This window comes from Stegodyphus dumicola, chromosome 12, assembly GCF_044657685.1.
Source record: "Stegodyphus dumicola isolate Sdum_Otavi_A_Nest chromosome 12, ASM4465768v1".
Classification (NCBI taxonomy): Eukaryota; Metazoa; Arthropoda; class Arachnida; order Araneae; family Eresidae; genus Stegodyphus; species Stegodyphus dumicola.
This window is the reverse complement of record NC_140779.1, coordinates 34,001,979-34,146,157: the sequence shown is the minus strand read 5'-3', so window position 1 is coordinate 34,146,157 and position 144,179 is coordinate 34,001,979. Positions and strand designations below refer to the sequence as shown.

The 144,179-nt window shown below is 32.9% G+C and overlaps 1 protein-coding gene and 1 non-coding gene across 5 annotated transcripts; one reads left to right on the top strand and one right to left on the bottom strand.

Moving 5' to 3' along the window:
• Positions 1-43,489: 43,489 nt before the first annotated feature.
• On the bottom strand, positions 43,490-91,747 carry LOC118193530 (uncharacterized). 4 transcript variants are annotated; one of them, XM_035364630.2, is made up of 14 exons: positions 91,615-91,747; positions 84,117-84,203; positions 82,660-82,776; positions 78,785-79,282; positions 76,569-76,682; positions 76,023-76,178; positions 71,275-71,388; positions 70,750-70,905; positions 67,258-67,431; positions 63,845-64,006; positions 53,038-53,175; positions 51,770-51,946; positions 51,213-51,410; positions 43,490-47,527 (listed from the first exon to the last, which is right to left on the bottom strand). In XM_035364630.2, exons 1-14 carry the CDS (start codon positions 91,633-91,635, stop codon positions 47,279-47,281), a joined length of 2,361 nt encoding a protein of 786 aa, XP_035220521.2. In that variant the 5' UTR covers positions 91,636-91,747; the 3' UTR covers positions 43,490-47,278. The 4 variants fall into 4 exon arrangements, with proteins under 4 accessions (XP_035220521.2, XP_035220518.2, XP_035220520.2 ...); XM_035364627.2 differs by lacking the exon at positions 91,615-91,747 and adding an exon at positions 85,608-86,026; XM_035364629.2 differs by lacking the exons at positions 51,213-51,410; positions 91,615-91,747 and adding an exon at positions 85,608-86,026.
• On the top strand, positions 71,814-71,886 carry TRNAA-CGC (transfer RNA alanine (anticodon CGC)). The gene has a single exon. It is a non-coding gene; the product is annotated as a tRNA-Ala (tRNA).
• Positions 91,748-144,179: the final 52,432 nt, after the last annotated feature.

Sequence of the window (144,179 nt, the reverse complement as noted above, 5' to 3'; positions counted from 1 at the left end):
TAAATGAGCACATACATTAAATTAATAAAAATTACCTTACAATCCTAATTACTTTAAACTAAATCATTGCTAATAACAAATTTCCCAATAATACCAAATTCCTTTCCACCTTACATTTAGAACAATGCATAAAAATAATATCCTCAAATAATTAAAAATACTAACTTACCTAATCTTCTTCAGAATCTTTATTACGTGGCGGATACACTTTTCTAATTCATTCAATAAAATTATTGAAATATTTTTTCTGCGAATTTTTCCTCCATACTTCCTCCGCTAAATAAAAAGCAAACTTCACTTTATCACAATGCCTAAATACCCATTTCGAATTAACTTTAGTTAGGGCCATGGGATCCAAAAATTAAACAACACTGTTTCACACAACACAGTATAAAGCTAAATACAAAATTTCCACATTTTTTCCTGATTTCCCCCCTTTTCCGATTAAAGAACCGTAATTCGTCCATTAATATCACATGACATATCCCATGATCTCTCATTTCCCTCACGCAAAATAATGCGTAATCGGAACTGAGTACTGCTCACATTATTACCAAAGTCCCAGGTAGTAACCTTTATCGCCTCCAAAATGTCGCCAAACTACCAGTTACCATATTATAAAGATCAACCATATCCTCAAATAATTAAAAATACTAACTTACCTAATCTTCTTCAGAATCTTGATTACGTGGCGGATACACTTTTCTAATTCATTCAATAAAATTATTGAAAGATTTTTTCTGCGAATTTTTCCTCCATACTTCCTCCGCTAAATAAAAAGCAAACTTCACTTTATCACAATGCCTAAATACCCATTTCGAATTAACTTTAGTTAGGGCCATGGGATCCAAAAATTAAACAATACTGTTTCACACAACACAGTATAAAGCTAAATACAAAATTTCCACATTTTTTCCTGATTTCCCCCCTTTTCCGATTAAAGAACCGTAATTCGTCCATTAATATCACATGACATATCCCATGATCTCTCATTTCCCTCACGCAAAATAATGCGTAATCGGAACTGAGTACTGCTCACATTATTACCAAAGTCCCAGGTAGTAACCTTTATCGCCTCCAAAATGTCGCCAAACTACCAGTTACCATATTGTAAAGATCAACCGTACCAAATTTTAAAGTTGAGTTTCTTAACAAAATTTAAACACATAAATGTGAATTTTCACATACTCTACTGTGATGGACATTCTTGCCATCCGCAGCTTAAAATACATATTACATAATCAGCATAATTGTTCTGGTTGTACCTTTTTAATAGCACAACCATAGCACACAAAATAATGGCAGCTAGCTTACCTCCATTTTTCCTCCACTGTAAGTTGCCAGATCCCTCAAGTTAGGCAACAGTGAAACATTAGATCTTGGCTTCACTTCATTTCGTCGTTAACAATATGGTTCTTTGGGCTTATTTACCATTGGTTTTGAAAGTTATAAATTTTCTATTTTTTGCACTTACAAAGAATTTTCTTCGAGCAGAGCGACGAAAATGCTTTATAAGTCCAGCTTTCCCATGTAATCAATCTGATTTGAACTCGTCGAACAATTTCAAGTGAAAGAAAAGTTTTCCGTTAATTCTGTAGAAAGCTTTGCAGCACTCATACCTAGACTTTTCACAAAGTTTTTAACTGATCTCTGATCACGTTAACTTTGCCAGACGACCTCTTCTTAGCGTTTTGTCACATATTGCATCGTAGAATGGGATAAATTTACTTTAGCGATATCCCGGATTGAATTTACACACTTATGATGAAAAATTATCACTTTTTGAATGATTTGATGTTTCCTTACAACTACGATACATTTTTGAATATAAAATTAAATTTAGAAAATTAAACAGGCAAAGCATAAAACCAAGCTAGATTTCAAACATGATCAAAATGCAAAAATAAAAAAAAGGTGCCAGACGATAATTTTATTTATGAAATTTTATGAATACTTTTTGGTGCACGATCACTTTTGTTGGGTGTTTTATCTACATCTTCTCATGTTTCATGATTTTAGGAAAAGAAAATAAGTCCGTATTAAAACAAAAACTTTAGTTTTATTCAAATTCGCATGGAGATGATATGTAATCTTATTGCGGTTTATTTTCGAATTCAATTCCCGGCTACAGGGCTTTTTCTACAAATTCTTAAAGTGTACGAAAACTTCTGGGAGCCACTGTATATTAATGAGAAAATAGTTAATTGCATTTGCATAATATACTGTCATCAGTGTTCAACGCCTTATTTCACATATTAATATAGTTAATTTTGGAACTCTTTTATAATTCCTTATAACTCCAATGAGTGTAAAAAATATCCAATTCATTGCACTAGACATTTTGGTGTTTGGTATACTAGTAAAGTGATGTCTGAACGTGGGGTTCGCATTGTGAGTTATGTAGGAATAAAGTTTCTTCAAATTCATTTTCAACAGGATCGAAGGAAAACTAGAAAGATAAAAAATACCTGCCTGAATACATTATTCCTTTTGCTTTCAGAATAACACTAGGAGGTTTCACAAGAGATATTGTTTAAAAAAAAATACACGTTTCTATTATAAGAATTCTTTTGAGTATGCATTGCAAGTTTTGTTTGGTACTTTTCCTTTCGAATGGAGTGAATTTAAACCCGGTAAAGAACATACAAGAATATAAAATGAAAGCTTTATACATTGTATATAAAATGGTTTCTTGATGCAGATACAATATATAAGATTTATGGTATAAGGCATATGTTATAAGCAAGAAATGGAAATATATAAGGAGTGTTAGTTTGCACATATATTATAAGCAAGAAATGGAAATATATAAGGTGTGTTACTTTACACATATATTATAAGCAAGAAGTGGAAATATATAAGGAGTGTTATTTTAAACTTAATTAAACTATGCTTCTTTATATTTTGAAAATTAAAAATATTAGCAAACGGAAAAGTAGTACGAGTTAAAAACATTCTTGAAGTTAGTTGGAGATACCATAACAGATTATAACAGCCATAAAACAGGTTTTTCAAATAATATACATACAGAGAATTATTTTTAAGAGTACCAACCGTATTTTCTGACAATTTCGTTCTTCTATGAAGATGGTGCCCTTAGGAAAGATGATTATCAGTAAATAACACTTCTCGATTCGCATAATGAATTTCCTTCTTCATACTTCAGAAGTATGTTAAACACACAAGCACTGAAGTTGAAGTACAATATGTAGATTTATTAATAACGTTTGTAGAGACCTTAGGTTATTTCGTAGGAGGAGAGATGAAAAATGAGCAATGCCCTTCAACGGTTTCAAATCACGGACCTCTCGAACACGTGCCGAGCGCGCTGACATCTACACCACGAAAGCATGCTAAGAATGCACGAGAAATAACTTAAATACTCCCTCTTTTAAAGGGCGACTGTGGATTAGTGGACGCAATCGCCAAATCCTGGTGGATGATTTCGGGTGCCACTGTAGAGACATCAGATGTATTTTTAAACAGGAGACATGAAAAATGATCAATGCCGTTGCAATCCTCGAATCGCGAACCTCTCAAATACGAGCCGAGCGTGCTGACCACTACACCATGAAGGCATGCTAAGATGGCAGGAGAAATACTTTATACGTTGCAAAAGTAAAAGAGCAAATTAATCACAAATAATAATGTAGCAAACAAACCATTTAAGGGGACTCGTACACCTTAAAACCCTCATGATTTTCAAATATGTGACTGTTGCAAGAATTGGGATATTTTATTTATTTTAAAAGTAATTACTTCCAACTTTTTACAGCTGACTACATAATATAGCTGCTTTGGAAACTAGTAACCAGAAAGTTTGTGTTGCCACAAATATTTTTGTAATTTAATCCTCTTTGTGACAAAATATTTCGCCATGTTTCCACCTTGCGCGCATGATATTTTAAAAATGGCTAATGGTACATAGTTGAAATTAGATGGAATTCTTTATATGGGAACAATTTTCTAACTGAACCAACAATCTGATGAATAGTTTAATAATGAAAAATTTTATGGACGAAAACATTACAAATTTTTTTAATAAAATACATTTTATAAACTCAACTCAAAATAAAATAAAAATTTAACATAAAATTTTTAGAATTTTAGGTTCACAGTAGTTTCCAAATGTTATAAAAGCTACATATTAAATATGGAATTAAATTATGAAACAGAATGTTTTAAACTGTGCGCGCAAGTTGGAAACATGACGAAAAATCTTGTCAAAAAGCGGATTAAATTATAAAAATATTTGTGGCAATACAAACTTTCTGATTATTATTTCAGAAAACATTATGTAGTCAGCTGTAAAAAGTTGGTAGTAATTGCTTTTAAAATAAATAAGGTATCCTAATTCTTGCAACAAATCATCTATTCGAACATCTTATGGGTTTTAAGGTGTATGAGTCCGCTTAAGGGGTGTTGGAACCCCAAAATCTTCAAAATATTGTGATTTCGGATTTTTGCATTTTCAAATTCTCTGTATTTTTTCTTTCTAAAAATACCATTATTTAATCTGTATGAAAATTAGAACTGTAAAAAAATCTAGTTTTAATTTGTCATCTACTGCTTTTATCAATGAGGATTTTTACATAAAAACGCGTTTTTCTCCAAACGTGATTTTTTTATACTCGATGTAGCTTTTCTCAGGAACTACTGCTCACAGGTATCTAAACTTTTTATGGCTTATTTACTAGGTTTCCTAATATTTAATGAAATGAGCGTTTTGTAATAAACTTAGGAATTTTTTTTTTTTTTTTTTTTTTTGTGAGAAAAGTGCTAAATTTTACTATGCCTAACAAAATATTCTGTAATTTACTCTAGAATTCAAAATGCTTCAAAAGCTCATATCAATACAATCAGACACGTATACTTTAGATACAGGAAAAATTTCAAGCTTGTATCTACAACAGATTTTGAGAAAAAGTACATTGAAAATGGCGAATTTAACGTTGTCGGAATAGGGGCTTCTGATACCCCTTAAAGTTTGGTTTGTTTTAGTTTATTATGGCAAAGCACACTAGGGTATCTGCCCCTAAGGGAAGGGAAGCTTTCTTGGAGGATGTTTTAAGGGAGCTGGCTCGTAAACACCTTACACATGGGAAAAAACACGAAAACACCTATACAGCCAGCACGTTCATCTGGAATCCAAACCATTTTAGGAAAGTGATATATTTTATACTTATTTTTCTCAAATACTGCCGATGAATAATAATACGGATTAGAGATTTTATGTATGATGAGATTTACTTTCTTGACATTCTCCTTCAATTAATTACTTCTTTTCCAATGCATAATAATTACATGTTTACATACATAATAACTGTATATTTCTTAATGCATAATATCTACTTAATACGTAACAATAGTAATTGGTAATTTCAATATCATAAATAAATCGACTATTTTATTATTTCTTAAATTAAGACTTTCAAGTTTAAGATGTTTAATAGATTTTAGAGCTGATAAATTTATTCCCGTCATATGCGTTTTTTGATTAGCATGGACCCCACTTTCAGTTTATTCGACAAAAATTTTTGATCACCTCAGTCGTAATGAATTATCTGTCATTTCGGATTTTTAACTGAAGTGTTGACACACAGCCTCACTATTTCTTGTTTTCCTTTTGTTTAGTACAACAGGTATTTGAAGCTTTGAAAACTAATGAATTAGTGAGTGTGAAAGGATAACAAAAACTAGTCTCATTAACACTGTAAATGTTAATCTTTTAATGTTTGTCTCCTTGAGAAAATTCTTATGTATTTTTAAGTATTTGTTAATCTGTAGTTTTAGCGAAATATGCTAGCAATTGTAGGGCCGTAATTTATTAAAATAATTTTCATGGGAACAGCAAATTGTATTAATAAGAAATATTTTGTAACAAAGATGTAATGCTAACTTCAGGAATGATTCCAGCTATTTTCCGAAACGCCACAAGAAACCCCCTTTTACGAACTGAGGTTCATTAGTGAACATTTCGGGCTTTCAGAATCATACATTCTTTCGACATATAGCATGAATTGGAGAGTCATTAGGTATTTTTTCAAGCAGCAGAAGTAAAAAATGTTCAGTGCCCTCGCCAGAATTCGAATCTGGACCTCTCGAATACGCGCCGAATGTGCTAACCGTTACACCACGAAGGCATGCTGGAAGAAGTACCTTATATACTACTCCTTTTAAAAGTTGACTGGGGATTAGAGGACCCAGTCGCCAAATCCTGGTGGTAACGTATTTTCGTAAACTACTTTGTAGTTCGGACGCCACTGTAGAGTCATTAGATTATTTTGAAGCAGGATACATGAAAAATGTGAAATGCAGTCGCCGGACTGGAACCTGGACAGACACACCAGACAATAGACGTCCGACCCAGGTCCATATTCTACAGGACCCGTACAGAGTTGAGATATCTATAGTCCTCATCCTCGCGGGCGCAACCACCGCAGTCCCCACACGGCTTTTACGAAGCATTGGGCAGAACTAAAACGTTGCTATGTTAAAACTCTGTCACCTTGCCTCTGGTCACTACTCAATCGGCAAGCATTTCATTGTTTGTGGGTGCCCTGTCCACTCTGTCAGTCCCCGCCACCACGAGAACCGAATGGGGTCAAACCACCGGGGACTTGGTCAAGGATCTCCGATCTAGCCCCACCACAGCCGAAGGAACAAACACGACAGTACCAGTACGGTCCCTGCCAAGCCTGAACCAACCTGAATGCAATACTCGGGTTCTAGTGCTGTAAAGCCAAATTAGATACCCCGTGTTTGAGGCTGCCTAGGTACAGATCCTAACCAATACTTCCTAGCCATTCGCCTGAGTCAAACCCCGGGGGGGGGTCGAACCTGGACTTCTCGGATACGCCCCGGATGTGCAATCGTTACACCACGAAGGCATGCTCGAAGGAGAGAGGAAATATAGAATAAGGCGTGGCCTATTATTACCATAAGACCAACTTGTTTGGTTAGGTGGATCGGGCTGCGCCTACTTCTGGCACCTTCTAGAGTAACTAATAAAAGGCTGTGTGGTTATTGTTTGAAACTAACCATAATTTCTAATTTCCTTTTCCTCACCAGGATGCAAATCAGTTAGATAGTATTAAACTCCTGTTTTGGGATCGTAAGTCACAGCATGTTTCTCCCTCTCGGAGCCACATTACTTTAGTTCTACCATCTCTGATAAGTTTGTAATTATTCCCTTTGTATTATTTGCAGCCGATGTTTAAATAGATACCCCGTTAGAGTCTGCTGTGCCAGCTTAAATTTAAATGTAATTGTGTAGTCTTTGACTACTAGAACATATTTTAAACTAAATTTGACCTTTAGTTTCATCAATTGTTGTTTGTTTTTTTCAAGCGCGGAAAGTGTGTTCATGTTCAAGTTTTGTTTTAATAAAAAATGTTTACTTAAACCTTTTCAAGTCTCTGTTGTTACTTCAGACACAACGATAATTTGCTCTACGTCTCTTAAGAATTTGGATCTAATGTAGGGTCAAAATGTATGGACTATGCACAAAAGGTATTGTTTAGTTTAAGCCTCGGCAACCTATGGCCCGCGGGTCACTGGTTCTTTCCGGCTTTGCCAATTTCTGTGCATTCGGTGCATCTTATAAATACGAGCAAATATTGTCACTCATGAAATTTATTGTAAGTAAGAACATGAGTATCATAACTACCGAAAATTCAGATACTTGTATTCGTCTTAAGACAACTAACTACTATAAGCCACATTAGACTAAATTGACGTCACAAGTTAAGCATTTTGATCCGCAGCTAAAACAGGTTGCAGACGTCTGGTTTAGTTTATACTTAATGCTTATTTAATCATAGTGTTTCGTGGAATTATAGTGTATCACCAAATCATAAATACCTCTTTAAGTAGTTCCTTTTTTCAACCCATAACGGTGTTCTTCCTTTACTTTTAGCAAATGCTTACTCTTATTCAATTCATTTTCTGAACGATAATGTGGAAGTAACTGTAATTAATTTACAAACGTACTCCTTTATCAAAACGCTCTGTTCCTTGGTCTTAAATTATAATAAATACGTTACTATAGTAATGGAAATAGGAATCCTACAAACTTTACCCAGCTTTCAAATTCTGGATTTCGCCGCCTGATGCCTCTCCTGTAATCTAATATATGGACCACGCTCTATGGTAGGCGTGAGTAAAAGCTGTCGTAATGTGCTGTTTCAATTCCATTATAGCATCTGGCACACACAGATGCACTTTCATCCATATTCAGAGGGTAACAGTATATTTCCATCTTAGAGAGAATTACCTAATAGATTAGCTATACAGCTGTCGAAGACTGGCCACATCCCACATCGTACTTGATCACTTCAGTCACTGTTCTTCAAGCTTTGAAAATTCTTCCCGTAGGCTAAATTAAGCTCTCTATATATTTGTGACCTTATTTCAAGATTTATTACAAGACTTAGATGCAAAACTGAAACAAACGCAATATCGATGGGTATTATTTAGGTGGATACACTAAAGCGAATGTGAGCTGAACTACACTGCAGAATAATCTGTATTCTGTATTTGGGACCATGTCAAAAATTTGAAAGGTCTGTAAGAAACTTCGGATATGTGTCGTTAGGGTTATAGTTAACTATGTTTACCTTACCCATTTCTGTTTAAGTTGCAGTAGCCCTCTAAATCCGAAATACCATTATTAATCGCCATGCCATATATATAGAATTTCAAATAAAGACTTGAAAACACCATGACTGTTCCTTGTTGATCTACTAAAATGCACATTCCAATTCTAATAAACCCATTTCAAAGTCCCTGTAGGAATGGTAAGAGTGTCATCAAATTTTGTCAACCATGTGATATGGGAGAAACTAAAGTTGTATATTATTGCCGAACTTCTATAAATCGATACCCAAAAGCACAATAATGTTAAGTAATTGCCAGTTACATATTAGCTGCTGGCGGCTATAAATTTATTAGATATCGTACAAAATCATGGTTATAAAGCAATTTCTGTCATAAAGGATGAAAGTGTTATATCTTTAGAAACTGTTACGCACGTGGTGTTAAAGTGCTTTGTTTATCATTGTTGTGCTCTAGATTGAAATGTGAAAAGCATGTATCCCATGACAGAGTATAGCGAAGTCACTCAGATACCTTAGCCCGCGCGTCTCATAATGAGAGTGTATTGAGTAACACTACTCGTTACTTAGAGGTGATGATCAATATTACGAATTGCTGTGCCAGTTTTAGATTGAAGCGGCTGGAAAATACTGTGATACCATTTAGGTGCCTCTCTGCCATTTCTTTGCAATCCCCACAGAGTATCACAAATGATCAGGTTAATGGCAAGCCATCATAAAACTTCAGATACCGTACGGTTGATCAAAAGGTTGACAGAGAAGTAAAAATTTAAAAAATAATAACAAAACCTGATAATAATAAAAAAAATCTGAAAGGTTTCAGATTTTAAATTAAGTCCAAATGGGCGTTTTTTAAACATTTTGTGCGCTACCTTTATTTATTAAATATCATATTCTTCGCACTTTAACCATAAATCTCAGTTCAGCAGCAATATCTCAAAATAAACAAAAAATGAGTTTAGAATTTTCGATACAAAATCGCGCGCGCTGGAGATAATTTTTTTCTGTACAGTGTTGCCATTGCTCGCTTTGAAATCGTTTAGTTTGTTAATCAAAAATTCGTTGAAGAGTTACAAAATATGAAATGGATAATAAAACAAATTTCAAATTTAAATTAGGGCTTCCACATGCCCATATTCTTGGAAGTTTACGTTAATCAAATTTTGATAAATCTAGGTACCGTTGTTTTTATCACAGTGCGAGAAACATATATACTTTCATGCAGATTCTTCATTATTAAATTTCTTTAAATATAATACTGGGCGATAATATTTGGTGGCAATAATTTGAAAAGTGGAACAACGCTTACCGTGAATTGACGGAAAATGCCAAAATGAAATTAATAGTCCTTCTGGGCAAATTGTCCCTTTTGGACTAAAAAAATTGTGAAAGCTGTCAAAATTTATATTACACCCAAAGGGGCGCATTTTTAACGTTTTGTGGGTTACCTTTATTTATTCAATATCATGTTCTTCGCACTTAAAGCACAAAAAATTCAATTCAAAACCAATATCATAAAATATTTATTAACAGCATATCTTTAAAATTCCCGATACACAGTCACGCGCGCTGGAGATAAAAAAAAAAAAAAATGTTTTCGTACAGTGTTGCCATTGCTCGCTCTGAAATCGTTGAGTTTTTTAATCAAAAATTCGTTAACGTTTTACGAAATATATGGAATAGATGATAAAACAAATTCCAAATTATTACTTCTAGATGTCCATATTGGGTGGAAATGTACGTTATTCAAAATTTGATAGCTCTAACTACCATCTTTTTATCACAATGCGAAAAATATACATGCATTTATGCAGATTCTTCATTATTTAATTTTTTTAAAAATTAATACAGGGTTGTAATATTTGGTGGCAACACTTTGAAATGTGAACGGCATTTAAAGTTTTCAACGCAAATTGCCAAAACGAAATTAATAGCCCTTCTGGCTAACGCCCTTTGGGCTAATTAAAAAAATCTGAAAGGTTTCAGATTTTCACGGTCGCCCAAAAGGGATTGCTAAGGTTTTGTATGCTCCCGCTGAGGTCCCTGAGTAAAAATGTTATAGATTATGAAAATGTTATAGGTTAAATTTCTAAAATTACTAAAAGATAAAAATTAAAAAAATATATATATGAGAAAATATCTGTCAATTTTATTTGAATATAACCTAAATTTCGAACTGTAAAAATAGGAATCAAGTAAGTTTAATAAAAAAGAGATATTAAAACACTACTCCAAATTCAATTAACAATTAGGAAATAAAATTTTGAGAGCTAATTGTTTAAAAACTACTCCTGAGGATTTTACAAACCTCGACACTTTGGCATAATTTTAGTCGTCAATATGGAAAAATGTCGGTATGTAATTCCAGAAAAAGTCTGATTTTGTGTAAAAAAAAGTCATTTTTAAACCAGGCTATATAATCTTTTTCAGTCGCAACTCTTTTTTATCACTGAGATTTTTTCGCGCCCCCCTGAATACCAACATTTTGTGGAACCCCATAAGTATTGCGCAAATCCGACACACGCATGAGTGAAACTGTCATCACTTGTACTGTAATATACTATTGCAGTTTTAGGTCATTAACTTTAATTTCTAATTTTAAGACATAGAACAATGTGAAAGTTTTAACTAAGTAACAGGCGAAATGACAGCGTCACGTGCAAAGCAAGAAAAATGAACGTTTATATTATAAAAAGAATGCCTCGAAACGTTTTCCTTTTCTCCTTAGTCTGTATTGTCTTTTCTTAATCTATTTTCAGATACATTGGGTAAACATATTTGGTAATTGTAAAATTATTATAATAAGTTAAAGAAATATCAAAACTGCTAAAATTTTTTTCGAATCCCTTGGAGGTCGCGACTTACAGTTTAAGAAACTCTGGTCTAATGGAACGAGAGATATAGAACCGTCCCCCACTATATTTTCCTTTTTTCTGCAGGGTGTGTCTAATTGTTTTTTGTATATAATAACTATGGTATACTGTTTACATATTAACTATGGACTTGATAAGAGAAATTTCTTCAACCCAGAATTAGAAGTAGCTTAAATTTAAAAAAAGAAAAAAAAAAAAAAAAATCTGAAATGTTTCAGATTTTAAATTACGTCCAAAGGGGCGTTTTTTAACATTTTGTGTGTTACCTTTCTTTATTAAATATCATGTTCCTCGCACTTAAACCATAAGATCCAGTGCAACAGCAATATCGCAAAATAGTTTTAAAACGAGCATATCTTTAGAATTTCCGATACAGAGAGTCACGCGCTGGAGATAAAAATGTTTTTTCTGCACAACGTTGCCATTGCTCGCTTTGAAATCCTTGAGTTTGTTAATCAAAAATTCGTCAAAGTTTTAAAAAATAGGAAATCGATCATAAAACAAATTTCAAATTTCAAATTTGGTCTTCCACATGCTCATATTCGTTGGAGGATTACGTTATTCAAAATTCGATGACTCTATGTACCGTTATTTTATGACAATGTGAGAAATATACATACATTTACGCAGATTTTCATTATTTAATTTCTTCAAATATAATGCAGGATTCTACCATTTTATGGCAACAGTTTGAAAAGTGAACCGACATTTATCCGTCCGACGCAAGATGCCAAAACGAAACTAATAGTCCTTCGGGATTCAAATCCCTTTGGACTAAAAAGCTTCATAAATAGAAGTAAATTATAATCGTATCTTTAATATGAATAACTATGGACATTTTCAAGAGATAAAATTCTTATCGTTTAAATAAAAAGGCTACGCCGTCAAATTTGCTGCATATATTATCACTACTTGGCTAAAAATGCTTCAACTATTTATGTATTATGTGTTGATTGGGTTTCAATTTGCGCATTATTATAATTTTCAATTTTGGACATCGGTATAAAATGCCATTGTTCATTTATCAGTTCTCAGAAGTTTATTCAGAATAATTCTGAAACTTAGCGCTAGAGATCCTATCTATTACTATTGAGAAACATAAAATAATAACTGAAAAATAAAACTCTTTCGTAAATACGTTCTGACTGAGTCCACATATTTAAATAATTTTCTAAATTTAGATACCGTGTGCTTTATATGCGTTTCATCACAAGGAGTGCATGTTATTTTCTCCCAAGTTTTCCTGCTTAAGCAAAATAGAAGTATCATACTGTTAAATTGCAAAAACGCTTTGGCATAATTTTCCTTGCGCAATTTCATCGCATTTTTCGAGCCTAGTGGCTATGAAACGGGAAATAAAATTGTTTATTTATGGTAATTTCAATGAAACTAGCAATCACTGCTTTAGTCGAACGTAAATGGAAATCAAAAGTTGCGGTTTCGTGGTAAGATTATGCAATATTTCACCCATTTCAAAAATTAACTACAGCTTAGTTTCTTTTCTCTAATAAAGGAATTTGAATAAAATCATTTTCTATGCTGACTTTTGTTTGTCTTCTCTGTCTTCGAGATTACATTACATCAAAATGCAAAGGAATACCTAGTTTAAGGGTCAACACATATCCACCCTTTCTAATGCGTCAGATATTTGTCTTACAGATTATTCAGGTGTTGAAGGAACACACAGTTTATTTGTTTATGATTAAATGCAGCTTAACGGCGCTAAGCAAATAAGAAAGTAGAATGAAACTCTCGTATCTTATTAATGGATAATCGACACGGCGATGCGTAAGAAACGCAATTAGCAATTAGAAACGTATTTCTTAGATATGAGAAAGAACAAAAAAAAAAAAAAATATCTACCTACTGTACAATTGTATGCTTTAAAATTATTTAATTTATGATATTATTATAATAAATGAAAGATGTTTGCAATGCTAATATGTATGTTTACCAATACCTTTTATTTTCTTTGTTAGCTCTCGCATTATTACTGTTATTCAAGTAATTAGCCTGCTTGTTAGATATTTTTACTTGTTCTTGTGATATGTAATTCTATTTATTAATTTTTTATTTTCTTCTTGGCTACAATTGGCTTCGATTCGAAGTTAGATTGTAACCCTGTAGGCAGCAGGGGGAAGAAATTTTGATTGGCGCAGTTGGACTATAGTTCGACCCGGGGGGGATTTTCATTTGCGCGGTTGTTGGAGTACACAAGTACATACATTATTGGCTGTGCATAGCGGAATTGGTAATAAATAATGAGTCATATGCGAAGAAAGTTTCTTTTAGATCACGTCTACTTTCAGTTAAGGGGATGAAGGAAAGTAATTTCGGATGAGGAGCATAATCGCTTCCGCTGTAAATAGCATTTCTACAATCTCCCATTCGGAGTAAGACCAATTTTCACTTCCTTGTACGAAGTAAAAAGGAAGTAGTGTAATCGCGAAAAATTTCGTGTATCATATTTCAACGAAAATATCCACTTCGACCGCTATCAAATGCATTTTGGCGATGTTTTTTAGTGACATCTATACGTAAGGAGAGAATAAAGGACTCTTTCTCCCTCAAAAAATTATAAAACTGCTTTAAAAGGAATTCTGAAGAAAATTTTTCGTGGTGTCTGTAGGTACGTACGTACGTATGTATCTCGCATTACTCAAAACTGAGTAGCCTCAGAAAGTTGCAATTTTTTATATAGAACTGCTATAACATGTAGATGAGCACCTTCCATTTTGGTTGCAGTCGGTTGCACCAAAAGTATATAAATACATGTATATATATGTAAGAAAAATAAAGAATATGTAAAAGATTAAATTAGCAGCGTAAATTAATTTCCCTTCTCTATTCTACAAATAGCAATATCTATTTGTACTGCGTCATTTCGAGAAAACTCTATGTCATATGAATCTTACGAAATTCTGGTGATGTAAATTGAACTAAAACTCAAGCAGCCAATAATAATTTAACAGCAATATTAACTATCCAATCAAAATGCTTTGAGAACCAAAACTAACTCAGCTTGACTAGAGATTTCATCCTGAACATTACGCACTTCCTTTCCACGCTTTGGCCTAGCTAGGCTGCCGTCTGTCTGCTGCTGTTTTCTTGCTACAAAATTATCAAAAATGTAAGCCTTTTGGAATAGGCACATTTAATGTGCCGACTTGTGTGTAGCCGCAGCATGTTGCTGAAAATAAAACTAGAAAGATTTAATTTGCCTTCGCATCCAGTTTCCTAGTCATTATGGATCAGCACCTCTACGGCATCCACATTCCTGCTCTTGAATATATTACATATATATATCCATTCTGTTACTCGGCTCAGTGATCTCAGTTTCTTTATTCTTATATGTTTGTAAATTGTGCATTTTTTGCTTTAAAAATTATTGAATTGTGTTGTTCTTATCTTCCTGTTAATTTTTTTTATGCCTTTAGTTAACCTGCATGCAATAATTGTGAAATTATCAACAATTTAAAAGTTTTTAAGTGCGGCTAAACCTAATTTTTGGTTACCATTGCAGCCATATTTGTTTACTTTTGAAACTCAGGAGCATAGTGGATTTGTTGCCAATCTAGAGAAACTAAGCTTTGCAACAACAAAGTAACGTCTACTTTTATTATTGCGAATTAAATTATTATTTATTCATTCTGGAATTATCATTTACGTTATTAGCAAGTTTTGCGTAGAAACTTTAATTTTAATTGTTGTTCTTTCCGAATATAGCTCGAACTTATTTAATGATACTTAACTTCAGTAAGTGGACTGTAATATTAACAATAACAATTTTATTTTAACAAAAACAACATTATTGAATACTAGCACACGCATGTGCTTATAGTTACCTATGTAACTTAGCTAAGAGCGAGCAACCATATGCTCTTACATCAAGTCAGAAATCATTCATACTAATAAAGCAAAAACGAAATAACTGTAGGGTTACACTAAAGCCAAACTCTGCTTGGCGTAAAACAATGCTGCCAAGCAATACTCTTTCAGACACCGAACATCCCGCCCGGCGTTGAAATATTAATTTCAATACAATAAGTAAAATTCAAAAAAGTAATAAATGTTCATACAATACAAAATGATACAATGTAAATTAATGCACAAATTATAATACAAGTAATTACAATGTGAAAGAACAAATATGATGGATTAGAATTCAAACCTTCAAATAAACATAAAAATTCGTACATTATTTCTCAATTGGCAGTACAGCAATTTTAGTAACTGCTCGTTTATAAATACCATTTTTGGTTTTGACAGAGACAACTCGCACAAGGTTGTCCTTCCCATAAAACACATCTACAATTCTCCCTAACAACCATTTACAGGTAGGAAGATTTTCTTCCTTGATCACTACCATATCCCCTATTTTAATATTTTGTTTAGCAATCATCCATTTATTTCTTTGAATCAAAGTGCTCAAGTAATTATTAGTCCAGTTCTTCCATGTATTTTGTACCATTTTTGTAGTTTTTTGCCATAAACTAAGTCTGTTATTATCTACTTCTGTTAAATTGGCTTCAATTATTGAATTGATCGGTCGACCTATAAGGAAATGACCAGGGGTCAAAACATTTAAATCATCAATATTAGAAGTTAACGGTGTAAGAGGGCGAGAATTTAAGATTCCCTCTACTTGAACTGTTACTGTCAAAAATTCTTCGTAGGTTAATACTGAATTTCCTACTGTTCGTTTAAAATGAAATTTAAAGGATTTTACTCCTGCTTCAGATAGACCATTAAAATTTGGTGCTCTTGGGGGTATAAACTTCCATTGTATACCTTCCTCGGCTAGAAAATTAGCTAAAGTTCCATTCTGCTTTAGAAAAATACTCATTAATTTTTTTATTTCTGTATTTGCACTAACAAAGTTTTTTGCATTGTCACTAAATATTTTTTTTGGTTTACCTCGTCGGGCAAAGAACCTCTTCAGACAAGCAATGAATGCTTCTGTGGTTAAGTCATTGACAATCTCTAGATGAATTGCTTTTGTCACCATACAAACAAAAATACAAACATATATCTTATGATAGTTACCCTTGCGTTGCCCTTTGTACTTTATCAAAAATGGGCCGCAGTAATCAATAGCACAACAATTAAATGTAAAGTTAATATTAATTCTCTCTTTAGGTAATTCTCCCATTAGTTGTTGAGAAATTATTGGTTTTGCCTTAAAGCAAATTATGCAGCTTTGGACTATCTTTCTAGCTATATTCCTGCCATTAATGGGCCAATAAATTTGTCTAATAGAATTTAATAGTGATTGTGGACCATTATGAAAATCCTTTTCATGAAAATAAATAAATATAAGTTCAGTTAACTTATTCTTGTCAAGCAAAATAATGGGATGTCTTTGACTTAAATTAGAATTCTTTATCCTACCACCTACCCCTAACAGACCTTTTTCATCTAAGAAGGGATCAAAATATTTTAACTTACTCTTTGATGTTATCTGTAGACCTTTCTGCAACAAAGAAATTTCTTCTGCAAAATACCTACCTTGGACATATTTAAGGAGTGTATTCCTTGACAGCTCCATTTCATCTATACTAATACTACCTGTTCGTTTCTCACTTGTGTTCCTACAGTTGTAGATAAATCTGAAAAGTAAACTAAGAATTCGTATTAGTTTCAAGAAATCATTAGTTATTTTTAGGAAGTCATCAAAGAACGAACCAGTTTTTAAAGTCAACAAGGAAGTCGTAACTGGTTTCAGTTCTGAAGAATAAAGCTCATCACTAAGTCCATTTTTATCTTGAAAATTGTCCTTGTTTAAAAAATCAGGACCTTTCCACCACAGCTTGTTAGATCCAAGAGTTGTAGCATCTGATCCTCTGGAAATGATGTTAGCTGGGTTCATTTCTGAAGAAACATGTTCCCACTGATAGATGGAAAAAAGTTCCTCTTGAATCATTCCACCTTTACATAATATGTCGTTCAATGAACAACCGTTAGTAGTTTTGGCACTCGCGTCGAACACAACGCGTAACTTTGTTTTACTATCAGGTTTCAGCACGCCATGATGAGGAAGAAAATATCCTCCTTCAGTTTCAGAATAGTCTTCCATCCTCTCCATATGATTTAATGATTCATATTCCCTTAAAAATGAAACATAAAGTTCTTTCATTACAGAATCACTTGACAAACGTTTCCACAATTGATTCAGTCTTTTTTCAGCGATTTCCTTTGAATCCCCTAATTGTATGTATTCACCAATATCTGGCTTGAACGGCATTTTAACCACATATCTGCCATCCGCATGCCGGTAAAATGAGTTTTTAAAAAGTTCGTTGCAATAATTTAATTCAGAATTAACTGTAGATTTAGTTTCATTTACTTCTTCAACTTCCCAGAATGACTTTACTAAGTTATTTAACGAATTAATCTCTGTTGACAAAAAACAATAATTTAAGTCATAATTTTTTACATTTGGAATTCTAATGCATCCAGAAACTAAAAAGCCGAAGCAGCTGTTTTGAAGAAGTAACTCATTATCTTCTAAACGTATTTTATCTGTTTTTAAAAATTCAAAAAATAATTCCGCACCTAATAATAAATCTACCTTTTTTGCCTTGAAACTTTATTCCTTTCGGAATATTTAATTTCGAAATATCAATAGATTTCGATGGTGTCATGTCAGCTATTTTGGGAACAACTAATAACTCTATTTCCCATTAATTTTCCTTTTCTAAGTTCGATAAACGCGTCTTTATTTGCGATTTAACATTCAAAGTAGTGTTGCCTATTCCACTAACTGGAATAAATGCTCGTTCTTTTTTTATTCCTAATAAGTTCATAACACCTACAGTACAAAAATTACAAGTCGAAGCTGAATCAAGCACGGCTCTAAAAGGAATTCGTTCATCGTAAACATCGCGAAGATAAACAATTGCTGTATTTATTAATACAAATTTAGATTTATTTGCAGCTGCCATCAAAGTTGTGTGGGGGGGGAGAGGAGCAGTCCTCTTTCCTATTCACTGACGAAAAGTTCAAGGTCAATTCATTTTCTTTCGATGATTCATTTTGTTTTTCGTCAATTTTATGTAACAGCGAATGAAGTGCGTCTTTCTTACAGACATAACAATTGAGTTTAGCCTTACACTGCGATAATACGTGTGATGGAGAAAGGCATTTAATGCATAATTTATATTCTTTAACAAAATCATACCGCTCAGAAACAGAAATACTCTTAAATTTCGAACAATGATAAATTGGGTGTGGTTCTTTACACATAATACACTTTCGAAAAGGGTTTGTTTTAGTTACCAAGGATTTTGAATTTCTAGAGCGACTTAATTGATTTGATACTTTAGTAGCATAGCTCTGCTTAGGAAAACTAACTTTGTTTATTTCTTCAAGAATGCGAATTCTTTCTTCGAGAAATTCTAAAAATTCATCAAGTTTGGGAATTTCATTTGATTTTACGTTTAGTTCAAATGCTTTTCTAGATTCTCTATCTAATTTATGCAATAAAATATTTAATATCAAAACATCAGATAAATTATTTCTATCAAATTCTAATACACTTAAAGATCTCAAACATCTTTTAACATTATCTACCAGTGATCTTAACTGAGAAGGTGAGTCATTTATTTTTTCAAAGTTCAACAAATTATTAATAAAGGCATCAACTACTGCTCTTTTGTTTTCATATCTGCTTTCAAGTGCAGAAAATAGCGACTCAAATGTATCCTGACATGATTCTAACATTTTTGCTTCACCTTTAAGTGATGCTTTCAAATAAAACAGTTTCTCAGTATCATTTAAATTATTATTATTACCAATCATAGACATAAATTGCACTTTAAAATTTTTAAAATCTTCATATTTACCATAAAATTGAGGAAGAGGTAAATTAGGCAGTTTAAAATTTGATTTAGAAACAGTTTTGGTTTCAAATTTATCTTTATTATTTGTTTCACAATTAGAAAGAAAAATTCTAAATCTTACTTCGAACTCTTCGATGCTTTCTTCCAATTCTTGTGTAATGCTTAGATTATCTTTCAAGTCAATTTCCTCTGGCAAACTGGTATATTCCACTATGAGTTGTTTATCCCGAGATTTTAATTCCAACAAAGAATCCAATTTAGTCTTCATAATAACATCATGGTTGAGTTTATTCTCCTCCATTTTATACTCATCAAGGAATTTTATCAAAGCTCCGAGTTTCGTTTTCACTACGCCGCGTTGGCGATTCAATGAAACAATATTAGTAGCCATTTTCTTCTCCGGCTAACGTGAGACCAAACTGTTCTTGCCGAAGATAGCTCGAACTTATTTAATGATACTTAACTTCAGTAAGTGGACTGTAATATTAACGATAACAATTTTATTTTAACAAAAACAACATTATTGAATACTAGCACACGCATGTGCTTATAGTTACCTATGTAACTTAGCTAAGAGCGAGCAACCATATGCTCTTACATCAAGTCAGAAATCATTCATACTAATAAAGCAAAAACGAAATAACTTTAGGGTTACACTAAAGCCAAACTCTGCTTGGCGTTAAACAATGCTGCCAAGCAATACTCTTTCAGACACCGAACAATTGTAAAAATTGTTTTTTAATTGGTTTAACTGCACTTGATGTTTTATGTTTTCCCATGGCTTTCAATTTTTAATGAAAATATTTTGAACTCTTATGTATTTTTGCCTTGCCGCGAAGTGAGATCTGATTTAGTTAGCACAGCATGAGCATTAGGTAAGCGGCGCTGAATCAACGGTTTCTTTTTTATTTGTATCATTTCTTTTATATATCGTTTAGATTTATTATAGTACTAGTCGCTACGCAGCCAGCCTTCGTCTGGTTTTTAAATTTACCGGAAAAATGCCTAAAGGGTACACCAAACATTAAATTTAAAAACTGCACAGAATATTACTCTGCAGAACAACTTTATCAAAACAAATTCAATTAAAATGTATTATAAAAAAATTACAATAAGCAATATCCCTTAATACAAATACCAACTTCCCGTAGCCATCTCACGACAAACGTACACTATCCAAGAGAAACATTGTATTTAAAAACAGAAGGCGCTCAAACCCGGAAGCGTAATGGCAGACCGCACATTGAGTTGAACAGTGTTAAACGAATGTCGCATACTGCGCATGCCCAGAAAACAATTTGGCGTAATTACTATGTTGGCGCGATTTGAAAAGAAGATAAATACGGTATATGGTAGATGTATCGCCATCTAATTGTAAACAAATCTGGCGTTTAAATCTTCGTAGAGTATAATGTAAATGTAAATTAATTACTGTGTTAAAATACTATTTTTTGCTATACTGCTCAAACAACTAGAGAGCTGAAATTATTGCCAAGTAATGTGAAGCAGTGTTTACATTCAAAATGTAAAATATAATACCTATGAAATTCTACACATTCCTTTGGAACTGTACAAATTTTCGTTCAGAAAAAGACTGAAATTTAGGATATATTAATTGAAAATTTAATCATTATACTTTTAAGCAATAAAAACAATTCAGGATTTACCATACGTTCCATTCGTACATACATAAAAAAACACTGAGGAATATAACAAGAGCTTGCAAATAACACTGAAGAAATTGTACAATTCTTTAATGCTAGTTATTAAATTCTTTGAAATGAGAAAATAAAAGCGCGAATATACGCTAACAAACTAAGCGAGATACTCCAGTTTACAATTACTGAATTATAACATGTAAACAAATTACATTTAAATATATTACGAACATATGTTAACAAATATTAAATGCACTGTTATTGACAAATTAAAATGAAACATATATTAGAAAAATAAGCAAGTGCAATCGGCATGGACGTTAAAATAACTAATAAGCAAAGTTCCACAACAGTGCAGTTTTAAACATCACTCGAACACACTCGGCAGCCATGGAGATCACGAATAAGCTAACGTAGGGTTGCTTAGTCGCCAATATTTCTCCCAGCGCCGAAGGTACACCATCAAGCATGCGCAGTAAGCGAAATTCGCTTAACACTGTTCAACTCAATGTGCGGTCTGCCATTACGCAACCCGGAACAGCTGCTTTTGTTTGCTGGAAGAGTCCAAGATTTGTAGGTATGGTACTTGAAAGTAGCGATGAGGTAGGAAGAGAGGAGAAGACGCTACTAATCACTTCTGGCTCTTGCTTTGTGTGTGCAGCTAGCATTTCGTTAGTACGAATTAATATTTATTATTCTTATTTTTATTAATCGTCTGCTCTTTTTACTTCCTTGTACGAAGTAAAAAGGAAGTATTGTAATCGCGAAAAGTTTCAGGCAGCATATTTCAACGAAAATATCCATTTTGACCGCTATCGAATGGAATTTAACGATGTTTTTGCGTGATATCTGTACATAAGGACAGAATAAAATACTCTTTTCCTTCAAAAAAATTATAAAACTGCTTTAAAATTAATTCTGAAGAGAATTTTTCGTGGCGTCTGTACGAACGTATGTACGTACGTACGTACGTATCTCGCATAACTCACAAACGATTAGCCTCAGAACGTTGAAATTTTGTATATAAGACTACTATAACATGTAGATGTGCACCTCGTATTTTGGTTGCAATCGGCCGCACCAAACGTATATAAATGTATTTATATATATATGCACTCTGTTACCCGGCTCAGTGATCTCAGTTGCATTACTCTTATATGTTTGTAAATTGTACATTTTTTGCTTTAAAAATGATTGAATTATGTTGTTTTTATCTTCCGGTTAAGGTTTTTATGCCTTTAGTAAATCTGTATGCAATATTTTTAGAATTATCAAGAATTTTAAAGTTGTTTAAGTGTCGTTAAGCCTAATAAGTTTTTTGATCGCTGCCATTGATTGTTTACATTTGAAACAGTAGACTAGTGGATTTGTTGTCAGTCTAGCGAAACTTAGCTTCGCAACAACAAAGATAGCGCCTTCATTTATTATTGCCAATTAAATCATGCTTAATCCTTTCTGGAATTTTTTCGAGGAAATAAGTGTTTAAGAATTTTTTCGAGGAAATAAGTGTTTAAGATTTACTTTGTAATTTTTAATATAGATATTTTGAGTTTTTATGTATTTTTGCCTTCTCGCGAAGTGAGAACTGAATTAATTGAATGAGAAATGCTCAATCGTCTGTGAAAAACTGTTTCTTTTCTGTTTTATTTGCTTAATTTCTTTTATACATCATTCTATCTTTATTATTTTTTATATTATTTGGATAGAACATGTGGCAACGATTAGATAATTCTATTCCTTAAATGATATAATTTTTGTGCATTATGAGTTATAATATGAACGAAATATAATACTGTTAAGTGAATCTAGCGCCAGAGTGTCGCTATGGTAAACAAATACTATAGTGAATTTTAAAGAATGCATTTATTCTATTGTGGTTTATGCGCTGTCGGCGAAGTAGATTTAATTCAGTCCAATAAGTTTAAATGAAATGCAAGAAAAAATGCGTATAATTTAATATTCCGTACAAGGAAGTCATGTGGTGTACACATCAGATTTTTTTAATTTTGATTACCTAATTTTAAAAATTTTGCGTTAAATTTAAATAAGATCTGGAAAGAACTAATACTCATTCTTTATACAAAATGGAATTAAAACTAAATTGTTCTTTCACAAGTGAATACAATACTCTTTTCGTAAAAAGATAGGCCTTTTAAAGCTCCATCAAAATATATCATACTAAAACACATTATTTATTTTGTGTACCAGATTAAAAAAAAAGTTAAATAATTATGTTTTGTTGTTATCATATTAGCGACAAATATTACAAATATCAAAAATTTACAGTTACAGTTTTCTAGAATACCGCAAGTACTTAAAAACTTTACAGTTACTTGTTGTAACTCCATGTAACGCTCAGTTACTTTACCAAAATAAGAGTTCTAGTAAATATTAGATTTCGTTGGAATAAACAAGATTGTGTAATTTTGCCAAAATTTTATGCTTCTAGAAAATTAAATAAGCATAAAATTGGCACAGTTTTACATTTCAAACAGGTATTTTTCTTTGAAATATTATTTTTGTTTCATGAATTGATAAAAATTAATCCGTTCTTAAACAAAATACTCAATAAAACACACAGCATAAAAATCGCTGTAAAACACCTTCCACGGTTTAGGAATAAGCCAACGAGCATATCTCTAGAGCTCACTAAAAGCCATTCCGCGATCTAAACTCTTCTTGTTGCAAGCCATTCTGAAACCTTTCCTTTCTCTTCCTCTTACCTGTACAATTTGAACTCGCCCAGCTAACAAAGGCAGCTGTTCCGGGATTAAAAACTGCGTAGAATTATCGTTGTCATTTTTCCGAGTGGCAACAGTGTTGATATCAGTAACAATGGCAACAGTGATATATAGTACAAAATCTTTAATCCGGACGTCCACTTTCCGGAATGATCTATAATCCGGACCTCAAAGCTACAAACTTTCTGCGCATACGCATAATGCGTTTACGCATGCGCATTTAATGTAAAACGGACGGTATAAGCTAGGCTAAAATTATCTAATTATCTATTTCAGTTAATATTGAAGATTGCGTTGTTCCTTAATCTTCTAATTGGATCCGGCTTATTATTTTTTGAAGACTATTAGAGCAATTTTATAAAAAGTAAGCTTGAACTTACTTAAGATTATGTCAAAAAGCGTTTCCGATTCTGGAGCTGCCAAAGGATCTACAAAGCAAAAGCATGTTTCGATATCCATCAAACAAAAAGTGGAATTACTGCAGGAAATGGATAAAGGCATGAAGAAAGTAACAGAAAGATTAGTGAAAACGAAAAAATTTCGATTGACACGTTAGTCGGTATTCTCTACACAGCAATTACAGGACTTAAACAGCGAAACTTTGTAACTGAACAAGAAATTATGTCTGTTTATAGAATTAAAGAGAAAGTATTAGCGCATAAAGATGAAGCAACTTAAACAACTTACATTGAAAGAAATGTTTAATAAAGTAACCAAATAAATATTAAGCTTTTTTTTGTAAATTTTGATACACTTTAAATCATAATTGCTCTTTATTTCATAAATTACGGTTTCATATTTTTAATTTTATAATTTCTGCATGCCATCTTACCAGATTTAAATTGATGATCTATAATCCGGAAAACCTCTAATCCGTAATCGCCGAAGTCCCGACGAGTTCGGATTAAAGACTTTGTACTGTATCAGCAGCAATAGCTGCGTGCCATCGATTTGATGCGATTTCATCAAAAACCATAAAATAAAAAAAATAATTCGAATTTTGAAAACATCGCTTCCAGGTGCACTGGCTCTTGTTTAGATGCACCTATGCACAAAATTTCGTAGCCCTGGGTCTATTAGCTTAAGCGCAGCGCGAATGAAAGGCACACATACATACAGACTCTTCTTTTTGTTATATGTAGAGATTTTCAACAGTCAGCAGTCCAGTATACAAAGCATTGAATGAAAAATTGTTGCCAAAAAACATTTCTAAAAGAATGGAACTATTCAAAATGATGCGATTACCACGAAAAAAGATAACATAAAAAAAATTTGATTCGAATTCTGAAAAAAAAAAAAAAAAAAAAAAAAATCGCTTCGATGTGCAATGACCTTTGTACTAAATTGCGTAGCGCTGGGTCTATTAGCTTATGCGCAGAACAAACGGTATATTAGCTTATGCGCATATTAGCTTATGCGCTTTCTGTGTGAGTGTGTGATGACACACACTCACACAGAAAGACTCTTTCTTTTAATATATGTAGAGACTAGATTTCTTAAATGGACGAAATGTCTAATTTCGAATTGATAATTAAGGTACATTTTTAAATTTATAGTCGGGGAATGTAGTGCCAGCCAATGGATCTGTCATATACAGATTTCCACATCACGCATGAGGTAGTGTGTATTGGGATGCGTCTCCATTATCGTGGTGGGATCTCCAGTAGGCCTCCACAAAATTTGCCAACATAAAACTAAGGTTTATATAAATTTAACTCTTATACGTTTCATGAAAATAATTGTTATTATCTTTGTTATAAAAATTTTTAATCAATTAAAATTATTTGTCCTTTATTTTCTATTTATGGCAATTTTTATAAATAACAACAACATTCTATTTTTCATCACAACAATTTATTTCTCTTAAGAATAACATTTATTTTCATGAAACTTATGATAACAGTTAAATATAAATGTTATTAATAACTTTATCATTTAAATGTTGTTTGTATTCATTGGATAGATGCAAGTTATTTACCAATTTAATTATTTTAAAGGAAATGCATGCATTGGCAATATTGTATTTCATATCTAGTTTTGGCAACAATAAAAGAAAATTCTGAACTTAGATTTGAAAACCAAATGTATAAGAAACTTCTATTGTATAACAAAAATCCACTTTGGACAAGATTTACGTAAAATCCGTCCTTAGTGCGCGTCTACATTGTGGAATGAATAACTATGCAAAATTTCAAGTCAGTCGGGTGTATAGTTTGAGCTGTCGTGATGGGTCAGTGGTATTTCGCTTATATATAAAGAGAGAGCGATTTGAATAGAATATGTGGTAATTCTTCAGATGATATAATTTTTGTTCACTCTGAGTTATAAAATGGATGAGATGTAATGCTGTTAAGTGAACCTAACGCTGAAGTGTCGCTATGGTAAATAAATATAGTGAACTTTAAGGAGTGTATTTATTCTATTGTGGTTTATGCACTATCGACGACGTAGATTAATTCAAAATTTGTTAACTGTTACCTCAATATGTTTAAATGAAATGGAGGAAACTTACGTATAATTTAATATTACGTACAAGGATGTCATGCAATGTACATATCAGATTTTTTTTAACAAAAATCCCAGTTGTCTAGGCAAATGTCTCGTGAACATGTCTGCATACATCATTTTGCTGTCGTAATGTTTGAATCGAATGATCCCTTCGTTTTTTTTTTTTTTTTTTTTTTTTGTGAAGCACAGACGTAGTAATATTTTACATGAATTGTTTAATGTAACTACTCATTTTCTTTTCTGGAAAGATTTATGCAAGATATGCTGTCCTCAAATATAACGTTACCTTCCTATTGAATGAAACCCAAGTCTTTTATCATTTGTCTCATCCACTATAGTTCCTGCAGAGTTAATGCTAGAGTGATATATTCAGCTTCTGGAAGACAAGACAGCACAATTTTGTTTCTTGCTTTTCCGTCATATTCTACTGTTTCATATTAAAAATATATCTCAATGTGGTTTCTTGTCAGAGGTATCTTCTAAATCAGCGTCTCAGTAAGCTTTGACGACTGGTTCACCATTAGATTTTAGATGTAATTTGTAATTGATTGCGGATCTCAGGTATCATATGACTTTAGTTATACCGCCCTATCCAACGCTGATGGCTTTTCTGATTTTCTGCTAAGCATCCCAACAGAATTTGCTATGCCGAGTCTTGATAGTGTTGCTAAATATAAAAATGTTTCCGCTGCTTCTCTCTATTTCTGATTATGGGACGAAAAGAAGGAACCATCTGGTTGCTTGATATATATTTCTTATTTTAGGTTCCTCATATAAAAGCTGTTTTTAAGTCGAAACGCTTAACATGCATGTTCAGTTGAGCTGCTATATCCAAAATAGTTCTTATTGTAGTGTATTTTACAATTGGGGCAAATGTTCCTTCGTAGTCATGCCCAAATGTTTTCAATATCGTTTAGCTAAATAGACAAGCTTTATATCTGATAACATTCCTTGAAGAGTCGGATTTTGGTTTGAATATCCATTTATTTCCAGTTGCTCCCTTTCCTTTTGGAAGATCAACTAGTTCCGATGATTTATTTCTCTGGTGTGTCCATTTCTTCTTTTACGGATTTCAACTGCAGTTATTTTTCTTTGGTTGCAATTCTTTCATATCTGTTTGATTTCCTCATTCTTTTCCATGTATGAGAAAGTGTTTGGGGAAACTTCCCTTCGTCATTCTTGAAGATCTTCTCGGTAGTAGGAGAGTTTCTTCTGTTTTTATTCTTTCTTTTGTTGTAGTGTCTGGAAATGTTTCTCTCGATTCATATTCTTTAAAGGTTTAATTATTTTCTCATTCTGATCAAGTTATTGGTTCTTTTTTGTTTTCACCAAATGTTGCGTTTCTTTTGATGAAAATGTTGTTTGTTTGCGGTATATAAATTCTGTATCCTTTAGTACGAACCAATAGGAACTGTAACCAATAGGAATTTCTTTTTCTGCTCTTTCATCCAGTTTACTCCTTTTCTGCTTTGGAACTATGCAAGTAAGCTGTGCTGCCAAAACTCTGATATATCTTAGGTTCGATTTTTTATTATTCCAGAACTCGTACAGTGTTTTTTTTCGACTGATCTCGATGGCAATCTGTCTTGTAGATAAGTGTGTGGCTATCCCAAAAACACTCTTACTCCGGTTGCAGGTCATTATTTTCAGCTTCTTAATTGCTTCATAATTTCTGTGTGGTAGTTTTCTTTACCAAAGATCCATGCTATTTTCACTCCTTTTTGCAACAGCACTTTCCACATTTTTCTTTTTGCAATTCGATTATTGCATATAAATTTCTCTCTGCTTTAGCAATTCCTATGGTTTTATTTTTCTTTATTTTGCAAGCATTTTCTTACGGGTATTAATAATCCTTCGAAGTCAAGAACCTTTCACCGATGCCTTCAGACTTCATTTGGGTACCATTAGCAATTTTTATTTCCTGCGTTTTATTTTTATCCAATTTCGTGAAAAATATCATATTATCAGTTATTGATATGTGGCTTCTGAACCAAGAGATCAATTTGAGTTTTGTAATTTTCTTTCTTTGATCACTTTGAATATCTAATTCTCGGTTATCCCAAATTACTTATTTTATTTTCATCTATGTGTTTATTTTCATTTACAGCAATTTTCGATTTTTTATTTATTTCCAAAAGTTTCTTTATTCACTTGCTATTCATTCTTGATAAACGCATTACTTTCATTCTTGTCTTTTTCTTGCAATTATTTAAGAATCTGTATTCCGTTTTAAATGTCCTTATTTTCTGCCATACTTGCATCTTTGTTGATAGAAATGTTTGAATTTTGTGTTGAAATTCGTTTTGAAATCCATTGTTTGTTCTGTTTGTATGTTCTGTTTGTATGCTGGTTTCCAGAAGTCCATCGTTCGATTCCCGGCGAAGGCGTTGTTAATTTTTCATCTTTCCTGCTTCCAAAATTTAACTAATATCTCTACAAAGTGATACAGCCTTTTAAAGTTTCCAACGCAAAATGCCAAAATGAAATTAATAACCCTTCAACTTCTAACCTTTTAGCCTTTGGGCGAAAAAAAAACGAAAAGCCTGCAATGCTTAATGTGATTTACCAGAGGAGATTATCAACACAGATAGCCCAGGGGATTTTATAGTATTTCATAGGATACGGATAACGGAAAGTTCTATTTTATATATGTAGATACATGTAATATTTTGGCAGTCGGGGACATGAATGAAGCTTGGCATGAAATGACACAGAAGAATTTAAATTTATAGCTCCATATCTTTATTCAAAAGGCATATTATCATTCTTTACTAAATAAGATTAAATTCACTACGTCATAGTATTTGAACCAAGGGTGGCAGATGAAGGCGGGTAGTATAGATCCTAACAGTAGTAGAGGCAGAAGCGGTCTCCCACGCAAAATGGCGCGAGTTCTCTATTTATAGAAGCACCTACATAATAGGATCGAATGTTCTCGAAAACACTGGTCTAGAGGCAAGATCCTGAAATTGCGGAAAGTTAATTAGAGGTTTCTTATTCGCATAGAGCAAAGTTGTCCTATTTTTTATATTTTACATATATATTTAATATTTTAATGCAGTTGTGTGGCTGAGATGAAGTTTGATGAAGCAGCTAATAAAACTAAATTGAAGAATCACTATCTTTATTTTTACACTTCTCAAATCCTTGACAAACAAGTTACTTGACAATCATCGTTGAATACAATAAATTTTTATGTACACTGGTTTAAAAGGTACGTCGTAAGCATCTTAGACAGCATAAGTGGCGTAGAGTTGCTAGCACGATAGAAGCTCGGAAAAAGAAGGCGTCATTGCTCGCGGCGCAATATTTATACTACGTAGGTGCATACATGAAGCTAAGATGTGATTGGTTAATTTTAGTTTTAGTTACCTTTTTCAAGCAGTGTTATGTAATTTGGAAGACAGGATAAACTTAGGAGGAGAACATCAAATTTAGAATAGTCAATTTTAAGGTCGACAATTATTAACATAGCCATCGTATTTTATCATACCTTATATATAGGTATAGACAGATAGACCACGTGTAAAGTTTCTACTTATTTTATCGATTAAAAATAAAATACTTTTCACAATCTTCAAATACGAAATTCAGAACTTTTCAGGTATTTGCAAGCTGCACTGTTCTTCTTATAACTTTAATCTTCCGCAAATTGAAGACTTGAATTGTTTCTAAAATATGAATAAAAAAAATCTGTAGTTAAGTATTTCATTATTCTGAAAATTAAAACTGAGAAATATTCTTACTTTCTAAAAAAGGGATAAGATGCATTTTTATTCCAAAGACGGTTTTTGAGGAGTAAATATTAATTAACGTTTTGTTACAAAGTTATGGAATCTTCAAGATATATGTAACAGTACTGTTGAAATATTCAAAACTTTAAGTCTTCTTGACTTTTTAAAAACTATAGACACATCAATTTTATCTTTAAAATGTGTTCTTACAACCTCTCTATTATTTTATAAATTTTGTGTAAGTGCTTTTAAATTGACTTTAAAAAATTAACTTCTAACAAGCTTCACAGGGTTTTACTAGCCTAAATAAAACCTAAAATTATAACCTTATTAATTATTGGCAAAGCATCATTGTTAATTTATGCTTCAGCTAGCATCTACCAAATACCAAATTTGCTTTGTTTTCTGTTAACCGTAATTTTCTTTCTCTTGCCAATAATCCACTGCAATAAGCAAACACTCAGCTTGTTAGAAGAGAAGACTAAAAAAGACCATATAGAGACCGGTAAAGGAATGAAAGCGGAAGTGAACAAATGAAAACAGCGGATGCTTTTAGAAGAAGAAAAAATAGTTTATCCTTAGAAGTACAATTGAGTCGAGCAAAAGCAAAAGCAAAAGCTTCCGAATTCGAGACAAGAATTGATTACAGTTGTCCATAGCTCTTTGATTGGAAGGACAAAATTAGATTTGTTAATTAAACATCTTTTCATCCGTACTGAAGTATAACTCCGAAGGTAGTAATGAACGGAAAAGGAAAAGTGATTGAAATTATTTCTTCATGACAAATGAAACGTGTGTCTTTTGTTTTAATGTATTTAAGTAGACTTGTAAGTGAATCCCATTGTATTATAATTTTATTCTATTATCCGCTGATTCATATCTTTCAAGTATTATATTAAAAAATTCTGACACCATATGACATCCTTGTGCGACCTACTAAATTATATACAATTTTTCCTGCATTTCATTCAAACATATTTTTTCGAATTTTAGAGATTAGAGATATATTTCTCATTCAATTAATTCAGTTCTCACTTCGCGTAAGACAACTCAAAACATCTTTATTAAAATTGTAAAATAGAGAAAATCATGAAACAGCAAATACAGTTAAAAACCAATTTTTACAATAAAAATTAGAATTTTTCTACGCAAAAACAAGCAATTCTGTCAGCAGACAGGAAGAAGACAGATTCTTCGGTGCACAAAATTGAAAGCTTACTTTTGGTTCCATTAGGCAAAAAGACACTGCACTTGGTGCACACACTGACTTAATTCACTGTCGAACAAAGTTTCAAATGTAAACAAATGGTCGCCTCTTTAGGCTTAGCCGCATTTAAACTTTTAAATTGTTGATAATTATACAACTACCGCATGCATAATATCTAAATGCATAAAACCCTTAACCGGCATATAAGAATCGCATAATTCAATTGCAAAAAATGGATAATTCACGAACATATAAGAATAAAAACCTGAGCTCACTGAGGCGGGTAGCAGATTGCATATATATATATATATATATACGTTTGGTGCAGCCGGTTACAATAAAAAAAAAGAAGTGCATAACTACATGTTATAGTAGTCCTATATGCAAATTTTCAACGTTCTGAGGCTACTCGTTTGTGAGTTCGTAAGGTATTTCCCCTGCCTTCGTGGTGTAATGGTCAGCATACTCGGCGTCTATTCGAGAGGTCCGTGGTTCGAGTACCGGCGAGAGCACTGCTCATTTTTCAAGTCTCTTACTTCGAAATAACTTAATGCCTCTACACGTTTTGTGAGATAAAGACGTACGTACGTACATGCAGCCGTCACGAAAAATTATCTTCAGAATACATTTTGGGAAAAGAACTCCTACATTCTGTCCATACGTACAGATGTCACGCAAAAGCATCGCCCAAATGAATTCGTGAGCGGTCAAAAAATATATTTTCGTTGAAATATGATACCCACATTTTCGCAATTACAATACTTCCTTTACTTCATACAACTAAGTAAAAAATGTTAAATTTGAAGGTATTCATTTGTCGTGCTATATATTATTTTCATAATTATGCCAAATTTATATATACTAGATATACTTAACTAGTGTCTTATACTTTACTTTCTCTTTTTTCTTTTCATTCATGCCCTGCTAAAAAATAATAGTAGAAAATATATTCTTAAAAATTGTCTGTATATTTTATAAAATATTTCTTCCTCTTTCCTAGCGTGCCTTCGTGGTGTAGTAGTTCTGCATGCTGGGCCAGTATTTCAGAGGTCCGTGGTTCGATTCCCGGCGAAGGCGGTTGCATATTTTTCATCTTTCCTACTTCCAATTAGCCTAATGACTCTACAGATTTATTACAAATAATCGATATAGCTGAACTTAAACACAAAAGTAAGGTCATAAGAATTAGTAATTCGTAGCGGATTTTCTCAAACCTTTCGACTACAATTCATGAGGTCACAAATGCAAATATATATTTAATAAGAAAATTATTCTAATGCCGTGTTTTATCCTCTTAATATATATATATATATATATATATATGTAATTGAAAAAGAAAATGTAAAGCTAACTGGTAATTAGACGTAAGACCTGTCTGGTCATATATATATATATATATGTAATATATATATATATGTAAGATAAATTATTGATTCTATCTCCTATTTAATTTGGTTATATCCCTTTTCATTCTTAAAAACAGTTTCATTATTTTTTTAATAATTTTAAATATTAGTTTATTTTACTTTATTTATGCATTTCTGAACAAGCTTTTTCTTTGAAACTAGCTTATGAAATATTTTAATTTGATAGAGAAATTAAAAATTTTGTTGGCAGTCTAATGTTATGTTTGATAGTCTCAATCAGATTATGGAACATCTTAAACAGTGAAAATAAAATTAGTAGTTACCTTTTAATCAACGATAACTGTAAAGATTTAATAGAATCCATTTTTTTTAATAGCTAAGCGGCGTCAGAAGCCGTTTTTCAGTTGCACAGAACAGACTGAACTAAGTGGCTTTGTAGAAATTGGTAATGAAACTTCTATTGTTGATAAGCAAGTTATTGCAGACTTCCATTATTTATAAACAGTTTTATGTAACATGTTTGTAATGCGTGCATTTGCGATACATCGAAGATGTTATGGCAGTGACGTAATGATATTAAAATCATGAAACTTATAAGAAATAGACTAACCAAATGGGTTTTCTCCCTCATCTGAGGGGTTCCCGGCTGTCACTTTGATCACATCTGAAGGAGTAGGGACGACTTGCAGAAATTTAACAGTGGTTGCCTATTGCAGCGTGTACAATTGTCAAGAAAGAGATGGTTGTAGCGTCTCATTTCACAAATTAGAATTTCTCCATATTTTTAATTTTGAAATTGAGATTGATTTTTTAAAAATTTAGCGTATTTATCAAGCATAATTAACGTTTCAAATAATTATAAAGCTGTTGCATGCTTTCAGGTCTGGATACTTTTTTAGCTTTTCCTATGCTGCAAGGAAATTTGTAATTACTACTTTTAGAAAATTATATTTTAAATCTGAACTAATAGAAAATTTCAAACAAGCAATTTTCTCTTGCAATTTTTATGCTTTTTATTGGTGTAAATAATTAAAAAATACTAAAATATTTAAAAACGAAGTTTTGAAAGTTTTGTTGAAAATTCTAAATTGTGCTGCTTTTTTAAAATTATAGATGAATATTATAGCACAATTACTATAAAGGAATTTTATTTCAATTATATTTCATAATACATCATAGTGATAAAAACTTTCGACTCCTTAATAATTTTTATACATTTAATTCTAATATTAAAATTGTATTTAAGCATAATAATTAATTTTGCTTGTACTTTATAGTGATTATTTTTTAAATTTATTTTTAGTTCTGCATAAGATTTTTTTTTATTTACTCTTAATTTAATTTATTAGCCCAAAGGGGCGGTAGCCTAGAAAGGTTGTTAGTTTCGAAGCGGCATTTTGCGGTGTTTTACTATAAATGTCCGTGTCTGCTTGCAAATTGTTGTTACCAAATATTATCGCCCAGTATTATATTTAAAGAAATTAAATAATGAAGAATCTGCATGAATGCATGTATGTTTCTAGCACTGTGACAAAAACGACAGTATCTAGAGGCATCAAATTTTGAATAATGTAATCCTCCACCCGAACATGGGCATCTGGACGGCTGAATTTCGAATTTGTTTTAATCTATTTCATATTTTGTAAACCTTTAACGAATTTTTGATTAGCAAACTCAACGAGTTCAGAGAGAGCACTGTACGGAAAATAACAGTTTTATCTTCAGTGCGGAAATTCTAAAGATATGCTGTTTTCAAATGTATATGGTTTACGGGCGAAGAACATGATATTCAGTAAATATAGATAACATACACAAAATGTTAAAAAAAGGTTCCTTTTGGGCGTAATATAAAATCTGAGTGCTTCTAGATTTTATTTTACCTCTTTTTCCCCTTCATTACACTCAGAAAATTTTATGCTCTGAATTTTATAAATTACTAAAATAAATATTCCTCGTTAATGTTAATAAGTTAATGATGATATAATCAAATAAATGATTGTTTTGTAATGTTATTATAGTTTTGAAAATCACTGCCTGAAAATGGTCATTAAATTTTTAAAAAAAAGTTATCAGATCTTGTTTAATTTTACCTTATTTATTTCAAAGCATCGCGTACCATCAATCTTATTTAATTTTATGTTATTTGTACGCAAATTACCTTTTAATCAAATAATTAAATAATTAAATTATAAAATAATTAATAATTAAAAATTAAGTTCATAAATTTTTTGCCTAGAGATTTTACCGTTTTACCAATGTAAAGATGTTTGTACAAGAATTACGCGTGAAAACAATGCGCGAAATGCAGTAAAAAGTGCTTTAATGAGATATATTAAATCCTATTTGGAAAAAACTGTGGCTTTCATAATCTCATCACTATACAACGTATCACATTTAATAATTAAAAAGAGTTATGTAATACGAACGCCGTAGGTTTCAGTGTTAATGTAAACCAGATCGTCCTTACTCTTTCTTGCCAACATGTCGGTGACGCGCGCCCCGCTCACTGGGTTCGTCTATCTCTTATAATCTCCATGATTAAGATATGTTTTTAAACCTTGTTGTTGTTGGGATTAATTTCACTTGTCTGATCTAATCAGAAAATTCAAAGAATCTTCATTTTGGTAAGGAGTACAAGATTACGTCTGTCGTTGACAAGAGCCTTGGGCATTATACAGTGGGCAGGAAACTTTTGTCCCAGTTCCACCACAATTTTGTGGGAGAGCACCCCTTGTCTGGGGTCTGAGAGTCTCTCATCCCTCTTTCGCTACCGCCAAACCATACGAGAGGACTTCCGTTTTGCCATATATTTAGAGTGCTCCCATGCCACAAAGACACTACGTATTTACGTCATCCATGCCCTCTTCGGGATTATAACCCTTGATTTCCGTTAGCGTAGTCAGAGTCAATAACCACTACCCGTTGGGCGGCTACGTTTTCCAATGTTTTGTAGATCATTTGAAACAGGTCCTTTTTTCGTATGGGATCGGAACTCAGCTGGTAGTGCATAACCTAGCAAAATAAAAAAAAATTTAAAAAGTGCAAAATTCACCATTTAATAATACCTTTGGAGCAAACACCCAACCGTTTGTTAGGAAGGGGACAATTTGTGTTTTGTATAATACATATTATCTGCTTCCAGTACTTAAGATTCTGTGGTGCTACTCAGTTTACTTATTGGTACTTTTAAGAGTTTGTATTTTTCTTTAATGAGCTTTATGTTTATTTGTTCTCCCAGACGAACACACGCTAAATTAATTCTGTCTCCCAAAAATGCACCTGAAGGGACAATTACGAGAGGTTTTTAATACACGCATATATATTAATTATTAATTATCCATTTTCTGTAAAAATATACGTGTTACAGCTTTTGCAAAATGCATGCTTACTGTGACAACGCTTTAGGTTTTAATAAAGACTGATAAAGATAATATTTTAAAATGTAGTAATTAGATGCATGCATAAATTATAAAAGTATGTCTTTTGTACCACACTACCTTTGAACAGTAAATAAATAATCACATGAATCCTTGCAGAATTCTTTAATCTACTAAGAACGGATTGAATCTATTTTATATTTTCATAGCAGTCATTCTACTAAGAAACTTATTTATTTAATTATTGAAGTAAACTCTTCGGAGTTTTATTGTGCAGAGCGAATGAAACTTATGGTTATTCATTTACACGCTTTACTGGTGATAATTGCATTAATTATTGATCATTTTAAAATCAAAATTTGCTTAAAAGGATATAGCTTTTACTCAATCTTCGGAGTTTTATTGTGCAGAGCGAATGAAACTTATGGTTATTCATTTACACGCTTTACTGGTGATAATTGCATTAATTATTGATCATTTTAAAATCAAAATTTGCTTAAAAGGATATAGCTTTTACTCAATCTTCGGAGTTTTATTGTGCAGAGCGAATGAAACTTATGGTTATTCATTTACACGCTTTACTGGTGATAATTGCATTAATTATTGATCATTTTAAAATCAAAATTTGCTTAAAAGGATATAGCTTTTACTCAATCTTCGGAGTTTTATTGTGCAGAGCGAATGAAACTTATGGTTATTCATTTACACGCTTTACTGGTGATAATTGCATTAATTATTGATCATTTTAAAATCAAAATTTGCTTAAAAGGATATAGCTTTTACTCAATCTTCGGAGTTTTATTGTGCAGAGCGAATGAAACTTATGGTTATTCATTTACACGCTTTACTGGTGATAATTGCATTAATTATTGATAATTTTAAAATCAAAATTTGCTTAAAAGGATATAGCTTTTACTCAATCGTTTACACTCTAAGTGGTTAACACATCCAAAATGTTTCTAGAGAATGTAATAAATAAATTTATAAAATTTAAACATTGAATATTTTATTTATTACATATTCTACATCTATTAGGGAACCTTTTTTACCATTTACATTCTATAGTGAAATATTTACATTCATAGGAAACTTCTTTTACCATTCTTCAAATTAGCATTATCAGTATTTAGGCATATTTTAAAATTACATAATCACGTGATTTAAAATTAATTAAAAAAATTTAATTGCTATATAATTTTAAAAATACATAATTACATAATTTAAAAAAATAACATGATTTTTTATTCTGCAACGAAAAGCATAAGGAATTTTGAAATACTTTAACAAACCTTGATGTTTTCCAAAGAAAAACGCAAGTTCATCTCTCGTCTAGAGCTAATCCTCTTAATACAGCTTTTTCTCCCTAGGAAAAATTGGATATTTATAATAAGGCACTCATTAAGTATTCATGACGTAATTTTACTCTTCCTTTCGTGGCGAACTAAATTAAAACTTCTCTTCGCTTTTAAATGAGCCCAGAAGACGAGGCATGTTATGTTTTTATCCTGTTTTGGCTTTAATTTTTTTTTTTTTTTTTTTCATATCATTTCTAATCTTTATTTTGTCTTCGTCTAAAGGGTCACAGAAGTAACATGATAACAAGTATGCACCTTTTGAATTTTTTAGTGTCTTACTCTTTAATAGAAATTATTAATTTAGTTCCGTATCTTCTAAATAATAGTCAGATCTCTTTATGACGGCAAACCATAGATGCCGATGATTTTCGTCTTCTGTGCGTGTGGTTGCTTTAGAGAATGTGTATCATTAGTAATGCTCAGCCATTATTATCTTATTACATTATTGGAAAAACCACCCAGACGGTAGACGGTTAGGGGAGCTGATTTTGATACCAAAGGCCCGCGTTCGATCCCAGAGAAGGTATGGTTGTAACTGTCCATTTGTAACTATCCATAACTTGTTGTAACTATCCGTAACTTGATTTGTTGTAACTATCCATAACTTGATAGGAGGTAAAGGTGGACCACCTATTAGATGCCTACATAATAAAGTGATCACCATTTCTGGCCTTAGAGTGGCAAAGCCGAAGTCGGCTGAGGAACCACCATTGAATATATATATATTATCGGAAAACTAGTCACCATTTGAAGCGGTCATACTGAGAGGTTTTTTAATGAGCAAATAGTACTTTAACAATTTGTTTCGTAATTTGTAATAAAACAACGCAATACAGCTCTATGCCAATTCTGAAAATCTGGATTCGGAAGAATTTATTATTTTCTTCACATCTATTATTTTTACTCACATCTATTATCTGTTATTTATTTCACATAATTTAATTACTTCACAAGAAACATAATTTAATTTAATTTCTTCACAAGAAACATAATTTAATTTAATTTCTTCACAAGAAACATAATTCACATAATTTAATTTCTTCACTTATTATTTTTACTTAATAGTTGCTTTCAAATTTGATGCAATACATAGTGACATTATGATTACATATTAGATGTTTTTAATACAGCAAAGGAATAAATTATGAAGATGATGGATGCTTCATTAGATTATCTTAAACTCTTAAGAAGAAAGAAAGATGCAAAAATATTATTAAATGTTCATTACATTGAAATGAAATAATTCCCTTCCCCCTTTACAAGTGTTCATGCAAATTTACACTAGTAAATATTTTATATAAATTGATGAAGGAAATTACTTTTAAGCGAAACAATTTCTAGACATCCTCATGATTTAAGAAAAAAGATGCTAGTTATATTTTGAGATTTAAAGATGTGCACATCCAAGTATTGTCTGAAAAACTGTGCTCATGATTCTAGTTTAAGAAATCAGTCAAATGAGGTAAGTTTCATACTACGCATGTATAGCTCTAAACGACAGCTCTAAGTACTACGGATGACAATTCTAAATAGAAATCCAAAAGATTCTATATTGTTTGAAGAATGAATAAAATATGAATAATATTAAGCAATGCCCAGCTATAGTGAGATAAGTAGCTTCTCGGCCAGAGAGTGGCAGGGAAAGACAAGGTTGCCAGATTTAGAGTGAAATCGCCCATTTGGCGACAGAATTGGCAGAGCGAGAACATTTTAGAACACATTCTTGGCGGTTTTCCTCGGGAATGTTATCGAAGGTAGGATCAAGCTATATACACTCTGCCTGTACGCTGAGAAAGTATATATTTTGAGTTAAGTAGTAGTGTTGAATTCAGAGATTCGATTGAGAGCGAATGAACCGAGTCGGAAGTGCTTCGCCGTGAAGCTTTCTTCACTGATTTAGCCTGTAGGCTGTGTTGCTGATTGTTTCAGCGTGTTTATCATGGTTTTTCAACAACTGTAAACGTATCTTTGGAATTCTCCTGTGTAATACTAGCGAATAAACTGGGCAGTGCCTTTCTTTTTTCCTTAAATATACATTGGTATTTTTACAGTTGGTGCCTTTCGCACGTACACGCTATGGAGGGCAGCTCCAGGTCTGCTTGCATATTATGTTTTAAGTTATAGCTTCGTTATATTACTCTAGGTTGTGCTGCATAGCTCAGTGCCTCTTGTGGACAGGAAGCTCATTATAATTATAATTTTTTTTCGGAGATGGATGTTCTTGGCAGCGTATCTAATAAAGGGAGTCACTTCACTCTCTGGATTCAGGACTTTTAGATGATGTTCAGTTGTAAGGGAAATTAGAATATATAATGTTCGGGACTGCCTCTTTCTCCACATGCACATTGATCTGAAGTTGCTAGTTTCCTTGCATAGAAGTACGTGGGAAAAGATCCATGACCTGATAAGAACCACGTTATTTCTCTAGTTACTAAACTGGGAGCTGTGCCTACTTTTGGGAACAACTGATAAGTCCTTCTTCCTTCTTCGGCGTTGTCCCACCAGTTCTGCCATTCAGCTTTAGATTTGTTGGTTATGATTTTTTAAGATGCGAGCCAGGCCATGGTACTGATAAATTTTGTGCATTTTGACCCCTAGCTGCTTCTTTGGCTAGGATGTCAGCCTCCTCGTTGCCTTTTGTCCCTGCATGTGCCTTCAGCCAAGTGACAAAGAAGTGTTGATTTTGTGATGCTGAAGTTCTTTCTGTAATCTCCTGGATTAATTTTGATCGGTGGCGCGGGTTTGCAATGGCGTGCATCGCTGAAAGACTGTCTGTAAATATATGTGCTGCTTTTAGGGAGTTTGTGATGCTGTATTTCACTGCTTTAAGGAGCGCTACTGATTCCGCTTGGAATACACTATTTTGTTGATCTAGGTGGAACTTCTGTTCTGTTGTCGAATTGGGATCTAGGTAGATTTTGATTGCGCTTTACCTTCTTCTACACCGGAACCATCTGTAAAGAGTTGGGGGAATTTCTTTTCGCTTACTTCTTTTTTATGCTTAATGTGATATTATATTTTTTCCTGGGTGGTGTTCATATGGGTATGCCGATGTCTCGTAATTCTCTGCTAAAAGTTCTAATGATTTTTAATGGCTCTTCTTTCGTAGTTGTCTTATGGAATTCTTGTTCAGCGCGTATAAAAAGTTGAGTGCTGTTAGCGATTTGGAAGAGTGCCGCATTTGATGTTGTTCTGTAGCTTCCTGTATAGTTAAGAAGGAAGGGTCGCTGGACTGTATGAAGCTTTTTTTGCTTTCTTTTTGTCATTGGTTCTTCCCACATGTTTGCTCCGTATAGGGCAATCTTCTCGATTACTGTATGGTAGATGAGGTGTTGGATTGGTCTGCTCATTCCCCATCCTATTCCGTTCATTTGCTTTAGACTGGTTGCTATTTTGGAGGTCTTGCTTTTAATGTAGTCTAAATGGTCTATAAAGTTAAGTTTTTTTTATATCAATGATGACACCCAGGTATTTTAGAGAGTTAATAATTTTTACTTTAATTCCTTCTATTTCGAATCTTGGAAGTTTTGTTATCTTTTGTGAGGGTTTGTGGATAATTAAGGCACGTGATTTTTCTTGAGAAATTAGCTTTTGTTGTTTGCAAAGAGAGTTAAAATTTTCTAATGTGCTGTTTACATTTCCTTGTAAATCATCTCTGGAGCTACCTCTCACAACAAAAGCTACATCATCCGCAAAAGCGGTGCATTTTGAGTTGTTAGGGCCATTTGTGCTTTATGACTTTGTCAAACATAAGGTTCCAAAAATCTGCACTTAAGCAGGACCCCTGCTGGTAGCCTCTGACTTGTACTTTTTCAATTGTAGGGTTGTTACTTATAATGACGCTGCGTCTGTCGGTGAAGTAATCTTGAAAAATTTTGTAAATGTTTTTTGGACAGTTCATGTCTTTCAGTGTGCTTAAAACCTCGGGCCACCAGAGGGAATCAAAGGCCTTTTGGAGGTCTAGACACAGTACCGTCCAGTGCAGATTCTTTTACCTGCTCTAGAACATCATTGATTGCATGTATAGTGCTCATATTCGGGGAGAACCCGAACTGGTACGGGCTTGCTGTGTTGGACTTCCTTATGTGATGTCTGAGGCGATTCACTAGGGCTCTCTAAGTACTTTCCCTATTGCGGGAATAAGGTTTATTCGGCGGTAAGAACCTGGGTTTGATACATTCTGGCTATTTTTATTAAAAAGAACTATCTGGCCTATTTTTAAATTTGTTGGAAAGAGGCCTGTTTCTAGACATTTATTCATTAGGTTGAAAAATAGATAGGGAAAGTTCTTGTGCAGGGTCTTGATGAGTTGGTTATCAATCCCGTCCGGCCCAAGTGCTCTTTTGTTTGGCAGGATCTTAATTATTTTTTTAATTTCAAAGGAAGAGAATTTTCAAATAGAGTCTTCTTGCTTGAAAATTACGTATTTTATGAATTTCAATAGACACTGTATTCATGTTAAAAGATGTCACGAGAAATTCGTCAAAAAATTTACACTCTTTTACTTAATCTTAAAGTGCAGCCGACCAATCATTCAACAAATATACTGCCGTTCGAACTTTCTGAAATACCCTGGTATAAAAGCTATTAGGAAAAAAAATAGCTTTTCATAAAATTTTAAATTAAGTAAAATGAAGAAATTTAGAAATTTTTAACAAAATATCCTTGTTAAAAAAACCATGAAAATAAGCAATTTGAATAACACAAATTCTTAGTAAATTGCATTCAAGAATTTAAGAAAATTATGTTTTTGGATATTCCTCATTGTGTTTCAGTACAAAACAAAATCTAAAATGCAATTTTTTTTTATTATACATGATTCTATTTTCACCTGAATAATAGTTTTGTGAAATGAATTTCTTTTTCTAAGAAGATGATCTTAATTTTTTAGTTCAATGTATTACCATTTGGAGCAAAATATGTTAAAGAGTAGATAAATATATATTCCCCCCCCCAAATCATATTTTATATTTTCAGTTTTGTACATGAAAAATATTTAGCATGTTTTTTGAAAATTGCGTATTCTATAAATTTCATGAGACTGTATTCCTGTTAAAAGATGCTACGAAAAATTCGATACCCTAAAAAAATTTACGTTCTCAAAGAGTAGCAGACCAATCATTAAGCAAACATACTGCCATTCGAACTTTTTGGAATATTCTGGCATATGATTCATTACAAAACTTAGTTTTGCATAAAATTTTAAGTAAAATGTAGTTTTAACTTGGCGTTGATTTTAATCAAACATTCCTATATTTACAAGAGTATGGCATAGATCTTTGCTTCCTTTTTGTTTAAAGATCCATAGTGCAGTCCTTTAACATGTTTAGATATTTTAACAACACTGACAGATTACATCTGTGACTACTATAAGAATTAGTGTTCTTTTTCATCTGTTCTGTTTTCAGTTCACAAAATTTTCATATTGTTAAATTATCAAGCAAAAACTACTTTTTCTTGCCTTATTAATTATTACAATTTTCTTCATCAGATACTGATATTTATCATTTTCTGCAGTCCATTTTTGTATTTCCAATATCACTAATTAAACGTATATACATGGAAAAGATAAAATCAATAATAGCATTTGTTTTCCTGAATCTTTGTGGGTTTTCTCATACAGAATTATGTTGGTGTCAGATATACATCAAAAACTCAGCTTTCTGTCTTTTGTGCTGTACTTTAACATCGATTTTAAATTATTTAATTTAATTAATGACAGCTAAATCTTTGCTTAGCAGCTTCAAGATAATTCTATGGTATTTAAGTATCATAGCAGGCTATTAAATGTGATAAAATTTTAAGAATTTATTTCCAAATCATTCAGTATATATATATTAATTTTTAATTAACCGTTTTTCCCTTTACCTCTACTCTCATAAATCATTTTTACTCACTTCCAAGAAGTTTCAGTTTCTAGTAAATATACAAAGAGAAAGAATCTAAACGAATTTTGTCAATTTAATAAAGAGTATTTTATTTTATTATAAATTACATTATTCATAAATAAGAAGATCTTAATGTATTTATTTCCACAGACAATAATGAGAAATAATCAACTGATAATAATAATATGTAATATGAAATACTCAAATGATAATACTAATATAATATTGAAGTTATAATAATGATAATAATAACATGTAATATGATAACAAATTTAGAAATAAAATAATAGTAATAATAATGTTGAATAATTGATAAGACCAATATTGAAATAATCAATGAGACAGAATAAAATATCTTAGATAACACACATGAAATTATATAAATTGTGTAATATATAAATGTGATCAATGTTATACTTTTCAAGTTTCTTAATATTTAGAGAGATAATTTATCATTTAAGTAAATTACAGAGAAATCACTTATAAAAATTGGTATAAAATAAGCAAAATATATTTTAAAAGGTTACTAATTAATTGCATTAACAGGTTTTCGATTTTTAAATTTCATAAATGTAAATAAAAATACATAAGTATGGATCTACACAGCAAAACATTTATAATTGAAATAATTAGGTGTGTGTATAAAATCTTAGTACACTCTACTTAAAAAAGTTTTTAAAATTAAAATTATACAAATATTACTTAAGATATGAAGTATTTATAATATTACAAAATGTTCCTAACAGATAAGGATAAAGGGAAAAAATCAATGTATAAAATAATTAACCGTCCCAGATAAAATTACAGATTGAATGGAACTTTCCCCTCAGACGACCACGCATGGTACTGCTGATTACGGTGTTCCATAGAGGTGATCGCCTTACAAAACATTCTTCTCCGTCACGTTATTTCTTTATAGTCTCAGAAATTCTGAGGTCAAATAATGACGTTCCGTTTAGAAAGCGGACAGTATTAAGAAATTTCAATACATTTCACAAGGCAAAGTAGTATAATTCGCAAAGACAAGAAGTAAAAGAAACTGTAAATAGAAAATTCCATTTCAAAATACCTTAAATTTTTCCTCGAACGATTGCCATATTTCCAAATAGTTTTGGTCTTTTGTGGAAATGCTTGTTTTACATAACATTATAGTTTTCAATACAGTTATGTTCTTAAGTACACTTTGGAATATTTTATCTTAAACAGCTGGTTCGCACGAGAGGTTTCATAGTATTTACCAGCCTAGGGTTTCATTTTTGTACCTAGGTTGGTAAGTACCACCACCTTTCGCTATAACGAATGATTTTAGCACTCGACACATCGATACAGTCTCTACTCAATACCGTTTGTTACCTGCCAATATAGGGGTATGTGGCATTATCCCATTCTAACAATAATGGAATTACTTTATATATATATATACTACGTATAAGATAAGCTGAAAAGCAAAATTTTCAGTATATTATTTAAAACCAGTTAGTCACAAAGAAAGCGCATCACTTTTGAATCAGCGATTTCGCCGGAACGATATCTGTAGAGGAACTTAAATCTAAGTTGGATTATTAGAACTTCTCAACAATAAGTGAGGAAAAAAAATGCCCCCACTTGCTTCTCTCTATATGTCAGATTCCGATTTGTCTTTCGCACTTCTGCATTTGTTAGAAATTTAAATGAATATTTTCCTTTATTACCGAATCTTTTTTCCCAATAATACAAAATAATGTCGTTACTTCTCTGATGTTAAAGGGCGTTTTGTAAAACAAAAAGATAAAATGTAGGAAAATAGGTGTCAATCTAACGTTCTAGACAAGCGTTTCTTAAACTATAGGTCGGGCCCCCAAATGGGGTTGCAAAGTGAAATGATGGGGTCGCGAAAATTTAATTCAGATTCATGAATTTAAAAATTTCATTAATGAGATTTTTTAAAAAAATCGCATTATTTGACATGAATGAGATTCATAATATGCCATATAAAACCCAAAATAAATTCACTGAACTCAAATTTAGATCTTGAGTTTCTACAAAAATCCTTCGAATTTCACACAATTTTTAAACTGAATTAAATATTTGTCTGTCATTCAGAACCACATATTCATGTAAAACTTATTCAGCTTTGAATGCTTCTTAAATCAAAATACCGTTTACGGGTGAAAATTGTCTAAGATGCTTTACGTCTAATAATGTCAAATATTGCATCAAGATTATATTTTTGTTACGCGCATCCGTCTCATTAAAACTTGATTTATTTCCTTAATTTTGTATATTTCAAACAAAAAATACTAGAACTACTTTCTTTTATTCATATTGTTTACTCAGGAAATAAATTATTTATGAAAACATTTCTATATTTAATTTCTGGGGCGATGCTGCCAGATAATGCGATTTTTCGCAAATTTCGTACTTTTGATAAACCTGTGCTACTGAAACTGATATCTGCGAATTTTCTGTTACTCCATCATTTTCTTGAGCTACATTTGTTACTTTAAGTTTTTTGGTATAGCGTAAAATGTATTAATTTATAATAGAAAGGAATAATCTATTTAGGCTTAAATAAAAGTTGACAACTCGCAGTTCTGCTACGGCATGTGTACTCAGTCGTTTGTGTTTACATGTATTTTACTAATTGTTTGATTAATATTTTGTTGATATGACAGTAAGATTCCAAAGTCAGGTTTTAGCTGCTGTGTGTTTTAGCCAAAGTGTGAATAATGAATAGCGTGAAAACATTTAGCACAATCTTTCAAAATGCTTGCTTAAAATAACCTATGTTTGAGAACTGGATAGAAAGAATGTAAACAGACAAAAGCTTATTGCAAGCTACATAAATGTCAACTGAGGATATATAAAACTGATTTAATGAATCATTCTTTTAATAGTAAGCAAAATTAAAGTGAAGAACATAAATCAGTTTACAACCTAACAATGTTAGATATAACCTAACAATGTGATCAAATTAACTAAAGAAAACAGCCTAAATTAACTGGGGAACTAGAACTGAAGATTTAAACAATGGAAAACTAGTAGTATGGTTTTAAGATTTTTGTCAAAACTAATATGTATTATAAAACCATTAATCAAATTACAGACTGTAAGTTATAAGACTTGAGTTTGTGGTCAGGTCATGTGGGCTGATATACTACTGGTATTATTAAAATCACGTTATCTCCGGCGTCAGGTGCAATGTTTTCAAAAAATCTCAACGACAAAAAGTTGGTGTCATGAATGACAAACGTATAAGAAGCAATGATCTAGACCAGTGTTTCTCAACCGCCGATCCGCAAAATATATTTGCCGGACCGCGAAATATCCTCGGAAATGGAATTTTCTCGGAGTTTTGTTAGTTTTATTTTCGATGCAATATTTTAAGTAAGTTTATTGTGCATATGTAAATTATAACAAATAAAATGCTTTAAAAATTATATTTGTCTTCATGAGTTATTTATGCGAAAAAATTGTGCGAATGAGTCGAATTATTAAACGTACAAAAATATTTTACCGGTTCTTGGAGTAAATCCAGTTGAGAAATACCGATCTAGACGATATATTTCGTAGGAGAGGGTTTTTATGAGTGTTAGTAAAATCGACCTTTTCCTTAAAATTTTAAGCATTTTTGAATAAATATAAATTGCGTTAAGCTATTATTACGTACTTCAAGTTTTTTTTTTTTTTTTTTTTTTTTTTTTTTTTTTTTTTTGTGTGTGTGTATATATTCACTAACGTTTTACATATATATTCACTGTAAGATTCGCTATTATTATGCTGAGTTTGGGAGAAACCGGCAAGTTCAAAAGTCATGCGCTCCCTTTTTTAAATGGTTCCATCCTGAATATTCGAGAAGCGCTGTAATATCCTGAAATCTATTAATGGAAATACATGGAAGACAAAATCATTTTTTAAGGTTTAATTTAGTGTAAAAAGCAATGAAGTGAAAAATTCTGAAATAGTAATTAATGTCAATGCTTTACACACAGAATAACAAATGCTACAGTAATTAACAAAATAACTAAAATTATCGAGCATTGATTATGAAATTCATAAAAAAGTAAAATAATACAAAATTCCTAATAAATCAGAAAAAGCATTCTAGAACCATTTAACTAAAAGATAAGCATTCTTAGACATAACCCTGCAAGTGTTCATAAAATGCTTGCGCCAACATCCTATTTGGTTTATACCAGTCCGTAAATACGTCGTGAAAACTCTCAGAGTATTCACAGTCATGACGATGAATAACGTCCTCCATACTGCAGCTTATGATGGTCTGTGAAACTGAATACGCTTTCTCTGGTAGACTGGTATGACGAACATTCGTCGTTTTGTGCATCATTCGTCTTTTTGCTACCTTGGGATCATCATTTTGCATCTGAAAAAGACACATCTCTCAAAAATTTAATAAAACAAAAATTAGGATTTGAAGCAAAACCGAAGAACGAAATATAACTTACACGTAGAGACGTTATAATTTGAGCTAATAAATATGCACATACTAGCTTTTGAATTATTTTAAGATAAAATTATTCTTAAAAATCTATATCTTAAAATTATTTGCGAGTATAATTTCCGACCGCAAGAGCAGTCTTGTTCTTTTTCCTGAAACTCTTTAAAAAGGTTTCTGGTCATAGATTTGCGGATTATTCTCTCCATTTTTGTAAAAATAATTGAGCAGGTGTGTGTGTTTATTAATAATCTTTTAAATAAACCTCTTTTATTACCTCATAGGTTGCCAATTTTTGCATATATGACATATATTCAATCGTTTGGTGCTAAGGCCGAAAAATACGCTTGTAGCGAATAGTTAATACATCAAGAAATAATGCAATTTATCTTATTTTTATATTACAAACGGATTATTTCCAGATATCAGATACATTTTTTCCACATCATTTTTGCTAAACGTTTTACAGATAGAAGTTTGTAGATAGTTTCGCAGACTCTAACCAAATGCAAGATCATAACCATAAAAAATTTTAAATCTGATTTTTAAAACATTTTTATACAGTACTTTATGACGTTAAAATGCACTATAAGTTAACAAGAATGCTGTGAGCTCTAATGCGAAATTCACTAAAATAAATGTTCAATGATTTTCTAGACTTCTTAAAAATAGTTATCAGAACGTGGAATTCTTTGCAACGAATTCTGCGCCTTCATAATGAAAAAACATTATTAAGGCTAGCATTCATATTGTGAATCAATTTGCAGACATGCACAAGCTTTCCAGCATGGATGTAACTGAAGTACAGCAACAGCAACCTGAGTTAAAGAAGTTCATACTAATTTACAGGCTTAAAATGACATGAGATTATTCCTTAATCCATTGGAAAAGTAATTGGAACTGTTTAATGCTAATCAAAATAGCAATGGATTAGTATTTTAATAGCATGATATTGACTGACGTACCCAAATTTTGTGCACGAGATAAAGAGGGAAAATATAAGATTCTAAGCATATAATTAGGTATGTATTTAAAATCTTTCAACCTAAGAACTGTGAAGCAAACAGGTCTTTAATACACATATTAGCGAGCTCCTTGATGAGATTGTTACTTCCCACTAAATGAATTGAAGAATACCTTTCCGAAATTCTAACCTTTGTCGGCCACGAAGTTTTCTGTTAACAGAGTTGTTCAAGAACATAACCCCAATAGAGTATAAATAATAGTTGGCGTCAAATGATAATGATAGATGGCAAGTAAGGGGATAAATTGGACTTGCATGGAAACGCACAAAATGTTTATAACAATAATTCAGCTCTTTCTTATACAAAAAAGACTTATTTTTAAGATTTGAAACTTCCAGGGCTATTTTTACCAAGAAGACATATAACCAACTCAGAAAGAAAGAATTAATACAAGAAATGAAACCTAAATCCCCAACATTACCCGTTTTATAGGTGTGATACACCAGAATTTATTATGTCAAGAAATCCTAAATGTACCTTATTCGAAAACACTGATTCATCTCATTCTGAAGATATCCAACTGAATACTTTTCAGTGCTTTTCTCTTAACGAATAGTCAAAAAATTCCTCTGACGATGTCGTTGGATAGAATTTAGGGTATCCACCGAAAATATCGCGGCAAAAACATAGCGAAAAATAAATGCCACAGTAAAACATCATTGTACAAAATGTTTTGTTAGAGAAAAGAAGAGTATTGTCAGAGAAAATTATGCAGCATCTAAATTTCACAGTTTGAAAACAACATGAGTGAACAAAATATCACGGTAGAAAATAAAGCACCTAAAAAACATCGAGAGATAAAAACATTGCAGAGATAGTCAAAATACATGTCTAAATACTTATTGGTAGTCAAAATACACTGACTACCAATAAGTATTTGGACACCTATGCAAATCACGATATCTGCGGTCCTAACTAAGGTACGTTACGGACTCCGCCGGTACATATCGTGTAGGAAACAGCATCGGCTTTAGGCGCATGCAAGATGCCTCGCAGTTCGGAGCTCTTTGATTTCTAGAAAGATATAATTATCGGGTATCACAAATGTGGCCGATCCTTACGGGACATATCTAGCGATCTGAAGTACCCAAAATCGACCGTGGCCTATGTTATTAAGAGGTGGAAGGGGAGAGGTGATTGTCGGAATGTGCCCCAAGTCGGCAGACCAACGAAACTGGGAGATTGAGACCGACGAGTGCTGTCCACAGAAATTCGGAAGAACCGCACACAACCGATGGCTCTCATCCGCGAGGAGTTTCAACAGGCATCCGCCAGTATTCTTTCAAAGAATACCATCTGTAAGAAAGCACATCTGCTTGGTTTTCATGGTCGTGCTGCTGCCCATAAGCCTTTGACCACAAAGTCCAACCGCGCTGCTCGGTTAATGTGGTGCAAAGCACTCGAAAATGGATACTAGATCAGTGGAAACGGGTTCTTTGAAGTGACGAATCAAGGTTCACCCTTTACCGTTCGGATGGCAGTGTCTGGGTTTGGCGTCTACCTGGAGAACGTCTCCTGCCAGAATGCATTGTGCCAACAGTCAAGTTCGGCGGAGGTGGAATTATAGTCTGGGGGTGGTTCTCCTGGTATGGGCTGGGACCCTTGGTCCCCATTCATGGTAAGCTCAACTCCTGTGCCTACTGCACTATCTTGGATGACAATGTGCTTCCTACGTTGTGGCAGTTTTACGGGTTGGACCTCTGTTACTTTCAGGACGACAATGCCAGTTGTCATGTTTCGACGTTAACCAAGGCTTGTATGGTGCCAATGGAGTTCATCGAATGGACTGGCCTGTCTAGAGTCCTGACCTGAACCCTATCGAGAACCTCTGGGACGAGTTGCATCGCCGAATTCAGGGGTGCACTACCCGTGCAAAATCGGTGAAGGAACTTCTATGTCTTCTCCAAGCCGAGTGGAAGAAAATACCACTAGCTGTTATACAAAGACTTGTGGAAAGTATGCCCCGGAGGGTCCACGCTGTAATTACCTCTCGTGGAGGCTCTACCAACTATTCATTTTGAATAGTTAGTTTTTCGTTCCTATCACAGGTATCCAAATACTTATTGGTAGTCAGTGCACTAAGTCCAGCAAGTAACAAATTTCTTTTGCGAAGCTATTCGCTTAGCTTCCGCACACGGCTGCATTTATGCATGTCTAAACAGAAAGCATACTTAACCCCCATGCATTTTATTTACCTGCTTAACCATCATCATTACATTTACATATACATTTCTTTTCTTCTGTTACCATCTGGAAGCCGCATGGTTCAGTTAAAACATTGCATGAATGAAATAAGACTTTTTCAGTCAGATAATTCAGAAAAGAGAAATATAGTCGATATATTTAACTGATCAAGAATACTTTATTTCGTATTTTGTGATAATGTGATAAAAATGTGTGTTCATACTTATATGTTTTATTAAATTTAAGTTTTATAATTATTCGGTCTACATGTCTATAGATTTTTGTCTTATGTTGTTACAATTTTTTTAAAAGTATTAATTTCTATACTTGAAGCCCTTTATAAAATTCTTCAAACTAATATCTCAATGTTTTGACATATTAAATTGTATAAAAAAGTAATTTACCAAAGGATTCTCTTCATACATGTAGAAATCTTCATCACTTGGTTTTCGTTTTCGAGACTGTTTATCCGGCAAAGTACTTTCTCTTGTTTCGTCAGCGTAAATTTTATTAATACGTGCATCTTTAACTAATGTCACAGTGTCCTTCAGTAAATTGGGTGTAGAAGAGGTATCATGTTTCTTCGTCAAAATCAAATCATCCTTAAACAAATATGAGATATTTTATGAAGTTATGTAGATTTAATATTGCTTAACATGTATTCTTAAAAATACGTATTTACGTAATAGGTTTTTCTCTTGATTTTTCATAGCATATTGTTTAGACAGATAGTTATAGTTACAGTTTAGCACAAGAGAGCTACATAAAGATCTATTCCATAGAATGTGAAGAACTTAACAAAGGAAACTAGTTCCATATTTTTTGCTACTTTTACAAAAAATTATAACACACCTGAAGTCAACCCATTTAACCAGGCGGAAATAAAAGCAGGCAAATGGCGTTATATAATTGTATAAAAATATTCAATAGGTTTCCAAGATTCTATAGATACCTGACTTACCGCATTTTTAGATGAATCATTTTCTTTTAAACTTGGCTCATTTGAGACGATATGCGTGGTTGAAAACTCTTTAGCTATATTTTTTACAATCGACCGCTTACTTGCTTTGCTTATTATATTAGGTTTCACGGGTGTTCCCTCTGGTATGGTCAACTTCTTTTTCCTGCAATCCGCAATCTATTTTTACATAAATTAAGAAAAAACCAATCAGATTTTATAAAAAAAAGCTAGATAAAACATGGAAAAATATACAGTTATGAAAAATGTCATTAAAATTTTCATTTTTTTTTTGTTTTGTACTTACGATAAAGTATCTTTAAAACAGACCTGAAATATTCCGAATCAAATAAATATGAATAAAATCATTTCTAGAGAAATAATCTGATAAATTTCTTACAAGCCATTCTGAGGCATTTATATTCATTTTCCTTTACTTCAGCGGAGAATTTCATTATGGCATCTGGTATGAATTTATTTTTTTTTTATGTTATAATTTAGATAATTATAATATCAATAGAAGACATTTCTTTTGCACTGAGATTTTCTCCGGGTTTCGTCCATTTTTTATGATTATGAAATGCAAGTTTAATAATGGTGAAATGCAAGTAAAAATAAGTTTAAGAAAGACCTCAGTAGTGACGTTTGAAATATTCCATTTGACTAGATTTAACACCGTCTAAAATGTAATGCAAGGAGCTAGTGATTAAAACTGAACAGATCTATTATCTTGAGTTATGGAACACGAGGACTTCAGCAACATTTTGAGTTTGATATCATTTCCATTTTATTAACAGAAGATTAGTAGGTGTTTTCTAATCTGTAAGCTTAGATGATTTCCAAACTACACTTTACTCAGAGTTGAATTTCAAGTATCTAGACATAAAATTAATTAACAAACTAATTCTATTTTCCATCATCTATTAATATAAATAAGAGGATATGCCAAAAAGAGAGTCATTTTGACAGAACTTTCATTACTGTCAACAATACATTTTAAAGAAGAGAGCATTAAAGAAATCCTTATAAGAGAATAGCTGTTACAAAGTCTTCTGTTCTATAAAGGGATGAATTTTAGGCTAAAAATTAATTTATTTACATAAATCTTGCTTTAATTAATATTAGTATAACAAGAAAGGAAATTCCTGACTGTCAGTGCAAATTGCACATACCACAGCCTAAAAATAAAATAAAGAAAATTTTGTAGCGTTACTATCACTTTAAGGAAACGAAAATATCAGGGAATAAAAAAAAAAAATAAAATTACTTACCTCTGTGCATGGACGATTTGGTGGTACAGAATCTTTTTCCTCTTTGATGGAAAGCCATTTGAGACCTGTTGGTGACTTTTCTCCTACCAGTGGAGATCTAGTATTTTCTTCGCCAAGTACAGAATTAGGAGTTAATTTCTGCAAATTAAAATTCAGTGCGGAATATAGTATGAAATTTTATAAGCTGAATCAATACAAGTATACATAAATTGCATGTTATGTGTCCATAAAACTATTAATTTCTTGCAAATTAAAACTCATTGTGGAAGATAGTATGATATTTTGTAAGATGAATGAATATAAGTATACTTAAATTGCATGTTATGTGTCCATAAATCTAGCACCCTTCAGGGAAGATAATTTTAAAGTAATAATTATTATAGTTGTTCAAGTTAATAATGTTTTGAAATTTTTTTTCACACAATTCAGTATCTTCAATACGATTCATTGTTTCAATTCTATATTTCTTTTCATTTTCCAATTTAAACAAGTCTTTAGAAATACACTGAAGACTGGGAAGTTAAAAAATGGTAACTAAATAGTACAGTTGCGTTATCACGGCATCTTTCATGTTAAAATTATAAAACACTTATACTACTTTACCGCTTATTACACTGTGATACCATTTTTTTATTAAATTAACTAAAAATAATATGATATATTTTAGCTAATACAAGTTATTATTGCATTTATTTAAATAAATTATCAAGAATAGTCTGATTATTTATTTAAATAGATGCAGTTGTAGTGACATTAGGTTATTTCAGAAGCAGGAGAGATGAAAAATGAGCAATGCCCTCGCCAGAACTCGAACCACGGACCTCTCGAATACGCGTCAAGCGGGTTGACCACTACACCACGAAAGCATACTAAGAAGGCGGGAGAAATACCTTATATACTCCGTCTTTTAAAGGGCGACTGGCAGGGTTGCCACTCAAACAGGAGAATGAAATTCCCTGACTTTTCCCTGGTTTTCCAGGTGCGTTTCAAGAAAATTCCAGTCTATCCGCGTAATGTACGTTGGCTACGCTAAGAGGTAAATTATGGTATTACTTGTATTGTGTAGCAAATTCACTTAATTATTCAATAAATCCCAGAGGACATTTATTCTTAATTATTCTTGGTATACTTTGTTTGATAATTTTGTTTACTTTTCCACTTAAGAAACTTAATAAAATTTAAGATATATACATTGGATAACAAATGTATGTTTTATTTAATTATTACTCATGATCATCACCAGTTCAACACGAGGCTAATCCGGTCCTTATAAATCACAACGCAATGCTAAATAGGTTAGATTTTAGGTAAATTTAATTTGTGTGAGGTATGTTCTTAAAAAGCACCTTAACACTTGAAAACACAAATATAATTATAATAGTTCTTGTTTTCTCCATTGAAGATTGAGATTAGAATCTTCCCAATCTGGAATAAAATAAGGCTTTTTTTGCAGACATTGTGCAGGTAAACGAAACAAAGAAATCTATTTTAATAAATTGAGGTATTTTATATTTAGTTCGCAGCATACATAAGAAAAAAATATGTGCATTAAATTTCGTGATGGTATGTCATCATACTGCTAGAATTAATTTCAAGATTATGCCAGAGAAAATTTCCTGAAATTTAGAAATATTATTTACTAATAATTAATAAATTTAGAGGGAAGAAGCATCATTAAATTATACGAATAACATAAAAATAAAGATAATTACTTAAAAATTGAATTAGAATAATCAACGATATTTTAGCGAATATAGTTATATTACATGGTTGGCCTAGATGATAGATTACTATTTTTTATTTTACTGCAAAATGGCAAGGTATTTATTAAAAAGAAAAGTTTAAAAAGATTTTGCGGTAAAATTCTAGTATACGGTAAGGCTTTGGCACGATTTTGAAAATTGTCGCCAAGACCAAAATGACCCGTTTACTGCGCATCATCATGTCGCCAAATCCATACATGGAGATTATTTTAACCAAAAAACGTCTATGCAAAGAATCTCTAATTCTTTGGTCTATGTAAAGAAGAAAATTTTCCATACAAGTAAAAGGCTATTACGCCGCTAGAATGCGGAGGGAAAATTTGCCAAGGGATTTGGCGACGGAACCTGGCGGCCAGAATTTCCCTCTCCGCGATGTGTACCGGAAATTGAGAAACGTGTTAAGAAGAAACGTTCTTTGACAAAAAGAAAGCTACGAAAATCCGTTTTTAAATTATTGCGAAAAATCCAAGAAGAAACGTTTTATCAAAGGACGTTTCTTCTTGGATTTTTCGCAATAATTTTAAAAACGGATTTTCGTAGTTTTTCCATCCCCCTGAAAATTACTAACCTATGAATTAATTTACTTGCGCCAAAAAATATTTTCTTTTAATTTAGAGTTTAACTACTTGCACTAAGACTAAACTTCACGGTTGCGGTGCAGTGCGCTACAATATAGCAAGTGGTAAAGTGTCTCATTTACGCCGCTCCGCATCTGCGAGTGCAATCCAGAGCTGTAACTCGAGAAATAAACAATCTCGTTGTTAGGCGACGTGTGCACCATGTTATTTTCATTTTTGCGATAAATGCTTATCGACGTGGTGTTCACGTCGCTCGCAGTTTGAGACAAAAACATCTCGACGTGCTTTTTAAAGACGTGCCACGTCTTTTTAGCGCAAGTGGTTAAAGAAATTTTAAAGGATATTCATTTAATGAACTCTTGATAACGTGACCTTCGAACTTCGACACCGGTTTCCAGCTTTGGCGGCAGATATATCACGCATGCACAGCTGTTTCCCTCTATGATGGAACGGAGCTACGTATGTTGCAGAGAGGTTTTCCTTCTTTACAATACATATTCTTTGATTCTAACCTCCATGGTACCGTATACTAAGATTAAACCCATTTTGTTTTATACGAGAACAGGTACTTTCTTTAGTTCATGCACTGCACATGCGATTCTCGAGAATACTGGAAACCAAAAGTTGCGGGAAACTTGCTTTGCCTTTCTAAAAGGCAATCAAATTGGAGCTGCGAAAATTGGCTCTATGCCAGCAGACACTCACGTGATAGGCAATTCGCCAAAAAAGTTATCTCTTCCGACGTCGGCGCAAAAATCGCTTTTTTTGGCGGGATCATTGTATGAACTTCCCTGACATTTTCAGATTTTGACAAAAATACTTAAATTCCCTGACTTTTCCCTGAATTTTTTGGTCAATTTTCGAATTCCCTGACTTTTCCCGGTTCTCCCGGTTTTCCAGGTAGCGTGGCAACCCTGGACTGGGGATTAGGGGACCCAATCGCCAAATCCCGGTGGTGGAGAATCATCATCAACCACCCTTTTAGTTCGAGCGCCAATGTAGAGTCATTAGGATATTTTGATGCTGGAAGACATGAAAAATGAGCAATGCTTTGTCTGGGACTCGAAACACGGACCTCTCGAATATGCGTCGAGCGTGCTGACCACTACACCATGCAGGCAGCTAAGAAGGCGGGAGAAATAACTTATACAGTAATAACTTGCATTAGCTAAAATATAATCAAGAATAATCTGCAAATATTAACTTGTGTTAGCTAAAATAGAATTAAGAATAACAGCAATACAGAATAAAAAATGAATATTCATATTTCTTTTTTCAAGAATCAAATATTTATCAAATACATATAAAACTGATTAAAAAAGCTTTCACAAATTTATTTGCTTTTTTCCTGCTTAAGTTTTAAATCAAAAATAAAAGCATAGACATCTATAAAATTAAACAAATAAAAATAGGTAAAATGTTAACAAATAAAAAACAGAAGATTTGCAAAATAAGAAGCACACTAAGAAAGTAATATTTGTTTCTTTATAAAAAAAAGAACGGAAGAAGTTATTGAATACTTTTATACATTTACTATGAAACACGATATAATTAAGAACATAATAAACTTTTAATTTATATTATTCATTACTGAGAAGGAAGGGGAAGAGATAAGCATTTGAAAAATGTATTTAAGCTGTTTAGAAAAGTAGGTACTGTTTTGAAAAAGGAACATCAAATTTTAATGGGGCTTTCATTTTGCGAAAGAATTTTATAACATATAATTATCTTTCTCCATTTAAATATGAATGCTATGATACCTCCCTGCGCTAACAATGTACCCGATACTCCGACTGTGACCAAAAGGCTAAGAAGCGACATAGAAAGCACTGTGTCAGATGTATTTTGTCCACGTTTCTTAATTATAACCAGCTCTGAAGAATTGAAAAGAATGTAACCCTTTCTAATAAACAAACATCTTTTGTCTTCTGTAGGAGAACTGAAAAATATTAAGAGAGTTCGGCCTGGAGACCTTTTGATAGAAACTGTGTCCAAAAAGCAGTCTAATAGTCTTTTGAAACTAACTAAATTAGGACAAGCAAACATTGCAGTTAAGCCACATAACACTCTAAATTCGTCCCGAGGAGTAATCTCTGAAATAGACTTACTGTCAGTATCTGAATAGTAATTTGTTAAAGAGTTGGCAGATCAAAACGTGTGTGGCGCTCGTAGGATCAAAATACGGAAAGAAGATCAACTGATTCCCACTAAACATGTCATACTTACTTTCAAGTCTAACTGATTCCCACTAAACATGTCACACTTACTTTCAAAGTCTCCTAACCTGCCTAAAAACATCAAAGATGGATACCTAAACTGTTCAGTCAGGCCATATATACCGAATCCAATGCGTTGCTTTTAATGTCAGCGCTTTTGACATGGAAAGATCTCTTGTCGCGGTAGCCTCACGTGCGCTCGATGTTCCATCGTAGGCCATGCTAGCAAAGGCTGCTCTGCTGCCCCCTTGTGTATAAACTGTAAAGGCGAACATCCAGCTTTTTCAAGATCATGTCCGAAATGGCAGACAGAAAAGCAAATTCAAAACATTAAAGTTACACAAAAGATATCATTTACAGAAGCCAAAAGACCTGTTCTCTCTAATCAGCCAAGACCTAATAAATCTTATGCATCCGCAACAAAATCATTCAGATCAATATCAACGCAAACCACAATAACCGCACAAAAAAAGAACTAGCAATGACAGAAGATCCTAGAAACCAAAATCAGGGAAAAAAACCTGATGTTGAAAGTAGTACGCCAGTAACTACGCCCAAAGGAAAACAGGATGTCCAACAGAACAAATATAGAGGTGGTATATCAAAGAGAAAAATAAGCAAAAACCCAGGACCCCCAATCAAAGTTCCATTACAAGCATGAGTTCAAGACGCCTAGACGACTCAGACGAAATGGACGTTGAAGAAAGATTATCCCTTCCGAAACACCTTTTGCCTAGAAAGTCAGAACAGCAACACGGCCAAAACAAGCATCCGTAATGGGTACATTTATTTCGTGGAATTGCCGGGGTTTTCGTCAAAACCTGGATAATATCAGGGATTTAATAAACATGCATCAACCTGCCTGCCTTGCGCTTCAAAAGATCTTGTTAAAACCAAGCAGACATGCTAAGATACGGAGATATACCACAGTAAGAAAGGACAACCCATCTGGGGATCGTGCCTGTGGTGGTGTGGGCCTTATCGCCTCCCAATATCACCCATACACTGCGCTCCCTTTGATGACCTCCCTTCAAGCTGTGGCGGTACAGATTAATTTACGCTTTTCAGTCTGTGTATGCACCATTTATTTACCCCCACATGAGCATGTTGATCAACGAGAGTTGGGTAGAATAATAGAGCAGCTTCCAGAACCTTTTTTGCTTTTAGGTGACTTCAATGTCCTGTGTAACTTATGGAGAAGTAAGGACACTAATCCACGGGGCAGGCAGATCGAACAATTAATGGGAAATCATCCTATTTGTCTCCTTAATAATGGAGAATACACTCACTTTTATCAGGCAACTAGAACACTTCATGTAATTGATCTGGTTTTTTGTTCTCCATCTCTACTACCTTTCTGCTCTTACAGTGTAGGGTAGAATCTCTACGATAGTGACCACTTCCCAGTCATTGTAAATATTACAGGAAAATCAAAATTCTCAAGACAAAAACGCTTACTTTACGATAAAGCTGATTGGGATCTTTTTGCATCTTGTGCTGTGCTGACTGAAGAAATGGTTGACGATGTGGACATTAATACAGCAGTACAGTGTCTCTGATACTATTGTACAAGCAGCTGAACTCTTTATTCCGAAGTCCTCGACAAATTTCCCTAAACCCTGGTGGAAGAATGATTCTCATGAAACTTCGAGAGAGCAAAAGAAAACTTCGCGTATCTTTCGCCGATATCCAACACTGGAAAATCTTCTTGTCTTTAAAAAAGCTAAGGCGAATGCAAGAAAAGTGAGACCGCAAAGTCAGAGAAAATCATGGGCAGTCTACGTGTCCACTATTACCTCCTCAATGTCTAGCAAATAGGTTTGGGAAAGAGTCCGCAAAGCCTCTGGACTATATAATGATTATGCCTTTTCTGTTCTAGAAAAAGATGGAAAGTTGATAAGCACTAGAGAAGAAATAGCTGATGCTTTAGGTGATACATTTGCTGCTGTATCTGGCAGTAGCAATTACTAAAAAGAGTTTCTGCCCACAAAGCTGCGCTTGGATTGGATTCAAATCGACTTTTCCCAGCCTAATACAGAATCTTATAATAACGATCTCACCATGTTTGAATTAAGGAGTGTAATATCTCGCACTGATAGGACTTGCCCTGCTCCTGATGGCATAAGTTATTTGATGATAAAGCACTTGCCCTATAGATCTCTAGTTGTTCTTGCTCTTTATAATAAGATATCGAAGGAACAATTTTTTTCCAATTGCTTGGTGCAGGGCCTTTGTTATCCTTATAGTAAAACCCGGCAAGGACCCGAAAAATCCTTTAAATTATTGCCCCCATCACGCTCGCTAACAGCCTTTGCAAGATCACGGAAAAAATGGTAAATACCGCCTCACCTACTGTCTGGAGACTAACCATTGCCTATCGCTTTACCAAAGTGGTTTCCTTAAGGGAAGATCTTCACTTGATAATGCCCTGTTTTTAGAAACCGCAGTACGCAATGAATTTGTGAAAAGAAATCATATGGTTTCAATCTTCTTTGACATGGAAAAGGCGTACGATAGAACTTGGCGACATGGACTCAGCACTGGATTGCGAGGTAATTTACCAATCTTCATTTAAAACTTTCTGAAGGACCTCACTTTCCAAGTCAAGATTGGTTCATTGCTTTCTCAAGTATCTGTACAACACCTCAAAGTTCAGTGCTCAATGTCACTCTCTTCAGTCTGAAGATTAATTACATTTTAAGACAACTTCCTCCTACAGTGCATGGTTCCCTGTATGTTGATGATCTGATGACCTGTTACCAAGGTCAAGATATGAGATACATTGAGAGACAACTACAAATTGCTCTAAATAGAATCATTAAGTGGTCCAACAACAATGGTTTTAAATTTTCTGGCCATAAGATAGTCTGCATGCACTTTTGTCGCAAACGAAATCTACATCCTGATCCAGAGCTGCATCTTGACGGCTCTTTGATCCACGTTGTCTTTACTGCGGAAACTTCTGCCATTTTGAATTCCTTAATCTTTATCTCTAGACAGAATAGCAGAAAGTTCATCATCTACTCTGACTTTCTGAATGCTCTTGATTCAATAAATACAAATACTAGCCACCCTTTGGTATTAGAAATTTTAAAGGCACACCTCCGTTTGAGAAACGTAGGTTATTATATTGCGCACTGCTGGGTGCCTGGACATGCTGGCATCAAAGGCAATGAACCTCGCCGATATCGCAGCAAAATCTGCTGATATTACCTCTGAAAATGATGTCCCTTTTACATACGGAATTACATCAGAAAAAAAGATCTTGTTCAAGTGGCAAGAACTCTGGAAATGCCAAACTCTGAACAAATTAAGGCAGGTAGATCCCATTTTGGAGTATTGGGAGTCGAGAAGGAATCGAAAGGAGGATGTACTACTGACTCGCCTACGAATTGGTCATTGCAGACTGACATATCAGTATCTCTTGAAAGGAGATAATGAGCCTATTTGTGGCACTTGCAACGTTCCCGTTTCAGTCAATCACATTTTAACCTGCTGTCCTGGTTTTACACAGAAACGTTAATTTTATTTTAATTCTACGAATGTTAACTTAACAGATCTCATTGGAAGAAAGCCTCACATCAACCTCATAAGATTGTTAAAAGATATACAGGGGTTGGACAAAAATATGGAAACACCTTTAAAAAAGCATGTTTCTTTACTTAATATGGTGTAGGAAACTCGTTGGCATCCAAAACAGCTTGCAATCTTCTCGGAATGGATAAATACAGTTCCTGTATGTTTGCCAAGGGAATATTATACCATTCTTCCTGAAAAACGGTGGCAAGTTCAGATAACGATGTTGGCGGTGGATAACGAGAACGCACTTTCCGTTCCAATGTAGACCACAAAGGTTCGATAATATTCAGGTCTGGTGACTGTGGTGGCCAGGGGAGATGGGACAACTTATCCTCGTGCTCAGAAAACCAGTCCTGGACAATGCGAGCTATGTGAACAGGGCCTTTGTCGTCTTGGAAGACACCATCACCATCGGGGAAAAAAGTTTGTACCATGGGATGAACTTGATCGGCCAAAATGTTCACATAAGTCTTGGCAGTCATGTGCCCTGACACAGTTATCATGGGGCTAGCAGAGAACCACGATATGGCTGCCCAAACCATAACAGAACCCCCGCCATGTTTCACTCTTGGCAACAAGCAGTCTGTATTATAGGCTTGAGATGGCGATTTCCAAACGTAAACTCGGCCAGAAGTGGGAAACAATGTGAAAGAAGACTCGTCAGACCATATTACTCGCTTCCACTGCTCTATAGTCCAGGCTTTATGACTTAAACACCACCTTTTCCTGTTACGGGCATTAGCATCACTGATGAGTGGCTTCTCAATTGCAGCACGGCCAGCAATTCCCTGTTTATGAAGCTCCCTTCTAATTGTTTTGGTACTCACAGGGTTCGGTAACACAACATTCATTTCAGCAGTAACTTTTGCAGCTGTGGTCTTCTCATTTTTCTTCACAATTGCCCTTAATGATCGTCTGTCACGATCAGTCAGGACACACTTTCGTCCGCGCTGTGATTTAGCAGATGATGTTTTTCCGCTTTTCAAATATGCGGAATAAATCTTCAATACAGTACCTCTTGAAACACTAAATACCTCGGCTACCTTGCTTACAGAAGCATCTATCATACGTGCTCCAACAACTTGCCCACGTTCGAAGTCAGTTAACTCTGACATAATACAATGCCAACCTCACATAACAGTACTCCGACAACAACTGTACTGTTTAGCACATTTACGAAGTATAGGTGGCGTCAGTAGTCAAAAACGCCAGCGCCACCTACATATTTCATTAAAATCAATCTTTCTTTTCAAACATGCATTTCACAAGGTGTTTCCATATTTTTGTCCATCCACTGTATCTTTTTACCATATGATTTGAACTACATTTTGTCTTGCTCTACCTGTTTCTAGAGCATTTCTCAGTCATTTCTCCATGCCTTCATCTCATTGGTATAACCTCCCCACATCAACCTCATAACATTTTAAAAGACATCTCTTTTTACCATATGATTTGAAGTTATTTTCCTTTTATCCTGCTCTACCTGTTGCTAGAGAATTTCTCAAAGTCATTTCTCCATGCCTTCATCAGCATTTAAGGTTCATTTCATCAATTCATTTGATACCGTTGCGTGCATCTTGAATTTTATTCACCATTTATCTGGCGCATAATAATCCTCGAGGTCTTGTGCCATTAAAAAGCAACCAATCAAACAACCAATGCTTATGCAAAACATTACAAAGAATTAAAATCTTATAAACAGAGGTTGCAAACAATAGAATTAAGCTCAAAATGACCAAAGTCATTGCCTAAAGAGCGTTCTTGCCTCCCAGTACCTTGACTCTTCTGTCAATACCACGAAGAGTCCCACATAGATGACGTAATACATGGTAGTTTTTTTTTCTCTTGTGGCAATAATGGATATTTTCAAATTTTTGCTTTTACTTTGTGGTAAAGATGATTTTCTTGAACCATATGATGGGCGATGGCACGTTTTAATTATTTTGAATCAAGTAATCTAATTGTTTAATTTGTAATTATTTTTGTTGGTATAGTTATTTTTAACATCTTATTATTAAATATTATTTTTAATTCATATATTTTACCGCAAGACCAATAGCAGTTTTCAGTCCAAAATAGCTTAGCCCCATCCGTAATAAACAACCGTGATGCCAATACCAGGGTAAATGTGATCAAAAGGTAGAAATAAATCATGTTTAGACAGGTAAATTTTTAGCTGCCATTTCACACTAACTTTGGAGATATTTTTACTTAACTTTTTAGATACACCTTAAAAGCATCCTTCTTGACTGAGCCAATAAACATGTTGGTTTCTTGAATGGTTATGTTTCTTTATGTTAATTTGGAATTTTTCCACAATTTTACTTTGTCTTTTTATTCATTTTTACTTTACAAGCCTAAATTCCCCCCCCCCCATATTTTCTTTGAAAATCTTTTGTTTTTAACAAATATAAATTATATTTTTAATTTGCGAATATATTTTCCACATATTTGATTTTTGAAAAAGTAAATTTATTTTACTCCAGAAATTTATTTTATGAAATTTCTTTCACATTTTTTTTCACTTTTTATTTTGCAAAAATAAATTTTATTTAAGTTTAATTTTTAACTTTACATCATGAATTCTTCAATCAAATTTGAGAACAAGACCCAACTTAGATCTGACATTTTTGCTAAGACATATATACAGAGAATCATTGGAAATCATTACCATGTTAAGGAAGATTATATTCTGTGTCTGTCCATTTGATGGTGTTCCATTTTTATCTCCATGTTGCAATGCCGATGCTTGCGTAGTTGGTGTAATGTTTGCACTGGTTTTTATAATGGGAGTTTTAGGAAGATAATGCGGCATGTTAGGCGAGTTTCCGTCCTAGAGCATAAATAATTTATTTCAAACAGTTATTGCAATTAAATTCAAAACTTATGAATTTTAAATATAGGCATTCGAGTTATTAAAAATACATGCTAACTGGGCATTATTTAATAAGAGATTTTAATACTTATTTAAGAAAAACCTTCTAGATATATTTAAAACAAAATATTTATTTAAGAAAAAACTTGAAAACTTGAAATTTCCAAAAGGTTGCATTATCATATTTTGTTTTGCTTACTTGTTAAGAGCATGTCATTTAACAGTTTTTCTACCAACCTGGGCAGTGTCTATTCCTTTTTATGATTAATCAAATTACCTGAAATAATTATATTTGAGCTTTCATTTCTAATCTTTTTATCAGTCTATAGAGTTTGGTCTTCTTAAGTTAGCATAAACTAGACTAAAACTATAAAGGATATAAGTGAATTTCACTATGGCTTGTATTTACCATATAAGGTATTTCTCCCGCCTTCTTAGCATGCCTTCGTAGTGTAGTTGGTCTGCACCCTGGGCGCGTATTCCAGACGTCCGTGGTTCGATTCCTGGAGAAGGCGTTGCTCATTTTTCATCACTCCTGCTTTACAAATAACCTAATGAATCTATAGTGGCGCCCGAAATAAGAGGGTGGTGGATAATGATTATCCTAACCCAAGATTTGGCGCCTGGGTACCCTAAAAACACCAATCCCCCATTAAAAGGGCGAGTATATAAGGTATTTCTCCCGCCTTCTTAGCATGATTTTGTAGTGTAGTAGTCTTCAGGCTGGGCGCGTATTACAGAGGTACGTGGTTCGATTCCCGGCGAAGGCGTTTGCTCATTTTTCAGGACTCTACAAGGGTGTAAAGGACCCTTTCATTTGATTCAAATAAAATTTTAATAGACAGCACCTGCTCGTGCTGACAGAAGCCAACAATTATGGCTTAACTCAATGAATAGAATTAACGAAAACTAAGAAGGTAAGTTAGCCTAACAGCTGCATACTTTGAATGATGCTCAACCTGAGTCTGACCTAAGGTGGGCATAACAAACCAGTGAGAATAACTCAACGCCGCAGAACACAATTCACAAGAGACTCAAATTATCAGTGTGGCCTTTAAGCAGACAGAACACGCTCTATCCTGTGAAACCATCCTTTAAATATCCTCGTTTTTCTACTAATCAGGCAGACTAGAAATTTACATTCTGGCAGAAAAATGGAAATGAAAGTGATATAACAGTCAATTAACACAAAATAACTGGTTAAAATCTTAAAAACGAATGCTACAACTTTTTTATGTCAGAATTTAAGTATATGTCAAAGAGGTTCTTAACAACCTCATTAAGAACTTAAATTCTAAATAGGTAAAACTTGAGAGACAACTTCTTGCAAAAAACATAGAATTTTAAGCTTAAATTTGTATAACAAAGAACAGGGTTCTCTTCCACTGACAATGTTTTAGCTGCTGAGCTCCTTTCAAATGTTTGGGAGGAAAAGGACTTTATCAGAAAAATTCTAAACATAGTGCATTATTTCAATTTACTTTATCTCTTTTCAGTCTTTCTTATTTAAACATTTTATTTATCTGAACTTTCTTTTTAACTTGTGTATTCTTTCAAAAAATATCTGTTCGCCACTGCTGTTCAGTAAAAAAGGAAAAATATCAAACCTTTAGAGCAATAAAACATCTAACTTTCAATTACGCAATTTGAATTATTATATTACTTTGAATTTAAGCAGCAGTTGGATTTTAAAACTAAGAAACTCTGTTTTGCTTCTTTTATCTACATGTGAAGACAAAATATGCCTTGTTGCATAAGACAGTTTGAGGTGGGAAACACACATGCTTTATCTACTTGTTCTAAATTTCGTAATAAATGTCTTAATGAATCCTGCATCCGATGACAGCAGTGAGAGTATATCTGCATTTGTTACCACCCAGTTTGGTTCTGAGATACATATATCTAAATTTTTCAGAAATTAAGAATTATCAGACCTCAACTGTATTGTAAAAGATAGTACACAAAACATTCGAAAATTGAATTTTAACTGAATTTTATCTGTTAAGAAGTTTCAGAAGCACTGATTTCAAATGCAATTATTTTAAAACTAACTTTTGTTCAATTACTAAAATATTAATATGTGAAAATATAATTGATTTAAATGAAGAAATTTTCAATATTAGTTCATTATAAAGAACTGAAAAATGCAATCAAATCTAGAAAGGAGTAAAATATGAAATATTTAGTATAATAAAACATCTAACACTTAATTATGCAATTTTAAGTTACCGTATTACTTTGAATTTACGCAACAGCTGAATTTTAAAATCATAAAAAAAAATAATAAAAGGCATCTGCATTCGAATTTAAAACTGGCAGAAATTTAAACTCCAAAAAATTAATTGTTTATTGGAAGTTAATAAAATATGCTTTTGTAATAAACATAAAAATGCTTTGAAACAGAGTATAATTTATGATAGATATAATCAAGCACAGAGTGTAAAATAAAGACCATCACTGGGGAGCAGAACACTGGCACAGATGGGATTAAGAAATTAAAATAGTCGCTTTGAATTTAAACCAAACAGAATTATTTTTTAAAAATCTGAATAAAAAACTGTGGCCTAAATTCGAAGTAACATGGCATTACTGATGATTAAATTTTCCCATACTCTATTTAAACATTACAGAACAAATAAGTTTAACTGACTGCATGCAAAAATAGAATTAGAAAATGCAACTTTCAATAATTAAAATCCACTAAAGATATTGTTCCATGTACCTGTTGCCATAGATTAAATAAACGGGAGCTTCAACATAACTTTCATAGTTTTATCAATAAATATTAAAAATAAAATCCATATTTTTAAGCTTAATTAATTAATGATTTTTAATGTTACTAATATGTATATAAATTATTAAATTTTTGAAACATAAGATTTCCACATAGTTCATGAGCTCTTTAAACCGAATGTAAAAAAAAGGGGGGGAGGGGATTACATTTATTTTGGTATGATTTCATCAGAATTACTTTTATAAACTATTAATGCCTATCAATTTACGCTATGTTATGAATAAAAATAATTACATATAAAATTCTTTTTACCTCAAATTAGTAAATTTGATATAAATTACTTAACATTTTGAAAATCATAGATCAGTTACTTAACAGAATTAGAATAGCTGGTGACCTTAGCTTATAGTGAAATTTCTCTGCTTATTAAGAAATAAACTCTTTATAATTCTGTGTGTTCAAAAGAAGTTATTACCAATTCTAGACGTTTTCCTGCTTCAGCTGCAGCCCCATAAGGCTGAATGTGCCAAATCCTTGCAGATGTAGTAATTTTTTGAGGAGTTGCTTGCAAAACTTTTCCAGCTTGATCCTTCTTGGGTTCTTGTTTGATTTTCCCCAACACCGGGCATACGAGGGCTGAATGCTGATACTTAAAATAACCCATAAGAAAAATTATTCTATGTTAAAAACACATTAACATTGCATAATGCAGAAAATAACAAATAAAGGGAGCATTTAAAATGCTAGACACACAAAGATTATAATCATCAGCAAAATTTAACTTTTAGCTTGTTAACTGAAAATGAAAGAATGATTCTTATGACATTTTCTCGCTAATTCCAAATTTGTTTATCAGACTTTTCCATCACGCAGAGCATTTAAATAAATAGCTTGTGGGGGAACAATAATAATGTTCAATATGGGAAAAAGTTAAGTTCATTATTTAAAAAATAATGTGGGAGACAAACGTTTTGTGTACAAAATTACATACGAATCAGCATGAAATTAAACTTTTAAACATATAACAAAAATTAGATTTGTAAATTAGAGGAAGAAGATTGTACTATACTGGAAAACTTCTCTAAATTTAATTAAAACGTAAAGAGGGAACTAACCTGAAACAAACATCCTGAGGCAAACTTCTAATTTTAGACAAACATCTAAACTGGGCCATATAATCTTATATAACACTGCAATGCAGATACATTTTTATCCAAACACCAAATAAGATTTCGTTTGAAACCAAAAATATTTAACCCTCTTTGACTCTTTCTTATCGACACCTGTTCCAGTTTCTCTCTTCGAAGCAGCACTTACAACTTGCTTCTCTCTATCATCCATCGTTTTAACATGCGCTAAGCTTCGAAAAATGAGGGATATATTTTGCACCCGTAATAATGTCAATCAGAGTATGCATCCTATATTTTCGGAAATTTAGCACATCTATAGACAATGGTTCATAAAAGGGAGTTGCATATGTTAATTCGAAGCAGTGAAGTGGAAAATGTGTCGATGTATACAGAGGAAATGTGGCATGAGAAAAAAAGTACTGCCCTTCTCACTAAAAGAAGCCTTTCACTCCGCCTTGTAGCTACTAAATTAATAAAATAATGTGCCCTTTTTATCTACCCTGTACAGCCACTTGGCATGTTCGAATAATTGCTAAAGATAGATTATGATACATAAAAAAGATAAGGGATGAAAGTTTAACTGAGTTTTGGACCTCTATACATTAATTAAGTATTAATTGGAAATGTTTCATGTTATACACATTTCAGCTTATATACTGTTGAAACAAACCAATAATGAATTATACATAAGGGTGGTGATTAAAAAAATTCCTGATATATTAACCATAGCGGGCTATTTGCTCAGCCAATTGAAATGAAATTTCAGATATTGTTGTTTGAAGGTGTGCACTCAAGATTGTGATTTAAACAACAGGGATCTCACGTTTACAGTTATATTGTGAAAATTTGGAATGGCAACATCTATGTTTTTTGTCTGAAAACTCATGAGCACAATAAAAATCATAAATAGCATTGAAATGATACACGTATAATGAAAATGAATGGCATAAAGCAAGGCATTGTAAAGGTCCCATACCATCACAATAGAGGAGTGGAGGAAAGACTATTATTGGAATTTACAAGTTTTCAAACGTGCCCACTTTCGCAGATATTGCATGCGGATGCTGACAACTGATGAACGTAACATCATAGGAGGAATCTATATAACTTCACATTTAAGGGCATCTTTGAATTGTGAAAAATCTCATGGATGTCAGGCATACATCTCAGATTTCAGATAACTAAAAACCAAAAATCCATCGAAGTGAGGTTACAAGATAGCGGTGGCCAAGAAACTATAAAGTTTAGGAAGATGACACTATATCCAAAGAACTGTTGAGGCCCACCAGCGGCCGAGCGGTAAAGACGCTGAACACTGGTATTTCGATGAGGTTCGAATCCCGCGAACGGGCTGGCTGCATGGGCGTTTTCGTGGTTTTCCCCGTGTGTAACGTGTATACGAGCCAGTTTCCCTTAGAAAGTCCTCCACGAAGGCATCCCCCCCTTTAGGCAGATAGCCCTCGTGTGCTTTGCCATAATTGAATAATCCAATCCAAAGAACTGTTGCAGCATTTACTGAACACATGTGGTGGTGTGAGGAACAGCACCATCTTGAATCCATACAATGCCATTAATGACATTTCGCTGCTGGAATTCTATAACTCAATAATTCTGCGATATTGTTATATTTTGAGACTTGTGGTGGAATATGTTTTCATACCTTTGGAAATAACCTCTTCGAAGATGTTATAAGGTATTTCTCCCACCTACTTGGCGAGCCTTCGTGGTTTAATGCGTGGTGTAGTGGTCTGCACGCTTAGCGTGTAATTGAGAGGTCAGCAGTTCGATTCCCGGCGAAAGTGTTGCTAATTTTTCCTTTTAGCTGCTGGCAAAAATACCTAATGTCTCTACAAGGTACAGAACGAAAACAAATGTGCTTGCGATGCCTCGCCACACAGTTACTTTAGCTCTGTGTAAAAGTGATAATGTCGCATCGTGGGGATTTTCATGAGCCCAGTAAATGCAGTTCTTATAGTTTATTTTTCCCAGTTAAGGAGAAATGCGCCTTGTTCATTCATAATATCTGCAATGATCACCTGCTATCTTCATCAAACCTCATGAGGAAAAAACCGCAAAGTCGATATTCTGTTGTATGTCTCCAGTTTCCAAAATCTGCGCATGATGCAATCGATAAGGAAACATCCACAGAAGAGAGTTCAGAAACTTGAAATTCGTGGTTTTGGTACATCCAAATTGCCAGCAACACTTCTTGAAGTATGCAGTGAACCTGCATAAATCATATTATGAACTTCCACAATAACTTCAACAGGAACACATGGTCGTCTGCATCACAATGTGTACAATGTGCAACCAGTTTCTTCAAAATGTTTTAGCAAATCACATACAGTATTTAAACACAGGCCCTGTCTTAGCCTACCTTCTACTGTCTATCACTATGAATTATGCAAAGTGCATCAATGTACTTTCTCTCTGTGTTGTCATTTGTTCTTTACAATGTTCTTTGCAAACGTTTCACGCCAATAGTTTTTGTGATACGTCATCATTGCAGCGCAATTTATGGTTTTTGAATGCGCTGATATATTTACGTAGGAAAAACGAGACGATTTTTAATGGCGATACAATCGCCATTAAAATTCTTTTAAATGTTTTCACTGCAAGCGTAACCATGAGACCACTCTTTTAAATCATCATAATCTTGAGCGCATACATTCAGATAACAACATTTAAGCTTTCATTTCGATTGGGTAAGGAAATTGGCCGTTAGCGATTCAGATATCGGGGAAGTTATTTTATTTATCTCCTGCACATAAATTATTTTTAATATCCATGCATAAGATGTTAAATGAAAATTCCAAAACATGTAAATGTAGTTTTACCATTCTGATGCCTTTTACATCTTCCAGTATAGATTCGTCCTTTAGATTACTGCTGTATTTATACGAGTTTACTTCTCGGTTAGTCTTCGCTGTAGTACGAGAGTCATGAGAATTAACTTCTGATTTCAAAAGTGATGTTTTCGCAGAACTCAAAGCCTTAAATAAAAGCAGAAATATAATTACATTGCACTCTCAATCTAATCTGTATATTAAAACCGCTAACAATTCATTCAAATTTTAAATTATATATACCATTTTAAAAGTTAAAAACTAAAAGAGGGAAAATCTTACAGACTAATGTTTGATAAGAGCAGTAAACACTGCTTAAGAAAATTAAATGAACACTTTATAATTTCAATAAAATGATATTAGTAAACTTCCATGTAAGAGTTTTGGTTAATATTACAATATCAATTAACATTCACTAACATATTTCATAAAGTAAATGTTGAACATTTTTCAATCGATCTGAATTTATTTATCTATACAAGAGCTCATAAAAAAATTGTGTCTTAGATATATAACCTGTTCCGGCTGGGAGTTCTGAAATCCCGATTGTGGGCTTGCTACAGGTTCAGGTTCATGCTTGATGACAATCATATTCGATTTTTGTCTGGAGTTTGGCACATATCTCTGAAACTAATTAACATAAAATATATTACAGTATCAAAATAATTTATAAAAAAATTAATAACTTTATTAGACACTTTTAATAAAAGCTAATCAAGAGCATGTATATAAATCTAATACATATTCTAAGTTGCGCTTTCGAGACGTGGAAAACGCACGATGAATTTCGTGAATCAGCCTGTAGAACGGGAGATACAGAACTTATAATGTATTACTCCAGCCTTTTTAGCATGCCTTCGTGGTGTAGTGGTCAGCACGCTCGAAGCGTATTCGAACCACGGACCTCACGAATATGTCTCTACAATGGCGCCCGAACTAAAAAAGGTGGTGGATGATAATTCTCCACCACGAGGATTTTGTGATTGGGTCCGCTAACCCATAGTCGCCCTTTAAAAGGGGGAACATATAACGTATTTCTCCCACCCTCTTAGCGTGCCTTCATGGTGTAGTGGTCAGCACTCTCGGCGCGCATTCGAGAGGTCCGTGGTTCGAGTCCCGGCGAGGGCATCGCTCGTTTTTCATCTCTCCTGCTTCCAAATAACCTAATGTCTAGTAAGCATTGTTTATGGTATATTGACGTGAATGATATCAGATAATGTGAAAAAGGAATGTATTTTAGGCACTTTATAGCAGTATTTCATCGTCCTCTGCTATTTCTCAAAATTAATTTTACAAAAGAATTGCTTACTTATATGTGTGGTTCTTGGTGTCACAATATAAATTATGCCATACTTTCATCACCAGGTTCTAGTTAGGAATAATACATTTTTAATTACTATAATTTTACCAATCGTGTATTACTTTACAGATCTCAACTTTTCATGTTTCCTTGATGTAAATTTCTGATATTATTTTTTAAATTTATTGCATTGGCTCTTTTCTTACTGTAAATTATGTCAGGCTTTTAGATATAGAAATTAAGAAAGGAATCTTTCACAAAGGAATTTAAAAATTTCAATGATTAAACTTAGGTTAACTCAAAATTTCCATATTATAAAACAATGATTGATTAAAGTGAATCTTTGCCACCATACAGAGAAAGAAAAACTGATTTTAAGGGAAAATATAACTTCATGGAATTCTTTTTATTGGAACAGATCTCGCGTTTCTTGCCGCATTTAAACACAGAAATAAATTTCTCGGAAATTGGCTTACCTCAGAAAGCCAAAATAGAAATCACAATTATCCAAAGATCTGAAAACTTTGGATAATTGTGCTGCTTTTCACAGTAGGACACACATATAATTCTTTCAATGTAATAGAAGGAGTTTTATATTTTCAATTTTAACAAAAGTTGTAAATTAACTTAATTAAAAATATGAAATCCCTTTTTACAGGTAACACAATATAAAACGCACCTTTTTTATCCGAAAAAATTAAGTAGTGGAATTTTAGAGACATTAGGATTTTTTTGGGAGCAGGAGAGTTGAAAAATTAGCAACGCTTTCTCCGGGAATCGAAACACGTTCCTCTGGGTTACGCGCCCAGCATGCAGACCACTACACCATGAAGTCACACTAAAAATGCAGAAGAAATACCTTATGTACTGCTCTTTTTAAAGGGCGTCTGGGGTTTCTAGGGGCCCAATCGCCAAATCCTTGATGTGGAGGATCATCATCCACCACCCTTTTAGTTCGAGTGGCACTGTAGAGTCATTAAGATTTTTTTGGAAGCAGGTGAGATGAAAAATTAGCAACGCCTTCCTCGGGAATCGAACCACGGAACTCTGGAATACGCGCTCAGCATTCAGACCACTACACCACGAAGGCACGCTAAGAAGGTGAAAGAAATTACTTTTATTTTTATAAATATAGCCAATTTCCATCCATTTGAACTAAAGTAAATAAATGAAATGGCATTTTAATTGTGTAGATTCTAAAATGAAATGCATAAAAATGTTTTTATATTTACTACGCTAAAGGATATTTTAAAAAAATTATATTAAAGAAATCATACAATCTATTTGTTTTCAATTAAAAGTATATACTAAAGAAAAGGCTTCTTTAATTCCCATCTAGTATTAAAACAATCAAATATGTATCGATGCTTTTTTGACTCTTTACAGTTTGAAAACATTTCTGATTTTGCAAAAGAAAGTAAAATGAAAACTTTTGAGAAAAAGATCAGCTTAAAGAAAAACGAACTACTTTAAAGAAAGTACAGCTACAGAGCCTTGCCATCTGAAACTAACCCCATAACTGCTTCTCTTAAATATTTTTTATATATATTAACTATTTTAATATTAAAATTCTCTTAAATATTTTATATTAAATATTTATTAAATACATTGCTGGCCAATAAAATTCCAACACCAGGAAGAAATGATCTGATGAACGTCAAAATCACATGAAAGGAAGAAGAGTTTGAGATATGCATATGATTAGCATTTCAGCGCATTTAGACGACATAGGAGGGATAAACGACATCTGAAGCACTAAAAGAAAACTTGTCTCATTCATAAAGCGCTTTTTAAAGTAGGAGTTTTATCAGAATATCGTTTTATGCCTCCAATAAAAAGAAATGTTTGCCAGCAAATGTCGGAATTCGATAGGAGCAGGATCGTTGCTTATCGAGAGTGTGGATTATCGTTCCGTAATATAGTCTGTCGCTCTGGTCGACATCCAACCACTGTCATTCGAATATGCAATCAGTGGGTTGCTAATTATCACACTGAACGGCAATGCAGGATCTCAACGCCTTCCACGACTAACGGCCGAGAGGGCAGGCATATTGTGAGGCCAGCCCTTCCAAAAGCGTAGAACACGGACCATTAGTCAAGAAATGGATAGGTTTGGAGCACGCCCTTTATCCGCTCGTACGGTGCGTGGACGTTTGCAGTAGCGTGGACTATCAACACAGCGACTATTACTTCGGCTTTCCTAGACAATGCAGCATAGACCGAGACGGTGATTCTGGTGCGCCGAACGACAAAGCTGGATACAGGCGTGGCACAATGTCATCTTTTCAGACGAGTCCCGCTTCAGCATGCAGTATTCTGATGGCCATATAGGTGTCTGAAGGTTCCGAGGGGACCGCACGTCGTCTGCTTGCATTCGATATCGAAATAGGGGGCCCTGTGTGACGATTTAGGATGCCATTCTGTTCACGACATGTACATCTCTAGCTCAGACAGATGATAATTTGAACGTAGGTCCATACATTTCTGACTACGTGCAGTTACTGTGCCCTACCTTCGACGTCTGCCCAGCTTCATCGTCTAACAAGATAATGCAAGAACACATGCTGCTTGTCTTTCCTGACATTACTTGATACACAGATTGTTTGATTGCTGTCCTGGTCTGCACGGTCTCCAGATCTGTCACCTATTTTAAACATCTGGTCATGGGTTGCTGAGAGATGTTTTACCTCAGCCGTATTAGCAGGAGAGGTTGCCACTCCTCTCCTGCTAATACGGCTGAGGAAGTGTGGCATAGACTTAAAGCAGCATGGAACGAGTTCCCCATTTCTGTTGTCAAAGCCCAGTTCGACTCGATGCCTAACCGGGTAAGGGCTATTTAAGCTGCCAGGGGTGGCAGCTGTTTCTACTAATGTTTCACCTCTATAAACGCCTAGATTGCTTACAAATTTAATCATTTTATCTTCATGCCATACTATTTACGCACAATAAATATCTTTTTTGTATTTGTTTTCATTCATGGTGGTGCAATTTTAATGGCCAGCAGTGTATTAAAGAATGAAAGCAATATTATGTAGCTTCTGGACAAGTAATAAATACTCAGAAGTATTTGCAATGCAACACACTTTAGAAAAGGATTACATGATCACTTTCACATCATATACAATACATTCTGCATTTCCAGGCACATTATTTTTCATACAGATATGCAATAAACCATGAATGGATTACAGTTATATAACCTTAATAGGATAAGATACAACTCTAGTACGATGAGAAAATTTAAAATGATTACATTGAATTTTCAACAATTTTAAAATTTCGAATATTATGGAAATATTTTAATACCCTGAAGACTATAATTTCGTATTGGATTACTAAAATATTTTTGAAATTACGAGTTCTCTAAAACAGGAGCGCTGAGAAATCACGTTAATCGTTTAGAAAGTAATTCTGTGTTGTGTGATATCCATTTGTATCTTTAGTGGCATTATATTCGCGGCACTTTATTCCATTCATGTTACTCTATGGAATTACATCAAAGTCGCATTGTGGCGTTACATGAATATCGCAGTGTGACTTCCCAACAATGTCGCCGTGTAATTTCACAACAGCATTGCAGTGTGACTTCACAACAACGTCGCAGAGTGACTATGCATCAACGTCACAAGGTAATTTCACAGCAATGTCAATATGTGACTTCACATGAATGTTCAAATGTGCAGTCACATAAACGTCACAATGTGACAACACATAAGCCTCATAATGTGACGTCGTGAAAAGAGGCTATTAAGCCATATCTACAAACTCACTGCGATACTGAGATTCTCACAGTGTGACACATTTGCAATGTCACAGCAACGTCACCATGCTGTTAGGGTCGGTAAAGTTCTGTTATTACCCTCCTCTACACGAATTGTTTCTGATGTTATGAAACAATGATGCATGAGAATTTTATGCATGAGATGTTAAATAAAAATTCCAAAACATGCAAATGTAATATTACCATTCCGATGTATTTTACATCTTCCAGAATAGCTCTGTCCTTTAAATTACTGCTGTAGTTGCAAGGGTTTACTGCTTGGTTAGTCTTATCTGTAGTACGGGAGTCATGAGAATTTACTTCTGAGTTTGAAAGTGTTGTTCTCGAAGCATTCAAAGCCTTAAAAAAGTAAAAGCAGAAATAAAATTACATTGCACTCTGTAAGCTAATCTTTACATTAAAAATGTTAACAATCCATTCAAATTTCGAATTATATATCATTTCAAAAATTAAAAACTAAAAGAGTGAAAATCGTGGATAGATTACAGCAATTTTTTGATAATAGCAGTAAACACTGCTTACGGTAATGAAATGAACAATTTACAATTTCAATTTAAAGATATTAGTACACTTCATTGCAAGAGTTTTGGTTAACAATAACCTACCAATTCACATTCATTAATATTCATTAACATATTTCATAAAGTAAATTTTAAAGAGTTTTCAGTGGATCTGAATTTATTGAGCTATACAAGTAATCATAAAGAAATTGTGTCTCAGTTATATAACCTGTACGAGCTGAGAGTTCTGAAATTCTGGCCGATAGCTTGTTACATCTTCAGGTTCATGCTTGATGACAACCATATTCGAATTTTGTCTGGATTTTGGCACAGAACTCTGAAACTAATTAATATAAATTATATTATGATATCAAAACAATTTATAAAAATATCAATAATTTTATTAGATACTGCATCAACAAAAAAAAAAAAAAAAAAAAAAAGTTTCAAACATATTTTTTTAATAATTCAAAATAGATTTCCGTAATTTTTTAAAATTTAATATCACATGTAATCTGGGAAATGCTATACAATTATCTAGAGTTTGTTAAAAGAATATGTTTTTTAAGAAAACGCAAAGAGACCAATTCTGAATGTGTAAAATTCGTCTGTAGAATTATGTTTCTAAAAAAAAAATTAGAAGATGCTGATTTCAGTCAAAATGAATCTGCTGACATGCTTAAATCATAAATTAAGATAGACAGCCACAAGAAAATTAAATTTGACCAGTCCAAGTAGAAGATCGCTCGATGGTTATGAATATCTGTAATGGTTATGTATGCCACCAACTCGCAAGCACCATGATCATAAAACCTGGTTAGCACTACCTAAGAGCAACAATACCGTCAGGGAATCGTTGGTTTATTTGATTACAGCAAATCACAGGAGGACTGTCTGCCTATGCACAGGAATGCCTCGTATTCATGGCTCGTATTCACGTTACACAAGGATAACAACAACACGGAAAATTCCAATGCAGCCAGCCGGTTTGCCCGAAACTGAACCAGGGTCGAACTATCAGTCTTCAGCGATATTACTGCTCGGCTACTGCCTTCAGAGGTTCGATACGGCAGACAGCAAAAATATTGATGACATAGACAAACTCGAAGCCACGTCTCCAGGTGTTCCTAAAATATGCATACCTATCAGCGTGTTCAATTTAATAAACTCACTTCTCGTCGTCTTCTTCAGAACTGGTAAGAAAGATGAAATATAGATTTAACTGGGGGAAGAACCTTTCCCCAAGTCAGCAACCATTTACTGAGCACAAACTCAGCCCTCACACAGTATTATAATTGCCGCAGCACATTTGTCAATTATTTGGCCAAGTTTACAACATAGATACTTACCAGTTGTGGAGATATCAGAGGTACTTATCACTTATCTTTATTTTTCACTTGTTGAAGGCTTGTTGGCACTAGTATCTCCAACTGCTGGAAAGTCTATGATGGCCTTGGTAATCAGTTTAAGAATTTGTCAGTGAATCATTCTCTGACGTAAAGAAAGAGAGAGAGATAAAGAGTATAAAGAGCCCGAAACTGACATCCACATCAACAGTACTTGAGAGCTAGACTGAGCGGAGATGAAATTTCGGATTCCTTCTAGGCGGTGTTTCTAAGGCTTCGTGGGTACCTGGATCAGTAGGAAGAGGATCTGTCCCGATACTATATAAATTGCATTAAATAATTCTATACAGTCATCCGAAGCTGGAGTCAGACATAGCCAAGAACACACAAGGCGAGAAATTTTGTTGCTTTTGCAACACATGTTTTCGGCGTGTTTTGCATGACAGCCGTCTTGCAAACATTGCTGCTTGCCGCCTTTCTTGGTGTCAAAAAATTCATCAATCAAAAGATCCAACCAGAATAAACTTAATACACTATACATAATAATTTTTTATCATCACTACAAAATGCGTTTCTTAATAGAAATCTTAGTGATTAAGAGGCATCAGAATTGAAAACAGTTGTCAAGTAATTAGAAAGTTAAAAAACATTTCTACACAAATTTATTCAATTCAGGTTTGGGATTTCTATTTGGTTTCAAACTGATCGTTCAGTTACCAAGTAGTTGTCTATTTTGTTCACCGAGTATATCCATATCTAACATTATGTTAGAATAGGTAAGACTTTTTAAAATTTTTTAAAAATAAGAATATATAATATATTTAGATTATTTAAAAGGATATATTATAAAACTAATCTAACAAATTACAAACCCTTGGCATTATTCGACATTAGCGTTAAGCACAATCCTTCAAAATTTAATAAAACATTATTGCATTTGTGTTTAGCCTTATGTCCAGAAATGTTTTCTTCTAACATGATTCTGGTATTTAGTGTTATATATGTCATCAAACAAGTATGTCAGAAAAACTCTAGAAACAAGTAAATAGAGCATGCCATCTTAAAAATAATAATAAAAAAAGCAATTAAAAAATCTTACTTTTCCAATATATATCACATCTTGTGTGTTTTCGCTATTTGAATAAATAGTTGCCTTATACTGCATACCAGGATTTTCTGTAGTCATTGGGACACTGTATCCATTTAGGACTTGATGCTTCTGTTTCTTCTTATCAGCGGCAGGTTGCGTTGAAATCATGAAATTGTTTCCAATCTGGTTAGGAGGTTTAAGAGCAACAATAGAATTTTCAGTAACCTTTGGTGCTTCATTTCTTTTCAGAAAAAAAGGTTTATGCTGCACGGGAAAACTTGCTTTTGATTTTGAAGACACAGTGGTTTCATTAAGGACAGGAAGCTTATATTGCATATCCAAACCTGTCTGTTGTGCTTTCTTCAGAAAATTATCTCCATTCTTTAGGTTTACTGGCCTGTGCTGCATATTAAAAGCTGATTTCACTGTGATAGGCTTATTTCTTTTCTTTGGAACTTCGTCTCCGACATGTATTTGCTCTTCTCTTTGGGACCCGGTGGCATTTTTCTTAAAATAAATAAATAAAAAATTATTTTGCAGCTTAAACAATTGCAACAGTTCCGTAAGATAAAAAATTCGATTCTAATTTATCCTAATTGAATTCCATTGCTTTATACATAAAACCTAAAATAAGATTACGATAGCTATAAAATTAAATTTAATTAATTCATATTTGAATAATTAGCTTACAAAAAGCTATAAAACGTAATCAAATATTATAATAAAGCTGAAATGTTAAAGATTATTTGATAAAATAAATAGAATTTCGGACCTTTAGATATTATTATGGTCTGGCATTTATGATACAGTAGCATTTATGATTAGTTTCTCTAAGCGTGCAAGCTACAAGAATACATGTGCAGAAAAAAACATAGTTTTCTTTATATCATTCAGTCACCATACTGAATATCAAGATCATATATACAGTAACTTGACAGTATCATTCATGAGATTCGATACAACATTTCGGAATCATATATTTACTTTCATAAATGGTGATCAGTTTTACTAAAATATCACCTTTTCAGTTATAAAGGTAGCTCATGAATATAAATACTTTCAAAGATGCTGTGCAGGCAAATTCTCAACTATTTTACAGTCTTCAGTAAAGTAGAATTCAACTGACAAGAGACAGAAAATGATGAAATGCTTGAGTTCTACAAATCTAAAGTTTCATTAAGCATCTACTGAAATTGCAAACCATTGGGAATGCACTACACATGAATATATTTCAAACTCAATTAAAGATACTCTACAGGCAAAATTCTCAAAGATATGCACACTGCTCAGAAGAGTTAGGGTATATTGTAAGCGAATATGTCTCAGCAAGATGACTTAGCTGAATTGGTAACCTGGAGGCCATCAGTTCTTTAAACGCGGGTCAATCCGTTGTAGCGGAAGCTTAAGGAGTTTCTCAAAATGTCATTTAGAGACGACGGAATAGGTTTTTGAAAATTGGAAATGTTTCCTGAAAATCAAGACAAGGTCGTACGCCTGCAACAGCACAAAATGAGGATCAGTGTTTAACACTAACCGCCAAATGAAAACACACTATGAACGCCACGTTTTTGCAATAGCTCCTTGAGAGGGTTACTGGTAAAAGAATTTCGACTGAAACTGTTCCACTCCGACTCAACCATATAGTTTTGTTGGTTCGTGTTTCATTGGCATAGGATCACTATACTGTCCTCAGAAGGGGAGCATCTGAGATGAGTGGAGAAACGTACTCTTCACGGAGGAGTTCTTTAGTTTACGACCTCACAATAGGCGGATTCTCATCTGAAGAGAACTTGAACATCTGAAGAGCAACGGTCTGGACCGGAATTTGTACCAACCTACACATTATCAGCACACATAGAGTTTCTTTACTTAATAATAGAGATTCTTATCAAACAAATGGCCCACCAGCGGCCGAGCGGTAACGTCGCTGAACACTGGTAGTTTGGTCCAAGGTTCGAATTTCGCGAACGGGCTGGCTGCATGGGTGTTTTCGTGGTTTTCTCCTATGTGTAACGTATATACGAGCCAGATCCCCTTAAAAAGTCCTTCACGAAGGCATCCCTCCCTTAAGGCAGATAGCCCTCGAGTGCTTTGCCGTAATCTAAATAAACCAAACCAAACCAAAACTTATCAAACAAATGGTACTCTAAAGGAAATTCTTTCTAAAATTAATCTCCGTTCATAACATGTTTAATAGTTTTATAAAATTCGCAGATTAAAATGATTTAATACTTTTAAAAATGACCAAAATGGTGTGATTAAAATGTAGACAAAATAAGAGGAGTGAATTTCTTACAAAATAGTATCGTTTTCATTCATTGAAAAATTCATGGGAAGGCTGGGCAAGATTAATGTATATAAAATAAATGTAATCGGTACGTAAAATGATTTTTCAGCACTAAGCTGATAATCAACGCCAGTATTCAAATAATTCATAAAAGCTGAACCACAGGAACGATTTTTATAAGACTTAATATTAAATACGGCATGCTGTTTCGGACAAGTCCAGTTTTATGTGAAATTGCATGTTTTAAACAATACTGTCATCTAACTATTATATACGTCTTAAGTCGCACTTTCAAATCATGAATGGAGGAAAGCATTGTATATAAAGGGGGCATGGGGTAATTGCGGCTTATCCGCCTATTAAAAACAGCTTGTATTGTAGCAAGAAATGGTTTTACTTTCAAAATACAATTCGAAATTAACGAGCTATTTGCAACTATCATGTTTTCAAAAAAATTACAGTTTAAGAGTAATGATTGGTTTATTTTATTACGGCAAAGCACACTAGGGCTATCTGCTTAAGGGAAGGGATGCCTTCGTGGAGGACTTTCTAAGGGAAACTGGCTCGTATACACGTTACACATGGGGAAAACCACGAAAACGCCCATGCAGCCAGTCCGTTCACAGGATTCGAACCTCGGACCGAAATACCAGTGTTCAGCGACTTTACCGCTCGGCCGCTGGTGGGCCAGAGCAATGATTGAAATTAATATCAAAATGTGTGTTGCGAGCTAATCGTCAAATTAGTAAAAAATTAAACTTTTGTAAGTTACTGCCACGACAATGCGAATTTTAGAATAAGTGTGTATAGTTGTAAATTTCATTTGCAAAAGCAATATACATCTGATCATACATTTCACATTTACATTTAAAAAGTTAAGCGACTGAAGATTTTAATATCCGTAGGTTGGTGCTCCTGTTAGTTTTATATGAGAAATTAAGTTACTATATTTTATATGAAATCCTTGGTAAAATGCAACTAGTTTTAAAATAATTTAGACCCTGACTTCAGTTTTCCATCAACTGTTTCAGAAATTTGTGATAGTTTAAGCAAAATTATTAATTCCGATTTTAAAATTATTGCCTTATGTTACATTCGAATAAACACTTTATACTCTAACGTAAAGATTATTAAGTCTTTCAATTTTAATTTTACTTTTTTACAAAAATAATCGGTCGTTGTGTACAAATTATAATCGACAGCTACATATCATTTAAATCATGATAAATTTTTGTTAATCTACTTACAGTGTTTCTTTTTAATCAAAAACGTTTTAATTAATTATAAAACTATATAAACATCTATTTAGGCAATTAGAAGATCTCACTGCAGCGCTTGAAACCTGCGGAAGTTTTACCATATAGTTCCGTCATTGGAAAGAAGTTTGACATCCTCTGACATATAATAAATACAAGTCATTCAAAACAATGGGAAAGAACATTTTTCAAAAAATTATTCTAGCATTTTTCTGATATTAGATGGGTATTTCTATTTTATTCAAACGTAATCACATAATATTTAATCTTTCATGAGTATGTAAAATGTATTCAAGGAGCTTTCATTTATAAAAAGGACTACCTGAAATAAAATTTCTTACCAGAACGCATTTTCGTTTCCTTGTTTTAACAGTTTCTGCAAGACTTGCTCTTAGATCAAATTTTTCTTTATCTTCAGTATCCAAAGTCTGTTTCAAAGAACTACACTTTCTTGATTGCTAGGTAAGTAACGAAAATATTTTATAGTAGAATAAAAGCATAATATACAACAAGAGTATACGTGCGGTTTTTTTTTTGGGGGGGGGAAGGGGGCATTACACACATTTCAGTAGAGATTAATATCTTTGGTTACTTTGGGGGGGGATTAACACTATTTGAATGAATTTTCTAAGTTACTAAGTTACTAAAATTCCTATTTATACATTTTAACATAAATATTAAAATTTTTAAATGCGAAAAATATTTAAGCAGTTGTAATGCAAATTAGAAAATAATAATAATAAAAAAATCTAATTCACAACTTTATCTGATACTTGCTAAGTCCTCTACATCCGTGAAATGCTTTGAGGAGATTTCAACTGTGACAAAGTCATTTAGTGATTATATATAATGAGCAATGACTGTATAATAGCTGGATTAAGCACGTTTCTTATAATACTGTATATTTCGTCTGGTTGCTGCAATAGATAACAAATTTCGCAGATTATTTTATTCTAAATTAAACTGAAAGCACTCTATATTTACAGACAAGTATTGGAAATTTAACCACTTTATCGACTAGAAACAGTTTTCAGGTTATTTTGAACATTATGCTATTACTGCGAATAATCACTTTTATCGAAAGTTATCTTTTGGTCGTTGCAACAGGTAAAAAAAAACCAAAAGTTCATTTGTATTTCAGATTAAATTTAAAATTAAAGCACTAAAATATTAAAAGATATTCGAAATATGTCTTATTTATCAGCTAAAGACAGTTTTGGATTTATCTTAATTGTGCTTTTGCTGGAATAATAGTAAGAAGGTTAAAGAGCTATAATTCACCACTATGTAAATTTAATAATATTGACTTTCAGCTCTAAAGTATATTATACTATGTTAAAACGGATCATTTTTACCAATTGCTTATACCAATTTCTGCTGATAGAAGTGTTTAGGGGGGATTCTATTTCCTTAAACATCATGAATATATTTTCCCAAACTGACAGAAAATAAAAGTACACTTGTATTTCAAATTATTTTCTGTAATTTGTTAAGGGAAATTATATTGTTACAAACACATTTATATGAAAAAAAATTATAATAATAACAAATTTAAATAGGAAACATGCTTACATTTTAACCTCCCCTCCAAAAATAAAGGGAAATTAGAAGCAAAAAACTACCTTTTTTATTATAAAATAAATCAAAATATAACTTCAATAAAACAAACTCCAAAATGCAGAAACAGTGAATACGTTTTATGCTATTTTGAGATATATATTTCTAAAAATAATCTCACAGAAAAAAATGAAAATGAAATTGTGTTTATTCTGATAAGAAGTTAAAAGACATTACTTACTATTGAAGTTTTCCACTTCGACAATTCATTTCCCTTGTTCGTATTGTCTGCATCAAATAAAACCTCCTTCTTCACCTTTAGGTTTTTCTAAAATCCATATTATATAAAATAATTATGAATAATGGGATGAAATTTAATATATTTATATCTTCGATTAAAAATATAAAAAATATAATTTTATTGGCATTACAGATGTAATTGTTTTAGAAAAATGCATAATTAATTGCATTCGGATAAAGATATTAGGATGATGTTCCAGTAACTTATTTGAATCCTTCATCTAGGTTTGGTTTGCTTTATTAGATTATGGCAAAGCGCTCGGGGCTATCTGAATAAGGGGAGGGATGCCTTCGTGGAGAACTTGCTAAGAGAAACCGTATACACATTACACATGGGAAAAAGAACGAAAACATCAATGCAGCCAGCTCGTTCATGGAACCTCGGACCGAACTACCAATGTTCAGCGAATTTATCGCTCGGTGGGTCGTCCTTTATCTAGGAAATTTCATTCAATCTGAAGAAAAAAAGGACAGTCATAACCCTATCCATATTTAATACAGTTAAATTTACTACTCGCAAAATAAAGCAGTTTAATGTTTTCATTTAAAGCATTAAACACTCAAGAAAATTAAATGAGGATAAATAAACTATAAAATAGTTAGTTTTAAAAATAAAATTTTTTAAGAAATTTCTATTCATACCTCATCCTTGCATAGCATAAATCATTAAATATATATTACACGTTGTGTCTTACGTAATAATGAACATAAAAACTGAAATTATCTTCTAAATTTGAAATTCAAGAGACTCAAAATATTTTATTTTTCGATAAGAGTATATCGACGTAAACAGACAAAATGTGTGTTGAAAAGTGGAAAACAGCAAGGTTTAAAAAATGTGATTTTCTCTTGAAATTTATAATTATATAAGATAATTAATTACTTTAAGATATAAAAATAGATATACGAAATCTAGTTTGACCATACAGACGTAAAGGATGTTTAGGATAAAACGGGCAACATGAAAAATAATGGATTTAAAAATATTTCATTGCACTTCTAAAATTTAGTACTGAAATCATATTTAAAGTATTTTAAATAAATATATATGTAAATTGATGCATTAGTTTTGAATAAACAAAATTAATAAAAATATAATGTTTAAAATTACAAATTACCAATACATAAATATATTAATAAAAAGGTACTATAAAGGTTGAAAATATATAACTGGCTTATAAAAGAAATTTAACGCCAGTTACCTCAGAATCAATTATAAAAATTATATTAAGATAGTCAGAACACCTATTTTTCAGAATCAACAATGTCATAAATCACAAAGGTTGATGTAACTTCCGTTGTAAATCCGAAATTTGGAGTAAGCAGATAATTAATTACTTGTCATGCGTTTCTCGCATACTTTAATAAATTTAAACATATATATTATATATTAGGAAACTGTATTAAACCGTGAAAAAATAATGTTACTTACCATAAATTTTGGTTGAGTATTATTTCTAGTTATAAAATCCAATAATTCTGGTTTACCTCGTTGGAAATAGATATTTGCATATTCAGAACAATTGTTTTCACGAGTTAAATCCACAAGCTTTCTAAATCCATAAAGGTTCAGTTGACGGATAAATGACGGAATACTTGAGCTTCGACTTATTGAATCATCTGCACCTAAGTATTCGATCTTAAACTGCGGGAAGTTAAATATTACTGAATCTCCTTCTTCGCTCCATCTTAATGCTCCAGTTTTGCATTCAGATACAGCTCTATATATCTTATGCTGGAATTTATTCGGCAGCTTATTCATAATTTAATATTAAAATCTGATTTCTGAATGCGAACTTTCAACGACGCAAATCTTAAGTACAGATCCATAAAATTCAACTCCTAGTGAAATTCTTTGCTATACATAACGGTCAAAAATCAGACGATATTTAATAACGGTTAATTTAAAAATATCGTCTGCAGGAAGTCTGACATATTATGAAATGGCTTAATGTTGGGCTTAATTATTAAAAATTTATTATTTTAAAAAGCATATTTAAAACTGTTTTATTAAAAATATTATTCTTTTAAAGTCTTTTAACCCATAGAGTTAAAAACCAAATCTCTACACATTTACGAAACTGCTTTTAAAGTCTATTGTTGCTGCCCGCTCGATTCTCTTTGCTGCGAAGTTGCAAACCTACGCAATAATAATGGATTCCTTGGATTTAATATAAAAGTGATAAGGAAACAATTCTGCAGCTGTTATTTATGATTTCCCTTTTTAGTTTTAAAAAAGCAGTTACAAGATTCTCTACAGTTAACGAATAAATATTCACACATAAATATACTGAAGCAGATAAATGACGTCGAGACTGATTACTTTCATTGGTTGTTTTATCCACTACTTGCAGTATATTTTTGGCACATTAAATATTGGTTTGACTTGACGTTTTTTTAAGCGAAAATTTTGCGTGAATAATAAAATGTTTCCGTAATGGATTTTATGTTAGCCGTTAGAGATGTATGTGTTCTACAAAATAGTGTGTTTGTTTCTTTATGCTTTTATGCGTTTATGCGTTAACATGAAGTGTCAAGTCGATCGACATCTTGACTTTTGCGTTTAGTCGAGGTGCCCAAAGCTTTTTTCGAAGCGATGCCTCTAAGACGGGTCAAAATTGGTTTAACGCTTGTACAAAGATGGCGATTTCCACCGTCGAGGCACTGAGCAGCTTGTTGAATGTTGGGAAGAAATTGTAAGGACCAACGTAGAATGCTTGATTTTTGTTGCTCATTTCTTGTTTATTTTTGTGGAATTCTGAACTTAAAAAAAGCCAGATTTTATGGGACAATGCAATATATTCAGTTTATTAAGTGGCATTTGCTAGCGTCTGAGAGTTACTCGAACTCACTGAATCAAAGTTTTTTTTACATAATTAATGGAAATAATCGCAAACCTATAAAACAGAACAAACATTAAGCGTAACTTTTAATCTTAACATTAAGAACTTAAAAAATAGCTTAATTAAATTATGCATATTTAATTAACAACTACTATTAAAGCGAATGATGTTATTAAAACTCGCAATCAACAAAATCACAGTTATCTAAAAACATAAGCAGTTTTTTGATTTTTGTCACTATTTGATGGAATGTAAATTACACAATAACAGATATTTAAAGTCAAAATAACCGGTATTGCGTATTTTAATGAACTAACTTCTTAAGACATGAAACGATAACTAAGCTTTTGCTTTCGTAAAACAGTTGAAAAGTACAAACAAAATGCCGTGTTTATAAGAAAGTACGAAACATGTATTTAAGATAAAAGCATTCTGTCTTCACTTCTGCCAAAGAACTTCTATAAATAGAATTTCGCATTCTGAAGTTCGCTAAGCGATTTCTTTAGGCGATTAACCTACGCTTTTCAAACATTTCTTTTTTCTTAAAGAAAATCTTGAGTTTTTCTCCGAGCTCGTTTTTCTGCTCTCTTGAACGTGTGATTAAAACTGACTTTAGGAGCATTTACCGAGTAATCTAATTGTTTAAATCCTCATTTTCCTCCCAACCGTAAAAAATTGACGGGTCTTTACAACGGTTTCTCCACTTTAACCGTATAACAGAAACATATGATAAACGCGTTCTTTATTAAGGAAATATTTTCAAGGAACGACGAAAAGACTGAATGTGATAAAAGAATTACACGCAGTAGTGTTTGTTATGCTTGGCAGAACGATATGCGAAGTATATAACAATTTTGGTAAAGCTAATAAAAAACAGATAATTAATTTTAAAACTCTAACATTAAAAAGACAAGGGAAAGAAGTGTTTTTCTTCGCTGAAGGGGGACCAACAAGCTTACTTAGAATATAGTAATCAAGTTACAACCACCAGTTGTTTGGATATAGTCTTTCCAAATTCTTATTCTCTAAAATTAACGTAAATCTTATACTGAACTTGGCTAAATTGAAATTCAAGTTACGTAGCCGTCTTACAGCTAGTAACATCATGAAAATTAAAAATTGTCAGAATATCATGAAGGATTTTAATTTTATTAGTATCGAATGTTAAGAGATTTGTCAACCCGATATTTTATTTATGATTCGTAAGCCTCATATCAGCTGTCTGACACATTATCAGGAGGTTATTAGACACCCAGACATAGGTAGAAGTAGTCGAGGCACTAGAATATCACCATTAATCATACAGGCATAGTTCCATCGCACTAACCATGCAGTTCCATCTCAGTTTTGAAGAAGAACACCACATGGGGGCGGCACGAGGCTCTTCCATCCTTCTTTCTCCTACCATCAACCTCTCAAGAGGACTTGCTGCATATTTTGACAAACACGTTCTTGTTTGTCCTTGTTTGCGCATGTCTGTGCAGCAAAGGTGTCCCCCTTGCTGCACAAACATGTGCTTACGAATATCCATGCCTTCTCCGAGAACGGCTGCCAACGTCACTAACCAATACACTGGCTGGGCGGCAAGAGATCCAGAAATAGGTGGACTAAACTCATTTATATACTGAACACAGCAATACTTAGAACACAGCCTTGAGGTACACTCTCTTGTTCAAATACATATGATAAAAGTCCTTACATGAAAGGACTTACCATTCAAAAAAAATTCCGAATGAAAATGGGCAGGTTTGCCTTGCATTAGTTTATACAAAGGTATACATATGTTTATTATTCGGTAATCCAGGTTAATTCATATCTTTTTGGACAGGTATAAAGTTTTTAATATTGTGCTAACACAAGCCATGGTCAAGGCAGAATTTTTTTGTTTTATGCTTTTTATGATAATGGAATTTATGATAAGCTATAAAATTTAATAAAGGCATAAATTCAGAAATAATTTTCGTTTAGTTACAGAACTATATTTACGAATATATCGCAAAATTTTAACCAATGAACAACAGCTGGCTTTAATTTCTAGATGATGCTACGCTATGCAAGAATTCTGCAATATAAGTACTTATTAAAAAAATAAAACGTATATACTTAAGTACTTCTTACTGCTTAAATAAGGCAAAAATCAACCTCAGTATGGAATACTTTTTGAGTAAATATCAATTAATTTCGGAAGCGATCAGACACAATTCCCTCTTCTTCAGAAGCAAAACATTTTTGCTCTGGAAACAAACTTTGTTTTTCCCTGAAATAGAGGGGCTTGTGTCTAATCGCTTTTAAAATCAAGAGTTTTTTTAACTCAATTTAAATTAAGCTTCATAGGTTGATTTTTTGCCTAATTTTAAAATTAAAATTGATATGTTTCTCTTCCATTTAATTACCGTATTTTCTTCCATATATCTATTTTTTAAAAATTTTATGCCACCCTAAAATAATAACGACCAGTCACAGAGGAGCAAATAAGCACTGATTTCGCTAAGTCAACTGCACATTCACCTGATTCGAGGTCTAAGAAGAAGTGGAAAATACAGTAAGAACGGGCGATATTCAACTTACTGGGAACTAAGGAATGGAGATATCTTGTTAGATATTGTTATGCTATTATTAATATGTATTCTTCTTGAAATGTAAGTTTGTTTTAAAGAAATAATATCGTGATAGCTAACTGTAATTTACCCTTAACAAATCTTCATTTATTAAGTTCCTTCTGTAACACGGCCTTCGGAAATTAAATTATTTGCATAATTTTTCCTTTCCGATTTTAAGACGATAAAATTAGTGAAAAGTGGGGGGATATCGTATTAATGTATTTCTGTATCACATCTGCATTTTAAGCTCCATTGTCTTCAGAAATTTATTTCACATTTTCGTCCACAAACTAATGGATATATAAACCTTCAGATATGGAAATTTGAAATGAAAAATACAGAACATAAATCTAAACTGGATAAATTCTCGAAAATGTAGTCTTTGTACTGTCTAGTATAATCTTTCTAAGAGGACTGATGTTTTGCTTCCAGTTTCCAAATAACTAAGCTACACGTTGCTCTTTATGGTTTCCTGATGGCCTTTTCGACCATTTATTTCAATCTAAACCCATGCAATACAGCTCATTATTGTCAATTTATAGTTGCCCATGCATATCATTATTGTCAATTTATAGTTGCCCATGCAGCTCATTATTGCCAATAAATCATGCATCTGTATTATTGTCAATTTATACGTGTACCCGTAATGGATATTATTGTGCTTATTCCTCACATCATTTTCAGATGTTTATTCTTCAACGCGGCTGTTGCATATAAATAATAGCACTTACATTGTTACACGTATTGTTAAAATTCGTCGTATTCTCCTGGAACTTATTCTTAAGCCCAAGCTACACTGGGAAAATTCATTGACGAAATAAACTAAACTACTTGGAACTTGAGTTTCGCAAATGCAGTGTCAAAACTAATTTGAATAAGCCAAAATTTTGATTAAAGAATACTGAAAACAAAATTTATGTTATGCATAAGCAATAACTATGACATATATAAAATTTAGATGTTGTTATTTGAATATTCCCTATAAAACTATAAAATTAACTATGCTAGGAAAACTATTGATTCCCTTGCCAGTAAAAATAGAATTTAAGCTTTCTCAGACTTTGCAGTAACCTGCAAACCTCATATATACCAACATCAATTTCTGAGGAACACTTTTCGCAAAATATAAACAAAAGCATTTTATGCTATTCTTAACTCTCTTTAAAATTAGGCAAAAGAGCTTGATATACATTTTGATTTTAAGGGCGATCAGATATAGGTCCTTCTTTATTTTTTGTTCTAGTTAAACAGTTAAATCACTAATTCAACAAATTCATGCGTCAAAAATGTTCACATTAAATTAAAATGTGATGCAAAACTGTGTTTAAGAACGTGTTCTTCCCATTTAAAAAATGCACTTTTTCTTTTCAAAATATTCTTTTGTTTTCTGAATTTAAAAACAAAGTCTGTCAATGAATTTCGAGTCTATACCCAGTTTCACATATAATACTTTAGCTGTTAAAACTAGTATTAAGCCTTTCGTAAATGCCATAGCTTGTACTGGTTCATTTCAGTAAGAAACATTAAACCGAAAATGGTTATCAGAATAGCTACGTCTAAGTTTCGATTCATTTACAAATGTACACGGCTCCACGTAATTCTCACAATCATCAGACAAAACGAAAAAAATCATGAAGCACACATTTTATGTTCGTAAATATATTTTTAGCTAATGGTATTGGCTATATACACAGAAGATGTCATTAAATATTTCCCTTCAAATATTTAGTACATCTTGTTTTTGTCAAGAACAAGGCTTACATAATCTCAAGGTCACATCAGCAGTAATGACGAAAACGATAGTCATAAAAAATATATAACTGAAATTGCTAAACTGTACTGAAAATCATAAACATAGAATTTATCGGCAAGAAATCGACTTTATTGTATACATTTATAATCCACTAATATCGTTCAAGTACAACATTACAAAAAGCCTGATTTTTCAACTACTTTCTAATTGCCAAATGTTTTAAAAATTAAATGAAGTACTTACATTACTGCAGAAGTAATCCATATAAATATGGTTCTCTTTTATTTTCTCTCGTCCCTATAACTTGCTAATCAAAACCTAGACAAAATTACCTAATCACTACAAACAGATGCAGAATTACAAACGCGCGCAAAAGTTCAACATCTGGTGAAGACAGCGCCATCTAACATGGTTTTATATACCTCCCCCCCTCCCACCATTTTGAACATGGTGCTGTCTGAAATAGAAATCGGTATACAACGAAACAGGTGTCCATCTTCATGAAATTTCCAGATCGCTTTGTTCTAAAAATGTTCTGAACAGCCGTTTATATAATTTAATATTATTTTATAAAAGCAGCACTGTATTACTGTGTTTAATAAAATTGTTTTTGTTTTTGAACTCAAAAATGTTTAATTTGAATTTTAACTCTTCTGACTATGTAATGTCTAATTTGATAATAGTCATTGCTAACTCGGAAGAGTGTATTCAAGATAAGTATCTGATATTTTAGTTCTTATCATACTTTTATTATGATTCATCAAAGAAATAAAATTGCTGGCAAACATGTTTCCAAAAAATCAGATCAGGAAATGTAATAAGGAACAAGACATTGTTCTTTCGTTTGATACAACTTAAAAATATCCATTCGCAAAGCAAAATTTAATGTTTCTTAATGTTGTGGATTTGATTACGATTACATCCATTCCATTTACAAGTTAGAAGGTGAGTTTGGTTTCAGCTGGGTATGGAGTGCAATTATCGTTTATGGGAAAATCTCAAATCTTGAAACTTGAAATTCTAAAACGCTTTTCAGCAAATGACCATCAAGGCTGCAACATAAATTTCTATACAGAATTCCAGTGTCAACAGAGGTATTGCTCTTAATGTATCAGATTGTTTTAACTTCAGTTTACTTTCCAATTTTGTCAAGTTTTTAAATATCATTTGTTAGCTAATTTTCACTTAAAAAATGCATATTCAGTTCTTTTAAAAATAAGCTGATAAGAATTATACAGCTGGTCTTCATTCTTAGATTTAGTGTCTTTTGACATAAGGGGGCTCATGCACCTTAAACCCCTTATGATCTGCGAATATGTGATTGTTGCAAGAATTGGGATATTTTATATATTTTAAAAGCAATTACTTCCATCTTTTTACATCTGACTACATAATATAGCTGCTTTGGGAACTAGTAACCAGAAAATTTGTGCTGCCACAAATATTTTTGTAAAATAATCCGCTTTGTACCTAAATATTTTGTCATGTTTCCACCTTGCGCGCATGATATTTTAAAAAAGGCTAATGGTACATTCTTTAAATTGGATGGAATTCTTTATATGGGCACTATTTTTTAACTGAACCAAAAATCTGATGAATATTTTAATCCTAAGAGATTTTATGCACGAAAATATTACAGATTTTTTTAATAAAATACATTTTATAAACTCAATTACAAATAAAATAAAAATTTAACATGAAATTCTCAGAATTTTTGGCTCACAGTAGTTCTCAAATGTTTTAAAAGCTATATATTAAATATAAAATAATATTAATCAACAGAATGTTTTAAACTGTGCGCGCAAGGTGGAAACATGACGAAAAGTTTTGTCACAAAGCGAATTAAATTATAAAAATATTTGTGGCAACACAAACTTTCTGGTTACTATTTCAGAAAGCAGCTATATTATGTAGTCAGCTGTAAAAAGATGGAAGTAATTGCTTTTAAAATAAATAAAATATCCCAATTCTTGCAACAATCACATATTCGCAGATCACAAGGGGTTTAAGGTGTATGATTCCCCTTAATACTTTTATCCATTTTCCTCACGGTTTGATGAAGCGATTTGCGTTTAATACTGTGATAAAACAATCAGTAATATTGCAGACGCACTTATGATGCTGAGGAAAGAAAGTTTTCAATTTCTAAAAGATTGATATAGTATATTTTTGGTGAAAATATTGTTACGAATTCGGTCTCAATAATTTTAGTGAAATTATATGTGAAATCGTAGTACTTTTTGTACAATATAGCATGAAATGCTTGAAACGTACAGGGGCAAGTCCATTTAACATCGAGGCAAATAGCTATCTCACTAAATTGGCGAGATATCGCCAACCAAAAGTCTCTAAACTTGCCAACCATTTGGCGATATTTTTGTCCCGTTCCTTTAATTGGTATAACTGTAATTCATCCCTATATGTAACTGTAACCATATCTGGCCCTTTAATGCTTTCCAGTAATTCCGAGAAGTAGAGGGTACTAGAGATTTCTCTCGTCCTAGGAGAAAACTATATAAAGTTTCTCAGTGTTTAGTTTCGAATGGACTTGCGAGTTTTGCATTTTTGATGCGCTTTTTTCATTGCGCCATGTTTAACGTTCTCAGCAGTTTGAGGTGTGACTACAGATTGTACGCTGTCATACTGTGTACAACAGTGTACAATCAGTAGTCGTACACTGTCATACTGTGTACGAGAAGAGCTGTAAGATTATTTTTGTGGAAAGTTCCAGAAGAGTAAAATATTTCTTCTGGTAAAAAATAAATTTTATCAAGCTATCACCGGTTCTGTGTACATTCAATCTATTACGAAACCGTACGCACGCAACAATATGTAAACAATTTATATTTAGCTATGGACATTAAAATAATGTGATAAATATATTTGTTAGTATGCCTAACAGCTGAATTAAAATAGTATATATTTATTTAAAATATCTTGTAGATGACATCCCGTTGGAAGTATTCATCACATGAAATAAGTAGCTTTGATAATATTGACGGAATCTGACTGGTTTATGGCTCATTCAGTGACCCGAGTGGTTTAATGCATTAGTTAAAAAAAGGTTCAGCGTAATTAAGTTGCAATTACATTTTAGCCATAGATCATGGAAGATTATTGGACAAAACTTTTTTAGAGCAAATTTTGCTCTTTTCCCTCCCATTATTTACTTCATCATGTATATATTATCATTTGCATAATTTGTTACAGATGAGTTCAGTTATTTTTTATGGATATGTAATTTGATCCGTCCATTTATCAGGAATTCAATTTAGATATAATAAACATGCATCAACCTTCCTACACTCATAGAAATCTAACATCATCTAATTGCATTTCTGGTTTCCAAGAACGGCAATTACTGCTGTCACTAATGTTTACAAATTGTAAAATTTATTATTGTTTGTTTACGTTATTCCAGAACATATCTAAAATAATTTCTTCTTTTGGGTAATAAATCATTATCACATCCAACTTTTATCCCAATAAAATTATGCGTTTAAGTAAATTTGTCTTCTCGGAGCGGTGGTTCTCAGCAGCTGTCAGTTGCCTTATTTCTTAGCTGCGTATTTTTATTTTTCTTTATCTTTTTATATGTTTTACACGTTGGACACGTGTGATTTTATGATGTTATGGCTCCGGAAAGGGTAGCGTTCCGCTTATCAATATACTTCAGTTTATCAATATGTAGATCAGGGGTCGGCAATCCTTTTGGTCTTTGGTCAAAATCAACCAAAATGTGCGTATTAAAAGACGTTTCGGATTAGTGTTAGGTTCATTTTAAAAGAGTCTTTTTTTTTTTTTTTTGTGAATAATCAGATACATTTTATCGAGAAAATAATTATAATACGCTTTAAACATAAAATTATTATTAGTATAATATCACGCATAACTGAGTGACCTTTATTTTTCTCCTCAATATCAGACGGTTTCCTAATTATAAACTTGCATATTTCCATCCCTATTTTTTGCAAAAACACTGTCGTGAACTGCTGGAAGTTTTTAAAATTTACCTGAAATTTGACTCGTTTTGTTAGCTACAGTTAAGAGTATCTCAACCATCTGCCTTGTCTGCATAGGTTCCTAACTCTGATTATTAATTTTGCCATTAGTTATCATTAACACGTTAATCTGTAGGTAAATTAAAAGCCAAAATTTAAATGTATGCAACTATATGAACATGTACATATTTAGGTATGTGTTTATGAATATTCGTACATTTATACTTAAAAATGTTATTTTTATAATTAAATAGAAATAGCTGTTAACAAATTAGCAGATTAATATATTTCATAATCTATTTTTGGACCCAATACTGAATTCAGTTTGTACTATTTTTTTTATTCCGCTTTTTCTTTGTCTTCAATGTTCTTAAAATAGGAGTTCTTGGTTAGAAACGAGAATTTTAAAAGAAACAGAAGCAAGTCTTCTTTACATACATCTGTGATTGGCTGAAGAAGATGTATTAATTTTCATTAACAATTATAATTATATAAAAAACCTTAATTGGAAAATATGTATCAATGTTTGTACAGATGTTTCACAACTAATGATGAGATAATATGAAGGGATTGTTACTCGCATTTTGGAAGTAGTTATAAACACAACAAAAATTCACTGTGTTTCACATAGACAGGCCCTAGTTACCAAAACAAATCTGCGTTTTTGAAAGTTATATGGGATACGGGTGTAAAAATGACCAGTTAGGTAGAATCTTGACCACTCTCATCCAAACTATTTAAATTTTGTGTGATGCATTGGGTGTGAACATACTGCAGTTTTATTGTGCTCTGAAGTCAGGTGGTATCTGGAGGAAATTCAGTGTTTAGATTGCCTATGTAAATTTTCTTTTCATTAAACATTTCGGACAAAATTTCATGAAATTTTTAATACCACATACTTAATGAGTCTTGCTTATGTAACAGATATATATATTCACTAAGTGCAGAGAAATAAATTTATCACTACCTGGAAGAAATACTTGTGTTTTTAATGTAACGGATAAAACTGCATCTTTCAAATGAAGGTTTCTTCCTGGATTTCTTCACGAAAAGATAACAAATTTGACTGTCCTAGCTTAGATGACAATATTTAAATGAAGAAAACTTAAACAAGAGATTGTAAAGTTTACAATGAAATATTACAACATTTGTAGAAATTGCAGTTAATCATTGGTTAATATTTTCCACAGTGAGAAGAAGAAAATTCTTGAATTCGAAATCCTTTCATGACGACAATTAAGCCATTACATATACGTGCATTTCGAAATTTCGAAAACGAAATGCTGGAAACTGTTTACTACTGTTTCCGACATAAAGCAAAAATTTAAAGAACTTCTGTTAAATTTAACCAGATTTTGGATAAGATTGGCAGAAGAATATCCGAACTTATCAAGACGAGGTACTCATATTTTACTTGCTTTTCCGACAATGCTTTTTGTATGAAACAGGCTTTCCACATTACGCTGAATGAAAGTCCAAACACAGAAACAGACTTGATGCTGCATCTGATATATGAACTCGGGCCTGCAAAGAAACGGAAAGTTATGCAAACGATTCATTTACTTTTTAAACAAAATAACGTCGACTGACCCCATCCGATAAAACTGACATTGCATGGATCATAACTACTCAAATGTTAAATTTTGTCTCTGTAAATATAGCTACACAACAAATCGACCTGTCCTTCCATAAAGTAACACCACTTCAGGAGAAGAATTAAATTAACATTTTTATTAGTTCTTCCGTTTCACATATTTACACAGATCGTATAATAAATAATAGATATCATCCGCTATTAGCTATTAGCAGGTCACATAAGTCAATTTTAATAAGATATTCATAAGCTTGTATATTTGGGCTCACGTAATCGAATTACACGAGGACAAAGCTAAAGCCCTTTCAAGTATATTTAGTAGCTGGACAAGAATAGAATTACAACAGTCAGCGGTAGCTGCATAAAACTCTCTCCTAACTTCAAAATCTCTGTTACTATACATATTGCTATTAGCATCTTGCTTTGAGCCAAAGAATGTAGAAATGATAGTGTTGGAAAATAATAAGATAATGAACGAATAAAATCTTTCAATTTTCAGTTAACCATTTCCTCAATATAATTTATTCATTTAGAAATTAGGGCTTAATGACCTTTGTAGAGACTTTTACATTTCTGAAAGTCAGATTGAGCCAATACATTTGCAATGATTTTAAACTGGTAAGCTTGACGGTTATCATCTACAATATATTTATAAATCATCTGGTCACGTTAAAACATAATATCGGACGTTCAATAGTCCATTGCATGCGCTTGTCTCTTCTCGCCCAGTAAGACAATATACCGCTTGGCCACCGCCGATGTTGCTTTTAACGACCACTGCTCAAAGCTCGAACAGCGTTCCTGGCATACGAAATGATCTGCAGGCTCCGGAAATTATGTTGTGAGCAATTCGAATTTCTTAGCTACAATTATGTATTGCACTTCGATCTTCTTCCAACTCCCCAGTAACGCGACCTCGGGTAACGTCTTTCTGATGAAGTCTCGTGGATTGTATGTTGGCTATATCACATGCTAGTAGCAAACTGACATCATTGAAATCACTACACCATGCAATATCTCTCATCGAATTACTCATCGTGCACCGCCCGCATATCACACTCCTTTTCTTAAGTATACCCTATCTCATAAGTCCATATACCCTTCCTCATAAGTCATATATATCTATGACCTACTGTATCGGTCTCAAGTCTGTAGGTATCGGTCTCAAGTCTATCTCCTGACACATCGTTCCATCCATTCTTTTGCCTTGTTCCGCTTTTATGTTAATTTCTTCTTCTCGTCCTTTATTTTTTCCCACCAGTGCATATGGCTCCGTTAGCATTTCTTTTATCAAATTAGTGAAAACTATCAAGAAGCTAGATTTTGCGCATTTTCTCAAAGCGGGATTTGCTTACTGTCTGGGCAAGATTAAGTATTTTACTGCCTGTGCATTCATATCAAATAAGTAATACTGTTCAATACATAACCGCAATCCTGAAGGAAAAGGAAGTACGCAAGATTACTGTACTTCAAACAAACAGCCAAACATGTTATCAGGCAAAAGTGTTTTATTATTTAAACTGTGACAGTATATTGAAATAATGATGAGCAGACAACTACTCGCGCTTTAACTGGATCAATGGCTTGAAGCTGCTAACATACAGATTCCCAAAATGAGATATTTCGACTGCTTCAGAACGGATCCGAAACTCCTGACGGTGAACAGGATGTAGTTCCACTAATACAAAAAATCGAGATGAGCGAAAAACCGTTGAGCCATAGTTCTGTTAAAGCAGAATAGTGTACTCGTCTTCCTCGGCGCAGTCGCTGTGGACATAGACGTACTCGCTGTTTGATCTGCCCTCTCCTTGGCTGATAACAACCCAATGGCCTAGGTAAATTTCATCAGAGTATAGCCTTAAAAGTTGCCCTTAACGGCATATCAGACCATCCATAGAAATTCGCCGTTATTACATTTGCTGTGATTTTGGCACCACTTTAGTCTTTGAGATAAATCACCTTCGCTCTTATCCGCTCAACCACAAGTGAAGTTTCAAAGTTTTGACGAAACTTTCCAATACTAGATTGTGCTGTGGTAGGCAACGAATGTTTAATTTTCAGCATCTTAATACCCAACCTTTTTCACATCTATTTTTGTCATAACATAGTTTCTGCTTTCCGCAACGTTTCTGTGAATTGCTGGTTGCCTCATCGACTAATATCTGAATGCCTGCTATTTTATATTCGTCTGTACTATTTTCCACAAAGATCAATTTATCGAAGGGTGTGATCAGCTTCCTACCGAAACCTAATTCTGCGGATGTTTTTTCCTGTAGTGTAGTGAACCTGAACATGCATTAATGTCCTTTTCGACATTAATGCATGTTCAGGTTCCTGTTTTTAGGACCTTGACACACAGGCAGGTTTCATTGAATGAGGTTTTTCTTTACTTGCTCTGTAGTATTTGACAATAATCCTATTTTAAAATGATTTTATCCAGGCCCTCTCACATTACCTCAAAAATCTGATTTATATATTTTGGACTATTATCCGATATTGCTCTAAGTGTTGGCCGATAGTTTAAGATAAAGCTATTTAAAAATAAATCTGTAATTGTTTTCGTTGAAGCCCGCCGCCAGAGAACTAACTCTACCAATATCGAAAAGTGATCGACTATTATTAGCGAAGGACAAATGAAACTTTTTTTAAATTCTGAGTCATGCTCCTGATAATGAATCCCAACACCTATTTAGATAGCTTGAAGGTCTATAACTGATATGCTTAATTAACTGAAAAGTGAAACACGACTTTACATATTGTTTTACAAATATTCGCCGCTGAGGAAAAATAATTACTTCTATCACCCTTGCGCTGTATTCGCACGTCCAGATAAACTGACAATGGCGAGTCATTTAACTCGGTAAATACACTTAATCTTAAATTCACTGAGTCAACTGTTGGTAATTATGTTTTTTTTTTCATTTTTGCTTTTTATATAAAAGAAAGAGTCACCAAAAATTTTGTACTTCCTCCTCTGTAACTTATACAAGTGATGTTCACTGCGTCCAAAAGTAATAGGATCCTTTAAATATTCATAAATGTTCTTGAAGTCATCAAAGCTTCCATCTTCTCAGTCTGGACGAAAATTTCTTTCCCGATTACAGGCGAGTGATCACATGATGATCCGCATGTGTAATTAACTGTTTTGCACCAAAATACATCTTGAATTCCTGAACAACTAATAAGAGCCCTAGGATTTCTTTCTTGATGGCAGAGTACTTGATATGATTCGAGATAAGGGTTTGCTAAAATATGCTACTGGCTTATCATCCGGTATTACCTAATACAAAATTGGACATCATCTACAGCTATTATCAATTTTCCCCCGATCTACAGCTATTCAATTCATCAATGTCAAGATCACAGCTTCAATCAACCCAGCTTAGAACTTCTCAAAAGCCATATTCGCCTCCGCTAAGCAACTAAATTTTCTCTTTTATCTTTTCGAACTCAGAAAGGGCTTTGCAATTCTTGCAAAATCCTTTAAGAACGTCCTTTAATTTATGAGTACAAGCCCAAAATACGAGGCTGATTTCTTTCTCTTATTTGGCACTGGATAATTTGATTTCCCGTTTTAATCACTCCCTGTGATATTTTGTATTCCTAGTTATGAAGTTCTTGTGAATTTTCATTGGAACTCGTTCATCTTTAAAACCGCTTCTTTTAGAAACGTAAAATCTTCGCGCAGCTCTTTAATGTGTTCTTCATATGACTAAGAATTATTACGCCATTTAGATGGATGAACGTAGACCTTTCTATTATGGACTTTACGATTATGTCATATTATTAAAGAGAGAAAAAATATTTAAATTTCTTACTGACAATGTTCAAAAATATATAGTGTCCGCATTTCAAATTCTTTCATTTACGGCTGCCTTCAGTCTGAAACCTTATGTATGATATAATAAATGGACAGGAAAGGCATATAGGAAAAATATTCTAAATGCTACCAGTAAAAGACATTTTATTAATAAGTTACACATTTTTAGAATAATTTGTAACCTCTATCTTACTTATATTTCACTAAAATCTCGGATACACAATAAAATGCGTAGTTATTTGTTAAATATTTTCTGATAGTATGCTGATGTAATTAATAATCAGCAGTCCCGTATGATCGTTTATGAGACACCTATATGTTTCACAGCTTTTGTGAAAGTAAACGTTTCTCACCAGTATCAAATAAATCTGCGAACTTCAGTTATTCCTATTAATTTTTGTTCTATTTTAATTATATCCTTTAATTTTCATTATAATTGTTAGTATAATATACATGTCATAATAAAATAACTGTAATATTTTCTGCATCAGTATTAACACAGAATAAATAGTATAAAATAGTTCTAGCCAAAACCTAAATTGCGATATTATGTTCTCTGTCAAAATTGCGAGTCAGTTCCTAGGTTCAGCGAGGCATTACTAGACTTTCGAATGGAAAACTACCATTATCCTAAGCAATCCGTATACAAATTTTTCATAGATTTGAATTATCCGTCAAAATTTCAGGTCACATTTTAGGTCAAGCGGTGAAGATTTGCTAGACTTCTGGAAAGGACCAAATCAACATAAAGTTGCCATCCATTGTTATCGGTACTGACAAACAACAGCATCGTAAACATACATTAACGAATTAAAACGTTGTTACGGTACAATAGATACGACTACACTCATGATGCAAATGCCCATGTGTGTAATATGAAGTATCAAAAGTCATCTACTTGAACAGAAATCTTCTTATGATGTTTTCACGTCTGGCTTATTTTTAATTTTAATTTGATACTTTTGAATATTAAAATCGTTGACCCCAAAAGTTTGGCAAAATTTTAATAATTTAAGTCTTGATCATAGGAAGTGTTCTCCAGATACCATAATTTACTCCGCGATCATCTCGCGAATTTTCCATTTTTTCTGCCGTAAAATTATTGTCTTGGTGATAAAGGTTTTTATAACGTGTAACTCTGCATAGATATGTTACTCTCATTAAAAGATTCCAGACTTTAAATTTAGTCTACTTGAAAAGGACAAAATATTTTAAGAAATTCCTGTGCATTAAAGTATCATACATCATACTGCAGTTCTTGCAAATGCTGGAAAATACGTCCACCATCTTGGAGATATATCTATACAAGTCTCTTCACATTTTCACATTGCCGATGGCTTTCTACATGTAGCCATCAAAACTATTTTTCTCGTCTGTCGTAATAGTATATACCAATCCTGACTATCTTTTGAATACATTGTATGATAAAATGCTTTATAAATCTATTTCTAAATTTTACTTGTTAAAACTATTAAAATTATTGTTATGGGACATGAGTTTCATTCTGTGGACTATTATATGACTGTTTCAACGACAGTATATCTTAATGTAAGTACTATAAATAATTTAAACAAATTAGATTTTAGCTTTTCTGCATAAAAAAAACATTAGCAATGGAAGATCGATGCACTTGAAATTCAGTAACATAATTTATAAATTATAAATAAATTCAACGTAAATCTGCATTAAAATGAAAATTTATTAATATCTTAATTTGAAGCTGTCATACATATATAAATTTCTTATTAATAAATTGTCTTAAAAAGGAAATGAGTATTAATATTAATTATACGAAAATTCACATTGCTATCTGTTTTTCCTTTTAGAAATCCAAAAAGCAATATGTATTTGTGGTTTAATTACTGAAACACGATGTCATCCAATATATCTGTAGCAAATTGCTTAGATGAGTTACACACATCTGTAGCTTTTCATGTATGTATCCTCTTCCTGCAAGTACACTGTATAAATTACATACATGAAAAGCTGAGAATTTTGCCATTTTGATTTTTAATTTTATAAGATCCGAGCAAAATGTTAGATAGAGAATAAAAAAAAGAAAAACTGCTGCAGTTCATTTATCAAAAGCCCTAATTACAGATTAACTTTTGAAAACATCTGGACATAAGCATCCTTCAGCTTCGGGACTGCAGTCCTGTAGATGGTAGAAATCTACTGACCACACTTCTGTTAATCCATCGTCATCAGTGGTACTGGATAACATAATGCTGCCACTCGTTCTTGTAGTAAAAATCCCACATTCGTCATCATCCTCAAAATACATCACTTGTTTTTGCAATTTATTTTTGTTTATGACTGGAATGATTTTAGTACGATTTTTTCTAAACATCCTCTGGCATTTTCCTAAAGACGCACGTTTCCGGCTGCTCTTTTTCATTTCGGAAGACAAATTGTGCTTCTTAGCGTTTGAGGAATCGTGGTAATTAACAATATTTCGATGCTTTTTAAGGGTTAATTTTTGCATATCATTCTCTGAGGAAAAATAAGAAATTTTGCCTTTTAACAATGATTTATAACTGTTTGATTGCTGCCAGTTGTACTCGTGACACTATCCTGGGAAAGTGAATCATCATGTATTAAACAACTATCCGTTATCTTGAAGTTTTCACTATTTATTTCAATATCTGGTTTCTCTTGATCATGCCCTGACTAAACTGAGCTGACGTAATCCTGTTAAAAGAAATGCATTCCTGTAACAAGAAATTACAGAAAGTGTTTTATTGCAGTTGAAATATTGGCACTTGTACGGAATACTAAATTATATGATATTTTTCCTGCTTTCATTTACTCTTATTTCCTTAAATTTCATTAGAGATATATTTCTCATTCAATTAATTCACGGTAAGGCAAAAATGCAAAAAAACTCAAAATATTTTCATTTAAAATTGAAAGATATAGAAAAACATAAAGCAGTTAAAACAATTAGAAAAATTTTACAATTAAAACTACATATACAAAAACAAGAAATTTTGCCAGCAGGCAAGAAGGCAGATTTTTCGGTTTCCTTTTGCTCCCACTTGGCGAAAAAGACACTGAAGGTGCAGAAAAAATTAATTCACTCTTCTACTAAGTTTCAAATGTAAACAAATATGGCTGCTATGGTAAAAAAATAGGCTTAGCCGCGCTTAAACAACATTAAAATTGTTGATATTTCTATACACATTGCATGCACATTAACTAAGGGCATAAAAACCTTCACTGGAAGATAAGAACAACATAATTCAATTATTTTTAATAAAATTGAAAGATATAGAAAAACACAAAGCACCAAATACGATTAAACAATTAAAAAACAATTTTTACAATTAAAATTATAGTTTGTACGTGAAAACAAGCAATTCGGCCAGCGGGGGGGAAAAAGGTAGATTTTTCGTGCCCAGAAAGCGGCAAAAAAACTCTGAAGGCGTAGAAACTGACTTAATTTCCTGTGGACGCTATATAATTCAAGAATGGATTAAACATGATTTAATTCGCAATAATGAACGAAAACGTTACTTTGTTGTTGTGAAGCTTACTTTCTCTAGAATGGCAACGAATCCACAATTCTGCTAAGATTCAAATGTAAACAAATATGTTTGCTATCACAGAAAAATTAGACTTAGACGTACTTTTAAAACAACTTTTAAATTGCTGATAATTCTACAACTATAACATGCAAGTTAACTAAAGGCATAAAAATTTAAGATAAGAACAACAGAAATTACATAATTCAATGATTTTTAGAGCAAAAAAATGCGCAAAATACCAACATATAAAAAATAAGAATACGAAGCTCACGGAGCCGAGTGGCAAGGTATACATGTAAGATATAACAAAATATATATGTTATAGCAACCAGGAAATCGCCAAAAATGGAAGCTTATCTATAAATTGTACTATATGAATTATATTACCTTTGCTATTCAACGTCCATTGTACAGCGCCTGTTTGACACTTGCCTGCAGCTATTTTTCTCGGAGGAAGCTCATTGTCTCGAAAGAATGGCCTAAATTTGTTTATCGATACGATACGTAGTAAATTTTACTTAAATTCGGCATATGTTTATGTCATCAAATATATATAACGTCAAGCAAAGTATTTATTCGATCCTAAAATTTTTAATATCTTTTTCATGTTGCCATATTAGATTACGAAAATATTATTGCAGTTAAATACATTTTTCTTTGTTATTTTGTACTGTTTACAGTTGCCAAATACATAAAAGTTTTATTAGTCCAAAGGGACTTGAGTCCCGAAGGACTATTACTTTCGTTTTGGCATTTTGCGTCGGACGCATAAATGTCGGTTCACTTTTCAAACTGTTGCCATAAAATGTTAGAGTCCTGCATTATATTTGAAGAAATTAAATAATGAAAGTCTGCGTAAATGTATGTATATTTCTCACATTGTCATAAAATAACGGTACATAGAGTCATCGAATTTTGAATAACGTAATCCTCCAACGAATATGAGCATGTGGAAGACCAAATTTGAAATTTGAAATTTGTTTTATGATCGATTTCCTATTTTTTGAAAACTTTGACGAATTTTTGATTAACAAACTCAAGGATTTCAAAGCGAGCAATGGCAACGTTGTGCAGAAAAAACATTTTTATCTCCAGCGCGTGAGTCTCTGTATCGGAAATTCTAAAGATATGCTCGTTTTAAAACTATTTTGCGATATTGCTGTTGCACTGGATCTTATGGTTTAAGTGCGAGGAACATGATATTTAATAAAGAAAGGTAACACACAAAATGTTAAAAAACGCCCCTTTGGACGTAATTTAAAATCTGAAACATTTCAGATTTTGTTTTTTATTTTTTTTTTACAATTTACTTTATAAATTATTTTCAATTAAAATCTAATCATGTGAATGCTTTTCAATATGCTACAGAAAGTGCCTTTTATTAGAGTAAATACTAAGCAAAAGTTCGAAATTTAAAAAAAAAAAAAAAAAAAAAAATAAAGAACATTTTCGTTATAAAATTTATTTAAAGAAGTTTTCTACAGTATACTGTTAATACATTTGTCCTTAATCAACAAACCTATAATAGTTTACCATTAAACTATTAACTATTATTCTGAAAAAAGCTTGAATTTTCCCTCCTCTTACTCTGCAGAACAACTTTATAAAAAACATCGGTGCTACTTTGGCAGACGGTTGCACGAATTTTTGGCGATTTACGTTGACGCAATTGTTGGCGTGGTTTTTTACAATCGTCAGCCATGTTGAAAAACGCTGTTTTTACGTATTTTACGCAAAGTATTCGAAACTTTAAAAAAATAAATGGTGTAAAAAATAATAGATTAATTTTTTGTTGAAAATGTCGTTTTTTAAGATGGCAGGCAAATGTAAATATATACACTTACTATGAGTATAAAATACTAAAGTAAGGTTAAATTATTACTTTCATATAGCAAAGAAATAGAATAAAAACACCGTTATAAAACATTGCGTCAATGTTTAATTCGATTAAAATATTACTTAAAATGAATATCGAATTAAAAACATCATACCAACTTTTAAAAGAATTTAAATATTACTTAAATTGAATATCGAATTAAAAACATCATACCAACGTTTAAAAGAACTGAAATATTACTTAAATTCAAATCCTTTAAAATAAGTTTTATAGGATATAATTATTTAACATTAAAACATACAGTGTCTCACAAAAGTGATGGGACAATTGTGCTTTACAAAAGGAAACTGTAATAAAATTAATTAAAAAAACATGTAGAAATTTTTTGTGGGTGTGTTTCATACTTACATTTAGTAACAAGTATTACATAACATACATTTTCTCAAAATATTAAAATATTAATTTAATAAAAATACAATTGTTTAGAACGGAGCAAAAAATGGCTCACATAAGTGATGAGACATTACGTAATATGCAACAAAAATCGTCTGAAGTAAGCAATAAAAATATCTTTTGGGGTATTTATTTTTACTCAAAAGCAATTGGCAATAATTTATAAAATCATCTGCAGTATTTATCTCCAGTTTGTTTTGGAAATATTGTGTTTTTTAGCTACGTGCAGCCATGAATGCTAAACGAAAAGAAACTTTGCCTGAAATTCGAAAATTAGTTATTAATTTGCATATTGAATGTGGAAAATCTATTAGAGAAACTGCTGAAACAGTTAACTTCAGTCATTCAACAGTTTTCAATATCATTAAACGATATAAAAAGAATCATATGATTCAGGATAAAAGAAGACCTGTCAAATCAAAGCTATCCAATGGAATAAAGCGAATTATCGTTCGGAAATATTAAAAAAAATCCAAGAATGAGTGCTCCTAAAGTTGCTGCTGATTTACATGAATTATATGGAGTAATTGTTAATTCTGAGACTATTAGAAGAGTAATTCGATCTACTGGATATAACGGTAGAGCAGCCAGGAAAAAATTCTTCGTAAGTGAAAAGAATAGAAAACTCGGACTGGCTTTCGCAAAACCAACATCAAAATAAGAATTCTGATTACTGGATTGAAGTTATATTTACTGATGAGAGTAAATTTAATATATTTGGTTTTGACGGTAGAATCTTGGCGTGGAGAAAACCCAGGGAAGAATTTCGCAAACAGAACTTGGTGCCAGTAAAACATGGTGGAGGAGGAGTTATGGTATGGGGGTGTATGTCGTCCGCTGGAGCTGCTAATCTTGTTTTTATTGACAGTATAATGGATCAGTACAAGTATATTGACATTTTAAATCAAAATTTGAAATCTTCAGCACGAAAATTGAACCTTCATAACGATTTTAAATTCTACCAGGACAATGACCCCAAGCACACTGCTTTGAACGTTAGACTCTGGCTGCTGTATAACTGTCCTGAAATAATAAAAACACCACCACAATCTCCAGACTTAAATCCCATAGAGAATATTTGGCAAGAATTGTAATCAAGAATTTGCAAAGACACCATTTCTTCAAAACAACAATTAAAATCGATGCTTCAAGAAGAATGGGGTAAAATCACTCCAGAAATCACAAACAAATTAGTCGAACCCATCACAAGAAGATTAAATCGTGTTTTAAAAGTAAAAGGAAATCCAACAAAATATTAAAACCTTTTAAAAAGTAAAATTTTTGGATAAATATTTAATGGAAAAGTGAGTGAGTGTCCCATCACTTAAGTGAGTTTTTTTTTTTTTTTTTTTTTTTTTTTTGCTCCGTTCTAAACAATTGTATTTTTATTAAATTAATATTTTAATATTTTGAGAAAATGTATGTTATGTAATAATTGTTACTAAATTTAAGTATGAAACACACCCACAAAAAATTTTGCATGTTTTTTTTAATTTATTTTATTTCTTTCTTTTTTTTTTTTTTTTTTGTGAAGCACAAGTTTTCCTTCACTTTTGTGAGACACTGTATGTGGCAATAAATATCTCGGCAATTTTTGAAAACAGTTAGTTTCTTTAATAAAAATTGAAGTGTACAATTATAAAGTAAAAGAAAAATATGTACTTTCATTTTTTTGAGTATTTAAATTGTCCTATATTGATAAGTACCACAAAAAATCGGAATCATAATTTAGATATCAATGTAAAAATTTGAAAAATGTAATATAATTTTAAAAATGTAATCTAAGAGAAAAAATTTGTAAAAAAAATTTTAAAATGTAATCTAAGGAATTCGAAGAGATGAAGAATAAAATTTTAAAATGGCGCGGTAATGCACAAATATTCAGTAACCAACCAGGGAGCTGATTACAGCTCGTTAATGCACTAAGTTTTCTGTAACCAATCAGGGTTACATCACGAACAGAATTAAAATTATTTAAATAATCATACATAATAAAATCATTTAAAAAATGCAAAATTAAATTGTATTTTAATATTTAACAGCCATAAATAATGTTTAAAACAAGTCGTATCACTCCCCCCAAAAAAAATTCGCCAAAATGCGTGCAACTGTCTACCAAACTAACAGCATCGTAAACTGCATGCATGTAATGCTAGGTACATCATTAATTACTGTAATAGCCGATTACTACATAAGAGGCGTTCTCATTCAGAATTTACGCTTAGTTGCTATATGAAAAACTCAGTATTTTAACATTTATCATCAAGGAATATCCGAGATGTTTAGCAACAAATGTGCTCCATTATTTTGTAGTTTACTAATGATGCATCTGAAACAAAATTTTAATAACAGAAGTCAAATAACCTAAAACTCTGATAATTAATATCATATAACTCATGTTTAACTCTGAAATCTGCTCTGAATTCCTAGAGAGATTCAAGTGCTTTTAAACACTCGAATCTAGTGCTCACATTATTATATTGTAATAGAAAATCCTATAATCTTCTGTCGAATGAGAATGAAAAATTCGGTCAAAAAATTCACCGAATTTTCTACTATTAAACTTTGACCTTTGAGTCCTAGGCTCCACAAAGGCTTCAATAAAGAAACATTACGCATCAAAGCTTCTAAAATAAAGATGTTTTTATTTATAGCATATGATTCTGTTAGGGCAAGTCGAAAGAATTCCGTATTCTCTTAGAATATGTATTCATACATAACTTTTTAAAGAGTATTCGTTTTAAATAAAAGAAACTGAAATTAAATATTGTTGCCACTAACAATTTGTATTAATAATATATCGCTTGCATTACATATTGTTTGCATGTAAAGCTTATAAGGTATTTATTTCTCCCGCCTTCTTGACAAGCCTTCGTGGTGTAGTGGTCTGCACGTTCAGCGCGTAATTGAGAGGCCCGCGGTTCGATTCCCGACGAAGGCGCTGCTAATTTTTCATCTTGCCTCCTTCCAAAAAAAAAAATACGTAATGTCTCTACCAGCTAACATGCTTAAATTAAAATAAATAAATACGTAACAGGCAGACGATGACAGGAACCTGAGAACATCGACGTTCCAAAGGTTCCAGAAAATGTTTCATATTGTGCTAGAGAAAGGCAGTACAGAGTATTTTATATTGTGCTAGAAATTAGTATTCCATATTGTGCTAGAAAATATCATTGTGCTATAAAAATGCTATATATTTGGCAGTAATTAAAAAAGAATTTGACTTAAAAGAATAAATTTTGCAGTTCATGAGTATTTTAAGTGAGGTAAAATGCCAAAAATTAGATTTTTGTTTTCTCTTACTCAATTTCAAATATTTATTTACATCATTAAAACACCACGTATGTAATATTAAGGATTAAACTTTATCTTCACAATGCTGTGCATATTGTGAAAATTATTATTAAATTATATATTTAAATACCTAGTTCTTGGAACACGAATGTAACATTTAGTCTTTATTTACTTAGCTTTTAAAAATAATGTAAATTCAAATTCACCATTGGGTTGCTTATACTTTTTTTGCTCCTTTTTGTTTCTTGCGGATTTGATTAAATTCTCATACAGTTAGTCATTCATAGTAAATGAAAAATTCATTAATTTGTGGAAGTTCATCGTGAGTTTATGAGATATTTAAATATTACCTTTTGGTTTTAGACAGAAACACATATTTTTTAGTTTTTATGAGATTGATTTTGTAGGAAAGAACGCAGACACACACAAATAATTAATTAAATGCAAATATAAAAAATAAAATAGAACTAAGCAAACGCATGTTTCCGATATTATATGTAATAATTTTTTCCCTTTAAATATGAATATTTTAGATGAAAAACTTCCAAGAATAACAAAGAAAAGTCTCACAATTGAAGGTGAGAGTTAAATTGATTTAGAATTATTTATTTCAGAAACACGATCATTGTAAAAATGCATATATAGGAGTTTTTTTTTTTAGTATTAAGTTTTAATGCAATGAATATTTCAAAGCCATGGTAAATAATGAAGCTCTGAAAATAAAGGTTGTAAATTACATCTAGCCGTTGAAAGACATCTTAAAAGTGCTTCCCGGAGCTATTCGTTTGGATTTCCCGGATTCCAAAATAGAAGTGTATAAATCTCTTCACTTTGATTCATTCGACACCGCAAATGGTTCCCAGATGGCCATTTGTTGCCTAACATTAATGCTACGCTATCCCACTAGATGGCGCTTGCGCACGTTCAGTATATTAGGATTGCTACCATTGCTCATCCTGACAAAATACCCCAATTTCGGATTAGGGAATCATGCTTAGCAATTCATTCAGATACATTTCAGAATATTGCTGGCAATGCTTTCAGACATAGTCCTTGCACACTGATATACGGAACCAAGGTGTTGATTTCTATTAGATAAATGACCTCGATTTTGATTTCCCTCGTGCTTTTATGATGCTAGATTAATAAATTTTACGAGACAGCAGAATTTGAGTTATAATGTCTAAGTATTCATTTATTATTGAGTGATAAGAGAATATACTTAGTTATGCGTATACACGAATAAATTTATTGGATGTTATAAATCTGAGGTTATTTAGAAATTATTAAAGAATTTATTGGATTTGATAAACTTATGTAAAAAGGAAGTGAATTTTCTGTACGTGATTTAGTGAAATTTATTCTGTAGAATCTGTTTTATCATATTCATTTTCAAATCATTGATTTTGTAATTTAAACTTAATTTCTTGAAATATTTTTTCAGTGTAAGGTTGCAAATGAGAGGAGTACCGCCCGATCCACCTAATCTAAAAATAGACCTTCTGATCTTGTTTGAGTCGCTCTGTAAACATTCTCCCACCTTTCTGCATGCCTTCATGGTGTAACTGTAAGCACACTCGGCGCACATGTGAGAGGTCCAGGTTCGCGTCCCGGTGAGGGCACTGCACATTTTTCATGTCTCCCTGCTTCGGGGAAAAAAAAACTTAAGACTCTACAGTGGCGCCCAAACTAAAAGTTGGTGGACAATGATTCTTCACCATCAGAATTTGCCTAATCCCCGGTCGCCCTTTAAAAGAAGGAGTTTCTCTCTCCTTTCTGCATGCCTTCGTGGTGTAACGGTTAAGACACTCGGCGCGTATTCGAGCGGTCCAGATTCGAGTCCCGGCGAAGGCACTGCACATTTTTCTGCTGCTTTTCAAAAACTCCTAATGGCTCTACAGCATTAAGCTGAATCGCCTTTGTGAGCATGATGGCTTACGCAAGCTGTCTACCTGCGATTAATTCGGGTTTGAATCCCGTATAAAGCATATACAATTGTGACTGAACAGTCAATTTGTAAGATCTATTAGAAGATAAGTGACAAGATTCCATTCCGCGAAGTTTTTAAAATTAAATAGAAAAGATACAATGGTTCACTGCGAGGTTTCTTCCATTTTGCAATGAATTAATGCATTAACCGTTTTACCCATTATTTTTAAATACTGCGAATGCTGCATTTTACACATTTCTAAATAATTATGAATTAAAAAATTCTGATGATGAATCTTATCTGAAATTATGAATTAAAAAATCAAATGAGTTCTTTGTACAACCTGTTAAATTATACGCACTTTTGGTGCCCTTCATTTAAACTTATTTCCTCGAATTTCCTTAGGGATATATTTCTCTCTCAGTTAATTGAGTTCCCACATTGCGGTCTCTTGCACAGTCCGTGCAGAAAAATCAAGAAATAAAATTAAAGCCATTTCGAGGACAAGACAGCAGGGATAAGCACTGTATGAAAAATTTCGTCTGATTACGAATACGGTACATTCCTTGTCCTTACGTATAATATTTACCCGAATGTATAGACTTGCATTTCAGGAGTTACGAAACAGACATACATGTCCAGATGAAATTCTTAGAGCATTTCCTCTTACATTTATGAGACTACTAGGCGCGTTCGTCTGCCTTTTAAATGTACCATAAAAGTGCCTAAAGGAAACACTAAACGTTAAATTTAAAACCTGCACAGAATTTGTTTCTGCAGAATCCCTTAAATATGAATTATCCTAATAAATAAATTAACCAACTTTACGTTGCAAAATCTTAAGAATTCAAATGGTATAAAGGAAGTTAAAAACTTTGTTTCCTAAAACAATTATGCAAAACATTTTATATAATTAAAATTATATATACTTAAAACATAATATAAAAAATTACAATCAAATAAGCAATAAATCTCATATTTTCAAAAGAAAACAGTCGGCAGTTCTTTGAAACAGTCAGCAGTGTGGCTTAGAGGTCCGGATTAATAGATCATTCCGGATAATGGACGTCCGGATTACAGACTTTGTACTGTATTATTATTTTCGCTTTTTTACTATCCAAACCAATGAATGATAAACTGAATAAATAGGTTAACCAAATTCCCATTGAAAAAAATTCATGATAAACCTTTCAGTATCTAAAAAGTGGTGAAATAAGCAATAAATATTTTATATCATATTTTCAACAGTCAGCAGTCCAGTATACAAAGCACTGAATGATAAACTGTTGCCAAAACAGCATTTCTAAAGGAATGAAATTATTCAAAATGATGCGACTTCATCAAAAAAGATAAAATGAAAACAAATCTGATTCGAATTTTAACAAAATCGCTTCGAGGTGCACTGTCTCTTGTCTAGATGCACCTATGTGCCAAATTTCGTAGCCCTGGGTCTATTAGCTTACGCGCAGCACGAACGAAAAACACACACACACACACAGACAGACTCTTAGTTTTATTATATGTAGAGGTTTCATATTTTGTAAAACATAACGAATTTTTGATTAAAAAACTCAATAATTTCAAAGCGAGCAATGGAAACACTGTAGGGAATAAAACATTTTTATCTCCAGCGCGGGAGACTGCCTATCGGAAGTTTTAAATATATACTGCTTTTAAGTATTTTCAGTCCAAAGTGGCGTTAACTCAAATGCTTTCAAAACGTGTATGTGTCTGTAAGTGTAAAAAAAAAAAAAAAAAAAAAAAAGAAAGAAAGCCTGTTAACACATAATATAAAGCATGAAAACTTTCAGTTTTTTGTTTGTTTTGACTTTTGGCATTTCATCTTGGGATGAAATTAACGACCGGAAAATCATTTTAATATGCTTTATTAATAAGACACAAGGCCGTCGATAAATCTGGTAATTAAAAACCTTTATTATTAAAAGGACATGTTTGTAAAGCTTGCTTATCGGAATTCCTTCAAAATTAGCTTGCTTTCTCCTGCAGGTTGTACAAAATCAATAGCCGAGTTGCCTTTACTTTGCAAAATTCCAAGATATTTTCGACTTTTTTTTATTTCTAGCATTTTATGGACAATGCATTGAATATTTTAATGAAAATTCTTAATCCTTTCAAAATGAATGGATTGGGTAAGGGAAAAAATTTGCTTTATGGAACTGATTTTCCTCCTTTTTACCCTTAAGGTTTTGAATACATTAATTATGTCGAAATTTACTGTAGAGAGTTTGCCTCTTAAACATTACCAATATGGGAATATTCTTAATTCCCTGATAATTTTCAATGATAAAAAAATCCTGGGAAGTAGTTAATTGGATGTTATTCTTACTTTCTTTGACCGAATTATGTGCTGCTTGAATAAAATCTTCTAAAGCCACTTCCAAAATTGGATTTGCTCAGAGTGAAAAATTAGAAAAAAAAAATGGCTTTCTTAGAAGTAAGTCTTTGAAGGACTTTACTTAGGATAATTCATTGGGCACTCCTTAATAAAGAATTAAGGAGCTAGGTATAATTTGTCGTAATGCAATTAAGACCTTACTAAGTTACTTACTGGTTACCTTACTAAAGCTGTTCGCATACTTTTTAGCCGGTATGCATTGTAATTATAGAAATATTTTACCTAAAGGTTTTACATTCTAAATATTATATTTGATAATCCTTATTCTTCACTATCTTTATACATCGTAACTGCCAAGAAAATGAAACCTTTTGTAATATCGTAAGAGGTATTTTATCCCATTGCTCTCGCACAGCTTTGCAAAGTCTAAGGAGGTTGTAGATCGACGTTTGGACAAAACGCTTTTTAAACGTCCACAAGCGCAAAAATACATTTGGTGATTTTAGATGAGTAGATTTATTAGGGATATGAGTGAAGGATATGACTTTGATACCCGTTTCTGATTTCATTTTTCCAGGAAGTTAACAGAAAATTTTGAAGTGTCGATGCTTGCTTTGTCTTGATGCAGTTCTCTCTCTTTATTTTTAATTTGAGTTATATGAAAAACCAGCAACAATCTTAAATCCCTTAGGAAAAACTTTCGTTAGATTCCTTGAACCATGTTTTAAGAATTTTTTCTCTTTGATGATAATAAATGGCCCTCTTTTTATTCCATTTATTTAAGTACACCCAAGCTTCCTCTATTATGACAACAATTAAGGATTTTAAATTTTTGTTCGGATAAATGTTTCTTATAAAGAATTCTGCAGCGCGTTCTGCTTTTGGTGATATGTCGATGCATACAGTATAAACTTCGTAATCCGGACTCGTCGGGACTTCGGCGATTCCGGATTATAGATCATCAGTTTAAATTTGGTAAGATGGCATGCATAAATTATACAATTAAAATGTGAAACCGTAATTTATGAAATAAAGAGCAATTATGATCTAAGGGGTATCAAAATTTACAAAATAAAGCTTACTATTTATTTGTTTACTTTATTAAACATTTCTTTCAATGTAAGTTGTTTAAGTTGCTTCGTTTTTTGTGCTAAATGCGCATGCGTAATCATTAAACGCGCATGCGTAAAGCATACAAAAAAGTTTGTGGCTTTGAGGTCCGGATTAATATATCATTCCGGATAATGGACGTCCGGATTACAGACTTTGTACTGTACAATGTATTTTTGCTTAAGATTTAAACTAGTATTAACCACTCTATTTAAAATTGTCATTGAGCATTTTAATGATTTTGGAACTGTCCTTTGACTTAACAGATTTTCTTCTAACATTAAAGAGCTTAATTTTGTAACATGCGAAAATTTCCGGTTTTTTCTTGGACACGTATATGGAACAACTTTTCCACTTGTAACTAAATTTTGACGTTTTCCCTTTGTTCTTTATAACATTACCTATCGTACTTTTAGATATCGAAAAGCCATGGCCTTTCACAAATTTTTTTAATAACTAGATACGAATAATTTTCTTTGGAAAGAACACATGCATAACTTTCTTCCATTGTTTCTTTAAAAGCGGCATTTTGCATGTTTAAAAAAAACCAGGCAGAAGAATGTTTTTACAGCGCAGCAAAATCACCTAAAACGTGTGAGAACAGGCACTGTAATCACCGCTTACCATCTAACACAGAGTTTTTTCCTTCTGATAATTAGTTTCAATTTCCATAATTTCTGAAAGTACTAACTATACACAATGAAAATTGAGAAGCATATATATCAATGCTATATCACTAAATATATATTTCACATTCTGCATCCTCCTTCATGACAAATCCAGAATTACCCTGCGGCTTACAGAAGTTCATTTTCACATATTATTGCATATACACTCATGTCCATAAATTAAGGATAATGCAAAATCAGGCAATGGAAGAGTTAGAAACAAAACAAATTTGACTTATATGTAAAGCATTTTTCTTAAACAAAAGGTAAAGAGTAAAAAAAGATGCTATATGTTTGATATTATTAAAAAAAATTAGCGATTGTTTCTCCCTGGAGCAAATTACAAAAAAAAAAAAAAAAAAAAAAAAACCTATTTACAAAAAAACCAATATTACATGGTTGGTATGATTGTTAATACATTGTATGTCTCCCAGACGATGCAATATAGTCCGTACAACGCCTAGGCATGCTGAGTATCAAATTATCGATCTGATCTTGGGGGATATTACACCATTCAAAAAGCAATGCTCTCCGAAGTTCCGGTAGACATGTAGGAGGAGGTTGATGGGCTGCAACTTGTCGGCCAAGCATGTCCAACACGTGCTCTACTGGATTCATGTCCGGTGAGAATGCTGGCCAGTCCATACGAGTGATATCCTCCGATGGAAGGCATTCGCTTACGATGTTTGCACGGTGAGGACGGGCGTTGTCATCCATAAACACAAATTGTGCGCCCATGGCGCCCCGAAACAAACGTACATGTTGTTCCAGAATGACGTCCCGATAGATTTGGCTTGTCATGGTTCCACTTTTGAACATCCAGGTCATTTCTGGAACCCAGAATAATTCCACCCCAAACGAGCACTCCTGCACCACCGTAATGGTGTCGTTCAATGATGTTTTCTTGGTGCTACGGGTACCTGCAGCTCTCCATATGAACGTCCGCAGGCGACAGTGAGTTGCAGTAAGTGGAATGCATCTGACAGGTCTACGAGCATATAGACCAATCTGCCCTAAGCGTCTGTAAACGGTCTGCCTTGAAATTCTCGTACCAGTGGCTGAAGAGAACTGACGAGACAGGTCTGAGGCTGTGCTCCGCCTGTTTCTTTTGGCAGTAACTGCCAAATACCGGTCCTCATTCGGCGTTGTAACTCTGGGGCGACCTGTGCTGCAACGTCTACTTACATTACCATCATCTTGGAATCGTTGTCAAAGCCTGGAGATGACACTCTGGGCAATTCCAAATTCGTCTGATACTTCCAGTTGGGTACGCCCACGTGCCATACGGCCGATAATTCTACCACGTAAAAAATCATCCAAATTCGTCCTTTGTGTCATAACTATTTGGTTATTGCACTGAAATGCTTATAAAGCGCCTGCGAACAATTTTACTTCTTTGCCTGTATTCCTTATATACCACTCTCTTACACTCTCGTCATTGTGACGTACCATCGTTGTCATCTGGTTACTTCCTGAAATTTGCATATGTTTCTTGAAGATGTGTGTAGTGATTTTACAGGTGATATGTTTATTTTAGAGTTCGATTTCCGCGTGACTCCGAATTATCTTTAATTTATGGACATGGCTGTATTTCATGTGCATTTAATTATTCGTTTTAAAAAATAATTTTTACTTTATACATAAGCTACATGAATTAAAAAAAATAATAATAAGAAGAAAATCTGAAAGGCTTTAGATTTTAAATTATGTTTTAAAGGGGCGTTTTTTTAACATTTTGTCTGTTATCTTTATTTATTAAATATCACGTTCTTCGCACTTAAACCATAAAATTCAGTTCAAAAGCAATGTTGCAAAATAATTTTAAAATGGGCATATCTTTAGAATTTCCGATACGCAGTCTCACGTGCTGGAGATAAAAATGTTTTTCTGTACAACGTTGCCATTGCTCGCTTTGAAATCCTTGAGTTTGTTAATCAAAAATTCGTTAAAGTTTTACAAAATGCGAAATCGACAATAAAACAGATTCCATATTTCAAATTTGGGCTTCCACATGCCTATATTTCCAGTAGGATTACGTCATCCAAAATTCGATGGCTCTATGTACCGTTGTTTTATCACATTGCGAAAAATATGCATACATTTATGCAGATTTTTCATTATTTAATTTCTTCAAATATAATGCTGGACCCTAACATTTGGCGGCAACAGTTTGAAAAGTGAAACGGATATTTACACTGGTATGCAAAAATGAAGGACGAAGTCGAAAAATTAGCATATCAGCTGAACGAAGAGGCAGAGCGGACAGAAATACCAATCAGGAGATTAAGTGAGGTGATGTACGGTAGCATATGCGCAGATATGCAGGTAGACGTAATGGGGGAGTGTCTGAGTAGTATAAAGCATGTTGTCAGTGTAAGATCAGTATTTCTGGCAAAGAAATTGCACGCCGTATAGCAGTTAAAATCACACCGAGTTGCTGCTTCAGCGAGAAATGGCGAATAATCAATCTGTTAGACGACATCTGGATGCTTTTACCCGAGGTCGAATCATTGGGAATTTGGAGGAAGGCCGCAGTGTGACAAGTGTGGCTGCAGAGTTCGGAATTGCTCACAGCATCGTTTCACGACTTTGGAGACAATTTCAAACTACAGGAACAGCTATCCGGGGGTTTAGTAGTGGTCGTCCACGAGGTACCACACCCGCAGATGACCGGTATATTGCCTTACAGGCCAGAAGAAACAGGCGGCAGACAGCGGGAGAAATCTCTAGACTTACGACACAGGCGACTGGACGACCGATATCGCGTTTTACCGTGGCCAGAAGACTGCACGGTGGTGGTCTGTTTGCACGACGCCCTATACGGTGTGTACCTCTAACGCCTGCGCATCGGAGAAGGTGTTCTCTGTGGTGCCGGGAACACCGGAATTGGAGAGACAATAAATGAGGACGAGTACTCTTTACAGATGAGAGCAGATTCAGTCTGAGTAGCGATTCTCATCACATACTCATCTGGAGAGAGCGGGGAAGCCGTAATATCATCCCTCGAACATCATTGAAAGGGACAGGTATGGAGGTGGCGGTGTTCTCGTTTGGGGAGGCATCATGCTTGGTAGTCGTACAGACCTTCACATCTTCGACGCAGTTTCAGTCAACGGGACCCGTTATTGTAACGAAATTCGTCTTCCATATGTGCGTCTTTTTAGAGGCGCTATGGATCCGCAGTTCCATTTCATCGACGACAATGCACCATGTCATCGCACAGTAGCTGCCGAACAGCTCTTAGAGAGTGAGGATATTGAACGTATGGATTGGCCGGCACGATCTACGGATCTCAATCCCATCGAGCATGTATAAGATTTTCTAGGCAGACGCTTGGCAGCTCGTCCCTTATTACCAGGAACGATTCCGGAGCTTCGATTGGCGCTGCAAGACGAATGGGCAGCAATGCGTCAACAACTCATTGACACCCTCATTCTCAGCAGTTGCAGACGCTGTAAAACCTGCCTAGCAGTCAGGGGAGATCATATCCCCTATTAAAGACTGGATGTTTCTTGCTGGACACCCATCACAGGGATGTTTCGGCCTTCAGTCGCATTGCGCTCCATGCTACTTTTTCAATAAAACTTCTTTTATCCCTCTGATTTCTCTTTTAGTAAGTGTTGCTTACATTACTCATGTCCTTACGTATTGGGGATCTTACGGTATTAAATGAGTTGATTTGGAAAGCTTTTGTACAAACTTATATTGAAAAAACCATCTCGTCCTTAATTTTTGCACACCAGTGTATAGTGAACTAACACATCGCAAAACGGAAACAATAGTCCTTCAGAGACAAAGCCCTTTTGGATTAATAATTAATTGTAACTTGATTAACTAATATGTTTCCTTAGTTTTTAAAACTAAATTCCAAAATTGTTCGCAGAATTACGTATCTGTAACAGTCCCCAGTACATCAGTCAGTACCAAAAAATGTAATATTTTAGATTTTTTCTTTCAGTCTCCGTATACTTCAATTTCATGACATATTATTACATAATTCCTTTTCCTTTTGGGTTTGAAAGTTTATTATTAATTTTGATTGAAAGGGAATTCTGTAATTGGACCCAAGTATTTGACATTCAATACTCTATGCATCAAAATCAGCCAAAGTGTACTCAAATGATTCTAAGAATCTCCTCCCATCATATTCTAATTGTGATTTCTGTCATCCTCAATTCTTTGTGGAAGATAAATGATGCTGTTTAAAAGACGACCATTCCAGCAAAAATAACCTTTCACCGCTTAATTCCTATCCTCGAAAAATTATTGCCCCATTTATTCCTTTCAAAAATGTTCCTCTCCGCGATTTCGATTAAAAGCAATTCAGGAATCGATATGCTTCTCTCCTGGCTAAGACCCATTAGTCACGGCTCTTTCTCCATGCATGTATTTTTAGTCCTGGTTGAAGCGCTTCATACCATGTTGCGCAAGGGCTGCGAAGAGCTTGATTGTGTAAGAGAAAACTTCCACAACTTTTTTTCTCATAATTTTGTACAATATATGTTTTTATCTCCATACAAGTATGAATAGAATGTATTGATTTGAAAATAGCTGAGTGGATGATTACAAGATTGAGCTAAACGACGAATGAAAGATTTGGGTTTTTTTTTCTTATTTGAAAACCAGAAAGCAGATTTTTTGTATTCAAGATTAGAAAGCTTTTTATAATAAAAACAGTTCAACTTTATCTCATTAAAACTCGAAAAAAACCAAGTTAATCTTCAATGCCTAAAATTTCAATTTCTGTTATTATTTCATTGCTTGCATGGAAAGTTTAGCTACTTTGCAGGATTGCAGACTAGAGCACTAAGGAGAAAAAGTTATTTTTGCGTGCGTACGGGTTCGTAATAGATTGAATAAACAAGTCCGATAATAGTTTTAAATTTATTAAAAATAGTAAAATTTATTTTATCGAAAGAAATATTTCAAAACTCTGAAATTTTCCGCAGAAATACTCGTACTGGTGTTGTAGAGTCATTAGGTTAATTGCAAGCAGAAAAGATGAAAAATATGCCAACCGCCTTCGCCGGGAATCGAACCACGGATCTCTGGAATACCGGCCCGGGGTGCAGAACCACTACACCACGAAGGACGCTAGGGAAGTGGGAGAAATACCTTATAGTGTCACAGTATCACACAATACAATCAGTACTCAAACTACTAAAAACGTTAAACACAATGCGCAGCTAAAGAAAAAGCTAACTCAGGTATCTCAGTTCACGCGGTAATAAACAACTCGTAACAACAATAACTAAGCAACTGAGAAAGCAGATGCTTTCTTCGACCTTAAATAGCTTTTACCGGCCGCCAGATATTTCTGGTATTTTCCGTTTCTTGAAATTACTGGAAAGCAATAAGAGTGTGGGATTACGGTTACAGCTAACATAGCGGTCAATTACATTTATTCAGTTTCAATGTATATTACGGTGATATAGGGACTGGACCGAAATGTCGCCAAATAGGCGCTAAATTTGACAGTTTTTTAGCATCGCAGAGCTTTTTTCAGCATCACAGTTTTTTTCAGAATCACAGAGCACTATCACTGGAAAGTAATAAGAGTGTGGTATTACGGTTACAGCTAACATAGCGGTCAATTACGTTTATTTAATTTTAATGTACATTCCGGTAATATAGAGACTGGACCGAAATGTCGCCAAATAGGCGCTAAATGTGACAGATTTTGGCGATTCATAGCCATATTTGGCGACAAATTAAGTCCCCAAAACCGTTGTTAGCTTGGCGATATCTCGCCAAATTACAGAGATACCCATTTACTTGATGTTAAATGCACTTGCCCCTGTATTCTTACTTTTCCGGCATAGCTTTATCTTAAAATTTGTCTCGGGCTATATTACACAGAAGAATATAGCAATTTTACTTATAATTCTACTAAAATTACCTAGCTAAGTACAAAATCCGTAACAGTATTATTGTAAGGCTAAATAATATATTTATTTTAATAGTGAATTTGAGTGATGTGTTATTAAGACTCAAGCCTATATTTTTCGAACTTGCCTTTGTCCTTTCCAAATGCTTCTGCAGTAAATTTATATGATTATTATATATAGAGTGTTTATAAATGAATGAAGCATTTTTGAAAAGGAATAATAAATCGATGTATTCACCTTACCCATGTAAAACCTACACCGTAAGCATTGGGAACTAAGTTTCTGATGTGATACCTGTTGTTCGCTTGTCATGCTTACTGCGCAGTCGTAGTATCAGTTTCCAAGATTGCGCCGAAGCAGGAAAAGGCTTAGTGCTCTGTTTTTGAGGTGTCCAGATATGCGGTTTCATTTCAGCGTGAGTTTTGTGCGCGTTTTCTGTGTGGTGTCCCTCGAGAAAGTGCACCGCCTATTTTTCTACGAACAAGAAACTGTGATCGGTAACTCATTTCTAGACATGTTGAAAACCTGGTTGTCACCCTAGGTTTGGAAATAAGGAAAATAATGGATGTGTTATTTCAGAAAAAGTCCGATTTTGTGTCAAATTACCTACGTTAGAACAACGCTGCATTTAAATCTAATACATATCCTAAATCGCGCTTTCGCGACATTAAATAACATTAACAATAGTCTCTCAGGGACAAAGCCCCTTTGGACTAATTCTTCTTCTTATTATTAATTATAATTATCACAAATTTTCATTAGTATTAATTATTGTTATTACTTACAATTATAATCAATTATTATATTATTGATATATATATAATATTTCTACTAATTGTACTAATTAATTATATTAATTAACTTGTAATTAGTAAATATAATTAATTATTTTTCATTTACGTATATTTTAAATAGTTGAAACGATATAAAATTAACAAAGCAATTATATTTCGAACAAAAGCGTAGACTGCTTCGGTAGGTTTAAGCATTTAAGGACTGTTAGATGCAGGCATAGAAAATGAAGCCTTAAACGTCTGCATTGTTTTATCCACAGTTTAATGAAACAAGTTTTTCATCCTACTCCATTAAACAATAGAGTAAACTCTTAAAATTGAATACAATCATATAGATATAGAACGCTTAATTTTATTTTCTGAAGGTAATTTATTCCTCATCTGTGCCTTTTTAAACTTTTTGATTCTGTTCTCAGTTATGTGAATAATAAATGGTCTTTTAGTCTCAAAAATTCCTCTTTAATCTCTTTGAATTCTTTCCGGAATTAACATGAGAAAACATCTGAGCCGTGTGATGCCTTTTCATATCGTACATAAAGCTACCGAAACATAGCGAATGTTTTTCAGTTGGGAATTTTTCTACAACTTGAAAGCAGAGCAATTAAAGTAATTAAGAGCGCCTAGACTACACTGCGACCAACTGAAGCAGTTTTGGAGATTAATTTTTGAAACGAAAGCGGATTAAAATGTTCAAAAGAGTTTCTGAAACAATTAATATTCAGATTCTCTCTTCAACTAAACACGGGATTTGAGTAGTTTTTGAAAATTACCCAGTGTAGCAATTATATGATGTAATCGCAAAACGAACATCTATCAGCTGATACTAGTAATTTGAACATATTCGTATGAATAACTAATTTCCCAATTGCATTATTAATTTTTGCTTACGTTTCAGAGTTCAGATTTATAGTTTTGTTTAAAAGTTCATTTTCACTTCCTTGTACGAAGTAAGAAAGTATAGCAATCGCGAAAAATTCGGGTATCATATTTCTACGAAAATATCCACTTTAACCGCTCTTGAACTCATTACAACAGTTTTTTTTTTTTTGCTTGATATCTGTACGTATGGAAAATATAATGCACCCTTTTTCCCAAAACGGATAGTAGAATAGATTTTAAATGGATTCAGAAGGGATTTGTTTTCGTGACGTCTGTACTTGCACATCTATGTGTGTGTCTCGCATAACTCGAAAACGAGTAGCCATAGAAAGTTGAAACTGTGTATACTCACTGCTATAACATCTAATTGTGCACCTCCCTTTTTTCGTTGCCATCGGCTTCATAAAATGTATATATATATCCCCACCCTGTTGCACGGCTCGGTGAGCTCAATTATTTTATTCTTATATGTTGGAAAATTGTGAATTTTTCCTAAAAGGTGATTGGATTAACTCGTTCTTATTTTCCAGTTAAGGTTTCTATGCTTTTAGTTAAACTACATGCAATAGTTTTAGAATTATCAACAATTTAAAAGTTTTAAGTGTCCCTAGGCCTAATGTGGGGCTGTTTAAGTGTCTATGTACCGTAAATTAAATTAGATGGTGCAACAATTTCAGTGTCTTTTTGTTCAGTGGGGCTAGAAGTTAACTTAAAATGTTTGTGCTCGTGGGAACAAAGCAAATTCGTTGTGTTTTAGGTTTCTCTGCATTTATAATTTTTAATGAAGAAGTTTTAAGTTTTTACGTATTTTGCCTTGCAGCGAAGTGCGAACTGAATTGCTTGTATGAAAAAAGGAATGAAATTCGAGGAAATACGTGAAGGCAATACAAATGTGAATACTTTATTAGGCCATTAAAGAAGACTTGTGGTGTCCACATCAAATATTGTTTGCAGTAAAGTTAATTGCATGTACTGAAAAAAAAAGTTACGTAACAAAATAAAGAATACAAACAATGCCGTTAGTATTTTTGCTGTAAATTAATAATTTCTTTAACATTTGTCACTGTTATTTATTTTTTTACTGTTATTTATATTTATACTCGTAGATACATTATGTTAATTGGAAACAGGGGAGAGGAAAAATGAACAAGCGCCTTTTCCAGGACTCGAACCACGGGCCTCTCAAATATACGTCGAGCTTGCTGATCACTACACCAGGAAGGTACGCTAGGAAGGAGGGTGAAATACCTTATATAATGTCAAAACATTTGCGCCCTGAAAGATGAATTATACAATTTCTTTGAATTTTATACTCGAGAAGCAGCTTGAAGATGTATATTTTGTTTTTCGACATTTATCTTGCTGATGACGCATATTCACGAGCTGTAAAACGTTTTTTTTTTTTTTTTTTTTTTTTTTTTTGTTGTTGTTGTTGTTAAAAATATCTAAATTTATTCAGGGAAGAGGTAATTAAACAAAATAATCAAAGTAAAAGGTAAGTGAATAATGTATGATGTAACGAGAAGCGCGTGTTTTAATTACACACTTTCTGATGAACTGCAAAAAGTAATCAAATACTTCAAAAATACTTAATATTCATGTAATCAAAATACTTGCTGAAATCATAGCACTTATTTTTCACTGCTATGATACTTCAGAAAAACATGTCTCTTATCTTCACTATTATGATACTTCAGAAAACATGGTCCTTATCCTCCACTAGCAGAATATTTGCCTAATATTCTGGTAGTTAAGAATAAGTGTCTTATTTTCTTGCTTTGAAATATGCATAGGCTTTTTACTGTTTAAATTAACCCCGGCTTCCACCCTGGGTAGCGGTTAGTGACATTGACTGCCATACCGAATGGCCAGTGTTCAAATTCCAGAGAAGGCATGGTTGTTTGTTGGGAAAGGAGCATTCTAAATATGTGGAGAGACGAAAATCCTGCCCCCCCTGGGGTGCTCTGCATCAGAACTGGGGCAGAACGGTGCCCGTTGTGTGTGGAGCTCAAGGATCTTGTCAACGTCAGGCATAATCTTATATCAACTTCGCAATATCAATTTCGTCGGCTTGTTTTGATGATGCTGTTAAACAAGTGAGATAAGTAACAACAACAATAAATTAACGCTAATTTGATAATCATTAAATAATTAAATTTGATTAAAATTTTGATAAAAATTAAATTTGATCATCACTATTAAAGCTGCTCACCAAGAGCAGCTTTTAAAGTGTGTATGTGTGTATTTAATTATGGCAAAGCACACTAGGGCTATCTGCCTAAGGGGAGGGATGCCTTCGTGGAGGACTTTCTAAGGGAAACTGGCTCGTATACACGTTACACATGGGGAAAACCACGAAACCCCCATGCAGCCAGCCCGTTCGCGGGATTCGAACCTCGGACCGAACTACCATTGTTCAGCGACTTTACCGCTCGGCCGCTGGTGGGCGCAGCTTTTAAAGAAACGCAAAATATGGAAAGGGGATAGTAGTAAATACAAAACGTTACCACATACTTTTATTGGTAACTGAGGCAGATAATAGCGTTCAGGCAAACACACTATTTTTAATAATTGAAACAACAATGATTTCAGAATGTAACACCGTTGCTAGAAAACGTGTTATAATAAAAGTTGTAAAATGATATAGCTCTTTGTCATTGCATGCCAAAAGTAACGAAGAAAGTTTGTACTTTCTTGACTTGCAGATAAATCCTCATGTATTGATAAGTGTCCCTAATGCGCTAAACGGCTTAAAGTCAACCTGCAAAAACGAAAAGAAATAAATATTGTTTTCTATACTTTTATTTCTGCTCCAGGTAAAGAAAGAAATTGCATTTTTCCAAAACATAATGGCTGGGTAAGAAAATTTCAATTTAATTTTATTCGTCCGTGAAAAAGGGACACTGGCAAATTGAAGCTCAGACGGATTTATTTCAAAAGTTCAGGGCATACGTAAAGCATACAAATTTAGGATGAACGGAAACCGCAAAGTGAGAGACTTTCTATGCAAACTCAAATCCACCGCATAATCTCTTTTCCGAAAATGTTTCGGGGAAAAAGAAATGCCCTTTAGACATGTGCTGCATATAACTGAATCTATTATGCTGGTTTAGAAGAGAGAAAAAACAACCACTCATTTGGTACATTATGTAAACGTAAAACCTCCAAATGTGAGTTTAAAATTATCTCATGCACTTTTAGAAAGCTTAACAAACTTTTCTTGATACCGCGATTAAAAAAATTCTCATGGTAACATTATGCAAAAAGTACACTGTGAGGTACAATTAAGGTGACTTTTATAAAGGATTAATTGGTTCTGTTTGAAATCTGAATTTTAATTTTCGTGTAGATAGCGCCAGTTTGAAAAAAAAAAGATACAGTTTGCGTATATTTTTCTTGATGAAGCTACGGCCTCAATAATTAGGCTTTTTAAATAGAAAATTATTTCTTTATTTTATGCATTGAGTAGATGTACTTTACAATCGACAGTATAAACCATCTAATATTTCTAAATAGAGTTTGTATAGTATCATAAAACCCAGGGTAACTATTTCTGGTACTTACGTACTATCCCGTTGACCGCTGGCGGAAATTTATGTAACAGTCTCCAATCGCCAGTCGTTATTGTAGAATTTTGAAGGATACGGTCATCCGTAATTGGCTCTAAATCGCTCTACCTGGCCGGGCGATGCGATAATCCCTAAGAACCTTATTTCTAACAGCCTATGATCAGCTAGATCACCCATGATAACACCTTTTGGCAGCAAAGATGGAAATAAATACATCATACAGCACAAATACATACATTATACAACATAAATACATGTAGCATATGTGTAGCATCAAATTACATTTGCGTGTTTATCTTTTAAAACATTTAGATAAACATCTCATTTAGAATATTGAATGATCATCTTCTTAATTATTTTTAGATTTTTCTCCTATCTGCAGCAACTCCCCCCGGGGTTCGATGCAGAGCACTCTGTGCAGTAATGGCTAAGATATGTACCTAGGTAGTCGCGGCCACGGGGGTATAAAATTTATGAACTTGGCGAAGCCGAAGATCCGTGGGGTGAGGTTCATCTCCACCGTTCACGAGTCGGGTGATTTAAGTCTCCAGTAACTAGCGTTTCAGTAGCCGAATAGCGACTGGGCCACCGAGCGTCCAGTCTCCGCTGTTCCGCGGCAGGTAATATCAATCAACAGCCAGTCAAAGCTCCAAATCATCATATCCACCCCACCGTGGTCTCTGTACACTGGGACGATGGTCTTGGCTAGCCAGTTTTTAGCGCTGGGATAAGAGGAAGCCTAAAGCTAAAGCCTAAAGCTAAAGTTTAGCTTTAGCTAAAGCCTAAAGCTAAAGTTTAGCTTTTACTAAATAGAACTATAGGATCTATTGAACCTTATGAGATGCTAAAATCAGTAAGTTTAAAAAAAATAATTTTTTCTGATTGGAAGTTTATATATCTACTATCAACTGTTACAAAACTAAAGGCCATGTTAGGACTTTCACAGACATGGTACGTGCATAAATATCTATCTATGCATGTTATTTATTCGTGCGTGCACGTATACAAATTTTAGGCAGATTGTTTTCCGTTGATTGATATTTGCTATACAGCCATTTTTCATATCACGTTATACCGTTTCCCAAGTATGGCTCACTTGTTTAGTAAGAAAACAAAAACAAACACAATTAGTGAATCTCTCCATTCGTTCCTTCCCCAACGCTGATGTAGAACCCACGAATCTAGCTTCTGATAAACGGAAGCATATGCACTTTCTTTTGAACTGCTGCATGCATGTTGACAATCCACTGTATTTCAGTACGGTTGGATTCAGGTCATTTGTTATGGTTTGGTCCAAAGCCACTTCAAAAACCACTTGATGGATGTCCAAAATTTGGATGACCTTTACATATTCTGTTTTCGACTCGAAATTTCCGAAACCAATCATGACTATACTATCATCAGCTGCGCCCTCTACATACATTTCACAAATGTTTCGACAAGCTGCGGCTGCAAAACTACCTTAAATTATTGCAATTAAAATTTGTTCTCTATGTGAGTTAATGCGACAAACTCAGTACCTTTTTTCTAGTACTTACTGTTTATAGATTCCAGATTTATAAGGTGAGTCATTCAATAGTCCTTTGCATTTATGACCTACTTTTGTGTGCATACTATAGTTTCTTTTGTTTCAGAAATGTAAGAGATGTTTCATTTTTCCACGTATCATTCTCGACAATTGGTGACTGCATTTGAATCTACCAATCTAAAGACTTTCAGTCTGAAACTTATTTTTTATTTAAATAGCACAAAGAAAATAATAGGCTTCCCTAACAACCAAAATAAATTAATAAAGCACACATTTGTTTTAAGGCAAGGCTCCAATAAGTACCAGTTGGTGACATTTCTTCCGCTACTTTAACTGAGAATAAGACTCAGTACTTGACTGAGAATAGACTTGAAAATAAGACTAAAGGGAAGTCCATTTGAGTAGATGGCTATCTTACTAATTTGGCGAGATATCGCCAAGCAGGCGACGGTTTTGGCAACTAATTTTTGTCACTAAATTTGACGAGAAATTGGCAAAAGCTGCCAAATTTGGCGACCACTTGGCGACATTTTGGATTGGTCCCTGTACTACCGTAATAGGTATAGTAATTGAATAACTGTAATTGATCATCTGTGTAGCAGTAACCATAATTTGGCTCACATATGCCTTTCGAAAATTTCCAGAAGCAGAAAATTCTAGAAATATTTTGGCTGCAGGTTGAAACCTATGTAAAACTAGAGAGAGAATGAGCATCCGCTCTCAGCTGTTAGCTCACCGTGAGTCTGAGTTTTAAGATATCTTCCAGTTAGCTTCGCTCTTTAGATGCGCTTTGCAATCTGTTGTGTTTAACGTTCTTAGTAGTTTGAAGTGTAACTCATGATCGTACTCTGTGATATTGCGAAGAGCTGTACTACTATTTGTGTGGAAAGTTCCATATCTCTCAAGTATTTCTTTTGATAAAATAACTTTTTTCAATCTATCATCGGAGCTGTGTGCATTCAATCTATTTTGAACCCGCACGCAAGTAACACATCTAATATATACATTTAATATTTAAATACTTGGGCGAGTGCATATTTATACGCAGAGCACGTTGGCTTAATTATTTCTGAATATTTCTTTTTCTCTTCTACCGTCGAAATAATTAGTAACTAAGATTTATAGCAACCGGAGGAATCATTGCAGAGAGGTCAAAGTAGCTTGCTCATGCCAGTCTAATAGTGAAGGCAATAACTGCATTCACAATGTAGTTCGATGCATTTGTAATATACTGATATAGCATTAAACATCAGTAAATGTTGCACTTTGAGCAAAAACACACTTTCATTTAATCTACGCGAATGTTTAGAGAAAGCACAACATTTTGCATATTTTATGGCCAGGATTTGGATTGATTTAGTTAACTTGCTTTGATTACGATAAAGCACACTGGAACTATCTGCATATGAAAACGGATAACTCACGTTGGACTTTTTAAGGGAAACTGATCCATATCCACGTTAGACTTAACAAAAATCAGAAAACTCTCTTGAAGCCAACTCGTTTCATAGGATTTGAAAACGAGTCGAAATACCAGTGTTCAGCGACTGTACATCTCAGCCCTAGCGTGGTGGTGGAGAAGTTAAGAATAATTTCGAGATTTTTTGAGCAAGGAGACTGATTATCTCTTAGTTAGTAATAGTTCTTGAAAATGTAAACATTGTATGGGACTCTTGCTCATTAGTATTTTGTATCTCTAAAATGAGATTATTTGGAAAATATTTAGAATGTGTAAAATGTGCATAATGTCTTAAATTTTAAGAGTTAAATCGGATACACAGTGTGTGGATATATATGATATATATATAAATACAGAGAGTGTAAAGAAACAGAGTTTTGTCTTTATATCAGAATTTCTGAGCTAAAGTTTCTACGATAAACTATACATATAGACGATCTAGAATGCTAGTATAACATGCATGAATTTTAGAAAATTTAAGATATCACACTTTTCGTCTTGTTTAAATGTAATTTTGGATGAGATGTCGTAGATGTTTTATTCCCATAGAAGAGAAAAATCGAAATGTGCATAAGAAAAAGCAAACTATGATTTTTTTGTTAAAAGGTAGATGCATAGGAAAAAAATCTGATAGGGACATCACATGACTTCCTTGTACGGTCTCACATGACTTTCTTGTTAAATTATACAAATTCTTTGCTGCATTTCATTTAAATTTATTTTGTCGAATTTCATTAGAATATTTCTCATTCAATTAATTTAGCTCGTAATTCACGGCAAGCAAAAATACATATCTCAAGATATATTAATTAAAGACTGTAAAATACAGAAAAATATAAAACACCAGTTAAACAAATAATTATTACAATTAAAATTAAAGTTTCTACACAAAAACAAATAATTCGGCCAGCGGGCAGGAAGACAGAGTTTTCGGTGCACAAAACTGAAAGTTTACTTTTGCTTCTACTCGGTAAAAAAACGCCGAAGGTGCAGAAATTGACTTAATTCACTACCGTACTTAGGATTGCAAATGTTAACAAATGGCACCACTTAAACAACTTTGCTGATAAGTCTACAATTATTGCATTAGATTAACTAAAGACATAAAAAACTTAACCATAACATAAAAAAAGATAATCCAATCACTATTAAAGCACAAAATGTACTATTTACCGTACATATATATGTATGTGTGTGTATGATATTTTGACAGTCGGCCACATGAGTGACTAAGCTTGGCATCAGAGACCAGGCGTTGTTTGGCTGAGTGGAATACAGCAGAATGATGACACAGAAAGATTTTGCCTTTAAATGCACATCTTTATTCAATTCAAATGGCCTATCATTTTTCTTTTAAATGAAATTCTCCTAATTACATATAAAATAGTGTTTCAAATTAAATACGATGAAATCTAGGCTTTTGACGTCATAATTATTCTAACAAAGCAAATATCTTAACAGCAGAGGGAGAAAGGAGCTCCTAACGCAAAATGGCGCGAGTTCTCTATTTATAGAAGCTGTTACGTAATAGGCTGGAATGTTCTCGAAGGTACTGGTCTAGGGGGAAGATCCTGAATTGCAGAAAGTTAATTAAAGTTCGCTGGTTTGCATAGAACAAAGCCGTCCTATTTTTTATATTTTACATTGAATTTTTGATTGATTCAATGTAAAATATAAAATTGAATTGAATTTTGAATTGGAGTTTCAGTAAAAGGAGATTAATTATTACTTTAATATTTTTTTTATCTTGCATTTTTTCCCGTTTTGCATTTTCATTTTTAGTTTTAGAGTTTGTACTACTACGAATTCTTATTTTAATTTTGATACGTTTGGATTTTGTGTTAAACCTCTTATACACGATTGCTAATATTAATATTTTAATGAAGAACCTTGCTTTGACTTCAATTTACTTTTAACTTTAGACTCTTTGAGTCTGTCTCACTCTACATTTGTTGCGGCCAATTGGAACCAAAAATGGAGGTGCACAAATATCTAACATAGGCAATCTGACAAAAATCGGACTTTTTTTGAAAGAGACTTTTTCTTTCCTTTTTTTCTGTATTTCAATTTTAAGACTCAAATTATATGCATAACTGCCAAATTTTGTAAAAATCACTCAAGTTGTTTTTAAAAAATTAGCTCTCAAAATTCTAGCTCCACAATGTTAATTTTATATATTTATTAATCTCTTTTTTTTTAATTCAATTTACTTGACTACTTCTTTCACTGTTTGTAATTTAGGTTCAATCCAAATAAAATTCGCAGCTATTTCTAATTTTGTTTTTAAAAGTTGTGCTTCTAGTAATTTTTATAAATTTTTCGAAACATGTTTATAATTATAACCCATAAAACGTTTGCCATCATCCAGAAGTAGATGTATTTCGATGCAAACGTGCAAACAATTAGAGATTTTGTCCAAAATTTCCTAAGATATACGTGAATTTATATATTGGAGCCTTTTCAGATTTTCCACATTTATTATAAGCGATAATAATGCCAAATGCGGTTTACGCACTTTGTTAAAATTATTCAAACAATGAACGATGCACTTTTTCCCTCCGCTCGTCTACAGTGAAATGGAAAGAAAAAATAGGTGACCATAAATTAAGAATTTCGCTTACTGAATTGCTTTTGGCGCAGACTTAAAAAGTGCGCCAAGATAAATTTTTAAATTTCTCACTAAATTTTACAAAATTTAATATTTAGGCAAAATTTGAATTGTCGAGGCGAAATAATGAAAAATGTCCTGTTTTGTGTCAAAATACCTATGTTAGAACAAAGCTAATATAAAGCTAACACAAATCTAATATAAATCCTAAGTTTCGCTTTCGAGACATGAAAATGCAAATTAAATTTCGTCGATCGACCCAGTAGAATGAGAGATATAGAACTGTTACACTTTCCAGAAAAGATAGTGAATAAGTAGAACAGCATTCCTTTTTAAGAGTTTCATGTAACTGTGAAAAAGCAACGATTTCCCGGAATTTTCCGGATATTTAAGGAATGTATTGTCAGCCTTGTAGAGCATAATAAACATATGCTTCATTACGGTTACCGTTAGAGGGAGATAGTTTATCTTACATTCCATGAAGTCATGTTTTGCCTTAGGCTGATGTAGTACTTTGCCATACACGATAAACGAAATCGTGCTCAACAGGCTTTATCTTGAAAACTCTTAAAAGCATATCCTCTTTCTTATAAAATGATCTCAGTCAGGTATCATTATAGGAAAGAAAACGTTTTATTTCGTGCACAGAACGTTATTCCCTCTGCTTTTAAGAAAAGTTAAGAGAGGTATGTACACAATCAGAAGTAGGAACATATCCTCCATCTTCAGTTTTCCTTGAAAAAAATTCTTTGATGGAATTTATCTTTTTTCTTTTTTTTACATGGATAAATATCGTAAAATTCTAAGATATGAAACTTTTTCATTTTGATGATCATGTATTAAATTACACTACGAAAAAAAAAAAAAAAAAAAAAAAAAAAAAAAAGGGCGGGGGACAGTTCTATATCCGCCGTTCTACTCGGCTGATTGAAGAAATTTAACTTGTACTTTTCATGTCTCGAAAGCGCGACTTAGGATACGTATTAGATTTATATATGGCATTGTTCTAATACAGGCATTTTGTCACAAAATCGCACTTGTTTTTAAATTAAATACCATTTATTTTCCACATGTGTATTCTACGACTCAAATTATGCCAAACTGCCAAGTTTTGTAAATTCGCGCGCGTAGTGTTTGAAAAATTACCTCTCAAAATTTTAACTCCTCCATATTAATTGAATTTCGTAGGTATTTATTAATATCTCTTTTTTATATCACTTACCGGATTCCTTTTTTCATAGGTCGAAATTTAGGTTCATTCCGAATAACTTTCTCCCATTTTTTATGATTTATTTTTAAAATTTGTATTTTTAAACAAGTTTAGTAAATTTTTCGAAAAACATTTTGAATTATAACCTATAAAAATTTTACCATCATCTAAAAGTAGATGTGTTTCTAAACATATCTACAAATCATTAAAGATTTTTATTAAAAATGTCCTAAGATATATGGGAATTTACATATTGGCCCGTTTTGAAATTTGGCATGTTCGTTATAAGCCATAATAAAGACAAATGTGATTTACGCACTCTGTTAAAATTATTTAAAAATAGTGAACAATGACTTTTTTCCCCACTCGTGTACAGTGAGAAAAAGGAAAAGGAAAATAGGTTGCTAAATATTAACCAGTTCACTAAGCTAATTATTCTTGGAGTAAGCGGAAGAAAATGCGCAAAGATACATTTTAAAATTTCTCCATAAATTTCTCACCAAAAGTTACAAAATTTTATATTTAGGCATAATTTGAGTTGTAGAATGGAAATACGGAAAAACATTGGCATGCCATTTCAGGAAACTTCCGATTTTGTATCAAAATATCTGTATTAGAACATTGCTATATATAAATCTAATATATATCCTAAATCGCGCTTTCGAAACATGAAAAGCGCAATTTGAATTTCGTCAATCGGGAAATATAGAATTATCTTTTATTTTCTCAGTATACGTAGTATACGTAATAATTAGCAAAAATATATTTTCAGCTAACTATGGCAAATATATTGATTTTATGATAGCAATAAATATTAAGGACTCATTTTTCTGGCTTGGGCTTTAGAAAGGAAACAATATTAAACAGTTACTTAATCATTTTTACAGTAAATTTAGGTTATTTTTTAAACAATTGAACTTTCGATTAAAATACCATAAGCTTCTTCATAATATCACGTACCGTAAATCTCCTTAAAAGCAATGAAATAAATATTTTAATCAGAAACTACTCTCTTTACGTTCCAACAGAACAAATAATTCCAATACATTTAGTTCTCCCAAAATAACATTTCGTTTTCATACTTTAATAATGTAATAAAAATAAAGGTAATATGCTTCCTTTTGTTTAAATAAATTCCTTTAAAAATGTTACCTAACGGATTCGAGTCCTCTTCCCATTAATTAGAATAATCGCATTTCGATACTGAGAAAGTATCAGTAGCTGAGGAATGCTTGTGCGATTGTATGAACTCGTCTAAAAGGTTGTGGGGAACCGAACCACGGACCTCTGAAATACCGGCCCATTGTGCAGACCACTACACCACGAAGGCACGTTAGGAAGGCGGGAGAAATACTTTATAACTTACTTAGGCATTCTTAGTTTGCAAAACTGAATTAAACTAAATTCAGGAACTCTGTGATGTCAGATATGTGCAAACAACTATCGACCTGAAATATGATAGGATATAAAACTCATTTTTTGCTGCTCTATGGTTTAGTATCCAAATCCAAGTCGAGCAGAGTACATAAAGCAGATTTATCAAATTATACCTTCACCCAAGCATGCGTTTGGCGGTAAGAAGATAAGAAATGCATATTCCAGCTTACATTACTAACGATGCAGTTATCTTGAAAGCAACAAAACCGTACTTTTTTCTTAGACCACCTTTCGCTTTCTCATGCAAATTTTCAAAAGAACGTTAATCAAATTTTTGTGGCAGCAGACCGAAATATTTTCGCAATATTGAAATGCATACCTTTCCGCAACGTTTCTTGTGTCAAGAATTCTGTTATGAGAAGCGAAATTTTAATCTAGAAGTTAATTCGGAATTCTTCTCATTCATATTTTCTTTCAAATTTATTTTGCTTCGTAAGACAGTTTTATTTCAAACATACTTTAGAGTTATGCTTTAATATACTACTACCACTGAAATTGTTGATAATTTGAAGGCAAAAAAGAAAAGATATTTGGTTCTATTCATTTAAGATATAACTAAATTTAATTCTATTCTCAAACTGCTAATATTTACCTTAATTCTATAAGCAAGTTTTGAATGTATTATACTCAATAGTTACAAACTTTTAACACTGTGTTTAAAGAAATATGAACTATCAATATATATAAGCATTCTGACAGTAAATAAAAATATTTGCTGATTCTTTCAACTATTATTATTTTAATGTCATTCGCATCATATACGAGTCTATATAACAAGTTCAAAACAAGATATGCAGAGATTTTTCGCACATTTTTTAGAAGAATTTGCTTTGTTATAAAAACATTGCCTGCTTGGAAAAGTCTTTTTTAACTTCAGATATAGTATCCAAAGTGTTAATTATCTGCTACTTGGCAATTTTATTTTCATGCAAAGTGGCAATTTTAAAGAAGCTATAGACCAGAAGGCTATGTTTGTTTTTTTCTGAAAAAAACATTATTCGCATTTTTTTTATTAAAAAAATCTGATGTGTACACCACATGACTTTCTTGTACGCAATATTAAATTATACGCATTTTATCTTGCATTTCTTATAAATTTATTAGACTGAATTAAACTTACTTCCCCGACAGCGCATGAACAAAAATAGATTAAATGCATTCTTTAAAATTCACTTTGTTTACCATAGCGACACTCTGGCGCTAGGTTTACTTAACAGTATTATATTTCATTCAAATTATAACTCAGAATGCACAAAATGTATATCATTTAAAGAATTATCTAATCGTTGCCACATGTTCTATTCAAATACTATAATAAAGCTAGAACTATGTATAAAAGAAATTAAGCAAAAAAAACAAAACAGAAACAGTTTTTCACAGACGACTGAGTATTTCTCATTCAATTAATTCAATTTTCACTTCGCGACAAGGCAAAAAGACATAAAAACTCAAAATATCTGTATTAAAAATTACGAAGTAAATCTTAAACGCTTATTTCCTCGAAAAAATTCCAGAAAGGATTAAGCATGATTTAAATAATAAATGAAGGCGTTATCTTTGTTGTTGCGAAGCTAAGTTTCTCTAGATTGGCAACAAATCCGCTACTCAGCTTGTTTCAAATGTAAACGAGAGCAATGGCCGCCATCAAATTAGGCTTAGCGACACTTAAAGAATTTTAAAATTGTTGATAATTCTAAAAATATTGCATACAGATTTACTAAAGGCATAAAACCCTTAACCGGAAGATAGAAACAACATAATTCAATCATTTTTAAAGTAAAAAATGTACAATTTACAAACATATAAGACTAAAGAAACTGAGATCACTGAGCCGGGTAACAGAATGGATATATTTATAAATATATTTATATACGTTTGTCGCGGCCGATTGAAACCAAAATACGAGGTGCACATCTACATGTTATAGTAGTCTTATATACACAATTTCAACGCTCTGAGGCTACTCGTTTTTGAGTTATGCGAGATACGTACGTACGCACGTACGTACATACGTTCGTACAGACGCCACGAAACATTCTCTTCAGAATTCATTTTAAAGCAGTTTTTTAGTTTTTTTTGGAGGAAAAGTGTCTTTTATTCTGTCCTTACGCACAGATATCACGCAAAAACATCGTTAAATTGCATTCGAAAGCGGTCAAAGTGGATATTTTCGTTGAAATATGCTGCCTGAAGCTTTTCGCGATTACAATATTTCCTTTTTACTTCGTACAAAGAAGTACAAAGCTGCGAAAGAAGTACAAAGCTTCAAAAAAGAAAGAAGTACAAAGCTTCAAAAAAGAAAGAAGTACAAAGCTTCAAAAAAGAAAGAAGTACAAAGCTTCAAAAAAGAAAGAAGTACAAAGCTTCAAAAAAGAAAGAAGTACAAAGCTTCAAAAAAGAAAGAAGTACAAAGCTTCAAAAAAGAAAGAAGTACAAAGCCTCAAAAAAGAAAGAAGTACAAAGCTTCAAAAAAGAAAGAAGTACAAAGCTTCAAAAAAGAAAGAAGTACAAAGCTTCAAAAATACCTAGTATCTTGTAGAGACATTAGGTATTTTTGAAGCAGGAGAGATGTAAAATGAGCAGTGCCCTCGCCGGGACTCGAACCACGGACCTCTCGGAATACACGTCGAGCTCGTTGACCACTACACCACGATGGCATGCTAAGAAGGCGGGAGAAACGCGTTATATACCACCTCTTTAAAGTGCTTGTGTAAATTAGGGGACTCATTCGCCAAATCCTGGGGGTGGAGAATCATCATCCACCACCTTTTAAGCTCGGGCGCCACTTGTAGAGTTACCACATTAGGTTATTTGGAAGAAGGAGTCGTGAAAATTGAATAATGGCCTCGTCGGGATTCAAACCACGGACCTCTTGAATTCGCGTCGAGCGTGCTGACCACTACACCACGAAGGCATGCTAAGAAGGCGGGAGAAATACTTTATAAACTAAAGCAGCGATAGCTAATAGTGTCGGTAAGAAAGGAAAAAAAAATCATAATTTGGCGTCAAGGAGAAAAATTGTTAAAAATACATGTCCAAGGAAAGACCGGAATGTTTCGAATTTGCAAAGGTAAGAACTTTAATGTTCGAAGAAAATCTGCGAAGTCAAAGGGTAGTTGCATAATCATTAAAATGCTCAATATCAACTACAAACAAGATGATTAATGCTGGTTTCAATCTTAAAATAATAATAATAATAATAATAATGTACACGTCTTTCTCTACGATATATCACTGAAAGCACAGCTGTTAAATTCTCCATGAGAAACAATTAGTCGAACAAAAATGGAAAAACTTTTTCACAATAGAGGAATCATGTGTGTATTTAAATGAGCGCAATAAAACAAGATCCAATTATTAACGTCAAAGAGAAGAGAAAAAATCTTAGAACACAGTACTAAAAATTTAAATAAAGTTTTTCAACGAGATTTATTATTGTTGTTGGTTTTTGATTTAACGACAAATACAAATTACAGAGAGTGCAGAAAACTGTTAAGGTCAACTCCATGTATTATCGGAAACATATTTTATATCCAATTTTGAAATATAAAACAGATTCTCTTTATACGTAGTGCGATCAATCAGTAGAGCTGCATCAAGATAAAGCAAGCAGCCAGACGTCAAAATCCACTGTTCATTTCCTGAAAAATATGGAAAAAGAAACAGGTATCCAAATCATACAAAAAACAGGTATGTACCGAAAACGAAATAGACTGTTATTGAAAAATATTTACTCGTATTGTAGAGACATTCGTTTATTTCGAAACAGGAGAAATGAAAAATGAGCAATGCCCTCGCCGGGATTCGAACCACGGACCTCTCGAATTCGCGTCGAGCACTACACCACGAAGGCATACTAAGAAGATGGGAGAAATACCTTATAAAAATCTCTACTAAATCTTCCGATTTATCATCCACGGATTCTTGAGCTTTTGGACTTTTACAAATCCAATTGCCCAAATGTCGTCCTACAGCCCTTCTTGGACTTAAGAAAGGTATTCAAGAGGAATGGGATAAAATACGTCTTTTCATACTAAAAAAGGCTTTATTGTGTTGGAAATTACGGTGTAGAAAGAAAGTGAAGAATAAGGTTATCAAATGAAGCATTTAAAACACACAATGTAGGTAAAATATATCTGTAAATACAATGAAAATCGTCTAAAAAATGTGTGAACGTGTTATCAATAGCTCTTGTATCTTTGTTTTATGATATTTATATCAATGATCTTGCAAATAGCTTTCGAACTATGTGCATTGCTTACATTAGTGTAATAAAGCATCTGTTCTTCTTAAACCTAGTTCGCAATAAATGGAATTAACGTGTATACTTTAAATACAGTTCACAAAAGACGAAAGTAATATATTGTACATATACTTTACAGCAGCGATTCTGAAGCGCTGGTACGTGTACCACTGGTGGTATACATGAGAAAAATAGGTGGTAAGTAAAGAAACGAAGTATTTTTAATTATTTAATTCAAAAATATCGTGAAGGAAAAGAACAATTGATAGAAATTTTCTGCGATTGGACTCTAACTGAAGTTTTAAATAATAACGCACTTGTTAACTTTAGGCTGAACTGGAAAAAAAAAAAAAAAGAATTTAAAGGCACTTGAAATAAAGCTATTAAAATTGTATTCCTTTTTTTGCGCAACCTATTTGTGTGAACAAGGATTTTCTTCCATGTAATATTTGTAAAAAAAATACAGAAAAAAATAGAAAGTGGATCATTATTTACAGTTAAAGCTACGTGAAATATGACCAGACGTATAGAAATTGATCTTTCTTGGTGTATTTAATTACGGCAAAGCACACTAGGGCTATCTGCCTAAGGGGAGGAATGCCTTTGTGGAGGACTTTCTAAGGGAAACAGGCTCGTATACACGTTACACATGGGGAAAACCACGAAAACAACCATGCAGCCAACCCGTTCGCGGGATTCGAATCTCAGTTGATCTTTCTTAAACAGGCCCAAATTTCGCAGTGAATTTTAGAATTAAAGTAGTATAACTTAAATATTGATAATAAAAAGGGTAACCAATTTTTAATCTAATATTTTTATGAGTGCATATTTAATACAAATAGCCAACAGGCTGAGCAATGGAAAAAATTATTTTTAATATTTCTATTGAGAAATTGAAAAATAATCATTGTAAAATGTACTGGTGCCACTAAAGTGTTTCAATTTTTGTTTAGATGCTTAGCGTTAGTCAAAAAATTGAGAACCGTTGCTCTATACAGTATTTTTCACAAATACATCTTCCTGTGCAGCACTTAGTTGAAAATATAGTCCAATAAAGATCTGCATTATAACGTTTTAGAGCAACACATAGGTTGTAATCATCCATATAAGCGGTTTCTTTACTGGAGCTTTCTCCGAAATTTTCCTCTTCCCTTACGCTGCGAAGAAATCACTTAGAACTAATTATACGAGAAATAGTGACTAACAAGCTAATAATATATGTGAATATATATGAATTATCATAGAAAGTATTTATGTAAGGTTTCTCTGAGACATGGGTATTATTTCAATGATTGTGCAAGAGTAAAAGTTTAAGAAATGTTTACTTTTCTATCTTTTTGTTAGCAATTTTTCTTCTTTTTCGACATGTTCAAAATGATTCAGATAGTGCTAAAAATCGGAACGTTTCTGTAGCAGTTAGTTATGTTTCACTAAAATATAATATCTTTCATTTTGTTTAAAACAGAATTTTTCAACGTAAGCATTATCTTCCACTTGAAGCGTTGACAAGCTGTGAGAGATATTTCTAGTTCTAGAGTAAATGAGAGAATTTTAGGAAGAAGATTAAGAATACGAACACGCTTAAAAATTTGGTTTTCTAATACTTTTTTAAGCAAATCGTCTAAAAGCTGATATAGTATACTTGGATGTATTACAGTTGACTGCATAATTTCATTCCTCACTTCACAAAGAAAGCATAAGTTTTGAAATTTCCAGAATATTCGTGTAAGTTAAATATATTAAAAAAAAGGAAACGAAGGACTTTTTACGTGACAGCTAATACTTATATTTGTACCGTAATTTCAACTCCCAGCGAATGGGGGGGGGGTTGCATTCGTATGTCATTTTCAAAATGATTCGTAATTATTCTATGCGTAAATCAATACAAGCTAATTTATGTGGAAGATGTTCCACAAAGGCATCTCTGTTCTTAAGCAGATAGCCCTCAATTGCTTACTGTATTTGAAAACGTTCTTTTACATTAAAAACAAATTAATCAACTTGCATTAAAAATACACCACATTATTAATTCTCCTTTTTCCTTCGTTATATGAAATAAAAAAAGCATTGTAATCGCAAAAAGATTCTGCTATCACGTTTCAACGAAAATATCCATTTTGGTCGCTTTGGAAATCCATTCGAACGATGTTTATGCGTGACATCTGTACGTACAGAAAGAATAAAAGACTCTTTTTTCAAAAAAGGATTGCAAAATGGATTTAAAATGAATTCAGAAGAGATTTTTTGGTGACGTCTGTACGCACGTATATCACGCATAACATACAAACAATTACCTCTAGATATTTGAAATTTTGTATATGGGATAGCTATGAGCACGTATCTCTTTTTCTTGTAATCTACCACACCAAACACATATATATGTTTATTCTTATATGTTAGTAAATTGTGTTTTTTTTGTTTTAAAGGTGATTGAATTATGTTATTCTAATGTGCCGGTTAAGGGTTTTATGTCTTTAGTTAATCTGCATGCAATAGTTGTAGAATTATCAGCAGTTTAAGTGGCGCTCCTGAAACTAAGGAGGCCGGCATTGTTTATATGTGAAATTTTTACTAGAAGTGTGAATTTACACACTTCGATGTCTTTTTGCTCAGTGTGACTAAAAGATAAATTTCAAATTTTGCGCGCCAAGAATTTTATGTTCTTCATGGCTGCCCGAATTGCTTGTTTTTGCTTAGAAATTCCAATTTTAATAGTAAAAATTACTTTTAAAAGCTGTTTTAACTGTATTTTCTGTTTTAGCTTTTCCTGCATTTTGCAATTTTAAACGAAGATTGAGTTTTTAGATCCTTTTGCCTTGCCACTGAGAGTACGATTCGATCAATTCAGATAGATCAGATTGGTAATATATCTTTAATGAAATTCTAGGAAATAAGTTTAAATGAAGTGTACCAAAAAATGTGTATAACTAAGGAATCGTACAAGGAAATCTTATGGTGTCCCCATCAGGTATTTATCATTATTTATAAAATAATACGCTTAAATTCAAATTTCATTTCAATTCAATTTTCAATTCAAATTTGGAATCTTCCCGATGAGAAGTAACTAAACTTTTGATTCCATTAATGAGCATTCGTTAAAATGTACATCTTTTAAACATTTTATGAGGAAAACGAGATGCTAGGTTAAAAAAAAAAAAAAAAAAAAAAAAAAAAACGTTTATAAGCTTGCAGTCTATTACTTACTTTCTTATTATGTCTTCATTTCTGATTTACTTGCATTTCCTAAGAAGAATACTTTTTAACTGTCTTAATTTAGTACAGTATTCCTCTGCTACGCTGAAATATTAAAAATCCGTATTTCGCTGTAAATTATAATCCGTTTGTCCGCTTAAGTACAAGCATTAACAAGCATTTCTCTAATGGCTTTTCTGAAATTCACTAACTTGAAGCGATACGTATTTGTCAATTTTCTTCCCTATTCCCAAACTGCGTTAGAAACTTTGAAATTCTTGAGAAGCAAATCCTATTTCCTGGGCCATTTCTGGAACAATTTTCTGGCAGAAAACTCTTCTAGTAATGCAGCAGATTACTTGGAACGCCAGAAAGATAAATAGAGAAAGGAAAGAAAAACCGGTAGAATGTACGCATCTTTCAGCTTTATACCTTCATTACGATATTTTCGAAACCAAAGATGGAATTTGGAAGTGATTCTTTTAGTCAATGCATAATTAATGCCTATGTATGGTTTTAGAAGACTGCTCGAAGCTTTAATCTTTATAGACCATGAGCTACGTACAATTCTTGCAGTCTTTAAATTCGACAATGGTTAAGAATGAGAATGTTAATATTTGACAATAGTCAATTTTTATTTGGATTTCAGGTCAAATAAGAGTCCTATTCATTTGAAATACAAATAACCTGGTACTTTCGTTTTCAAAATTAAATTTTTCTGAGCATGCGCATTTGTTTTGGAATTTTAAATAAAAATGACTCTGTGTTTGCCAATAATATCTTATTAAGAATCATTCAGTACGTTCTTCCAGCTGGCAAATTAAATTTACCAGCAAACTTATGCATTCACCAGAATTTGTTTTTAGGTCCAGCCGTCATTGTTTGGACATTTTAATACACATCGGAGAAAGGATAACTTAATACAGTAAGTACTACAGTGGCAAAATAAAATACAAAGACAAGATCATGCCTTGAAAAATAACGGACGAGAAATCTAAAAACAGACTTTGGAGATAGTTGCAATTGCTCAATAAGTAAAAATTACAATTTATTTTGCACGAGCCTTTCCGCATAGCTGGTTTTCAGAGTGTTGCTATTCAGAAAAGCATAAGATCTTTACTTTTTAATGCAGTCAGTATGCTATTAATTGGAAACCTAAATGGTTTAAAACAAGAATCGCATGTTTTGATAATTTAAAATTTTATTTAACATTTTTAATGATTTATATAATTGATTTAAATTAAGGCTCATTTATTTCATAATATATTTAACGGATAAATGTTTGTGAATAAATATCTGTAAAAGATTTTTAGCTTTTGTGAAGAAAGGTATGAAAGCAAACCCACGAATAGTTCAGTAGATTTTATGAAGCGATTCTACAGAATTATGCCTAATTAATATATAGCAT

What these genes read in the sequence shown, in the direction of transcription:
- LOC118193530 (XM_035364627.2), bottom strand. Translation starts at nt 85,937, where the DNA reads ATGAATAAGCTGCCGAATAAATTCCAGCATAAGATATATAGAGCTGTA. An exon ending in CGAAGTGGAAAACTTCAATA is followed by an intron (nt 82,777 to 84,116) that starts GTAAGTAATGTC and finishes TTACTTACCTAG; the next exon opens with CAATCAAGAAAGTGTAGTTC. An exon ending in AGAACTCCCAGCCGGAACAG is followed by an intron (nt 70,906 to 71,274) that starts GTTATATATCTA and finishes CTTTTATTTAAG; the next exon opens with GCTTTGAGTTCTGCGAAAAC.